General features: G+C 38.7%; 6 protein-coding genes across 9 annotated transcripts; 2 read left to right on the forward strand and 4 right to left on the reverse strand.

The window, feature by feature from the left end:
* The first annotated feature begins 2835 nt into the window (after nt 1-2835).
* unm_sa1261 (un-named sa1261) lies at nt 2836-15410 on the forward strand. The gene is made up of 4 exons (XM_067377151.1): nt 2836-2989; nt 8944-9167; nt 13386-13588; nt 14252-15410. The coding sequence occupies exons 2-4, from the start codon at nt 8996-8998 to the stop codon at nt 15104-15106; spliced, it is 1230 nt and encodes a 409-aa protein (XP_067233252.1). The 5' UTR covers nt 2836-2989; nt 8944-8995; the 3' UTR covers nt 15107-15410.
* Nucleotides 15411-32232: 16822 nt separating this feature from the next.
* si:ch211-165g14.1 (uncharacterized) lies at nt 32233-44434 on the reverse strand. Of its 4 annotated transcripts, XR_010894663.1 has the most exons (7): nt 44260-44434; nt 39660-41611; nt 36441-36534; nt 35669-35718; nt 35440-35514; nt 33918-33937; nt 32233-33143 (listed from the first exon to the last, which is right to left on the reverse strand). XR_010894663.1 is itself a non-coding variant. In XM_067382781.1 (6 exons), exons 2-5 carry the CDS (start codon nt 41607-41609, stop codon nt 35470-35472), a joined length of 2139 nt encoding a protein of 712 aa, XP_067238882.1. In that variant the 5' UTR covers nt 41610-41611; nt 44260-44434; the 3' UTR covers nt 32233-33143; nt 35440-35469. The 4 variants fall into 4 exon arrangements, 3 of the variants coding, with proteins under 3 accessions (XP_067238882.1, XP_067238881.1, XP_067238880.1); XM_067382781.1 differs by lacking the exon at nt 33918-33937; XM_067382780.1 differs by having other exon boundaries at nt 32233-33937.
* A 1308-nt stretch (nt 44435-45742) lies between these two features.
* On the reverse strand, nt 45743-59299 carry mfsd13al (major facilitator superfamily domain containing 13a-like). Its single transcript, XM_067382782.1, has 6 exons — nt 58938-59299; nt 52647-53378; nt 50340-50494; nt 47941-48024; nt 47625-47768; nt 45743-47182 (listed from the first exon to the last, which is right to left on the reverse strand). Exons 1-6 carry the CDS (start codon nt 59121-59123, stop codon nt 47041-47043), a joined length of 1443 nt encoding a protein of 480 aa, XP_067238883.1. The 5' UTR covers nt 59124-59299; the 3' UTR covers nt 45743-47040.
* A 167-nt stretch (nt 59300-59466) lies between these two features.
* On the forward strand, nt 59467-68688 carry cdr2a (cerebellar degeneration-related protein 2a). The gene is made up of 5 exons (XM_067382784.1): nt 59467-59711; nt 61188-61300; nt 63734-63882; nt 63959-64126; nt 65125-68688. The coding sequence occupies exons 1-5, from the start codon at nt 59630-59632 to the stop codon at nt 65960-65962; spliced, it is 1350 nt and encodes a 449-aa protein (XP_067238885.1). The 5' UTR covers nt 59467-59629; the 3' UTR covers nt 65963-68688.
* Nucleotides 68689-73285: 4597 nt separating this feature from the next.
* sdr42e2 (short chain dehydrogenase/reductase family 42E, member 2) lies at nt 73286-91794 on the reverse strand. Its single transcript, XM_067365533.1, has 11 exons — nt 91450-91794; nt 89543-89638; nt 88531-88588; nt 88121-88239; nt 84221-84296; nt 83066-83148; nt 79378-79515; nt 79196-79261; nt 79017-79080; nt 78788-78861; nt 73286-73513 (listed from the first exon to the last, which is right to left on the reverse strand). Exons 1-11 carry the CDS (start codon nt 91792-91794, stop codon nt 73286-73288), a joined length of 1347 nt encoding a protein of 448 aa, XP_067221634.1.
* A 4367-nt stretch (nt 91795-96161) lies between these two features.
* On the reverse strand, nt 96162-137068 carry vwa3a (von Willebrand factor A domain containing 3A). Its single transcript, XM_067365546.1, has 32 exons — nt 137020-137068; nt 135411-135484; nt 133589-133716; nt 132460-132540; nt 131033-131087; nt 130836-130937; nt 130625-130731; nt 125141-125266; nt 123766-123865; nt 123624-123686; nt 123350-123481; nt 121724-121862; nt 121054-121157; nt 120871-120951; nt 120480-120577; nt 116926-117045; nt 110831-110905; nt 110231-110372; nt 107345-107537; nt 106985-107055; nt 104908-105054; nt 103059-103137; nt 102582-102686; nt 102361-102458; nt 101283-101435; nt 101087-101195; nt 100355-100499; nt 98699-98843; nt 97898-98049; nt 96548-96669; nt 96319-96409; nt 96162-96201 (listed from the first exon to the last, which is right to left on the reverse strand). Exons 1-32 carry the CDS (start codon nt 137066-137068, stop codon nt 96162-96164), a joined length of 3426 nt encoding a protein of 1141 aa, XP_067221647.1.
* Nucleotides 137069-138448: the final 1380 nt, after the last annotated feature.

A 138448-nucleotide genomic window follows, 5' to 3' on the forward strand; every position in this document is an offset into this window, starting at 1 on the left:
GTTTTCAATGGTGAAAGACATGAAATACAATTCACAATATACATGCTACATAACAACAGGAAATTATGCATATAGTTATAAATTACTAACCCTAACCCTATAGTAAGTACATGTTAATTAATATTGCGCAAAACTTATTTGTGTAATTACACTATAACAAGGACACCTTAAAAAACGTTTAACTGAAAACAAACTAACTGGCCATTTCTTTATTATTTAAGTTACTCAATATTAACTTCTTGTTTATTGAACTGCTGGATAAAAGAAGTATTCCCTGTGATCTTGTGTCTATAATCAAATCACATCCCTGCTGATATTCAGTACAACCGAACTTTTGTGTGATATTGCTTAAATATATGAGTACTGTGTTTAAAATCTAAAGCATTCATGCTTCACAACAAGGGTTTGCTCTGAGTCCTGCATAATCTATTTAGTCAAGCATGCATGCCTCTGCATGGACTATATTGAGGCTCAACATAAGCTGCCTATGCATGTTGATAATGTGCACACACAAACACTCATCTGAGCTATTCAACACTCACACATACGGCTGATCACAGAACATAATTAAATGTTCTCAGATATATCAATCTCCATCCAGCACAAAGCAACAATAACTTAGCTAACTCGCATTCGATTTCTGATGTTGAAGCCTTTTCTCTGCCTCTGGTGTCCTCATGTTTTCTTCCTAGTGCTAGATCACTTTACTTGGTTTAATATCAGTTCACAGCAGAGTATGAAGGAGCTGAGTGAGTGGACGGCGCATTAGCGATTAATCAGAGTAATTTGGCATGACTTAAGCTGCTTTACATCCATCACATAAACAGAACAGCAGGCCTTCATAGGAACACAAGCAGATATACAGGCGTACGTACAGTATTCTGTTATTAATATATTCACACATAGGGCCTACATTAAGTATATTACAACAGGCTACAAGTTGCATATTACATATTTATCTTTATTTATTATGTGTATAGTTCTGATCTGCTATAAAATAATTATTATTCTTATATTACATATATCAAACCAACAATCCCCACTTTTAATAAATTACACACAGACAATTAAATTGTACCAAAATTAAACTGGTTCCAATCTTTACAGGGATTTAAAAAAAAAAAAAATCTAAATTATTGTAACATTTTACCTGGCTGGGGGAAATTAGGCTTACTTTTTGACAGAAAATTTGAAAAGTCAATAAAGACAAACTAAAGATATCTAATTATAACCAACAAATTAATATATGTCCCCCTTTAATTCATCGACATATAGGCTAGTTTAAAAGTGCCCTAGAACCCTTTTTCACAAGATGTAATATAAGTCTAAGGTGTCCCCTGAATGTGTCTGAGAAGTTTCAGCTCAAAATACCCCGTAGATTTTTATTATTACATTTTTTAACTGGCTATTTTGGGGCATAATTAAAAATGCGCTGTTTAAGCGCGTGTCCCCTTTAAATTCTCGTGCTCCCCGCCCCCAAGCTTGCGACTCTATAATACATTGCATAAACAAAGTTAATATAATATAATTAAACAATAACTAAATAACTAATATAACCCTCAAAATGGATCTTTACAAAGTTTTCGTCATATAGCATATCAGATCATGTAAGTATAGTATTTATTTGAATGTTTACATTTGATTCTGAATGAGTTTGAGGCTGTGCTCCATGGCTAAAGCTAACGTTACACACTGTTGGAGAGATTTATAAAGAATGAAGTTGTGTTTATGAATTATACAGACTGCAAGTGTTTAAAAATCAAATTAGCAACGGCTCTTGTCTCCGTGAATACAGTAAGAAACGATGGTAACTTTAACCACATTTAACAGTACATTAGCAACATGCTAACGAAACATTTAGAAAGACAATTTACAAATATCAGTAAAAATATCATGATATCATGGATCATGTCAGTTATTATTGCTCCATCTGCCATTTTTCGCTGTTGTCCTTGCTTGCTTACCTGCATAAAGTCTGTTGATTCAGCTGTGCACAGATCCAGATGTTAATACTGGCTTGTCTAATCCTTGAACATTTGCAAAATTTGGGGTTGTACATATTAATGCTCCCGACTGTTGCGTAACAGTCGGTGTTATGTTGATATTCGCCTGTTCCTCAGAGGTCTTTTAAACAAATGAGATTTATATAAGAAGGAGGAAACAATGGAGTTTGAGACCCACTTTATGTCATTTACATGTACTGAACACTAATTATTTAACTATGCCGAGGTAAATTCAATTTTCAATTCTAGGGCACCTTTAAATGGTAGTAAAGAGTTTCCACATCTGATTTTTTAAAATAATTTTATATAGGCTACATTGCATTCTCAAAGTTTCCAGCATAAGAAGTAGGCAGGAAATATTTTATTTCTGTAAAATATAAGCTATTTCCCTGACTTTCCATGATTTTTCCACTATGCCTGGAAATCATCCTGTTTTAAAACCATATTTCCAGGTTTTTCACGACTGCGGGAACTGATTATCTCAAAGACTTTATCTGTGCGGCTGCAGCTCCCCGTGTCCTACCTCTTCTCAGAATCTCTAAGCAGTACCTCACGCGAAAAGAAATCTGTACGGAGACAGAATGCACCGACTCCAGCGATCCATCGCTTTCTTCTCTGATTGGTCGGTTAGTGAGACGTGCTTGAGCAGCGCTGCCTCGGTTTGTTCTCTGATCGGTTGTTTTTGCGATGGCCTTGCGCAGCGCTCTCTCAGTCTGTTCTCTGATTGGTCGATATTGCGGTGGGCTGGGACAGAGCTGTCATTACCGACATCCACCACCAACGGAGAGACAATAGGGCAACAGCAGTCGCTCTGTCGGACGCATCAGCGAAATGTGCACAAGAATCAATAATATTACATCAAGGCTTTAAAAAAATAACAGAGAGGACAGCTGAAAGACACATACATTGCTCCTGATGTTCTAATAATTAACTTTGACCACAACGGAATGACTGCGGGGGTTTGCGCATCATTTGTTCCTTGAAAGGTAGGAAACATTGTATTTAACATTAATATAATTAATACGATATGTATAGTGATGCTCAGTGTCATTCTTAGTTGACATTGTCATTTGCCAGTAAGAACTGCTATAGGCTACTGTTTAGTTAATGCAGATGCCTTACTTCTATATTACTTTATATGCATTATATGTATTATAATAACACATTATTGGTGTTGTGTAGTACATGCAAACAGCCAGATGCATCCATTTGTTGTTTTCTTGTTACTGACATAAAGGTCTCAATGCAGCTGAGCCCATCACTATGTAATCTGCATAGAAAGCAATCCACTGAAGAACAATAGGCTGCCAAAACACATCTTGAGCTGCTGTCAGACGGGTATAACCTCAGTGAAGTGAAGGCATGTCATTGAAGCAGACTGTCATTAATAGATGTCAGTTACGTGCTAAATAGAAACGGTTATTCATTTATTTATTGTTTGCATGGATAGCCATGCATGAACAGCCACTTGCACACTCACACAAACCCAAAGGGGTAAAGTGTATGAAACTGAATGTCCTGTTTGTAACAGGTATTGTTCGGACAGGATTTTGCTGGCCAGATGACAACAAATTTAGAGTAATATAGGGTTAAAACATGACAGACACAATTTTTTATTTGAGATTTGACATTGATATTTTTACTATTGACTATTTGCGTATTTGTTCACATATATATATAAAACAAAAATGCAAATACTGAGTAAATATTCTGTAAAAATTTCAATAAAGAGTTTTTCGGCAGATGCGATAAGCTGAAAATGCCCAAAATACTGGCCAATACATGAGACTGTCACTAGATATGAGCATTCAGACACACACAGCTGTGTCCTTTGTCTAGATGAGCTCCATTATTTGTATTCCAAGATCTGATATCCAAGATTTTGTTAAAGAGTCTAGTCTTAATGTTTAAACTGACTGGCACATTCTTTCATTCTATGATGTTTGCAAAGAAACAGTGCTGTTGCTTGAAACTGCTGGCATTTAATGGAACATGAAATGTATTAAAATGTAATTACAACATTTTAATCAAGAAACCTTGTTCAGGCATCCTGCAGTGTTTGAAATATGTATATTTATCATACGAACTGCTACAGAAATGACCTTTCATGCACACAGAAAATACCATTTTCAGCCCTGTTTACTAAATGAAACCGTATATTGAAACAAAAATATAATGATATTTATTTAATCTTAAAATTTGATTTTATCCTCCGGGAATTGAACGGATAATTTAAAGTGGCTGTTAAAGCCGAATAGAGGCAGGTGGCTGGAGGGTGGGGGGTGAAAAAGTGAGAGGCCATTTGTGTGTCAGCTAAAAGGAAGATTATCAAGACAAATGTTAAACCGTGCACAATAACACAAGGAACATGCATTAAAAAAGTCAATAAATATGGTCATTTTGATTGCATGTTGACTCGTGCTCACTGTGAAAGCAGCAGAGAGAAGTGTAGGACCAAGCCTCGAGCCCTAAGTGTCTCTGCTGATCTTTCTCCAAGCGTGAACATGAAATGTTCAGAGCACCGTGAGCATTGTGTGTGTGTGTGTGTGTGTGTGTGTGTGTGTGTGTGTGTGTGTGTGTGTGTGTGTGTGTGTGTGTGTGTGTGAGTGAACAGAACCAGCAAACAGACCAGCACTAACAGGGCTTATGGGGCTTTCTCTAAAACTCAGTTCCCCTTTTATCTCCAACCCTAATTAAACATACCTGATCCAGCTAATCAACTTTACTTTTTTGGGTTAATTTCTTTGCACTGACTCTGTGAAGTGGTATTAACTTCGAACATTGACTTGACAAATTTAGTCATTTGAACTTATAAAGTTTAGTTGAAATATCTTCATGAAAGTAAGGTGAACTTACTTTAGGTTTTCAGTACCAAAATGTTTATTTAACCTAAATAATTTTCTTTATTCAACCAAATAAATTATTTTTAAGGTTTTATTATTATTATTAATTAAGAATTAACAGAGGTTTAGATGTTTATGTTTCCCTCCAGGAACTACGGGGCTATTTACACGACACCATTTTCAGCTAAAAACCGAAAACGTTTTATGCGTTTTGGCTTTTCGTTTACACAACAATGGCACTTTGGGGACATGAAATTGTAAACTTCTGAAAATGGGTTTCAAAGTGCATGTTTTTGAAAACGATACTGTTATTGTGTAGTGTTTTTTTTTTTTTTAAAGTCATAAGGTGACATCGCCATCTACTGGCCTGGCAGCATAATACAGTGTTTTTAGTCTTTTTTTTGCAGATCTATTTGAATGTTGTTGTCTGTACACGAAAATACAATGGAAAACATTTTCTGCTTTTAGTACATCGTTGTCGTATAAACATACCGTAAGTTTGAGTCAACTGCAGTTGGCTGTGCAATTGCAAAGCGTTGGACTAGAAGCCAAACAACAAAATGGTTGATAAGATATCGGAGGTGCACAATGCAACCTGCAAAATGCAGTAGGAAGTTCGAAGCAACCAATTTAAAAGGATTATTCATTCAAAAGTTTAAATTTTGTTATTTACTCACCCTCATGCAGATCCAAACCTGTAGGACTTTCTTTCTTCTGTTGGACACAAAAAGGTTTTGGAAAAATCAATAGTTGCTCAATGGCATCCAGTGAATATGGTGTGTATATTGAGGATTCTCTGGATATTCCAGATATTCATTTCCTCTGCGGACCCGCTACGTGCTTGGCATTGTGATTAATGGTGGAGGGATTTGTGCTGCAAAACCATTCGACAGGCTTATATATCTAGCCTCCATACACTGATTACTCCATAACTCCAATGGCAATTTCAATCTTGTTTTGAACCTTGTCTAGTTCTGTTTTCAGTGCAAGAGAAATCTTCTTCATTACAAAGACTGATGGCAATAGGTTTTCTGAAAGTACACAAGGTCCTAACACCATTTTCAGTTGCCACTGATGGTTTATCTGTCTGCTATTGGATTACCATGGGAACAGAGTAAATAAAATGCACAGTCTTACAAGCTGATAAACAGACTCAGTCCGCTGAGCATTTTCTGTCAACATCTGTACAGGTTTCTCATGTTCTACTGTAAATTGGTGAGAAAGGCACTGCACAAATACAAACACCAGGAGTACCCGCACTAGGGAGCAAACTATTACTTTTAGTGTGCACTTGTGGTGAATCTAGCATATTTTTAAAAACGGTACTTGCAGATAATACAGTTTTAATAAATGGCCATTTGAGTGCCCAAGTCAAAAATATTTCACCCCCAAGGCTGTAGATATGGCTCCGGTCCCTCCTTTAGTATAAGTCCATAGGATTTTTTCAGCCATTTTATGTCTGCCAAGGCAAAATCTCAAGACAGAACTCTTTGAAAACTAGCAGCAACAAGCTACATGATCAGAGCCTTCATTCATGTCCGAGTAATGCACTGAAGTTTAATAATTATTTTAAGGGGTTGCTTGACTCCTTAATCCTAAATATCAGCAATAGTAATAGAGATAAACCTTCTTTATTTTAACACAATTGCCAATGGCTACAGGTTGTAGTTGTACAGCTTACTACTTCTATGCACACTGTACAGAAATAGTGCTCACCTCTATAGGAATTACATAAATATTTACAGTCAGAGTGGCCGTAAGAGCACATACAGCATTGATTAAGCTATTTGTAATGATGATTACCTTTAAATTGCTAAGCACAGGATTTTGGCAGCTGCTTCATCTCTTTCAGTATTGCTTTTTCTGTAGAAGCTGGAGGAGGAGAGCCAGAGAAATAAACAGTGAGCACAAGATAAGGAACAGGTCAACAAAGCACCAGGCTCAGCACATTGGCAAGCTGTGCTACAACATGGCACATTTACTCAAGAGATGAGAAACTGTGTGGGCTGATGTCTCTGTCCACTGGAAAGACTTGCTTTGAAAAGGACATCCAGTCACTGCTCATTATACTGTTATTGAACACATTTATCTACACATTTATCTATCTATCTATCATCTGTATCTAGTTGTGTGTTTGTGTATATGTGAGTTGAGGCTCTTGGGAGTAGTGTCATGAGTGTTTGTCTGAGCTGCTGTCACTGAAGGTTTCTGTAACAGGTGTGCAACTCCCAGAACATTTTGGCTGCATAGCAACACCTTAGCAACCAGTCTAGCAGCCCTATAGAAACTCTCTAGTAAACTAAACTTGTAAGCATTTTTGGACACTCCTGTTACTTGCATCATCTTGGATTTTTTTCCTTTCATGCTTTCCCTTTGGAGAATGGCTCATACAGCACGTGTCAACCAAACATACTTAAAATTCAGCTATGATGTGGTTTTTACTTTCTTTTGTAAGTCAATGGTGCATGAACAGAACTGAATGTGGCACTCTGTTCACATTCTGCTGTGTGAATGTTGCCTATCAGATCAAGACTTTCTTATTACCTGACACAGTCCCCCTTTCATCTTATTTGCGAGTCTTCAATCCGTGAGATGGGAATTAGAACTAGATTTGTGCATGGGGTTTAAAGTGTTTGATGAGTAGCCAAAAATAAAAGAAATAAATAAAAACTTCCCCCACAGCTCCATATACCCCCCCCCCCCTCTCTCTCTCTCTCTCTCACACACACTTTCACATTTCTACAGATGGTGTCAGTGAACAGGAAGTGCTGTCATCTCGTCTCATTCAACACATTCTTCTCTATTAATGAGCACTGGCAGGACCAATGTGCCATCAGGACTGCAAATTCATTCAGAAATCTCATCAGACAGTCTGTTATATTAATGGAAATTCCATTGAGCATTATGAAATCTAATTTCTCATGACATTCTAATTTTGTGTTTCACAGCATTCATAATGCCTTTATATTGTTTTCCCACATAAAACAACAGATGTTTAGAGAAAAAAAAAAATCGCAGGCAATACTACATTTTGCAAGTATGTGTGGCCAATTCTTGGCCATTTTAAGATTACCGCAAGATGAATGTGCCCATGTGGTGGATTAACAGAAGCGATCATAATGCACATTTTCGGTTTTTTATTAATGTTATGGTGAATTTAGAGTAAACACTGTATAAAATATTTTTTTATGTAATTTTAACATTTTTGCTTCCATCTTTGATAGTGTGCATTTACTAAATTAAATTGCTTTTAATTTTTTTGTTGGTCCTTGTTACATGTTAAATGTACATACTATAGAAATAACAATAAATTATGCAATCAAATTTTTATAAACAACCAAACCTTAACCCTACAGTAAGTACACGTTGTCAGTACTTAACTCTATAATTACACTGGAACAAGGACACCTTGAAATAAAGTTTATTAAATATAATTTCTATTATTAAATTATATTACACATATGAGCATCATATTTGCCATTGGTCAAACTTTTGCATACAAAAGTAGTAGCATACAATAGCTTCAGTATGATTGGATATGTTCACAATCACAAATGGTGTTGGTAATGACATACATTGCACTTACTTTATGAATGATGTTCTTTTCTTATAGTTCTCATTTGTTTAACCGGTATAGTGCATGTTAGCTGAAACAATATGAAATGGTATTATGCAACTGGCCAGTTTGTCCTCTAACACCTTTCGGAGAGGGTTTCGTGGTGCGGAAGTAAATAGCCCTATGGGACTATGTGATTTTAGCATTACAAAGGGGATCGGTCTGGTTCTGTACGCTCTGATCTTTTGTTCTACACGGTTCCTCTCATGCGTTCTCAATTGAAATACAGCCTGTGATGTTGTGCACATCAAAGGGCCTCCATAGAACAGAAAGAAGATCAGTGAACTGTACGATGCATGAGGTTATATAAGGCATTGTTTGCATTGCCTAACAATCCCAACAATCTCTGTAACTTTGATGTTGCTGATAAAGTGTGTGTCCAATGCAATCATGTTCAGCTGCCCTAGGTGTGGAAATAGTTATTTTATGGTATTTTATCATGTATATCTCCTCTCTTTTTTTTTCCTTCTCCTACCTTTAGATTTCTAAATCATCCCGTTGTCGTGGTAACTGGCCGCTCTGTCTCTGGAATAATGAGCTCCTCACCCCACATGTCCCGTTCCTCTGTTGACATCCTGGAAGAGCTGCAGCTCATCACTGCTGAGAACCTGGAGAAGCTGGACTTTAATAAATACTATGAGGTCATCAGGGAGCTTGGCAAGGGCACCTATGGCAAGGTGGACCTGGTCATCCACAAGATCAGAGGTAGGTTGAAGGGGATGGAGAGCATGGATGCTATAGACCAGGGCTTGGGAACTCTGACCCTCGAGATCCACTTTCCTGCAGAGTTTAGCTCCAACGCTGATCAATCCCACCTGAACAAGCTAATCAAGGTCTTCAGGATTACTAGAAAGCTACACTGGCTTTTCAACAACATGCCAGCCGTTCAGACGAAACATCTTCCTAAAACACTTTCAGTAGACCAGAACTCCATGATAAAGGTTTTTAAAATTACTTCTTATCTAGTACCTGTAAACAGTGCATGCCATTTTAAAGACTGCAAGTAATGAAAGTTTATGAAGGCATATAATGACTAGCTCCGTAAAAAGCAGTCCATACAACTCATATGCTACTGAGTCTTCTGCAGATTTAGAAGATGATTTAGAGAAAAAGACTTAATTTGCTCTCCGTTTAATATTAACTGATGTCGAGGACAAACAATTGAGATATGAAAGGGATCTCATTTTTGGTTTTTCTTTCCTATGGGAAATTTTCCCATTCAAACTGACAAAGAATGTTTGTACACAAAAATGAAACCCACCTACTCTTACAAACACACACAGGCACACATTTCTCTCCGTCCTGTGAAATCATGCATTATTTATCAGTCATCTGTCATATTTTCAAGATGCTGTTGATCAAACGGTTACTGCGGCTCACAGCTATTACATACACTTTCACACAAGAGCTTTTGGAGTGGACACCTGTCCATCTGACATGGATGTTTAGTTCGTTTGACTAGTGCATGAAATGAGTGAATAGATGGTCTGGCATACAGTTCATATGAACTCCAGTATGGTTCAGCAGACAAATGCAAGTATCGTTCTTTATGTAGCATCATGGTTTTTTTTTTTTTCTACAGTTGTAAACAGCTGCCACTAGTACTTATGTGGCACACACCGCTAACAAAAATGAAAAGTCTTTCAATTACAGTATGTCCACTTGCTGTTCTTTGTAAGAAATGTAGCTAGTGAAGCTAGTCAACCGACATGTTTTTTTTGGAGTTGCTTAATGACCAAGGAAGTCTTGCTGGTTAAGCTAATCAGGAAGCCTTGTTGGAACATCAGCAACCAAATCGTAGAGAACCAATGACCAAAACATATGGTATGATGGTGACCATCACAAAGGCATAGCTTAAAAAATAAGCACCTCCTCCCAGCTACAGATTCAGGCTCTTTCAGGATGTCTACATGTTCTGATCAAGACATCATGTTTACCTTTCCTTTTTTTAGAAGGATATTACTGCTCTCCAGCCTATAATGTGCCCCCTGGTTTGGCTTGTGCATCCTCCAGGTTTCAAAGCGATGCAAAACACACCATCTGTTAGCATCCAAAACCCCCATCAGTCTCACCTCATTTATTATTCACATGCAGTACGGGCCATACTTAGAGGATGGATGATGCAGTGCATTGTGGGGGGAGTTCCAGGAATCCATAATCCCACTGGTCTCAGCAGAACTCGTCCCGTGTGCTGTCATAACATTTACAACTCAGGAAATCTGCTGTTAAAAAAAATTCCTGACAGATATTGCATCTATAACATGGAAAGTTCTTCAGGGGATGTGTGTTTACCAGCCGGAATATCACTAAATGAGTGAACTAAATTTGTATTTGCCATTTTCTATTTGTAGTTCGCTTTAACCACTCCTCTGATCTTGACAGTTTCATGATTTGTTTTGGTAATTCTCAGACTGTAAGTAAATGTTTTGTATTCCAAAAATATTCTCATAACAAAATCCCTGGTGTTAAATGAACACTGCTCTGTGTTTATATGGGAACCACCAGCAGAGTGTTAAAAGTAACACTGAAGCGATAATTATGTAATTAATTGAGTGATGATTGAACATTATTGAAGACACCTGATGATAACAAGCAGAATCACTAAAGAAAAGAGAAAGGCAAGAATAATTTAAAGTTGTTTAGTCACCGTTATGGTGGTCAGTGTTTCCTTTAGTTGAGCAGTTTGTCTCTGATTTTTTTTAATGAAAGTTTTCTCTGGCTGCTGTAACTGTGTTTGTTATGGGCAAGAAAAGCCAGAGAAAATGTGATAAGATGATGGCTACTTAATGATCATAATTTCTGGTTTTATAAGTGATGTCTAATGAATATCACCTCATTGATGGTACTAGCACTACACACCTTTATGTTAAACAGTGGTGCAATAATCTGAAGAATGTTAAAAACAGTTCTTTGTTTTAAATGTATAGTTTTCCCTTCCATTAAAATGGATTAAAATATTGCTGAAAGTAAGTAAAGGCTGAAAGCCCTTAGGTTTATATATAGTAAATATGTCGACAAAGAGAAGAGAATTGAAATCTTTATTTGCACAGATAATATAAGGTTGAGATTGCATTTTCTGTGAAGTACTGTAGGTAGTTGGGTAGTTATTGGAACTTAGTTATAGGAACTAGCCACCAGGGTGGTTCTCAAGGAACTAAATGTTCCCCTTAGGGCAAATTTCCTGTTTTTTCCTGGTAATTCCTATTTTGTTGATTAGAGCCTACTCTGAAGTAGGAGCTAATTTATTTCCTCCAAAAGAACTAGAACTAAATTTGTTCACAGTTCCTATGGTGCGAACACACTAAACACTGCGTAGCCTACTTACACTAATAGTTATAGGAACTATGAACAGGTTGCTCCAGTGTGAAAGCCTCTATTGTCTGTCATCTGCCTGAGCAGGTGCATCTGTCATCTGCTTATAATGAAAGTCCTTTGTGAAGGCCTTTATCTTGTATACACAGGAAGCTTCTGCTGTCTGTTGTGTTATGTAATAACAAAGTTGGGGGCGGGGGTTCCTCTTGCCATTTGACCTTCCTTTTAAGTGCTTAGCAGCTGCTAGCCCTCTGCAGTGTTATGCAAAGGACTTCAATAGTGAATCTCAAGCAAAATCTTTTTGTTCAAGATGTTGACTATGTGACTGACAATCGTAGTTTGTCCCATTTAGTGGTGAGTAAATCTGAAATATGCCTCAAAAATTGAATGGCAGAAAACAATACTCATTCAAAATATAGCACGACAGTTTCTGTAAACACTGGAGAAATTGGTGGAAATGTGTAGATTTTGTAATCAGAACTACACAATCTAAAAATAATAATTACGGATCATTTCATTGACAGGAAACAAAGTGGAATACACAGTTCTGCATGTGGATATCTAACAGTGTTTTCAGATCTGTAGATTGTTTGGTGTGTTCCAAAATGGGGATTAAATTTGTAGCAATTTTTACTTGGTTTAGTTTGCTTTCACAAGGCAATATTTCTAAATGGACCCAAGTTTGTTAATACAAGTCATTTGTGAGTAAACTTTCCCCTCATTGGTCAGAAAACACCTGATTCTGCTCATAGCGGTCATCTGTCAGGATTAAATCAGATGATTAAAGCCCATCTCTTAGAGACACTCGCTAAACACCTTGTAAATTTTGGTATTTTCATGTGTCTCGGAGAGTTGTTCTAAAATATGTTTGTCTGACCAGACATGGGGCCAGTTTGGAGCTTCAAACCACCTAGTTAGTTTATCCATTAGGTTGGATTGCTTTCTCACTACAAGCGAACCGCTCCGGAGATCATTTTCAAGCGTCCAAGACCACCTCGTTCAGGCAATCTTTGACCGATTGTTTTGTGGTGGATCCTAGTGAGACTGCTTTTTTCATATATGCCTAAATGAACCAAACTAAGGGAAAAAACAGGTCAGGTTCCGAAAACAAACCCTTCAATTTTATCAGGTCTGAGGCTGAAACCACCCTTCTCATTCTACTAGTGGAAGTCATTTAATGCATTCATGCAATGAAAAAGTTTTTACTGCAAGGTAAAATTTACTGGTGCCCCTACATAATACAATGTTTACTGCAGTTGAACAATGCAATTAATCAAACTTGCGTAGCTGGACGTGCTTGCATTCTTACTTACATGGCTTCATGAGCAAAAAAAGTTAGAGCAGAATTAATCAACAGAAAATATATTCATGTTAGTGTTTTTTGCTTCAGGTATTCTTTTCAAATCCTTTCAAACTTTCTTTAGAATTTATAGTCAAAGAAAGCTGTTCCCTTGGTAAATTATTTCCCATATTAATACATGACCTTGACATTGTCTCGGCGTGACATTTCAAAAGAGCACATTCAAATTTTGCAAGTAGGCCATTAGCTTTGTGTCAGCAGTGAAATAAAGCTAAGCAATGTTAACCTCTACCTCTCTTCCTTCCCTCCAGGCACGAAAATGGCTCTGAAATTCTTGCGGAAGAAAACCACTAAGCTGAAGAGTTTCCTTCGCGAGTACAGCATCTCTCTTTACCTGTCACCTTGTCCTTTCATCATCAACATGTTTGGCATCGCCTTCGAAACTGATGAATACTACATCTTCGCTCAAGAGTATGCGCTGGCAGGCGATCTCTTTGACATCATTCCTCCGCAGGTGAGATAACCAGAACTTCTTTGCCTCTCTTGAATCTCTACTAATAGACACATTCCTATTGCATGCTAAATGAATTGTCCTAAATGGAAGCATTAAAATGATTTTGGTTCTGTGAAGATATTTTTCATTTCTTAATGTATATTATGCTAAATTGAAAACTATATTCTCCATGTAAAGGCTCCAAGTAATGATCCTCCAAGTAAATACTTAAAAAGTAGCAGCACACCCCTCTCCTTCCATTGTCTGACAATATAAACAGAGAAATATGTAATTGAGAACCAATTTTATAGGGGGTTAGGCTGTATTAAGTAGGAGACACAGAGAGTAGGAGAGAAGTAAACAAATGTAAAGGACTGACACTAGAAAGAATGCAAATGCGATGGAATGATGTCGTCACTAATATGTAAATGAGTGTATCTAGTGACATTTAGCTACTTTTTGAACAGTATTCTGGTACTTACCATTGAACGCATTTGGCAACAGTGCCTTTGTTGGCTGTTAAATGAGGACTTTGTGTTCCCTGCAAACTTGTTGCTGCATTACAAAAAGTCTTCAGCACTATGCTCCAGATTTGCCAGTCTGTGAGAATTATGATAATATCCATTATGTAACCACATGGTGTTTCTCCATAGCGTCTAATTCCGTATTCTCTCCTGGGCGTAGGTTGGACTGCCGGAGAACGTTGCCAAGCGGTGTGTGCACCAGGTGGCGATTGCACTAGATTACCTGCACTGCAAGAAGCTGGTGCATCGTGACATAAAGCCGGAGAATGTCCTCATCTTTGACAAGGATTGCCGGAAGGTGAAACTGTCAGACTTTGGCATGACACGGCGTGCCGGCTCTCCAGTGAAGCGAGTGAGCGGAACTATCCCGTACACGGCACCAGAACTGTGCGACCCCGGCCGGCAGGAGGGTCTGTGCGTGGACTACAGCACTGATGTGTGGGCCTTTGGTGTGCTTCTGTTCTGCATGCTCACCGGGAATTTCCCCTGGGAAAAAGCACTGCCGTCCGACGCCTTCTACGAGGAGTTTGTGCGCTGGCAGCAGCGGCGGAGGCGGACCAGCGCAGTGCCTTCGCAGTGGCGGCGTTTCACTGACGAGGCGCTCCGCATGTTCCGCTGTCTACTGTCCATCGAGCAGGACCGCCGATGCTCCGTCAAAGAGGTCTTTAGCTACTTCAATCACTGCTGGATGCTCGACACGGAGAACGGCAATACGACCCATGCCTCAGGTGGTAACTGCAATGGTGGCTCAATGATGAATGCCCATCAGGCTGAGCTTAGCTCTTCTTCCTCAGAAGAAGATGAGTTGGTGGACCGTTTGAAGCAACAGAGCTTGTCGCCTGTGTGTGGGGTAGCTAAAGGAGGCATCGTCATGGAGCCGGTGGCGGCGCACTACTCCTCTACCTCCACCAACAGCCCTGCTTCCTCTAATGGTGGCTATGAGCGCGTTTCTCGTGACAACAACGGCAACAATGGTCGCATCCTGGTCACGACACCAATTGAAATATGTGTATAGAGAGCTCACTGGCATTAACCTACCTTGCACACATACTTGGGATCACTAGATGACAATAAGGACTCAAGTCCTCGTAAAGCATCATAGGAAAAGTTGGTAGCTGACGCACAAGTGCTCCAAGAGCATCCCAAGTCGAGTTGACAGCGTGAAACTGTTCCTGATGACGAGTATCTCTGAGGGAATGTGTAAGACAATCGCCAAAGCCTGCCGATTGTGTATCAACCATGTTTTCCACGTATAATTAGACCAAAATGAAGTTGGAAACTTTAGAAGAATAGGGAAAAAAAAACCTCTTCTATGAAAATATGAAGCAATATGTTGATTTTTTGGCAAAAAAAAAAAATTGAAATGCGTGAGTTTTTTTAAAAACTTTGATTTAGAACATGAAAAAAAACGCAAAAACATTTCACGTGGAGATTTAACGTGGTTTTAGAAGCACAGTAGGAGCTGTGTTGGTATTGTTTCGTGCTTGTGTATCCCTGTGGTCAGTGGATATAACTTTGGAAGCTTATTGATTACTTTATAAGTGTGTTGTATTATTAATTTAGGTCTTGACCTTTTTGTTATTTATTTAATACTGTAGCATTACAGTGTTTAATTATAATTTGCAGAGAAACTGCACTGTCAGTTCTCAGTTTTTGCTCACTATGAAACCAAAACTGGCAAGAAAAAGTCATTTAATTGCAGAAGACTGTTAGGGAGGTTTGAAAGTTAGGTGCAAGAACTCTCTTTAGAGTAACGCATAGATGCAATCCATATAATTCCTCTCTATCTAGGCATGCAGCACTTGGCCCTGCGTCACCAAAATAGTTGTACAAATCTTGCATTCAGAGACAGGGCTGTGTGTGCTCCACTAAACAAGAGCGATTTAGACATGACGGCTCCCAGAAGCACAGTTCAAAAACCATTCAGCCCTTGTGTGTTGAAATATAGTTCATACAACGTAAGAACAGTACAATACAACATTATAAACATTTCCTCTTTTTTGCGTTCTCTCTGAGCATCACGGATGGAGCCTTGATAGCACACGTATTTCACTGAAACGTCTTTTTGATTTCCTCTAGATGTCAGTTTAAGATCCCTTGCAGTGTCGTGGAGAAGTTCCCATCGGACGTTAGAACGTTTTACATTATTATATATGAATTTGCTCTTTTCAAGATGTTTATCAGGTGTTTGTACTCGAAACGCAATGCTCTAAAAGAATGTTATGCTTTCCAGATGATGTTGTCTTTCATAGATGTCTTGTTGACATACGTGTGCTTACCGAGTGAAGGATTTCTCAGGTATACCATTCACTGTGTAATATTGAAAAGTCAACATGAAGTCAAAATTTACCCTATTTACTTTCTTAATATACATTTTCGGTCTTACTGTGCACAGATCAGTGCACATTATTCAAATCAAAGATTTCCACCTCTAAAAAGGTTTAATTTTTTGATTACATCACAAATCCCTCTTACTTTCAAATCCTCCCCTCCAACCACCTGACTTCATTCTGGAATGTAACAGCCAATCAGAGTAATTCAATTGACTCCCTACATTTTTTTTTCTCATTAAAGGATTAGTTCACCTTCAAATGAACATTTCCTGATAGGTCAAAATTACATTTTCATTGCACGTTCTACACGATCCCAGACGAGGAATAAGGGTCTTATCTAGAGAAACCATCGCTAATTTTCAAAAAAAAAAAAAATAAAATGTTTTAACCATAAATGCTCATCTTGAACTAGCTCTCTTCTTCTCTATTTGAATTCCGGCAGTGTAGACACTGCTAAGTGTATTACTGCCCTCCACAGGTTAAAGTTTGAGGGCAGTAATACACGCAAGAAAATGAGTGATGGTTTCTCTAGATAAGACCCTTATTTCTCGTCTGGGATCGCTGTAAACTGTAATTTTGACCTTCAACAGTTTGGGCTCCATTGAAATCCACTATAAGGAGAAAAATCCTGGAATGTTTTCATCAAAAACCTTAATTTCTTTTCGACTGAAGAAAGAAAGACATGAACATCTTGGATGACATGAGGGTGAGTAAATTATCAGGACAATTTTAATTTGAAAGTGAACTAATCCTTTAAGTATCCTGTTTTTTGTCATTGTCATTTTACAGTTATTAGTAAAATTATTGTGTAAAATGGGTCAAACACCACTTCATGTTGTCTTTAACATCCAGTTTGTTACTCAGTTGAGGTGTAGGAAGGATGTGTTAAATAAAGATGTCATATTTATGTTTCATAACGAATGGGATAGGGATGTCTAAAATATCTGCTGCTTTGTGCCAGGGAATGAAGGTCCAGTTGAATTTCTGTATAAAATCTTTTTATTTGGGCCATTAATTGCATATTAAAAATGTCACTAGCTGCTAAACCTGGTATAATTTGAAGTTAGATGTATTAAAATGCCAATAAAGTGGAATGTACTACCCTGTTCCACACAAGTCTTGCGCAATTTAAAAATTCTTCTTTTCTTTTTTTATATTTATACATTTTATTATGAGATTTGTTCGATTTCGTAGTCTTGTTCAAAGAAAGGTAGCAAAAGAAGGTCATGTGTTGTTTTCTTGTGTTGTTAAAATGAAAAAAAAAGTGTCGACAATGTTTGAAAGGGCATTTTGCATGGATATAACAAAACAGAGAAGTTGGTATCTGTGCTACTTTTAGAATTGTGACAAATATTGTGTAGTAATACTTTCAAATAGCACAAGTTTGCATAACTTGATAAAAGTTTCAGTGGTCAAAAAGGACAATGTGCAAATAATAATGTTTTTGTATACTTCCTGTGCAGAACATGGACTGAAGGCCAACAGTGATGGGGCAGTACATAACATATTGATTTGCTCTCATAGACAATAACTCATGAAGAAGCTCAGTGTGACTCTGAAAGACATTTTAACCTTTCCCCTGTAACCCTGTATATGAAGAATACAAGACAATTATGAAAATCTTTTGCTGAAAGGACAAAAGCAAAAACAGAAATTTTCAAGTGTTGTGTTTTCCAGAAATATTTGCATGAATCAACATTGCTCTGGAAAAACATTGTAGAAATAAACACTAAAAGTACTGAATGTCATGGCTTTTGTGTCTTTTCTAAAAAAAAAAATAAATAGTTTTCACACTAACCATTCTTTGCTCCTTCAAGATTCTGGTTTTGATTTTTAAAATGCTTCAATGCAACATAAACATGTCCCACCATATTGATATGACTGCTGATCTTCCTGTTCCTAAAAACTGAGGGTATTTCACTCCCTTTACCTTTCAAAGTACCTTGAGTATAATGATTAAGCATGGAAGTAGTCCCTCTTACAGGTGTCACAATCAATCCATCCGGATGCTCTCCATTGCAGTGAAATCGACCACCATTAGGCTACTGAAACATGTCTATAGAAGAAACAGATTCTTTTTTAGTTTATTTTAAAACATATTCATTCAAGCAAGATTTGAACTCATGACCAATGCAACTGTTGGTATCTGTAGACCAATGAGTGTACTTGCCTGAAAATTTCAAAGACATGACAAATTAAGTAGAATAAATGGCAGTTACATGCTGTCATGTTTATTTTGCTTAGTTTGGTCCTTTATATTTAGATTCTTTGCTTGTGTTTGCATGGTTACTGACATGGTTATTGATTTCCCACACCTGGGGCTCCTACCATGATGGTAGTTGAACAAATTCAGAGTTACAGGATTAGTTTAGAGTTGACAAAACCACATCAATTCAATCAGGCTTTGTTGGTACCTTAACACTGATCATCAACTTTCTCTGTCAACTCAGGCTTTGATTGTGAGCTTATGGAGCATGTGCACATGAAAGTGTGACATCATAGTGAACAGCCAATCACATGTCTTGAAACATAGAGAAACTGTAATTCACCTCTAGTCATTGTTAAAGCTTTGTCTATCATATGGAGCAAAATCTAAAGAATTAGAGGTCCAATTTCAAAATGATTTTTACAAGATGAATTTTGAGTATTTTTGTTTTCAAACGATACCTAATTTATGATGATTACTAAAATGATGTTTTATTAACGTAGTTCAGCTACACAATCATTACGTCATCTCAACCAGCTGTCAACAATCTGTAATCAACATATCTACCCAATTGGCATGAGTTCAGGCCTATAAATAATCACAGTCAAACTCACCTAAGGATCCTCGACTGTTTCCAGAATCCCTCCACCACCCCATCTCCTCACATTCTCTGGGTTACTTCATAATACCTGAAAGGGGGTATTCTTCGTTCGGGCTGATTACCGAGCTCGGAGCCCTCTCCCCGGACAGCATGCCAAATACATTTACCAAATAATTTATCTGACTTATTTGTAAGTGTGAACTCATGACATATGTGATAGGGACTAAATGGCTATAACATATTCAGTCAAGCATGAACTCATGACCAATGGGTTGTAAACTTATCAGAAAATTTCAAAGACATGACAAATGACACAGGATAAAAGGCAGTAACGGAGCAAAATCTAAAGAATTAGAGTTGAGAACTCTGGGGACTGGGGATAAATGTATGTGTAACCCAGGTCCTACTTGCCCACTCTGCATGGGCCTCGAACCTGGGTCTGCGGCGTGGGAGTCAGACACTCTAACAAGGAGGCTAAAGGCTGCAACCTCTAACGTCAGTCGCTCTTGAGATCAGAGAAGTGAGGTTTACTTGCACAGCAACTACTAGCTGGCCTCTGTTGCACTCATTCCCCTACACCTCACTCCCATCCGGGTCACGGCACCAATGTAATCCCTCACCCAGGTCCTACTTGCCACGCTCTGCGCAGGCCTCAAACCTGGATCTCTGGCATGGGAGTTGGACACTCTAACAAGGAGGCTAAATGCTGCAACCTGTAGCGTCAGTCGCTCTTGAGATCAGAGGAGAGAGGTTTACTTGCACAGCAACTACTAGACGGCCTCCGTTGCATATGGATGCAGAAAGGAGGGACATGGGGAAGTGGCAGCAATTGAGAAGAAAAAGAGAGGGGAAGAGCAAAATCTAAACTATAAAACATTGATTTCCAGCTCTAAATTCTGATTGTATGAGCTGTGCTTTGGGCAAGGGTGAAGGACTGACTGTTTAGCATGGTTAGATTGGGACTTTATTCCATTCAGTTTCAGACAAAAACCCTCTTTCTGCAATGATGCAATTAAAACGTAGCAGTGTATTCAGACTAAATGCATTTGTTTTTAAGCAAGTGTCCATGAGTAAAGATGGCAGCATCAAGGTAGGGCAAGGTTTGGGGGGGGTGGGGGGTGGGGGGGGGTGTATTTTGGGGGGGCATCTCATTGAGATGAATGGGAATGAAAAATTTACCTGTGGCGACATTTCTGCAAAATTATATAACATTGCCTTTTGAACATTTCGAGTGAGTTTCAAAGTGAAATGTCCATTGAGTGCCACTAAAAGTGTGTTCAGTTTTATCCGAAACAGATGAGCGTGAATCCAACAGTTTTTATTACATTGATTGTTGTACGTATCGCAACAGTTCTGAATTGAAACGTCCAGGAAGTGGTGGTAAAAAAGGGTAATCCATTTGAAAATACCATACCACCTACACTAAACCCTAAACAAACCCAATAGTGCTAACAAGCAAATGTGACATGAAAACAGAATTGCTGAAGCAAACATGCTATTTTAGCTTGTTTCTACAAGTTTTTGAGCTCTTTTATAATGACTCATGTTTCATGGGACCCATACCTATTCGATCCACATCACAAGTGCAATGCTGTACCGGGTGAGCTACGGAACAAGTTTACTACATCAGAAAAGCCACACATAAATGGAGCTGGTGATCTGAGGTCAAAATGTAGCACTGTGCAAGGAACAATAATCTGCACCTCTAATCATACTTTTGCATGAATAGGACTAAAAGTGCTTGCTGTTTTACGGCCTCTACTGTTCATTTCAACTGGAAGCTGCAGCAAATGTATGTATTGGTATGGTTTTTGCATTTTGCAAAAATGTAGGTAGAGGGAACTCCATCCATCCATCATCCAAACCGCTTTATCCTTATTAGGATCATGGTGGGACTGGAGTCTATCCCAGCATTTTGGGCCACAGGCAGGGAAACACCCTGAATGGATGTCCATTTTACACCTACGGACAATTTCTCCAATTCACCTATGCTGCATGAGTTTGGATTGTGGGGGAAACTGGAGCACTTGGAGGAAACCCACGCAGACACAATGGAGAATATGCAAACTCCACACGGAAAGGCCTCCTGGCTAAGCCAAGACTCAGAGCAGGGACCTTCTTGCTGCGAGGCAACAGTGCTACTCGCTGAGCCAACGTCCCACCGTGTAGAATCAGAGAGCTAGTTTGAAGACTAGGGCAAGTGCTGGCCAGTTCCCTTACACAAAGTGAGCTGACAGAAGTGAGCTGACTCATTATGGGATGCTAATGAGAATCAAAGAGGCGATGTGAGAAAGAGCCCTAGAGGACTGTGGAAATGTGTGTTGCTTTGCACTTGGTAGCTTATTTTAACATTTTCCCTTTCCACTAAAAACAAACACGAAAGGGAATAAAACTTTTATGAGGATATCATGTTTGCTGTGATTTGTCAAAGATTTGCTGAAAATGCTTCCAGACTAAAGCACCAGCTCTAGTACCATCTGCAAGGCTCAGACTGCAAGACAGAAGCAGGAAAACAAAGCAACAGCTATGGTGTACATTTTGTTCCCATGATAAGTGCTGGGTAAAGAGAGAATTTATCAAACTCCCACCTTATCACCATCCGTCCTCGTTCACACCTCAGAGCCAAACACGGTCTAGCGAGACGATACCACAAAAATCACAACCTTGTGGTGCTTTTTTGGACATCAAGAGAGGTGACTCAGTGGTTGTTCTTGCACAAGGAGGATTTATATGGATATGAATAGGAGATCGTGTAGACTGTCAACCCTTCCAGCAGTGGGAGGTAGTAAAATACAGCCTGGTACAGGCAGTCAGAACAGAAAGAACAGCTTGATCTATATTCGTTCGATTGGATTTTTAATGCTTTAAGCTCAAAACGGAAATCGGAACGCAATCCCAACGTCAGCCTCGTTTAAAGCTTACAAATGCTGAAGTCCAATGCAGTTTGCTGGTGGCAAGAGCTATTCATCAGACAGTGATGTAAACTATTTGTGTGCAGTAGCATATGGGTTTTAAGTGATTCACACTAAACACATGGTGAAACATGCTGATCGGTGTGATCATCTGAGCTCAACCCAAAAACCTTTTCCTACACATTTTGGATCATCATCAGTACTATTATTATAAAATTAGTACAAACAAAAATAGAGAGAATATCAAAGCGATTTGGGAGTGTGCTCTTTTGACCAGAAAACACTATTTAACTGTACAGCAACATGCTAACAACCACTACTAATCCTAACAAAGATCTCATTGCTTTTGATATCTTGTTCTAGCTAATCAAAAGAGTTTTTCATATTGTTATTTGCTAAGCTATGCTGTTAGCTTGCTAACTTAAGACTTATTGACAACAAAACTAAAAGGAAATTTTTAAGTTGACTCTTTTCAGCTTCTGTAATATGTGATGTAATATTTAAAATGCAGTAAGTGGCATATTTGGAATAAATTAAGAATTATTTTTCTAATATTTCTAATCAAGCATATTCACTCAACTCAGAGAAAATCAGAATCTAGTTTTTGTTTGTCGTTTCCTTGGAAACACGAAAATACCTTCCCTTGTGAAAAAGAAGTGCACTTAACTGTACTGAATGTGCACTTCAAATCTTAAAAGTATATTTTAAACTGTACTTGCAGATAATATTAATGAAATAAAAAGGTATATAAAGAGAGTAGACTTACATGTACATGTTTCTTAACACACTTAAATGATTAATTCACTTTAAAATGAAAATTACCCCATGATTTATTCACCCTCAAGCCATTCTATGTGTATATGACTTTATTCTTTCAGATGAACACAATGTGAGTTATATTAATAATCACCCTGATGCTACTATAGCTTTATAATGGCAGTGAACAGAAACCACCTCTTTGAAACTCAAGAAAGTGCCTCCATTCATCAGACTCCACACGGCTCCGTGGCGTTAATAAAGTCCTTCTGAAGAATTGCAATGCATTTGTGTAAGAAAAAAATATCCATATTTAACAAGTTATTTATTAAAATATCTATCTTTCGCCAGACTGCCTTCCAAATTCAACTTACAAAGAAAGTGTAAAACTCTTGCAGTTCTAAACTCTTACGCTACATCCTATGCCTTCCCTATTCAACTTACAGAAAAAGAGCGTCAGTTACGCTTTCTTCCGAAGTTGAATATGGAAGGCGATCTGGTGGAAGCTAAATATTTTACTTCATAACTTGTTAAATATGGATATAAACAAATGCGTCACTCCGCTTCAGAAGGCTTTTATTAACCCCCAGTACTGTGTGGAGTTGATCGTTGATCCCACTCACAGACATTATAAAGCTCGGATGCATCAGGATATTCATTAAAATATCTCAGATTATGTCATATAAACACCTGGGATGTCTTGAGTGTGAATATAGCTTGGGGAAATTGTCATGGGGAAATTTTCAAGGGGCAAGTGAACTGATCCTTTAAGTATATTCTTTTAAAGTGCATTATTTCTGTAATAAGTACTTGTTTAAAAGTATGCTAAAGCCTTCTTTTTCCACATGGGTTACCTCATGACAAGATGAAGATGATACAGAGGTATATTTCAGGAGAAACTAATTGCTAGACTTTGCTCCTGTACATCTCTAATTGATAATGTTGGGAAAATATCCTTATAGCCACTGTGAGAGAGTGAGATGAAAAATGTGGTTGGTCTGGAAAACCTTTGGGCAGTGCTGCAGATTACGATAAAGAAAAAAAAAATACTGTTGGATTTCTGGGTGCTGAGATAATGTTAACACCCAGAGCGAATGGAAGCAGAGAGAGAAAGAGAGAAAGAGAGAGTCAGCCATTAGCTGCAGGCATCAGCCATAAAGCAACTTTATGCAGGCGTGACAGATCCTGCATCTCATCTCTCTCTCTCTCTCATCTTCTCGCAGTTAATCTTTGAGATAAGCAGGACAGATTAGTCAACACGCTGGCAGATAGTACCAATGCTGTGCTTGAAAAGTAAGGTCATCATAACCTTTCTCCTCTATTATTAACCTGACATTTCAAGAGTTAAGAAATGACTGTTACTGATGTTGGATGCTTTTTGAGTCATTCACCTACTTGTGAATGCCTGGCAATGAAGAAAGATTCTTTTGCCATAAAACTTTATGGCACAACAGGGGCTGACTGACCAAGCTAGCAGAAAGATTGAAATATTTTGAAATGTACTATGATAGTCATCCAAAACCTGCCGTCAACTGACTTCAAGCTTACTGAACTTGTATTACTTTTTGTATTACTATTTCATTACATTAACTTTTAACTATTTTACATTTTATTACTGAAATATTTACATTTGACACTATTTTAAATGTAAAATTCTCAACTTTTTCACTCTGTACATGCTACCCTTGGGAGATATTATTAGGAAGCATGGCGTTAGTTTTCACTGTTATGCTGATGATACTCAGCTCTATATTTCTTCGAGCCCTGACGAAACTTACCAATTCAAAAAATTAACAGAATGCATAGCTGATATAAAAAATTGGATGACTAGTAATTTCCTACTACTAAATTCAGAAAAGAAAAAAATCTTTCATTTGAAGGCCATGTTACTAGCATCTGTAAAACCACATTCTACCATCCTAAAAATATATCTAAACTACGACATATGCTCTCAATGAAAAATGCAGAACAGTTAGTTCATGCGTTCATGACCTCGAGGCTAGATTATTGTAACGCTCTACTGGGTAGTTGCCCTGCATGCTTAATAAACAATTTACAGCTGGTCCAAAATGCAGCAGCTAGAGTTCTTACTAGAACCAGGAAGTATTATTAGCCCATTTCTGTCAACACTGCATTGGCTCCCTGTTAAAAATCATATAGATTTTAAAATCTTGTTAATTACTTACAAAGCACTAAATGGTTTAGCTCCCCAGTACCTGAGCGAGCTCTTAATGCATTATAGTCCTTCACGTTTATTGCAATCTCAGAATTCAGGCCAGCTGATAATACCTAGAATATCAAAATCAACTTGCTAAACTCTGGAACAATCTTCCTAGCATTGTTTGGGAAGCAGACACACTCTGTCAGTTTAAACCTAGACTAAAAACACATCTCTTTAACCTTGCATACACATAAACCATTATCTACTTCTATAATTCAAATCATGTAAATTGTTAGGCTGCATAGATTAGGTCAGCCAGAACCGGGAACACTTCCCATAACAGTGTGTGTACACAACCACACTATTGTGGTAAAAATCCATCCACTTCATTTGTTATAATCTACATAAATCTGAAACAGTGTCTCAAAATGAGCCATTCAGGAATGTACTACAGTGTGACGTCACATTGAAACTGACGGCGCCCACGACTGGTAACGAAATCTGGTTTGTTAGCTTAACTCCACTTCTGAGTGAGCTGTACACAGTCCGACATGTTTATCTCCTCGCCAGAGCATTTAACAGCAGCATTCAAGTAAGAAATGTATTCTTATTAAAGCTATTAAAGTTATTCAGTCAAGAGCAGTGAGTGATTTTCTGTTTTTCTTTTGTTCTTTGATTCATATTAACACTCTGAGGTCTGACGGTATCGCCGGCGATACCACCGTGGTTTTTTTCTTATCAGTGTGAAAGAGACTCAAAATACTCCGTCAATGTTGCACATACAATTAAGAGTTATACACCATTTTAATCTGTGGAATATTTTCTTTCATTTGTGTACACTCAGAGTAAAAACAGAATTTTGTGCTTTTTGTAAAATAAAGAAAACTAACATGATGCGTGATTTCTCCTCTCCCTCTGAACGAACTCCAATCTGATAGTTCTCAGAAAATGAACTGTAACTTAGTGAATACTAATGACAAAAAAATTACACTTATGTCTAAAAAAACGTTAAGATGTCAGGTTTTAAATCATGTAAGTCAAATCGAAAACAAACCTTCTTTGTTTATGTAATCTGTATGAAAAGAGAGCCATGTCAGAAATCCGTGATTCAGCTCATTATCTGCTAATGCGGCCACGCCCACGGAGCCAGCGCTATTCAGACGCTAATTCAGTCAATACATGCATTTATTATCTCAATCGTGTATTTATTGTCTTGAAAAGTGTTTATCTGGATGTAAAAGTCATGGTTAGCGATCTCTAGAAGACATGCAGTTACTTCCTGTTTACTTGTCTTCTACAGATGAAGTTTAGATGAGTTTTTGTTTCTTTAGCGCCCTCCTGCTGCTGTATGTATTGGAAACTCCATTCATGGAATAGCCTCTTCTTCTTTTAGATGAATTTGTGGACTAAAATGCACAGAGCGCCCTCCGACTTCAAGGATGAATTGAAAACACCAGCGCTCATAGTAATGACAGTGAATATTAAATAAAAATAACTCCTCTGTATAGAAAATTGACATAAGCATATGAGAATCCAATATTTCTCCAAATGTGCATGCTTTTAAACTAAAAGCCTATATTCAGACTCTTTGCATCACAGAAATACATTATATTTTAAAGTATAATATAAAACCATTACTTTATATTGTAATAATATTTTTCTGTATGTTTCATATATCATAATGAGCTTGAGACATCACAGAAGGTTTTTTTTCACAGCCTACCTGACTGAAATGCCTCATTAATATGCAAGTCATTTCAGCTCATTACTATCCAATTCTTTTGTCTTCTCAGGTGAGAATGGCCCATTTTCAGTGGTGATTCACGCCTCCTTGCATACTGTGTTTCTTGGCAAAAAGTGTCTTACAAAAACTAAATCAATATATTGTTAAATATGAAGGAGTAGGCAGCATAATTTTTACATAATTTTGAAGCAAAAACTCTAGTCTACAACCTCCAATACCCTAAAGTCTTATGAACACAGATTTATTATACTTTTTTTGGCCTTATTTCAGTGACTTAAGTTTTTTGTTTTTTCAACAACCACGCATAAACGTTATTCCTTCAAAAACACAAACATGTACATACATGTTCCTCACATATTATTGTAGCCTAGTTTGTGCTGAATACAGTGTAATGACACTTTTTCCATTAATATGTTTATGAACAACTGAAAAAAGCACAAATGTCAGGGCATGTCAAAAGTTCTCCAGGCCCCAAATCAGCCTCAGACTCCAGAGGGTTAACAGCATATCGTCGCTGCCTGATGAAACTCACGTATGTCCAAAACAGTTACTTTTCAGGAAGTCAAAAAAACACCATATTTCAAAAGCAGTTGAATGTAGCGTTGTCATACTTGGTACGGCATCTTTACATGTAACCATATTCTTGCCAGTGTAATGATATAATCCACATTTGACCAAAATTTAGTTTAAATGGAAATACGTGCATATTTTACAATAACGGTGATGGATACGCGTTCTTCCGATCAATAAGAATGGCCAAGTCACGTTTCATATTGACAGATGAATACGCTCAGTTTATTAAATAGCCTACGTCTTAGTTTATTAAATACACTTAGTTTATTTAATATTAATTATCAATTTATTAAATGTCTCTTGCAAACTATGAAGGGACAATGAATCAATACACTGACATGGTAATGCTAGACAGATACTTTGTTTGCACAGTCCTACCGTAATTTTGTCACTCCTAGACGTACGTCTGGCGTCAGGGGGGAAACGTTTACCTCGATAAAGGAAAGTCATTGTCTCACCAGGCTATGTTTATTTGGCAATGTAACCTCACAGTGTTATTCGGCTATCCAGTGCTGAGCTTCGATGAAACTTCACGAGACCGGCGAGATGCCATTTAGATATGTGAAGCATACTGTATACGGAAATGAACCTGGATATTCAATGCATCGAAAAATCTCAAAATCGGCAAAATGGACATACGTGGTTTTCATCGGACAGCAACGATATACAGCAGTAGGTGCTGTATATTATGCTGCTGTCATAAGCTGTACAGGCTCCGCCCTCTTCTGAATAGGGGGCGGGGAGCAGCAGCTCATTTGCATTTAAAGTCACATGCACAAAAACAGCTTGTTTTTGCTTCCACTCAAAAATGAGCATTTACAACATGGTATAATAAATAATCTGTGGGGTATTTTGAGCTGAAACTTCACAGTCACATTCTGGGGACACCTAAGACTTATATTACATCTTGTAAAAAGGGGCATAATATGTCCCCTTTAAAGGAACACTCCATTTTTTTTTGAAAATAGGCTCATTTTCCAACTCCCCTAGAGTTAAACAGTTGAGTTTTACCGTTTTTCGAATCCATTCAGCTGATCTCCGGGTCTGGCGGTACCACTTTTAGCATAGCTTAGCATAGTTCATTGAATCTGATTAGACTGTTAGCATCTCGCTCAAAAAACAAAACAAAACAAAGAGTTTTGATATTTTTCCTATTTAAAACTTGACTCTTCTGTAGTTACATCATGTACTAAGACCAACGGAAAATTAAAAGTTGCGATTTTCTAGGCTGATGTGGCTAGGAACTATACTCTCATTCCGGCATAAATGTAGCAGACCCGGAGATCGGCTGAATGGATTCGAAAACGGTAAAACTCAACTGTTTAACTCTAGGGGATTTGGAAAATCAGCCAATTTTCAAAAAAAGTGGAGTGTTCCTTTAAGCTTCCACAATGTTTTGACAGAAACAGGACTGTCCACATTCACTCATCTTCGACACCTATACTGTGTTCAAATTCTTGGCCTATTCAGTCATGGTGAGGTACTGAGGAAGTAGAATAGTACAAAGTAGCATGTTGATTCAGTTAATTCATAGACAATCACAGAACAAACTTCATTTGCAGGAGCCTGATAAAGTCTCACAAAAGCAGCAAGAGGTGCAGGCAGGTAGAGGCAGAGGTCTGAGCAACATCAGCACTGTTATTGGATCAGTGCTTTCACACACTGCTAAGAGACCAGCACACTATTTCCACCACAAACAAAGCGGATGTCAGCAGGGACCTTGGCAGCCCAGCAGAGCTAGTGATCTGATTGGGTAATGAGGGGGATGAGTCATAAGATTTGACTAGAGGGAAAATAAGGACAGATCAGGGAGTATTCAGACTGTGAATCTCTCACAAGCACTGAACTGTGTTTAACATGACTGTCAGTATTTGAATCTAAGAAATTATCCTAAGGCAAGCAATATAATTACTATATGTTATTCCTAAGGTTTAAGGATTTTAACAAATGTTGAACCCTATTAAAGTGTACCTTGTCCACCATCATTTGTGCTACTGACATAATACAGGGTAGATGTATTTTTGACAGGGATGAAAACACAGCTGTGAGGGTTAGCCTTTATAGTCTTTACAGTGGCATAAAGATGCTACTGTAGCTCACATGTAATTTTCAAAACACATTTAAAACAGTTTCATGGAGTTTTTGTCTACTGAAAATCTTTTGTAAAGCTGAACAATAGGTTTGTTAGACAACAGTTCAGGCACTATACCCTGACTACGGTATGTCACTTTTAAATTACGCCACATTCTCTGTCAGTTTGGGACTGTCAACCATATTTAGTTAAAGGTGTGAGTCTGGAACAAGTTGTGCTGGGAAAAGAGAAATGTGAAGCCTAAGCATTTTGATCGCCCCCTGGTGTCTGTCTGCTGTATAGGTCACAAAACCCAGCCTAATCGAATGAGACGAAATTTTTTTTTTTTTAAAAGAAGATTTCTGTCATTTTACGTAGTTCTTATCATGCTGACAGGTTGTAATGTCATGATTGACAACTGTGCTTGCAATTGTCTGTGGGAGCGAAAGTATGGCTGTGTATGAAATCACATACAGTAGGCGAAAAAGAGTATGTGGCAAAAGTAGTATGTCCGAATTCACATTACTCATAAAAGAGTAAGCAAAAAGGACTCAGATGACCTACTACTTCTGGCGAGATGCTGAAGTGTACATACGATGGGCACTTTACTATCCCATAAGGCCATGAGAGAGGATTTGTGAATGGCAGTGGCCCTGTGCCAAATGGCACACTTCTATGCACTTTCAGTCTTGTGGACCTGTCCACGAGAGGGTGTCCCATTTGTCACTTTTAGGTTTCAGAAGGGCGCTCGTGAGCGCCCCCTTTGCGGCCGATGCGCACTTTTGCTGAGCCCGCACTGATGCGAGCTCTGCGGCAGATATCTTCCCGACAGTCAAAGTGACATTACATCACGAAAGTGTGGACTCATAGGAAGACTGCGAGTGTATGGGTGCCATTTGGGACAGGGCCAGTGAAGCGACTTAAAAGTGCCCTAGAATCCTTTTTCACAAGATGTAATATAAGTCTAAGGTGTCCCCTGAATGTGTCTGAAGTTTCAGCTCAAAATACCCCATAGATTTTTTAGTATTCAGTGTTTTAACTGCCTATTTTGGGGCATCATTAAAAAAGCGCCAATTCTGTGCGTGTCCCCTTTAAATGCTTGCGCTCCCCGCCCCCGAGCTCGCAACTCTATAATTGCAAGTGTTCGTCATGCAGCATATCAGATCATGCAAGTATGGTATTTATTTGGATGTTTACATTTGATTCTGAATGAGTTTTACAGTCTGCTGCAGCTAACGGGCTAAAGCTAACATTACACACTGTTGGAGAGATTTATAAAGAATGAAGTTGTGTTTATGAATTATACAGACTGCAAGTGTTTAATAATGAAAATAAGGACATGGCTCTGTGAATACAGTAAGAAACAATGGTAACTTTAACCACATTTAACAGTACATTAGCAACATGCTAACGAAACATTTAGAAAGACAATTTACAAATATCACTAAAAATATCATGATATCATGGATCATGTCAGTTATTATCACTCCATCTGCCATTTTTCACTGTTGTTCTTGCTTGCTTACCTGCATAAAGTCTGTTGATTCAGCTGTGCACATCCAGATGTTAATACTGCCTTGTGTAATGCCTTGAACATGGGCTGGCATATGCAAAATTTGGGGGCGTACATATTAATGATCCCGACTGTTGCGTAACAGTCGGTGTTGAGATTCGCCTGTTCTTCAGAGGTCTTTTGCACAAATCAAATTTACATAAGGAGGAGGAAACAAGGTGTTTGAAACTCATTTCCATGTACAGAACTCTAATTATTTAACTATGCCGAGGTAAATTTAATTTTCAATTCTAGGTCACTTTTAAGCTGGTAGGTCACGTGATGGAGGATGTAGTACGTCCGAATTTCATCCATACTTTATAGCATACTTAAGTAAATTCAAATTTAAATGTAGTACCTGCTGAGACAGTATGCGGTTTCAGACTCGGCATGTGTCTAGAGCGGTCCACACTGGACGTTACAAAGCGATTGTTGCAAATCCATCTGTCCTTCGTATCAGAAGTAACGCAAGCATTTTCCATAAAAAAATAAAAAAGGTCAGTTTACTGTCTGGGATTTGTCATGTTGCGCCACATCCAGTGTAGACAGAATCACTGGTTATAATGGTTTCTGTTTGCTTTGGTTATGTCACTTGTCTGGTGTAGAGACGGCGTATGATTACAAATGATTCAATGCTGTTCCGCCATCCTCTCTGTAGTTGCTGTTGCTTAGTGATTTTTGCGTTCTTTGGCTATGCCAGTTAACAGTTCTTCCGGCCACTGTTGCCAGTCCACAACAGCTGCTAATGTGTGAATGCAATTGTAGGACAGACCACCGCATTCTGCTGCTGTCTGAACGGGGCCATTGTGACTTGGGCCGTAACACCTAGCAAAACCATGGTAACCACCCAGAACATCAAAGCAACTGGAAAGCAATGGAGTAAAAACCTCTTTTTATCTTTGTATCATCTTTTTAACCATTTTAGCAACTTCAAATGGAAACGCATACTCAGAAAAACCAACTGGCTATAGTGGCAACCACCCACACCCGTCCTTCCATCGTGCTGGAGAGTTTTGCAGAGGCAAGGACCACTCAATGTCAAGAGTGGTTTAGTCTGCAGTCGCCATTGTTCAATATAAGATTCATTTGCTAACAGAGGCAAGAAAGACAACCATTTTAAGAGTTTGTCTGCTTCTCAAGGTTGTTTAGCACCACCATCTGGACAAATGTGCATCAACACACCAAGTCCAATGCTGAACATGAAGAACAGTCACACACAATCACATGTTAGGAATGTAGAACATAAAAACATTTATTGAAACAGAACTCGAGACATCACAAGGCATCAGGTGAAATGGAAAATCCTACAGACGCCGTGACCCCTTGATTCCCAGGCCACAAATTTCAAATGAAAATTCAAATCGGATTCATATTTAAAGCACCCTGTATCTGTTACCAACATCAAATTATAATGTTCCTTTACTGCATTTATACAAGGTGCTAAAACACACTCTGTCTTTTTAAAGGAGGCTGTTCATTGGCAAATAAATATACACATATGCATTAAACATAAATAGAAATAAATATGTTCACATACTAGTGCATACGGTACCACTGGAGGAGACTAGTTCGTTCAGCATTTCAGTTTTATGTGATAAAGACATCACTGTTAAAGAATGGTCAGTTCGTGTTACATATTTAATGAACAATGAGATGCTGGAATTTGTATAAGAATGAAAAAAAAAGAAAAAGAAAAAAAAGCACTTCCGCTCAGTGCACTTGTACTGTATCTTAAAATTAAATGGAGCTCTCATTATCAACTTGCCGTAACATTGCAAAGGGCTTTACAAGATTCAGTCTGAAGCAGAGGGAGATATTTGGCCTTGAGTAAACTTCTTTGAAATGAAGATGTCACTCATGTTGTAAAATCTGCAGAGGATGAATTTATCGAGCGTTTAGAAAGCAGAGGAATGCTATGAAAATCATCCAGCATTGTCCAGGGTACCATTCAACTTAAGCGATAGGCAAAAAGGCAGCGGCCGTCTGCAAGCGCAGATACAGCACATCCAGTCCCGGACATTCAGCTGCCTGAGAGTACATGTAAACACTCAAACACGTGAAGTACAAAATCAAATGGAACAATCTGTAAACACTTCAGTGATCCACTTCGCAGCCAGATTACCGAATGTCTGTTGAAGTCTACCTGCGGAGGAAGAGCAAAGGAAAACAAATGATCATTACACCATAAAACACAACTTTCGGGGGTGTTTACACAACACCGTTTTCAACTAAAAACAGAAAACTTTTTATGGATTTTGGCCGTTCATTTATACAACAGCAGCGTTTTGGGGGCCTGAAAATTAAAAGTTTTGAAAAGTGCAAGTTTTTTTTAAACTATACTGTTATCTCTGTGTAAACTATAAAAAAGCAAATCTGTGAAAACAGTGACGTGCGTATTATGCGTATTATGTGTTTAGTCAACAGATAGAACGGGTTTCTTTACAAAGTGACATCGCCAACTACTGGCCTGGCATTAATAATACAGTGTTTTTAGTCTTTCTGCGGATCTGGGTCGTTTTGACAACGACGTAGTCTGTATGCAAAAAACACAAAGGAAAAGTACATTGTTGTGTATAACCTTAGATTAGTGATAACTCAAACAAGTTAATATTTCTTTAATGCAGAATAATGCATTATTCTGAGCATTATTATAAGAAGGGTTTGTCAGATGATATGCAGTGTTGGGGAAAGTTACTTTTAAAAGTAATGTGTTACAATATTGCTTTATTCCCTAAAAAGAAATTGTACAAAGTAATATTACATAATGTTTACATTACTTTTTCCTCACCTGAGCAGGGCTTTCTTGTTTGTTTTTTAAAAACAAAAATGAAAGACCCTTTAAAACCAAAAGTGAAATGAATAAGCCTCAAGCTGAAGACTTCATGCTTGTACAGTAGAGGGCGCAGCTCAAACAAACCTTTCAGTTGTGCTGCCATTCTAGACCACAGAAGAATAGGATGCAAGAGAAGAAAGTTTAACACTCTTACATCAGAAATAAAAACAAACAATGAAACACAAATGTGATGTTTATCTAAAGTCAGTTTTGCTTAGTATGGACAAAGACTATAGATATAGAAAGACAGTTCACTCCTATTAGTTCTGAATGGTAGAAACTGCAACACGCAATAAAGTACTGAAGTAAAAAGAGCCAATCGCTGATTGATAAAGTCACTGCATCACTGCAGCTGCCGTTAGAAGCTCGAGTTCCCATAGAAACCTGAGACTCGCACTTAGGACTGGACATGGACACTGGCTTGTCTAGCCTTAAAAATAAGCTTTTTTTAATGCTATTGGAGCATAAGAAACATTTATGGGACATTTCATGTCAGATTCTCTTGCTGATTTGAAATGTTATTTAATTGGGAGTTTGCCAAGCAGTTTATTAGATTTCAGGATTCCCCTATTCAAATGGCTAGGACTTGTATGCCCGAAATAGCTGCCTGGAGAAGCTGCAAATATGGCCGCCGTGAGAACAGACTTTCCTTGAAAGGGACTTTGGTATGGATGAATTTGATCACTGAAGGTCAGCAGCAAAGACACTGGTTAATAAATGTATGTGTGTTAACATATTTAAGTTTTCGTAATATTCTAAGTTTGCATTTCATAGTTTTTATTCATTTTGAGGAATACTGTGATGAGTAAACGCATGCTCACATTATTGTAGTCTAGAACTACAATAAGCATCATGTTCCCTCAACATGAGGACAGGAGATCTATCAGTGAATACACTGGAAAACAAAGTAACTTGCATTACTTTTTTGAAAAAGTAACTCAGATATTTTGTTGTAATTTTAAAAGTAATGTGGTTACTTTTGCTAGTTACTTAAAAAAAGTAATCTGATTACATAACTCGGGTTACTTGTAATGCATTACCAACAATGCTTATATGTATCCCAACCATGTTTCTGAAGGCACACCAAAACTACATTTTTTTTGTCCTAATTAAACACACCTGATTTACTCATAAGCTTATCAGCACATGCCTGGCAGCCCTTTTTTATTTAATTGTTTGTTTGTATATTATTCTCAATGCCAATTCTCATTATAATATAATTGCTGTATTACAAGTTGTACTAAAAATTCTACCACAATCTATAAATACGTTCAAAAATACAGTTAGCATCACAAATACAGTTTAGCATTACATTACATTATATATTGCATTACATTAATGAGAATTGGGGGAGAAAATGTGCTTGTCATGAAAATATCACAGAAGTTAGATATTGTTACTTAAGCGTGAAGGAATAGGATTACTGCTCTTGAAACTGATCAGAAAATCTTAATAATCCTAATAAGGCCTGCACAAAATTCTCTTGAAGCAAAATAACTTGCATTTTGAGTTGAAAATTGGCCTCTGGCAACATGATAAAAAAACAAAACAAAAAAAAAAACACTAATGCTTGATGAAGGCATAAGTAGTGAGAACAGTAAAATACCTTCCAAGACATTTCAACACCTCCCAAATGTCATCTGTTCTTCAGCCTGCTAACGCTCAATCTGGATGTTTTATTCTGAGAAGACAAAAACATGAGCGATTATTATTAGCACCGAAGATGATGCAAGAGGAAGACAATAAAGCTGAAAAATTCAATACTGCAGTCTATTATGCTGCAAACCCATGTCATATTCATAACTTAAACTCATCTAAAGCAATATCTGAGTCACCTTGTGCTTCGGGCATCTCATTGTGAAGTTCTCCTCATTGAGCGCACTGTCTGTGGAGACACAACACCACAGATAAACACCTCAACATAAAACACAAGCATCAGTGCAACAAAACAGAGATGAGTGAGAAGCTCAGAACAGCCGGAAAGGGGAAACAAACTGATGCCTTACAAAGAAGCTGGCTAATACAGATAAAATCTCAATACTTTCATTACTTTGAAATTACATAAAACAGTGGTTCCCAACCCTGTTTCTGCATGTCTCCTTAATCAAACACACCTGATTTAGCTAATTAGTACATTCTGTCTTTGATATCCCACAATCCTGTGCAATTCATTCTATGAAAGTTGAGCTAACAAATAAAGATGGCAACTGAAAGTTGTGGTTTGTGGTCAGTTTGTGTGTAAATGTACATTTTTGACCAATGTTTTCCACTTCTGATGTCATTTCTAGTGAGAAATTAGTATTGTAGTAATTAAATATTTCCGATTATTTTTTACCAAAGCTTGTGCTATATTGTTGTAGATTATTAAACAGTTACACTGCCTCAAAAGTCTGTCTGAAATTAGTTTCATGGGGTAATTAGGGTCCACAGTCAGCATACGGAGGTAAGGCGGCAAAGAGGAACGTCCATATAGGAGACATTTAAATTATGCAGTTCTAGAACAGGGTGGAGAACCACTGCCTTAAAACAACATTTTTTTTACATTACTTGGTTTCAGTCTATGGTGTGATGAGACTGTGGCAGTAAAGGCAAACTCATGAGCATTACCTGACTGCAGGGCACAGGGGAAGTGGTACTTATTGGGGCAATCTTTGAAGAAACATCCCAAAGTGGCACCAATCATGTGACAGTGCGAACACACCTGTAACAAACAAACACAGCAGCACCTTACAGCTTCTGAAGATTCAGAGACAGCATTATTTAAATTACTAGTATTGGTATAGACTTTTAATGTCATGTCAGAAACATCTTTATAACAAAAAAATGGAGTTGCAAAAATACAAGAGTTGCATAAATACAATAAAAACCAAACAAAACAGCAATTAATATTATACAAGATGTTTTACATCAACATGATAAAAATTCAAAATATCTCAATAAACTAGTCCTTGGGTGAGCTACATAAAAATGTTGTCTACTTGCTTTAAATGTGGAACAGTCCAATAAAATATGTTTAAAGGAAAGAGGGGTCTTGCAGGACATACATATAGTTGAGTGCTCACCTTTAAGCAGAAACGCACAAGTCAATCTTGTATGACCTATGCGGCCAGTGTTATTTTAAACAGCCAAAGTCAGACAGACAGATAGACAGATTATAGACAGACAAATAGATAGTATATAAAAGGTCATTGTACTATAAGAATATCCAGCATGTTTCAGAACTGAAAACTTCCTTTTTAGTCCAATAAAAGCTTTTATTGACACCAGATCCTGAAATGTGCCTATCTACAGTGCATCCGGAAAATATTCGCAGCCCTTCACTTTTTCAACATTTGGTTATGTTACAGCCTTATTCCAAAATGGATTAATTATTTTCCTCAAAATTCTACAAACAGTACCCTATAAATGACAAAGTGAAAGAAGTTTGTTTGAAATCTTTGCAAATTAAAAAAAAAAAAAATCACATGTACAAAAGTATTCATAGCCTTTGCCATGACACTCAAAATTGAGCTCAGGTGCATCCTGTTTCCACTGATCATCCTTGAGATGTTTCTACAACTTGATTGAATTTACCACAGGTGCACACCAGTTGAATGGACATGATTTGGAAAGGCACACACCTGTCTATATAAAAGGTCATAAACCAAGCCATGAAAACCAAGAAAATGTCTGTAGACCTCAGAGACAGGACTGTATCGAGGCACAGATCTGGGGAAGGGTACAGATTGAATACCAAGATTTTTGCAGCATTGAAGGTCGCAATGAGCACAGTGGCCTCCATCGTCCATAAATGGAAGAAGTTTAAAACCACCAGGACTCTTCCTAGAGCGGGTCGACCGGCCAAACTGAGCAAACAGGGGAGAACAGCCTTGTGCCTTGTCCAAATACCCACACTTGTGGTCTTGACCACTTGAGAGGGTGTGCACGCGACAGGAAGTAAGTGCGCAAGACTGTCCCATGTCTTAAAAATGCCGAAGTGCACACTTAATGCACACTAAACCCACACTATCTTGAATACTGTTTCAGAGCGCCATTCGAGGCTAAGCGTATCCCACCATGCATTATGTTCGGGAACTCACATGCCCCGAAATCGCGAGATGTCAAGGAAAACATGTATCTGTAAGTTAAATTAATTACATATAATTTGGTAGTAAAATATAAAGTGTTGCGCATTTTATTGATGCAAAGATGAGTGGGCTATGTGTATTTTGTACAACATTTGCAACTGCTTTTTTCACTTAAAGAAGCACCACAGTTTAAAAATAGTGACCACTGAACAGACATTTAGAAGTGTATTTTAAACTGCAGAGTATTGAAAATAATAATAATAAAAAAAGAAGCTATAAACACTATAAAAACTATAAGTGTGTCCCATCGGGCAATCAAAAGTTTTACACACACTTGCAGTCTTCACACCTACTTGAACACTTGAGCCAAATACAGGAAATACGTCATGTAAGTAGACAAGTGGCCAAGTGCAAAGACAGCAAATGTGGGTATTTGGACAAGGCTTTAGACAGAGAGGTGACCAAGAACAAGATGGTCACTCTGACAGAGCTCCAGCGTTTCTCTTTGGACAGAGGAGAACCTTCCAGAAGAACAACCATCTCTGCAGCACTCCACCAATCAGTCCTGTATGGTAGTGGCCAGACGGAAGCCACTCCTCGGTAAAAGGGAGACTAGTCAGGATTGAGGCAAAGATGAATGCAGTAATGTACAGAGACATCCTTGATGATAACCTGCTCCAGAGCGCTCTGGACCTCAGACTGGGGTGAGGGTTCATCTTCCAACAGGACAACGACCCTAAGCACACAGCCAAGAAAACAAAGGAGTGGCTACGGGACAACTCTGTGAATGTCCTTGAGTGGCAAAGCCAGAGCCCAGACTTGAACCTGACTGAACATCTCTGGACAGATCTGAAAATGGCTGTGCACCGACAGTCCCCAACAATCTGATGGAGCTTGAGAGGTCCTGCAAAGAAGAATGGGAGAAACTGCCCAAAAATAGGTGTGCCAGCTTGTAGCATCATACAAGACTTGAGGCTGTAATTGGTGCCAAAGGTGCTTCAACGAAGTATTGAGCAAAGGCTGTAAATACTTTATTTATTTAAAAAAAAATTTCAAAGATTTCAAACAAAGTTGTATGGTTAATTATTTTCAACAATGTTAATGTCTCAGTTGAGCTTTATTTGTATTTGTTATTTTAATGTGGGTTCTTTGGGAAATCAATCAGATTTCGGTGCTGGCTTTGCAAATAGACTTTTACGATATGGACTCGACAGTAACGCAACATGTAACTGTGTAAATTCTAATGCCTGATCTGATATTAATGATTCATGTACAGTCAGATGTTCTTTGTCTATGTGTCATTAAAATCAAACCAGTGACTAAACAGTCAACTTCACGTTGTTTCTCTAGGATGAAAATAACCTGTTATTTAAATGGTGATTAAATTATATTTAGAGAGCGATCAAAGAATGCTCCCTTAACAATTACTAGAGCTGTCAATCAAACAGAGCGAGTTTATCAGTGATTGGGTTCTGGTCTGGACTCTGGTCTGGATTGGGTTCTGGTGCTAAAACTCCCGTTTTATCAATGAATCTGAAGTCTAACAGTAGACACACCCCTTGCATTTAAATAAGGCTAAAATCATAAAATATAATAAAAATGCCTTTTATTTCTAAATATGATTTTTGATGTAAAAAGCATACTAGTATTATAAGTGCAACCCAGGAAACATTATAAAACAACATAGTTCATGACCCCTTTAATAATAAGAATAATACGATTTTTGGAGAGAAACATGAAAAAAAAAAAAAAAACTTACTGTTCCGTGTGCAAGCCGAATGGCTTCCTCCAATCCGTAGAGTTTCCCTTTAACCAAAAAGATGCCTGCGGTCCAAATGCTGCAGTCCTCATGTATCCAGTGCTCACTACAGACACCAGACTCCTCCACGTTCTCCGAGCAGTTCTCCTTCCTTTGCCGTTTGATGGACTGGGACGCACCATCCTCTAAACTGTAGACAGAGTCCAAATCGCTGCAGTCGGGGTCTTGCTTCTGTGCAGCAGGACTGCTGTCAGCCTTACAGACGGGCTGAACTCCGTTGGAGTAGTACGGTCCATGCAAGTCCCCGAGGCCTTCAGTATTGCCAGCCCTCCCACACAGGCAGCAGAAATGCCTGACCTGAAACCTGGCATCAGAGCCAACACGGCCCAGTTGCAAACAGGAGGTTTTCGGGATGACACCAGAGACTGCCTGCTGTGACCCTTTCCTTGTCGAATAATCGTCCTCTTCCCTAAAATTGACGATTGTGCAGGATGAGAACTCCATGTGAATGTAGGGTGCGAAGCCGTCCAGCCTGGCGTCTTTCTTCTCTTCTTTGTGGTTTGCATATTTGAGTTTGATCTCCGGCTCTTTAGGGGAAAACATGGATGAAGCTCCAGATGTCCGAGGTTTTCTGCGTCTTCTCTTAGCCATACTCGCTGCTGATTTGCCTCCTGGTGATGCCCTCACCTGCTTAGCTGGTTTCTTCGGTTTGGCTCTGGGTTTGGCTCTGGGTTTGGGTTTGGCTTTGGGCCTTGGTTTTGTTCGCTTCCTACTCTTTGAGGCCGGAGTCTTCCGCGAGCGGCTTGTCATTGAAGATGACGCCCCAATCTCCGGAGACGTCAAGACGCTCACGTTTTCTGCATCTGAGGTAGATGGGCAATTTTGGGGAAAAGCAGCATCCATGTCTTGATCACTGTCCTGCGGGGATATGGGTATCAAGACCGATTCCATCCACGAGAGCAGCGATTTGGATTCGGAGCCGGTCCTACCGTCACGGTCTTCAAAAATAGGTTTATCCATTGCGTAGACGTTCACATTTTTAGGAGAGCAGTCTATTTGATAATCACAGTCAACTTCTTGCTTTCCAGAGAAAGTTCTTCGTCTTCCATGGCTTGTGTCGTTAACAATAACACTTTCAGTTCGGGAGCGCCAGTTTGGAGGCGTCTTGCATCTGGAGTTGCTTACTGGCACCTCAATGATGTCACTGTCATCGTCACTGGAGATGTATTCAGCAGAGCATGGAGATGTTTTTTCAGCACCGGTACATTCGGACGCAAGAGTTTCAATGGCAGTCTGCTCAACCGCTGAGCTGGTGGAACGTAGTGTGTATGCGGCAGCGTTGGCGTCCTGAGGTAAACATGATGAGCCCTTAATTTGTGACATGCCTGACAGTGTGTCACTGAAGTATGTTTCACCACAACTGGTCAAAATGTCTTGTGGATGTGTCTCTAATACACTGTGTGCTATCCTACCTCCTAATGTGCTGTTTTCTAACATGCAGTCGGCTTTCTTACGGCATCTCTTGGCTTGCGTCAACGCTTCGTCCATCTCCACATGGTAATCGGCGTCATCCACAAACACTTGGTCTGTTGGTGGGCACTGAGACAGTATCTGAGCCACGGACGGCAATCCATTGATCAGGGGTAAGGGCATAGAGTAGGAGCCATGGGATGATGTCCCGCAAACCCTTGACCCATGATGCTTTGATCCTGGTTCTGGGTGATCAGGAGGATTCTGTTTGCTAGGCCGAGTGATGTACCTACCGGACCGAGACTCGGACATATTAGCGCTCTTGCTCCCTGAGGTAATGCCACACCAGCTGGGCTTCTTCACCAAATCCAAAGCCTCCATGGAGTTTAATGGGCCCTGCCTACAACCCACAGACAGATCCAGAGCTGAGGAACGAGACTCCTGAAGGTGCATGACATCCACCTGGTTGAGAGGGTCCATAACTGAAAGAAACCAAATGCAGGAGTCAAAAACATGGCTAATGTGGACTCTGCTGGTGTATTAGAATATGATCATGTAGAAAAAAAATATATCAATAAATCATAGTAAAATAGTAATAATATCAAATGTAGGAGTTAATAATCTGGCTATCATGGACTCTGATAAATTATTAGAATATTTTAATAAAGAAATAATAATAATTATTCAATAATCAAACTTGAGTGAGTAATTTGGCCAACATGCACTCTAGTGGCCTATTACAATATGTTAATAAATAACAAAATTATCATAGTGAAAATGATAAAAAATACACTACAATATAATATTGCCATTGCACGACAAACATTGAGAAACTTTATTTAAAAAGGATTTAATTAAGAATGTTATATCCACATTATTGTATAAAAATAAATACATTTAAAAAAACTGTTAATTGATTATCCATCACAGAAATCATTGTGCCCAGAAGGGTAAATTCAAAATAAAATTTCTTATCGAACTGAAATAACAGACCACAAAGTAATCTGAACCCTCTATGGGACTAATTACTGACTTTTGACCTTTTTTTGGGGGGGTGCCGTCATTATAACTGACTTTGTCCTATTAAATTATTTTAAATTAAATTATTAAATTGTCTGAATGGTCTATCTGAAAAGTGAAAAGGTCTTAAGTGTTTCAAAAAACATTAAAAAGTTTTATTAAAAGGTGTAATATGTAGTTTTTTTGTTCGCTAGAGGTCACTGGAGGCCTATTCTAAACAAAGGCGTAGCTTGATGATGCCAAGTTTGAGCGCGGAATCTTGGGACATGTGGTCTTCACCTCACAGCCAGTGCAAAAGAATCGAGATAGGACTCGGGCAGAAATCATGTTCATGGTTTCCGATTATTAACATTATTGCAGTATGAAGCAGAACAGGGTGAGTGATGTTGGAGCTGAACGAGGCCGCTGGAGCGATTGCTAATGAGAGACGAACGTGACACGCCTCGAGAGCAGTGGAACTTTTATTATGCCACAGTCGCCGGCGCCGCTTCCGCTATTCCAGTCATGAGTATGAGATAACACAGCTCTGTTTATCATATTAGATACATTTGAGTGTTAAAAATTATGTTCTACTGTGTGTGCGTTCGTTCGTTCGTTTGGTGGCTGCTGTGAGACACTTGTTTGAGACACACTGCAGTAAGATAGATCGATTTTAGAATATCATATTAAATGCTGGATGGCTTGTGTTGATAAATGGCATGCAATTCATTTTAAAACGTATTGTATGATGGAGAAAATGCTGTATTACTGTTACTAAAAATAAAGCTGCATTTGATTATATTATGTTAGCTATTTGACAAAATAGTGTTTTTCCTCTGAGGCATGGTAAAGCATGGTACTCGCAAAAAATCAAGAAAATTAGATTTAAACAATAAGACTAAACATGTTGAGCTATATAACAACAATTAGTTTTCTGTCTATAAATATATCAAAACAGCTCCCTTGTCTATTAAAAAAACATATAAATATTAAAGTGTTTTTGGTGTTTCCATGGTTTTTACAAAATAAAACCGGAAACCGAGGGTAACGCGGGTATGACGCAACTGACAGGCGACTCCTCACACGTCCCGGAGCCTTGGTTAAAATTGCAATTTTCTCACAATTTACAAATAGTTGGAAACATTTGGGATATTGCAAGTAATCAAGTGAACAAAATATATATCACTGGCCTAGTGGTTTTTGGATATTTTACTGCAAAATTCTTGCACCTTTAGCATTCTATTTCATCTTCATAATTTGGAACTTGTACATGAAAATGTATAAATAAAAAAAAAAAAAAAAAAAAAGATGCCACAAATTCGAATTTAGAAAACATTCCTGTCTGGAAAGTACACATTTTCCACACGTAACTTCCAAATCTTGATCTGTTTAGTCATTTTTTGGACATCTGTTGTCAGTGTAGTGAGGTCGATAGGCAGTGGGATTTATTTATGCATTTTTTTTTGGTCTGAGTTATTGATTTTACAAAATGTGCATTGAAATGACTATATGAGACTGCATTAAAATTTTTTTTTTTTTAAATGGAATTTATATGCATTTTCTAGTGTAAGATGAACTTACAATGGAGAGTTGACAGCATGTGACCTTCACTTCCTTGTTGCCAAAAATGTCATGCACATGGCAAATAGATTTTAAGATTGTCTGAAGGGGATGTCTTATGATTTTACGAAAAAATATATAGACTATATTATTATTTATTTAGTTGAACATTATTATTGTATTTTACATGCAATTTTCTTAGCGTCATTTATAAACGACGATTCCCCATAGAGAGTTAAAATAAAGTGCTCCTTAACCAAAAACAAAAATGTCAATCTTTTCTAATGATGCTCCCAAAGTTCACCTTAAAATCAGGCAGCATCATCATCATCATCATCCCAGAGACTGACACAGCAACATCATAAACCCTGAGCGGAGGAGCAGAGCAGTTCTACACGCACACAAACATCAATATGAGGCACGATAATGTTGTTTCTATTGATCTAAGGAGTTGCATTACGTCATGTTTTGATCGATCTATTGACTGATATTGATGAACTCAAGCAGGCTGACTCACTAACACTGAAGCTAACGCTAACCAGGTGTCAGAGCAACATTACCAGACACTTACCACAGAATGAAAGTGTTCCTTTACTACCCAGAGTTACTGAACATGTTATCAAAGGCACGGGGATTTAAAAAAATTAACTTGGTCTGAAAACACACATGGACTAATCATATAAAAGAGTAAAACTACTGACGAAAGCAGGACAAGGCAGTTCTTCTATTTAACTGAGTGAATCCGGCTAAACATGGCGACCGGAATACGAAACACAATAGAGCTGCTTTCAAAATAAAAGCGACATGTTCAGTACCAAAGTCAACTGATCATGTCTTGACAGAGCAGGCCAAATGAAACATGGCTAAGAAAATATAGCTGCGAATAATATGTACACATTTATATAACTAAAAGGAAAATTAGCCTAGGCTAGTCTTATTAGTTAAATAAAAATAATGTGATAATATTAATGGTGAAATATGACTTTCACAGTCCGTGAGATCACCCTTTATTCCCACATTGTATATTATAATATTCCCACATTGTAAGATATGTTTGATATGACTCAGTGAGGCCTGTATTGAAAGCAAGGTAATTAACACTTTCAGATGTCCAGAAAGGCACTAAAAACATATTTTAAGTTTATGTGAGTACAACGGTTCAACTTTAATGTTTTGAAGCAACGAGAATGCTTTTTGTGCACCAAAAAAACAAAATAGCGACTTTATTCAACAATATCTAGTGATGGGCGATTTCAGAACACTGCTTCATGAAGCTTCAAAGCTTTACAAATCTTTTGTTTTGAATCAGTGATTCAGATCTTGTATCAAACTGCCAAAGTCACATGAACTATTGAAATTTTGAAACACTTATGACATAACGAAGCCTCGTTTACTGAAATCAATTTTGGTGCTCTGAACCACTGATTCGAAACAAAAGATTGGTAAAGCTTCAAAGCTTCCTTAAGCAGTGTTTTGAAATCACCCATCACTAGATATTGTTGAATAAAGTCGATATATTTTTTATTTTTTTGGCGCACAGCAAGTATTCTCATCGCTTCATAACATTAAGATTGAACTACTGTACTCACATGAACTGTTTTAAATATGTCTTTAGTAGCTTTCTGAGCGTTTGAAAGTGTTAATTATCTTGCAGTCAATGAATTCCTCACTGAACCATCGGATTTCATCAAAAATATCTTAATTTGTGTTCTGAAGATGAACGGTCTTACGGGTGTGGCACAACACGAGGGTGAGTAATAAATGACAGAATTTTCATTTTTGGGCGAACTAACCCTTTAATATTATTACATTATTTTTATATTATGACAATCAAGTAAACATTTCAGTCCGAATTCTCAGTACCTTAATGCAACTGAAAATTCAAGTTGAATTTAACTTTTTCCTCATCATTCCCCATTTTGATGTCCATTAAGAGTGTAGTAATTTATTATCTTATCCTAATTAGTTTTTATTGCATTCTTTACTTGCATTCTTTGTTCCATAATAATGCACAAATCAAATTACACATAATTATTACATATATCAAACAGTGTTGAATCATAAGTTTATTGACAGAAAAATAACAAGTAACAACCACAGAAATAAGTCCAACTACACAGCAAAATCCCCAGAGTTAAATAAACTCTGCTCAGATTACATATGGTCCTGCTCTATATAGTGTTAAAGTAACACTGAAGCAGAGTTAAAGTTAATGAGATAATTAAGTGATTAATTAAGTTATGATTGAGCATTAGTGATGAACGCCTGCTGTTAACAAGCAGAATCACTGACGAGAAACACAACTACAAATGACTTCCAGCCACAGCCTTATATGAAATCAATTGAAGATAAAAGATATTAAATCTCTCAAGATCTGATTAAACAACTCCCCAAACAGCATATTATCTCATTAACTTTATCTCTTTTTATTTTAACTCTATGTAGAGAGGGACCATATGTTCTCTGAGCAGAGTTGATTTAACTTTGGGGATTTTACTGTGTACTAACTAATAAATACATACAAAACCAAAAGTGTTCTGAGCGGATCAACAGAAAAGGCACAAATATGCATTCATTATCAAATTAATAATAAAACCAAAACAAAACAGAATGCTCATGTACGTATTTTCTGGTAAAAGAATAAATCATACATTTAATCACACATTTACATTTTAAACTTTGATTTGGTCTTTTACAGTCTGTAGCTACAATCATAAATCACTCCAGCAGCTCAGAATATGTCACATATTGATAACACATCTCTGAATTACTTGATTCTGATTGGTCAACCACAGCACACAGCATTCTGCGGTCAGAAACTTTTGTATAGTGACCGCTAAAATATACAGTCACTTTTGTCTCTGGAAAATGCTTTCTTACCGTCTCTAGTGTCACTCTTCACACTTAATCAGATCAATTTACACTCAAGACATTTTTACATACATTATTTATTTATTTGGCGAGTAACGAGAAAATGTATAGACAGTCAGTCATTATCATGAAGATACAAGACGCCTCCACTTCACTTCACATGATCACAGTGTCAGGGTTTATTTTTTGAGAATGGCTGGCAGACTGTACCAGTTTGCTACATTTCAGAAAATGTATCTGATTTCTTGCCATAAACTTTCTTGCATTTGTGTGACATATACTTCAAACAATAAAAACAGCCGGAGAACCGACACCTCTAAAAAAACAGACTGGCTTTCCCATTATAAAATATCCCTGACTCTTGATTCATTTACAAATTCCCTTTCTCACTACAGTAGAGTCTGTAGTTTGACAATCAAAATCAAAATATAAATAACCTGTTGCACATGAGAGCACACAAACAGAACAACATGAGCTAAATTCACCCATCGATGTACTTTGCGTCCAGTGTATGGCTGTCCCGTATGGAGAAGGGCCTCCACGCCAGCACCTGCAGGGCTGTGACACACAGCGGCACCAAACACACCAGGTAAAACATCATGCTGTGCAGGGACTCAAGAGCACTAGGACGAGAAGGACAGAGAAATGAGAAATACTTGAATGCAATGTACCTTTTCCACCACTAGAGGAAGACAGACTATTGGTTGCAGGTTACGACGCGAGTTACATTCAGGGTTGCCAAGTTTGTGGTTTTCCTGTGGAATTGGGACACTTTTAAAGGGGTCATGACATGAGAAATCAAAATTGTATAATGCATAACAGTGACTGTCAAATATGTATTTTAGGTTAAGGAGTGGCATATATTGAGTTTTGATATTTAGATAGGCTCATTGGCGCTAGTTTTGGCTATTTTTGATTGGAATTTGGGTTGGTTTTATTACACAGACCTGGCAACCCTGGTTGATTTATATGCAATCAGATGATTAAAGGAGGAGGCTGAAATAAATAATCAAGGACACTCTGTTTTGCTTTGACAAACTGTATCGGAATATCTGGTAAACTTACATTGGATCCGCAGCCTTCCCAACCTCATGCATTTCCGCATAGCCATACTGGTTCAGGATGCACACGGCCATCATAGGAGCCAGAGACTGAGCCGGCTTTGTGAAAAGAGCGTTGGTCCCGAAAACCATAGATGAGAGGGGAGAGCTGGAAACATTCAGAGAAAAAATAAACAGTCATTTTAATGACAGAAATTATGAATTAGACTGTACAGATTCATCTTCGATGTAAGGAAAATAGTATTCAAGATTTTCATTAATAGTTAGTTGTCTTTAACACACAATGGATAACAGGACAAGTAAAGAGAAAGCTTAAATACCTGCGTTTGTATTTCTGCAGGTCAGAGTCGATGATGTCAGCCAGAGGCAAATTGAAGAGACTGAAGGCCGCCTGAACCAGGACCCTAATTCACCATCATACATTCAGAGACAGCGTCATAATGTATTATTATTTACTTTTTCTCCCCTAGGTGCATTTAGCAAGGCTTTTTTTCAGCCTATGATAATATCACACCTTTTATGACCATTTTGTACACACTCTCTGACAAAAATAATGAAAATGATTCAGGGAAATACTGTATAATTCATGATGTAACTCCTTTAAGTAGAAAAAAAAACAGCATTAGTTGAATCATCACTTAGGTATGTCTGTGTTACATTTTTCATACATCAAATTGTTTTAGTAACACAGTAGTAGGTAAAAATGACTGTTTATGCATTGTTATATTGGGCAGTTACTCTAAAAAATTTCAAAAGTTACTTATTAATCACTAGCTACTAATTCCATCTTCACCAGTGTAATTAGATCACTATACTAAAAGGTATTGCATTACTTATTACTTTCAAAATCCCATATAAACCTTGACCGGTTGAACTACTCAGAGAGATATGAAACTGCTCTTTTAATTATTTCAAATTAATAATATTGTATAAATTATGCTTGAACTGACCAAAGTATTTAAAGGGAGAAACACATTTTAACATTAGACGTTAAATCCACTTTTGTTTTATATAGAATAGTTCTATAGTTTATACAGTATTTAATGCAATTACATCCAAAGTAAGTGTAATTAAATTACAAAAAGTAATCCTTTACTTTACTTTTTAAAGGGAAAAGTAATTCAATTTCAGTAATTAAAACTGATATTGGGGCATAAAAATGTGAATTATTGATACTATTCTTCTGTTCATTTGGTGAAAAACAGTGCAGAAAGTGATTTTTATTTTATTTCTTACATTCGGTATTTTCTTATAGAGCAGTACATACCTGGAATACTATACCCATAGAACTAAGAAATATTACATCTCTTGCTTCTTTCTCTAAAATGATAAAAGGGTGTTTATTGGATAATCAAATATATTTTCATAATTTGAAATAGTGTTTTCTTGTTTGCTTCTGGTTTTGTATGTACATTTTTTTTTTCTTTGTGTTTACCATCAACCTGCCAGGGACTCTGGCACATTTTCATAAGAGACTTGTTACTTGTGTTAACTAATGTGCATTGTCCTCTTTTAAAAATCAAATTAACAATAAATATTAACCTTTTAAATCTACTTGCTTACAGTGGCTGTTTGGTGGAAAATATGGCAGCTTTTCTGATGGGAAAAAGATTTAAACTACTTCAGAGCAAATACCTATTATTGAGAAACACTATATGCTGGATAATGTTGCCCAGCCCTATTCAGAAATACAATATATGTATACAGTAAGTTCAGTTAGTATGAGTCAAAGAATGCTTTACACACAAATTAGCAGAAAGCACATGATCTGGCCTACATTTTTAAACAGATTATTCACTGGTAAATACTGTAATACCTAAATACACTACCGTTCAAAAGTTTGGGGTTAGCAAGACTTCAGCTTTTTTTTTCTGTAAAGGAATTAATACTTTTTTTTTGAACAAGGGTACATTAAATTGATCAAAAGTAACATTAAAAGCTTTTACATTTAAAGATTTCTATTTCAAACACTTTCTCTTCATCAAATAATCCTGAAAATACTTGTAAGGAAGAATGTGTTTTGCATTGTTTCTCCTTGATATCTTATCCTGTTCTTTTTTAAGTTCTTCTTTTCCTGTTTTTAATTTGTTGTAGTCACGCACACCTATAAGGAGTATCTTGTTTCCCTATGAGAGCCACACTGTATTATTCATGCCTATAAGGAGTTATTCACTCCTTAATACTTCTTTTATATGAATGATGAGACCAATTAACATTTAGTATTGGAGGTCCATAATTTTATCTAACGATCTGGGGGCTCGTCCGGGATATCAACCTGGGACCTCTCAGTTTACACAAAAATATGAAGTAGCACAACTGTTTTCAACATTGATAATAGTAAAAATGTTTCTTGATCATCAAATCAGCATATTAGAATGATTTCTGAAGGATCATGTGACACTGGAGTAATGATGCTGAAAATTCAGCTTTGATCACAGGAATAAATTACAATTTAACATACAATATAGAACAATTATTTTAAATTGCAATAATATTTCACAATATTACTGTTGTTATTGTATTTTTAAATAAATAAATGCAGCCTTGATGAGCATGAGAGACTTCTTTCAAAAACATCAAAAACCTTTACCAACACCAAACTATTGAACGGTAGTGTAAATCTCTAAACTTCCCCATTGGAAACATGTATCTTGAGGAATCTTTACATATTTATTCCTTTAGCCCAACTGAGGGTACAAAGCACTGTGTAATTACTCACATGCTGGAAGTGAGGAACAATGCAAGGAAATAGTAGTTGCCTGGACCCAACAGCAACATGATGACCGCAGCTCCGGCCTCCACATAGAAGCTGATCAGGATGAGTTTGTAGTAGCCAAACTTATGGAGAAAATTCTGGCTGCACAAAACCAATAACTGTAGAACAAAATATATAGTAAGGTTTCTTTAGGTGACAATTAAGCTGTTGTTATTTGTTGTTTCCCAAATGACGCACTAAAGTTCTGCTCATAAGTTTGCACACCCCTTGCAGAATATACATTAAGAGCCAGTGGGTGTAAACTTGGATGATCAGGGTAAATAGTACTTATTTTGTCTTTGGGGGAAACATATCTCATGTAGTTTCTAAAGGGCAAAATCTGTCTTTAAACAAAATAAGAAAACTGTACAACAACCCCAGCTCTTAATGCATTGTGTTGCCAATGTTTTGAGTAGTTGTGTTTGAATCCCTCAGCTGTCCTCAGTGTGAAAAGATGGATCTCAAAATCACGCAGTCACTGCTGGAAAGGGTTCAAATATGCATAAGATGCTGAAGAATGTGCAGGAGCTGGATGATTCTTCTGAAGAACAGTGATCAGTTTAACTGCTCAGGACAAACAAGGGACTCATGAACAACCATCAAAAAAACAAAAAAGGTATCATCATATATCGTTCAGGTAACCACACACAGTATTAAGAATCAAGTGTATGCAAACTTTTGAACTGGTTCATTTGTGTAAATTCAGTTATTATTTTGTCTTGTGGATTACATATGTAAACATCTGTTATGTAAAACAACTTATTCAGGACAGTACTAAAAAATAACATGAAATTTTATGACTCCTTTATATTTTGTTAACATTATTAACATATTCTGCAAGGGGTATGTAAACTTATAAGCAGAACTGTATATTATGTACGTATGGAATCTTGTTTCTGAGATGGAACAAAACAGAGTTACATCTCACAGTTAGAACATTTTTTCTCAGAATTGCGTGTTATAAAGTCATAATTGCATGTTATAAGGTTGGAATTGTGTGATTTAAAGTTGTAATTGTCAGAATTGTGAAAAGTCAGTTTTTTTTCCTCAGAATTAGACTTTATAAATCACAATTGCAAGTTTATACCTCACAATTCTGAGGAAAGAAGTCAGAATTACAAGAAAAAAGTTAGAATAGTGAGATATAAACTTGCAATTGTGAGAAAAAAAAAGTCAGAAATAAAAAGGTTGCAGTTACCTTTTTTTGTGGCGGAAACAAACTTCCATACTTATGCTATGTAGGATAAATTAAGGTTGATTGGGACACTTGTCAACTTGACACTTGGTCTTGTTTTTGGTTTGTTTAGGTGATTTGGTTCATATTTTCAGTCAAACCGCACCAAAGTTTGTTTGAGGGTCTGAGGGTATGTTTACACTTGGCAGGTTTGGTTTGATTTATTAAACAAACTCTGGTGTGATTGATCTGTTAGAGTTCATTTGAACAAGTGTGAACGCTGCCATCCAAACCCTGGTGCACACCATACAAACGGACGAGACTGCTTAAAAGATGGATCTCGGCCCTCTTCGATAGAAATATGAACACAACATGGACCAAAGATGTAAACAAACCAAACAGGACGTGATGTCACAAGACGTGACCCTAAAAAGGACAGAATGCTCAAGCATACCTTTTTTTCTCATCATAGTTGCGATGTTGCCAATCACAGTTCGGTATAAGCATCAGAACCATGTTTTCTTAAAGCAGATCTTAGTTTGTGCTTGTTACATGTTATATGCTCTTCTCAAGTTATCAGCTGGTAAAAATACCATCATATCTTGTTTTGGATGTTCAATAAGTTCTGTCGCAAAATATACGTCATAAAAGCCGACCAATCAGGTTGTGAATGTATCCCTATGCCTTTAGGTTTGTTATCTTTAGATTCTGTTCAAAATGCCAATGTGAACGCTAAGCGAACCAGGACTAAATGTTTTTCTTTTTGGTCCAGACCAAATGAACCGAATTACAAGTGTGAACACACCCTTACTCAAATGAACTGCACTAACAGAGCAATCGCACCAGAGTTTGTTTTAATTGAACCAAACCTGCCAAAATGTCAACACATCCTTAGTGATGATGAGAGCTAAAGTCAATTCAGGGCGATTGAGATGCATTTTTTCCATTGAGATGACTTAGAAAAAGTGTACCAATCAACCTGAATTCACACCCATAAAAACGCTTCTATCCTTGATACAGGGGGGGTTATACAACCCTAAGTATGAATGACAATATTACTAACAGTTGCTGTTAAAAGCACCACTACTTTGATGCACCTGAGGGCAGATGAATCCCGCTCCATACATGACGCTCTTGGCAAGCGATGGCAGGACATCCTGAGGAATGAGATGCTCTGCAAATATCAAGGTGAAGTTATTGTAAAAAGCCAGCAAGAACACCTGGAAAAAGTTCATGATGACAAAGAGTAGGAAGTCTCTGTTGGTAAGGATCTGCCAGGTCATGGACATCACAGACGACACTGAGAGCGGCTGCTTCTGAAAACTTTCTGAGGAACTGTCCTGGGAGGTTTTACGGTCAAATCGACTCTCACTGTGGAAGCCCGTGTACAACATGCAGGCGCAGGCCAACATGGCTACCACCACGCTGAAGCCCTGGAAGGCAGCAAAGTTGTCCATGTTTGCAGAGATGAGACCGCTGAACAGCACGCTAGACGAGCCCACCAGAGATGCCAACTGGCTGTATTTGATCAGCCTCAGTCTGTTCTGATGGTGTCCAGAGATCTCTGCGAAGAGGGCACACTGGGCTAACAGCACGAATGTGAGCATGCCATCAAACGCACAGAGGGTCACCATTAGGTGGACGCCACTCAGCCAATCGTCTGCTTCATATGCCCTCCACGGGAACCACGCCAGCAAGAAAGACAGACAGTACAGGGGGGCTCCATATAAAATGGAGAGCCTCCGCCGTGAGCAACACTCCATGCGTGAGTTGTCTTGCAAATATCCAAACAAGGGGTCATTGAGTGCATTCCAGATCATATAGACAACCTGTGGAGACATAACTGTGGGTCTTTACTGCTCCAAATAGTACTTCAAATAAGCATTTTTCTGCTTTACATAGTGTGTATGATAACAGGATATTAAAATGAATGAAAAAACACATGAGTAACATTATGTTTAGTGCTGAGAATGTTGTGTTTGATTTCCCTTGTGAAAAAGAAGTGCACTTAATTGTATTGTATTTTATTGTATGTGTACTTCAAATCTTAAAAGTATTGTTTTTAAAAACTGTACTTACAGATTAAACTATATTAATGAAATAAAAGTCCACTTATACTTACTTTTTTGCACACTAATGAACATTTTCTACCATGTTATTTGATATTACATTTAAAGTTAATATATTTTAAATGTACAAAATTGCAAATTCATCACAAATGTGTAATTACAAATATATTTAAATGCATTACATGTATGTTTCAATAGAAATTAAAGCTGCAAGCAGCGATGAAAGGGCCCTCGCACCCGGGCTCACCGCCACCCGTTAGCCTTAGGAAATCAGTTGACAGTGGGTTAAATGCATGTAAGTCATTTCAAAGTGCCAGACTTCCTGCTGCCAACAGGTGGTGCTTTGACTATAACTGAATATTGCCATGTAGATGTCTTCAGGACACGACTTATCAAACATGTGAAGTTTGGAGCAGATCGAACATTGTATGCCTGAGTAACAACAACTTCCTGTTTTGCGGTGTTAATCGCAAACATTAGCACATAGCCAAGTGTTGCATGATTTAACTTGTTTCTAGCATGTTTGGTACTTCATGGCATATTTAAATCTGTTTCTGGGAATGAATTACAGTGTAAAGCATGCCATTTCCTGTTGCCAGCAGGTGGCACTATGACTAACTGAATAATGTCATGTAGATGACTTCAGGCCAGGACTCTTATCACGCATGTGAAGTTTGGGGCACATCGGAAATAGTTTGACTGAGTTACAACAGATTCCTGTTTCATTGCGAAACATCAGACTTTGTCAGGCCGCCACGGACACACCCTTTAGAACAACTTATTTAATGTCTCAATGGCCTTTAGATTAGACTGACCAAATATGATGTTGATCAGATTAAAGTTGTAGGAGGAGTTTGTTAAAGTACAACATCTTAAAATGGCAAAAACTGCAAAATATTTGCAGAGAAAACTCAAAATATATCACTTCCTGTTTACAGATTTTGTTTTTTGTAGGCATTGAGCTGTTACATGTGTCTACCAAATTTCATATTTATACCGGAAATGTAGCACAAAGGTGCTTAATTTAAATTTTGTCACACCAAATTCTGAAACCCATATCAGACGTAAATTTTCACCACATCTGAAGTGTGTGCAAAGTTTCTGAGATTTCAATCATGTTTAGGTCCTCAAAAATGTGATTCGTTTCGGAGAAGAAGAAGAATTGACTGAGCAATTACAATGACAATGACATTAAAGTATGTTTACTTTTCCATAAATGCTCGTCAGTACATTCAGCAGTACACTTTAAATTTCAAAGACACTAGAAATAATTATGAACATACATATATGTCCTACTTAAGTGGGTCAAAAAAGCACTGTAAAGTTTAACTAACTGCATTACTATAAATGACTATACATTACTAGTATAAAGTATAATATACATTTTTATTTAATTGTACATAACATGCAACTAAGTGTCCGAAAACATTACAATCAGTTTGCACTTAAATATATGTATTCAAGTACTCTTTTGTATGCTAAAGTATACGCCTTTTATCAAGGGTTGTACCTGTATGAACATTTGATCTGAACCTGTATAACATTTAATTATGGAAAAATATATATTTGAAGAATGTTGGTTACAACTTTGGTTACCTTTGACTTTCCACTGTGGACAGAAAAAAGACTGACACATTTTTCAAAATATCTTTGGTTATGTTCCACAGAAGGAAAAAAGGGAGCGAAGGAAGATGAGTGACAGATTTTTCATTTTTGGCTGAACTATCCCTTTAAAAACTCAATGTTTGTGTTGACCAGCAGTTTCAAACCACCTAAACACCTTCATTTTAGCCAGGTAGTTTTCCTAAAGAACATTTCCCTTCCTTGTAATCGCTTGAAGTATATCCGGGCCTTCAGGTGACTAGTCCGAAAGCAGGCCGAAAGACCAGTTAAACAGTAGCTTGACCTGGCTGGAAGACCAGATAAACCATCTTAAACCAGGTAATCTGGTTGAACTGGTTCAAGTTTGTTTACTTATCCAGTACAATACACGTTTCATAACAACCGAATATAATGGCTGAACAATTAAGACACACGACTATAAACTGAATTTAGAAGTCCCAGTGAACTGACTTTACTTCAGTGTTGTGACGAATTTCCAAGTGAAACAAAATACTGAAAAGTGGGCAGGGTTTTATTTTAGCACACATCCTCCCCATCCCTCGGTAATAGCAGACTGGAGTGGTTAAGGATATTCAAACCAAGCCGTCAAACTGACGTCATTAGAAAGGCAACGCCATTCCAGAAAAGAAACAAATTCAGATTTTGATTAAAGATTACCCCACCAAAAAAATGTTTTTCCGTGTATTAACTTGCACGGATTAATTGTTCACCACAATACTAATGTGTGCTAACAAAGTAAATAGGGTCAATTTTGATTTTATGCAGACTTTAAAGTTGGCTTTAAATGGAAGTTGCGATAGTCTTTGCTTCCCTATTGTGAAAGTGAAACGGCTTCTCAAACAAGAAAAAATGTAGGGCGGGACTTGATTTTGTCCATGGGGAATTGACCCTTCGCCAGGAGTTTGATTGACAAGCAATCTAACCAATTATAATGCAGAATCCGCCATTTTGTCTGACAAAGCAGTCAGGAGTTAGAAGATTAACCTCGGTGGACTTGAACTTGAAAAATTATGTGTATTGAAGTCTTTCCGCGTTTGAAACAACATTCCTTCTGATGTTCATTCATGTTTATTTGATGCTATAAATTAACTAGCAGGAAGAGATGATCCGTTCACGAGCCGCTTGAGCTGAGGAGCTACAGCGATCTGTCACGACACAATAAAGAGCCATAAAACATTTTTTTTTTTGATTTTCTTTATAAAAATTACACAATTTGAAAGTTGGGACTTTCATTATTTAATATCATAAGTAACCTGCTCTGTCCTGTCTGTCGAAGTGTTGTTAGTGTCCTCTTTGCTCCGCAATGTATTTTTCACGTGTGATGCCGCCATGGCTTGTCGAACAAAGCAACAGTAACTAAGGGGGGGGGCAGGTCTATGCGAAGGGTCAATTGGAGTTGCCCAAAATGATCATCCTACTGGAGAAGTATTTTTCTAACATTGTCAAGAATATTACAAAGGCCTATTGTTCTAGATCCCCTGATGGTGGTTCTAGGTATTGCTGAATCTGAGATAGCTAAAAACAAGCTGGACAAAATATGATTTGATTTGTCTGTCTACTAGCATGAAGATTAATATTGTTAAAATGGAACCAGAAAGCTGCCCCCACATATATAAATCTGATGAGGGATATAATGAAACATTTGGAGTTAGAGAAAATCAGATTCTCCTTAAAAAATAAAAAGGAAAAAAAAATTGAGATATTATTAAATACTTTGGTGATATTGGTTCTACAGGAAGTGGTTGAATTGATTCATTGAGATAAATGGTTAATTGAGCTAAGAAGAGGACTGAATTGGTGATGAACTGGAAATTGTGTTTATTGGACTAATGCCCCCCACTTTTGTTTTATACATATAGTCCACTGTTGTTTTCTCTGTCTATTTTTTTTACTGTTGTGTAATTATTTATTGGATAGTTATATGTGACCCTGGAACACAAAACCAGTCATAAGTCGCATGGTTATATTTGTAACAATAGCCAACAATACATTGCAACCTGATAGCACAGGTACATCTCAGAGACGTCTATTTGATGTCTGTGTTTACATCTGGAAGATGAATTTTTTTAGAGTGTTTGCTTATCTGCAATACGTCTATAGACGTTTAGAAGATGTCTTTAAGATGTTTATGATTTAGAATGTATGTAAAACTGACATCTTAAAGACGTCTATCAGATGTTTGTAAACAGCAGATGTTTTCCAGATGAAGTGATCTTTAACAGACATCTTGCAGACGTTCGTGTGCTATCTGGGTATGGGTCAAAATTATTGATTTTTTTTTTTTTTTATGCCAAAAATCATTAGGATATTTAGTAAAAGATCACGTTCCACATAGACATTTTGTAAATTTCCTACCATAAATATAGCAAAAATTGATTTTTTTGTGAGTGGATATGCGTTGCCAAGGACTTCATTTGGACAACTTTAAAGGCGATTTTCTCAATATTTTGATTTTCTTGCACCCTCAGATTCCAGGTTTTCAAATAGTTGTGTCTCGGCCAAATATTGTCCTATTCTAACAAACCATACATTAGCTTTTTTATTCAGCTTTCAGGTGATGTATAAATACCATTTTTTGTGGTCCAGGAGGGTCACATACAGTATGTGAAATGTGAGTGAATATGTGTTGGTTTATATGGTTTTGATATGTTCAAGAAAAAAATCTAAAAAATAAAGTATTTAAAAGAGAGAAAGAATACAGTACCTCAGGGATGACACGTTTTTGTAGGCAAAACCCGGAAGCGAGTTAGCATTTTAGGACTTCCGGTTCCAACGCCGTAAAGTCTATGGGTTTTTTGAATGGGTTTTTGCTAAATCGCCTGAAATAAGGTCTGTGGTTAACAAAGCCTCTAAATACTTTCACGTTTTGATCTATGACATAAAACACACCAGTTCTAACCCACTTGTGATTTTTTAAAACTTTTACTGTGTCTTAAAATCGGCGGTTGCTAACAAATTGCTAAAAGGGACTACTTCCTTTGGCGGGGACTTTAGACGTCATCATTAAAAACGGGATATTTGGACAGCATTTCTCATGAAAAAGTGAATAAGTATTCATACACAGCGCAGATCATAATCAGTGAGCATGTTTTTAAATAGAGTTGTTTTCAAAGTTTGAAGAAGCTTGGTGGTGGCCATGGTGTGCTTTAGTCCGTTTATAGCCTACTATTAGCCTTTTATATCTGACGACTTTATTTAGGCTTCAAAATCTATAAATGTTGTGTTAATTTGTAAAGATTATCTTGATAGACAAAACGTGTAAGTGTCATAACCCTTTGTTAAACACAGAGCTTATTTTCTGCGATTTTCCAAAAGTCTATGGGAAAAATGAATAGGCTTTCAGTCGAGGGAACCCGTGCGCCGCTAACTTCCGGGTTGGCCTACAAAAACGCGTCATCCCTGGGGCACAGACTGCCGCTATTACTACCACCACACTGCCCTTTCTCCAGACAAGCCTAAATCCGAATGCGCAAAATGACTGACAGGCAGAGGCCGTTTCTGATTGGTTAAAAGTACGGGCAGCTCCTCCTACCACTCTTGCTATTTAGAGAGTCTAGTAGGGGTTGCAGGTGTTTTTATTGTTTAATAACACATGAAAGGTATTCATAAAAATATACTATACAGCAACGTTAATATAGCCGCAAACGGAACTCCATGGCAGTTCAACTGAACATGTCAAGACTTGTATAAACTCACCTGCGACTGGTGAAAGGCTGTCTCTGATATTCTGTACCTATTCAAGAATAGCTTCACATAGTAGAAACTAAAAACGCTGTTCATCATGGCAGCACCAAGCGTTGTCATGGAGTAAGCCAAAGCAGCTGGATGAGCAAAGTGTCTCATGATGCTGCGAAGACGGATGTTTGTGCAGGAAATAAACATTTGTCCACAACAGACAAACAAACTGCAAACTGAAACTTAACGCTATTATTAAACTCATGCAGTCGCAGCTTATAAGTTTGTTAATCCTGTCAGAGAATATTGCCAGAAAATAAATATTGAGTCAAAAGACTGAGTATATCAACTGAGCTCATTTTAAAAACATTGCAGTGCACCACTTCCTGGTATTCCGAAGTGGGCGTGGCCTGTACGCGAATCCATCCACTAGTAAACCTTCACAAGACTCTACCAAGTCCCCGCCCTCGTCCTCTGATTGGTCAGCGAGGAGATCCGTTCTTGTTGTTATCGCGTCTTCACTCCAGCAGCGCTGAGTCTGCCACGTTGCTGTAGACACCGGTTCACACCGCTAGGGATAGAAGCCTTGAAAGCCCGGGCTGCGGCTCACCGGCGTCTATCCATCAGACAAAGGGCGCTGATGCCTTAAATTTAACGGGAAAAGGAACTAAACGGGCGCTTCCAGTCGGTTTAAAGCTTTGTTTGGAGTCGAGATGCTGACGGACGTGATAGTAGAGGAGGACTTTGAGCGCAATGATGAGGAGCTGTGGTACAGCAGGAAGGATCTGGAGCATGGTAAGACTCTTGGCGAATAATGCTTGAAGCTTATATAGCTATATATAATGTTAGAAATTTGTTTGTACAATTAATTGAATTACAAATAATGCATTTCATTTATAAAGTCTGACTATAACACCTTAGATATACATGGCTAAGGTTAAGCATCAACTAGGATTCAGCTTGACTTTCTCGAAGGTCAGGTGAAATATTATGGGTAAATATTAATGGAAATGAATGAGAAATGTGTGTTAATGTTAGTGACAATACGGCAGTGTTTAAGCTGTCTAACTGAAGGTCACGCCCATGTAAACCCTTTAAATGCGCACTCTTGACGTCATCAGCTGATGAAGATACATCTGAAACCTTTCATACTGCAAGATGTTTGGTTTAGGTATATTCAGTCATGTCACAGTGTGTTGAACATTGTCTGGTTAATCTAAAACCTGTGAAGAGGAAACCATTGTTCTTAATGGTTTCAAATGTCCAAAAATGTAACATAAGCAGTGAAATGTGTACACCATTTTGGGTTCCCTAAAAAGAACAGTTTTTTTTTTTTTTTCTTTGTGTGAAGAACATTTTATAATCTAAAAAAAAAAAACATTTCAGTACAAAGAATCTTTTGTGCAGTAGAAAGGTTCCATGGAATGCTAAATGTTTTTTGTGGAATCATAGATGCCAACCTATATTTTTAAAGGGATAGTTCACCCAAAAATGAAAATTCTGTCATCATTTACTCACCCTCAAGTTGTTCAAAATATGCATAATTTTCTTTGTTCTGTTGAACACAAAGGAAGATATTTACAAAGGAAGATAGTACTTATATTGACTCCCATAGTATTTTTTTCTTCCTACTATGGAAGTCACTGGTGCCCCAAAGTGGCCTGGGTACAAACTTTCTTCAAAATATCTTCCTTTGTGTTCAACAGAACAAAGAAATGTATACATATTTGGAACAACCTGAGGGTGAGTAAATGATGACAGAATTTTCATTTTTGGGTGAACTGTCCCTTTAAGAGTGATGGTGTTTAGATTGCACCCTGTTTTGTTTTGTTTGCATGTTTGTTTCCTAATAAATGTATAAATTATATTATTATTTAGAGCTACATTTTCTTATTTCTCTCTCAATAATTGGATTAAATGTTTACTGTTACTTTTTCTGCATTTGGCATATGCTTTTGTGCAACTTAATAGTAGCATATGTGTGTGTTTCCTGCGAATCAACCCCATGACTGGAATCATGCACTACCAGTCAAGCTACAGGAACTACTAATTTGAGGACTGCTATTGTGAATCATCCCTAAAAAGTGATGCTGCTATTGTGGGAAAACTTGTTGTTGATCTGGACAGCTTTGCTGTGACTCTGTTTAGGCGTCTGGTTCTTCATTCCTACTGCTGGGTTTGGCAGGATAACTCCCACTACGTCTACATTCGATGTTTACCGCCCTGTCTTCTCTGTGTGTGTGTGTGTGTGTGCATGTGTGTTCGGGACAGATCTCCATTTGGCTGCTGAGCTGGGCAAGACTTTGCTGGACAGGAACCATGAGCTGGAGCAGGGCCTTCAGCAGATGTACTCCACCAATCATGAGCAGCTGCAGGAGATTGAGGTGACATTTCTCACACAGCTCCCAAAATCCACCACATACATACACACTTCTGTTCTGTTTCTGTTTTCCCTCTGTCACAGATCTTATGCTGTATGGATGGTGTTATGTGGATTTGAAATGTCCTTTTCTGTTGTGACAAATTGACATGTCCTTATGCATGCAGTTTTTATGATCTAGTATTAATTGAAAGACTACATGGAGTATTTGTCACCCAGGTGATAGTTGAAATGAACTAGTGAACCTGATTTAGGGTATGTTTACATAACGATTGTACTAAAAATGAAAAAAAATGTCCTTTGCGTTTTTAACATGCAGACAACAATGTGGTCAAAATGTGAAAACGACTAAAAATGCTGTATTATTTATGCCAGGCCAGTAGGTGGCGACATCACTACGTGCCTAAAGAAACACTACGCACCTATAGACTGAACATGTAATACATATGTGCTTGATGTCACGATTTTCACAAATTCATGTTTTTGTAGTGTAAATGGACAAAATAATGATATCGTTTTCAAAAATGTGCACTTTGTAACCTGTTTTCAAAAGTTTGCATTTTCAGGCCTCCCAAAACACTGTTGTTGTGTAAAAGAATGGCCAAAAAGCTTTGTTTTTAGTTAAAAATGGTGTTGTCTATATGGCCCCCAAAATGGTGGAAAGCTTGAAATAAATGTTGACCAGTTACTTGAGCTAAGAACACAATTATTTACATGAAATTCTTGACCTAAAATCTTAAAGTCCATGGGCACATTGTCCGTTGATCATCCATTAAAAAGGCAGAAATTAATTTAGTTTCACTGTCGCTGTACTCGTATGAACTCAGCTAGTCTTTCACTTTATGGAAATGCGTAAACAGTGGGAGATTTCCTGTTTGATCCTCTTTCCTCCTTCTCACGGAGAGGACATCGTGCAGCAGGACTACTGCTATTTCTGACACCGTATCTGTGTCTGGCATGACACCAATCGTGAGATTTGTGGCCAATGGCCTGGCATGGCAATACGGTCTTATGCAATTGGTTTTCTAATGTTTGGAATGGCGTACTATTCTTGTTTTTATTTGTAGTGTATATAGAGTATGTATTGTATGCACAGAATACCATTACCATCACATTTGCCAGTATACAACAATGCAACGTAATTACAAACATGATCTTCATTTTGATTAGTTGATGGGACTACCAAAATCAGAAGTGATAATTGCATTTATTTCTGAGATGATAACTGAATGCTATATTCACATGCAAAGTGAGGTCATTTGACAAAAATGTAGCATATTAATGTTTTAAACATTTATTGTTGCATACAGCATTGGATACTTTTATGTACTACTTAAACAGTATGTAGTCTGCATTACATCTCAAGCAGACTTCATCGGCATTATTAACAGAATGTTTGGTTTAATGGAAAATAGTTGATGTTCACTTGATCCTGGCTTTATAGCTGGTTTGCAAGTTGTGTCTTTAGCCAAAAATTGACTTGTCAGTGAAAATGCAGTGGGAAGTGGTTAATTGCTACATGAAGTTACTCTTCCGTCTCATGTAGTGAAACATTTACGAAAGAGCAGGCAAATGTTTGCACAGAGACAAGAGCATTTGGTTGTGAAATGTCACTTGTGAGTTTTGATGCAGTTTTGTGTCTGTGGTTCAGCAACAGATGCTTTAGAGTATCTTTAGCTTTAGCTTACTCTAAATGATTAAGTCTATTGAATACTTTCAGGGGCAATCATAAATGTCCAAGATGGGGGTCCAAATGTAAAAATGTAGTCTTTTCTGCACCACTAAGCAGCAACAAACACATTTGGTCAACCATTCTCTGCATGGTAGGCTGGGAAATATAAAATAAAATGGACAAATCTTGATATTCTTCAAGCTTTTGATATTGATTGGAGTGTTAATTTAAGATTGCTTAAAATGATTTAAAAGAACACAAAACAAGTGTTAAAATAAGCTAAAACCACACACACAAACCCCAACCAGATATATCTAACTTTTAATTTACCCCCTCAACAACTGTTTGTTTCTTTTGAAAAACCAAACAGCTGCAATCATGTAATGTAATTATTTATTATTATTTCAGTTATTATTATTATTATTATTATTATTTACAGAAACCAGAAGCATCTGCCCATAGATTAAAAAAATAGTACTCTGAAAACAAAACAAGGCTAGCATAAAATCGAACTAGGGCTTAAACAGGGTGCACTGCTAAAACATTGGTTTTAACTCTCTCATTAGACAAGAGCATGACTCTAATGGTCAGGTCTTTGGGAAATTTTATAGCCAAATAAAAAGTTGCTAAATTATATTTTAAGCTATATAATTTTGAATATTCAAAATATCACCAAGCTCTAGACCATGTCTATTGTGGGTAAGTTCATATTGATCTGATGAGCAAATAATTGAAATAAGTACTTGTCTGTATTGCCTCTTGCAGTACCTGACCAAGCAGGTGGATCTTTTGAGGCAGATGAATGACCAGCACGCTAAAGTTTATGAGCAGCTGGACTTAGCGGCACGAGAGCTGGAGAAAAGCAACCAAAGGCTGGTGCTGGATAACCGCACTGCCCAGCACAGGATCCAGAGGTGGGGTTGAGTCCAAGGCCAGGTCTCCCTAAGATGTGGCCTCTCTTGACGCGACTTTATTGTTCTTTATCCGCAGTCTAACTGAGACCATAGATGGGTTGCAGACTCACATGGAGGGCCTTCAGAAGCAGGTGGACGAACTGAAGATGTCTCAGTCCAAGCGAGATCTCGCAGCTGTGCGCCGCAGCCTTGGTGCCCAAAGCATGTCCTGTCTGAAAGAAATCTATGATCTGCAACAAGACAAGTGAGTCTGGAGCTAAATGACGCCAACAAATCCCTATCATTCACATCAACATCACGTAAACGGCCAGGCACTCATGTCTCAACATGTCATTGGAAAGTCCTGATTTGTTTGACTTGTGCTAAAGGTCTTGCATGTACAGTAGAGGAAAAATGGAAAGTATATGTTAGCGTTGAGTTGATGATGGTGAGAAATCCTCAAAATGAATTAAAAGTGTGTTCTTTCATGGTACAAGATGTCAGGTGGGGTTTTGCCCATCTTTAACATAAACTTAAGGCTAATTAAAGGACAAGCCCAGTCCCAATGTCTTGTTTTAGTAGGCAATACATCCATTCTGGAAAGTTATTCTTGTACGTCAAACCACTTTAATAGAGACTTTAACTTCGGTAGGGATTGTAATTATACTAGATCCCCTGAACCCATGTAGGACTAACTGAAGTAGTCATTTCTCTGTGATGTCCAGCTCATGGATGACCTCCTCTGATCTGTGTACTCCACCCACCTGCAGTGTTAGTACGTGCTGACTGGGCATCTTAAGGGCCTCCAAAGCCAGACATCATAATCTGACCCGGCCCTTCTACCATAATCCAGTAATCCCTGATCTAATCCAACTCTGCTGGAGAGGCTAATATGAACTGAGAGTCTGTAACAGGCCCAGTGATGCAATTAGCAACAGTTTTTTTTCGTATGCATCTCAGAAAACAAAATAATAGTGCCCCTATTATGCTTTTCTGATATTGACCAATCAGAACAGAGTAGACCACAACAGACCAGGTCATCTGACCAGTCAGAGCAAAGTATATGTATTATGTATTTTATGAAAAATGTATATAATGTATATTATAAGAAAATGTAATTTTTTTTTTTCTTTTTGTACTTGGATGCATGTAAACCTATTGTAGGAGTTCTCCAAAACAAAATTAGGAACCATTAAAAAAAACACTCCTGAAGAAATGGTTGATGTTGCAAAGCAGTGGACTCAAGATCCTGTTGTCTTCTAGGTGCTTGAGCTCAGAGAGCCTGTATGAAGAGAAGTCCTGGCCTGCGCTGGATGACCGACGCGTGAAGGAGGAGGCGGAGGAGGAGACCTCCACCCTGCAGCACACCCTCCACAACCTCAAGCTGCAGCTGGCGGCCGAGAGAGCCAGACGGGTGGAGGCCGAGCGCGAGACGGAGCTGACGGTGCAAGAAAACAGTGCACTGGCAGAGCGGCTGAGTCTGCTGGAGGGAGCGCGCCGTCGGCAAGCTGAGCTGGAGGCCGAGGTGGAGGAGCTGCGGCAATTGTGGCGCTCAGAGTCATCCGGTGCAAGACTGGCAGATGCGCTACTGCCCGACAACGTCTTCTTTGGTGTTGAGGAAAGGGTGGGGACAGGGCAAGAGGAGGAAGAGGGGCTGGAGGCAGAGTTCCCTCAGGGAAGGCGGCGCTGCAGCAGCGAGAGCTACGTCAGAGGCACTCGAGCCGAGGATATTCGGCGCGGACACGAGCGCACATGCATCCGCCGAGCCCAGGCGGTGAAGCAGCGCGGCATCTCGCTACTCAACGAGGTGGACGCGCAGTACAGCGCACTACAGGTCAAGTATGAAGAGCTGCTCCGCCGCTGCCAGCAGGGGGCAGACAGCCTCAGCCACAAGGCTGTGCAGACGCCCACAGTCCAAGCGCAACGCCGCAGAAGTCAGACCACCACAACAACAGAGACCGTCTGCCTCACAGATGAGCTCCATCAGCCAGAATACAAGGCCCTCTTTAAAGAGATCTTCACCTGCATTCAGAAAACCAAAGAGGACCTAAGTGAGAACAAGCCCGGGCAGAGCTGGCAGTATTATACATCTTCAGTGTAGTCATCTGGGGCTTTGCACTTCCAAATGTGATTTGAAGGACGTGTCGACAGATTTAATAGTCTTTGTGTGTATGTGTTGATTGCACTATAACACCTGTGCCTATACACAAAATACAACACCAAACCATCCACATCCACAACCTGCAACTACAGAATGCAGGCATGAAGGGTGTTTTTGTACATTTATAAGTCTTATTCCAGTGATTTGACACGTGTGGACCTCTGCGATACAGCCATACCTGACGCCCGAGTGCATCTGTGCTTTGGGTTTACAGCACCTCTTGAATTCGTGGAACCACGTCTTTGTAGACTTAAAAACTTCAACGTCCAATGTTTAGAAGCTAGACTAAATAGTTATTACTAACCATTAACACAGATAATGAACTAGCTTAATGTAAATGCCATGCTTGATAGGGTGTCTCTCACAAAAAGAGAGGGAGAAGTTTCACTCCAGAATCTAAATTATATTGTAAATTAAGCCTGTTTTTAGACATTTTCATGACAATTAAGCACCATTTCTATAATTAAAAAAACTCATATTTATACATCAAAGTAATATTTATTGTACCAATTTCAGCTAAATTATAATAATGAAACCAGGGCTTAATTTTCTCTCCTGGAAATGCCTCTCCTTTTCCTTTTTAAATATGGCCCAGATGTTTTCGTGAGATTCATCTGATAAACGTTAAAAAAATAAAATTATTTAAGGAAATTCAGTAGGACAATATGTAGCCATATATTTCAAGTGTCTAGAAATTTCACAAGCAATATTCAGTTTTTTAAAGAAAATCCTGCATGTGATTTCAATGACGTTACTGAATTTTCTTGTATTTGAGCAATACAATTTGCTGCTTTTATAAATTGTCTGGTTAAGAGTTTACCTCAGTGGTTTGTTGTGCTAGCAAAATAGTTAGAATTAACTCATGTAAATGTAACAATATGCTTGAAATTCTCACGTGAATTTGTGTGTATAGTTTGTTTTACGCAAATCACAGTTAAATGTTTAGCAGACACACTCGCTCAAGTTCTAGCACTTTGTTTTGGCGTTCATGTAAACACCACTGTGAAACTATGCACTTTAGACAGGCCTACGGTCAGTTTTGTTTTTGTTTGTTTGTTTTTTTTTTTACTTCTATTTTTATTTAATTTTTTTTTTATTCATTATTGTAGTTCAGAGATTTTATTTATTTTCTTGTTTGGTATTCATTCTGTTTTTCAATTTTATCTCGCCTGTGGGTCTAGGTCAACATTTGAATGTTACCGATGGCTTGATGGAGATGAAAATCTTGGAAATGTACCGAATGAGGGTGTTTTGTGTCAAGGATTGAAGGCTATTGAACAGATGCTTTGACTGAGTTACTTAAATGTTACACCAGCACAAAGTAGGACGTTTTATGATGTAAGTAGTTTTCAGTGTGGTTTAACAGTTGGTCTAACAATACCTAATTATTACCGGCTTATGTGTTTGATAACTGTTGTATTTCAAAACGCAAACCATGTGCTACTTAATACTTAATCAGGATCAACCATGTTCATTTTGTAACATTTTGAAGCTGTTAAATGCCCTGAGTTTGAGATGACAGTATTAGCAGGCTTGGAGTTTTTGGATCAATGTATTGCATAGATTTCTAGGAAAGTGACAGACGTTTAGATATGATATGACTGATGTCTTCATTAGCAGGCAGAGAAAACAAATGTTCAAAGATGAGTTGGTCCTGACAAAGAAAAAAATATTTGAATATTGTCATGAGGAAGAAAAAAAATATACTGTGGTGTTTTGCATTTCTGAGCTTATTGCTTCATTTCAGTGTTTAGCAAAATGGTGCTACTGAATCGCAGCTACAAAAGTTTGCCGCAAAGGTTTACTCGCTTTCAAATAGCAGCCAAACTTTTGCAGAATGATATGCTTGTTGTTTAGCGTTGTGTTAGAAGGCTACAGTGCAGATCAGATGTTAGTGTGCAGCAGAAACCTAGGCCTTGAGAGGTGATCAAGAGAGAGAAAAAAATTTGACTTAAGCAGTATTCCTCGAAATGTAAAAATAGTACAATGACCCGATTTTAATCTTAAATGCAGACCAAATATCTTGTCTGTAAATAATTTTCTAACATTTACTTGCAGATAAAACAATCAATTTGTGATAACCACATGAAAATTGTTTAGATTTTTGAAAGTGTACAAAATTGAATCTGTTACCTCTTCCGTCCTGAGTTGATGATTGTTTCAGCATAAATAAATCTGGAATTGGAGTTCATTGTTTTTAGTAAAAGACTTTAGTTTTTTACATTATTTATTACTGTTGTCAACTGCTTATGAAGATTATAAAATTTGACATGCTTGAAGGAATGCACAATCTGATTATTACTGGTGCTGAATATGCAATAGACTAGACCAATGCCTTTCTAAAGATCTGTGATCTGTGTATGTATAATGGCATGACTAACAATTTTCTTGGGTTACAAGATATCCAGTAGCCTAAATAAAACTCTATGAATGAACCAATTATGTAACGTTCTGGTTTTATTTATTCATGACCTATCCAACGTAACAATAAAAGGATGGTGTAGAAGTGGCATAAGTTAGTTGTCACAACGAGTGAAAAGGGTTGTCATGGAGCACTTAAATCTCCAACCTCCGGCGACTCGCTTGTTTTAATCAAACGTCAAAAAGAGGAGAGTTTGCTGGCTAAAAGAAAACTTGACAGAGCTCGTAATAAAATGAGGATGGCCTGGCTTTTTCAGAGATGGCGAGAACTAAGGGATTTGAAATGTAAAAGCGACACAGAGATGGTGTTTTTATTACTCAACAGGTAAGTAAGGTTATTTTATTGAACAGATAAATTGTCATGTAACTAACAAGAGTTCATTGTAAAGCATTATCTGTTCTGAAGCATCATTTTATTATGGTTGTTCTGCTGCGCTGGAATTTGTTTTCAAGGAAGTACCATGTCTATTAATGATCTACTGTAGCATCTTCAGCTTGAGATCCTTTCCATTTAAACTGGTTATATCTCTTAACCCTTGTGCGGTCTTCGTTTAAGGAAGAACACTCATGGTCTTCGGGGTCTCTGAAGACCCCGGCAACAAAATGCAATTTTGTAACAATATAATATATATTTTATAAAAACCAATGTAATTTTATTCTGTTTATTAATGTTTTTACTCAACATTTGTGCAGTTTTTGGAGGATTTGTGATTTAAAATTAATTTTTATGCAAAAGCAGCTTTTTATGTAAAATTGACTTTATAAAAGGCCCAGATTTCTATCTTTCATTCATGTGGATAACATGGATAATTTGATATGGTTTAGTGTAAGATTTTTTTTTTGTAACATTTTTACCAGTAGATGGCTGCAGAGCTCCACGCTGCTATGGCTGCTATGTGCTATTTGAATGACTGAAAGATGTCTTTTCACAAGTATTTTTCAGTTGGATTCATATCTAAATGTTATGAAATCACAATTATAACAATAAAAATGACTTTTTGTGAAAGTTTAGCATTTTTTTTGTACTGAAAATTTTTTTAAAAATCACGAGGTAGGACCTTAAAAACATCAGCCAATCGCGTAAACGATTGGCCCTCTGGCTTGTCAATCACTGCCATGACGTTCCTTGTGAGAGACGAGCGCGGCTGCATGCTCCAGTAACTTTCCACACTCCACAGGCGCCGCATGCAATGTTTTTGTCAGGAAACCCTTTTTCATGAGAAATGCTGTCCAAATGTCCTGTTTGTCATGATGATGAGGTCTAAAATCCCCGCCAAAGGAAGCAGTCCCTTTTAGGAACTTAGCAACTGCCGTTTTTAAGACACAATAAAGGTTTAAAAAAAATCACAAGTGGGTTATAACTGCTGTGTTTTATGTCATAGATCAAAATGTGACAATATTTAGAGGCTTTGTTAACCACAGACCTTATTTCAGGCGATTTAGCAAAAACACATTAAAAAAATTCATAGACATTAGGGTGATGGAACGGAAGTCCTAAAATGCTAACTCGCTTCCGGGTTTTGCCTACAAAAACACGTAATCTCTGAGGTACTCTATGGAGCGCTTAGAGCGCATGATTTTGTGACTCTTGGTGCCCCCTTTTGGTCTATTTGGGAATACTGATGAGATGTAACTTCCTGTTGACGTTCTTAGTGTTGTCAAACAAAACAGAGGCTAGCTAGACCCTCCCTCCTCCTCCTCCTCCTCCTCCCCCTCCCCTCCGTGCTTCCTGAAACAGTCATGAACGCGCATTTAAAATCATTCTTGTCGGTTATTGGCTGGAGCGTGTTTATTATGATTCGTGGTCCAGGCTGCACCAGTTTGTTTTTATTGCCGTTTTCGGAGCTTGTGGCGACTAGAGAGGCCGTGTTTTTTTTCAGTGTATTCAGGGGACAGGCAGCTAGTGGATAGTGAGGAGATGTTTGCTGTATGTGACAAAAAATATTTTGGCCTAAAAACTCGTGACATCACTTATAGCACCTTTAAGGTTAACGTCTAGATATCATAAAATAATGCAATATTTTAATAGCAAGAGGATTCACAGCACAGTTTATTCATTTAAAAACTGCTGAACACTTGTCTAATACCACAGCTGTACATGCCATCAAAAACCTAACCGATACAACATGGAAAAACAACCTACAGAGTCCTAAAGACAACATACATGGGACTGTCCAATAAAGTACAAAGCAAAATCAAAGATTATATAAGAGTACACTTGCCGCTACAAGCACAGCTTTATAAAACATTTCGTTGGCATTCATGAACGCCACGCATGGCATACATTTATTGCTTAAATGCCTTAACTGCAAAAATGTTAAATATAGTTGCTCTAAACCTTTACAGACACCAGGGGGAATCAGAAATATCTCACTTTGAACATTTATATTATTTCCAATCATTCTATTACGTCTATGTCATCTGAGTTAACATTGCTTGTGTTTTGAAATCGGAACACTTATGACACAAATGTAACACTTTAGAGGATGTGATAATCTCACTCATTCCCCCGACACACACCATCACAGTTCATACAGGGTTCATCAAGTGATAGAAACTAAGATGACAGAAGAGATAACAGAAAAGACAATACATCTTTCTTTGTGTCTGTCTACCTGCAGCATTGTTCTCCGTCTTAGTATTAATACTTTCTTTCAAACTGTACTTTCAAAGACATTTTTGTAACACTTTATTTTTGTGCCGTAGTTACACGTATGCATATACTTATATAGTAATATCAGTAAATGATGCATAATTACAAGTAACTAAACCAAACCCTAACCCTAACTGTAACTCCATAGTAAGTACATGTAGTATATTAATAGTACTCAGTATTTATTTGAGTAATTACAATGTAACTACAGCACTGTAAAATAAAGTGTAACCGACATTTTATATGTTTATTCACCTTCTTTGAACTTCTCTGCTGCGGTAGAGACAACAGGTCTTTATCCTGGGTCATCTGAACAAAATATAACTGAATAGCATTAAGTATGAATATGAATGTAAAGATATAGTGTATGCTGAAATAAACATACATTCCTCTTGCAATGCACACATTCAGAAAGTGCAACTATTAATACACTTTGTTATATGGAAGACCATGGGAAAATAATCTTATCCATTAGGTGTAAAATAAACTCAGTGATATAACTTTTCAACATCATGCTTAATGTACACATCAAAAATTGCTGTCTGCCAAGATCACACTGTTGTTTTTTAGACTTGTTCTTACCTATTCCAAAATAATCAGAATGCATGGGCTGCAGACAATATTATTAAAAAAAAAAAAAAATCTACAAATACATAAATTCTTGTCTACTAACTAGCATCATTTTAAAACATATCTACTAGCAATTCATTTCTCTCAGTCAGAGAGTGATATAGTTCCCAAGCAGCTCTGCAGGTTATATTTCAAGTTTACACATAGCCTAAATCACATCCCTTAAATCTGTCAATATAGATCATTTCCAATATACAGTGATTTTTGTTTCTGAGATGGTGTGGCATTGTAGTTAAAGATCGGATCTGGACTGCGTTTCTCAAAAGCAACGTGAGCTACATTAATCATAAAGACCATTGGTGGCAATTGTTCTACGATCTATGTAGGTTTATGATGCATTGGAGAAATGCAGCCCGCAACAAAGTTGCAGGTTTAAATTAGGGGTGTGCGATATAGCTTAAAAAAATACTTTTGTAATCCCAACAAAATCTGAACCAAACTGCAGTGTTGCCTATTAGATTCAAAATGTTTAACGCAAGAAGTAAAATCCAGTTAACATTTTGTTTAAAGTAATCAATGCATGTCTTCCACTCTGTTAGGGCTGGGCGATATATCGCATGCGATTGTCACGCGCATTTCGTCAGTAAAGCCGGTTCCCTGATTACCGCTAAATCACCATCACCTGCTTTCAAATGGAGCGGCATTTAATAGACAGAGCCGTAGTTCACTGATAAGTTACGCAATATCACATTCAATATCGATATGAATCGCCGTCGATATTGAACGCGATATCGCGTGGCTTTGAAAGCAGGTGATGGTGATTTAGCGGTAATCAGGGAACCGGCTTTACTGACGAAATGCGCGTGACAAAAGCATTCTATATATCGCCCAGCCCTACACTCTGTTTTTAAATGATATTTCATAAATTGAACTTGTTTGCACACCAATATAACAAAACGCAGTAATAAAAAGCAGTAATTATGCATGATTTTGTTTTAGTGATGGAGCAAATTATTAATTGGTTCATTGAAGTGGACGGTACAAAATCAGCATGAAATGGAATTTGCAAGTTTTTTCTTCCCTATGTGACTTACTATATCTGAGTGTAATGTAATTCTTGAACAAGAACAAAAGTAGGGCGGGGCTTGATTTTGTCCGTGGGAAATTGATTGGATGGTTGTGGTTTGCTATTGGTGGATCTCATGTGAGTGACAGGTTGACCCGCCCTCGTGCCAGTAATCGCATCATCAGAGAAGAGATGTTGCTGCAAGAGGGAGGGGAATTGATTTAGATTAAAGATTATGAGGACACATGAATTAAAACAAAAATAAATAATGATGTGCATGGATAAATCATTTATAATAAATTCATTAAAAAAAAAACAAGAATTGTCAATTCTGATTTCATGGTGACTATAAACTGATTCATAGAAAAGATTTAAAACATCTCTGAATGCTCTCAAACTAGTTTTTATGAAACTCAGTGGCAAAATAAAAAGCGCAGCATTGTGATGTTCACAATGCTGTGTCATTTTATATTGCCAACCAAGTAATTTTAAATTCTCTATATCGCTCATCCCAGTTCAAACCCTACAAGTGAGACTGAATGGTAAAGGCATATTATTCCCAGGCTGCAGAGCAGATCATGAGGGTGATGAATCCGATCAGAAGCAGCAGGAGCAGCAGGAAGAGGTGCTGTGTGTTGGGAAATGACGCGGCTGATCGTGCCGGTCGGCTCCGCAGGTACTGATCCACAGAGTCGGTCAGGCTGTACTTCTTAGGAATGAAGCCCAGTTCTCGCTGTGCCTTCTCGATTTTAAAGGTGTGACTGACAGCAATGCTTCTCACCTGCGAGGGATGCAGAGGTCAGACGGTCGTGTCAGGAGTGGTCAACATGCTAATAGCAACCTCATCTGAGACAGAGATGAGATGATAGTACTGATGTGTCTGCGATCTCAGATCAGACACACAGGTCACATCCTTTCACCTACTGTACATGTCAGAGACACAAGCTTTGCCTTGTTAAAAAGAATTGCACTTAATTGTATTAAATGTGTAGTTGCAGTACTATTGTTGTACTTGCAGAAAATATAATGAAAAAAAGACCACTTAAGACCACTGTTTTATTACTTTCTGAACACACATAAGTAAACTTTTAAAGTGTTTTTGTAAAACATGTTACATAAGTCTTTATTTTAAGGTGACATACTTACTATAGTAAATTAAGCATAATTATAGCTAACCCTAAACCAAACTGAGTTTGAGTTTTACCGTTTTCGAATCCATTCAGCCGATCTCCGGTTCTGGCGGTACCACTTTTAGCATAGCTTAGCATAGTTCATTGAATCTGATTAGACCGTTAGCATCGCGCTTAAAAATGACCAAAGAGTTTTGATATTTTTCCTATTTAAAACTTGACTCTTCTGTAGTTAAATCGTGTACTAAGACCGATGGAAAATAAAAAGTTGTGATTTTCTAGGCTGATATGGCTAGGAACTATACTCTCATTCAGGCGTAATAATCAAGGAACTTTGCTGCCGTTCCATGGCTGCAGCAGTGCAATGATATTACGCAGCGCCCGTGAGCCCCTGCTTGCACAGGGAACGTGCCTTGCAACCATGGAGACGTTTGTGAGAGACGCTCCGTAATATCATTGCACTGCTGCAGCCATGATACGGCAGCAAAGTTCCTTGATTATTACGCCAGAATGAGAATATAGTTCCTAGCCATATCAGCCTAGAAAATCACAACTTTTTATTTTCCGTCGGTCTTAGTACACGATTTAACTACAGAAGAGTCAAGTTTTAAATAGGAAAAATATCAAAACTCTTTGGTCATTTTTAAGCGCGATGCTAACGGTCTAATCAGATTCAATGAACTATGCTAAGCTATGCTAAAAGTGGTACCGCCAGAACCGGAGATCGGCTGAATGGATTCGAAAACAGTAAAACTCAACTGTTTAACTCTAGGGGAGTTGGAAAATGAGCCTATTTTCAAAAAAAGTGGAGTGTTCCTTTAAATTTCAAAGATTTACTTAATGACAAAGATGTACTTAAGTCCCACTTAAGTGCAACCCCTTCAGCCGTGACTTATTTATGATATAGCACCAGTCTCGAGTACCTTATTGCTTTTATAAAACAGTTACCACACAATACAAATATTAAAGCTAGAAATATGTATCAATGCAACTTTCATGAAGTAAACCTTTTCTAAAAGCCTTCCTTCCACCGGAAAAAAATAGTCCCTGACCGTGAACAGCAACAGAAGTTACATTATTACGCCATTAGATGGCAGCAAAGACTGTTTTTATGAGTGTGTCAGTCAGTAGAGAAGACTTTTATATTGAAAAGACTGAATTGTTGTGAAAATGGAAAAAGAAGCAACTGATAAATGCTTTGACTAGCGCTGTCAGTCATGGGAAAACCCTTTAACTGTTAAAAGGACAAGATAATACATTGGACATTTAAACAGATTTTTAATTATGAACACAGGACTGACCTAAAGGAAAATGCTAAATGTGAATGCAGCTAATAAACTCGTTCAATCAATCTTTTTCTCACAATAATCTTTTACATAATACAGTAAGCTTCAATTAACATATGAATAACTATGTTATGTTAATAACTATGAACATACAGTTTACGTTCCTAAGGGCGTTGTGTAGTGATACACAGAACCGTTGGGTGAAGCGGTCATAGCCGTGTTTTATCATGAATAAAACAGAGCTATTGACCAATCAGACTCAAGGACAGGAACTAACCGTTTTATAATTTCATTTAATTGTAAACAACATGCAATTAAATGTCAAAAAAAGTTACATTCAGTTTGCACAAGTATATTCTTGCAAAATAGTAAATAGTATTTAATACGAACTTTTTTCTTTTTTTTAAAAAAAAAGTACACTAAAGTGTACTTCTTTTTCACAAGGATCTGTTATTGTTTGTAGCAATCATTCAGTTAAAAAAATGTTTGTTATTTGAGTTGACTACTTTTCTAGTTGTAGAAACTGATTAAAACATGATGAGACTTTAGGTTTTTGGGTGAACTATCCCATTAACAGGTGTCATTGTCAGATTGCCCTGAAGTTGAACACTACGCTGAGAGATGGGCTCTGGATTTGACTTCACAGATCAGATTCTGAGGCCTTCACATTTACTAATGGCTTTAATGACCTCCTTTTACCTGGCATTACTTTTACATTGAGTGGCTCTGTACCCGCGTGCTCTCCTGGCACGATAAAATGCCCCCACAGTCTCTCTCCCCTTACCAGCCTTCAGATTGGGTATCTACATGGAAAATCTCCACTGGGCCGAGAGCCAGAGTCGGTTCCCCTGAACCAACACACTGCTGTCTAGACCAGGAGCCGTCTGAAGTGTGCGGGGTGACAGGGGACACATAATAAAGCTTATCGTCTTGGCTAATGAATGTTTGTGATGTTATTTTTCCACAGTAGTATCAACAGATTAGATGAAAATCGGGTAAGCGGGCCCTAACCATAGCTTCCCACTTGCATGTTTGTTCTTATTTACACACCTGACTACTATTTTTTCTTCACCAAAATAAAATAAATTGTGAATTGTGTGAAAATAAATTAAAAGATTCTAAAAGTGTCTTAAAGTGCCCCTTAGTACCAAATGAGCATCGCTTAAACGCCACAGCCTGCCTGGGTATTTTTACTGACCATGTCCATCCCTTTATGACCACAGTGTATCATCTTCTGATGGCTACTTCCAGCAGGATAACACACCATGTCACAAAGCTCAAATCATCTCAAACTTTTTTCTTGAACTTGACAATGAGTTCACTTTACAGAAACTGACTCCACACTCATCAGATCTCAATCAAATAGAGCACCTTTGGGATGTGGTGGAATGGGATATTCACATTATGGATATGCATCCTAGAGAATTAAGGCAGTTTTGAAGGCAAAAAGGTGTCCAAGTCCAACCCCTACTTGCAAGGTGTAGCCTACCTAATAAAGTGGCCAGTGTGTGTGTTAACACAGACAAGTGAAGAGATACATTGAACACTGAAAAGTCCCAGTGTCAGCACTCTGCAAAGTTTTCAGATGAAGGCAACTTTGGATAGACACGTGAAACTTTCAAAAATTATCCTCTTATTGTAATATTATCCTCATCTTATATTGTAATCAAGGATGTACAGCTGCTTTGAAACAATATATATTGTGAAAAGTGCTATACAAATAAACCTGAATTGAATTAAATCAAATTAGAGACCTCTTTCTATAACATTTCATTACAGTGCACAGTTCAAACTAATTGGTTAGTCAGATCAGTTTAATACATAATTTAGCATAAACTCAGGAATGGTTGCCAGAAGACAGGAGTAGATCTGACATTTTGTTCTGATAACAAAGCTCAGAACGTAAAATCTGGATTATTTAGAGATGACTGTGCTGTGTGAACAGATCATGCTATGAAACAGATTAGTGCCATCTAGTGTACAGAACACCACAGAGCAGAATGTATAATTGTAATACATGACACATTGAACTATATTCTCTATCTATCTATCTATCTATCTATCTATCTATCTATCTATCTATCTATCTATCTATCTATCTATCTATCTATCTATCTATCTATCTATCTATCTATCTATCTATCTATCTATCTATCTATCTATCTATCTATCTATCTATCTATCTATCTATCTATCTATCTATCTATCTATCTATCTATCTATCTATTTAGGTATAGATATATGTTGGCCACAAAAAAAGTATTTGGACACTTAAGCCACACTATGAATGTCACTGCATTTTAACAAAATATCAAACCAAACAGAGGCTTGTTTAGTTCCAAATGATAAAATAATAGATCCAATAATTTTCCAAACCACATGGAAAAGTGTGATTTAAATGTCCAGATGCATAGTTTTGGTACCACTGTATATATTATATAGTGTACGATTTGGATCAGAAACTGGGATGGAGATTGCCATTGTGTGATTGACATACTCATTTCCTGGTTTGTGTGCTTGTGTGTGTGTATCTTTCCTCAGTGGCACTTCACCTGTCCATCTCAAACCTAAAGCTCCAGCAAGGAGCTGGTGTCTCATGTTTTATTCACAAAGCAATCATCAAACCTGCCGCCATCTGACCAGAATCGCCCCTTCAGGCCGTGGCTTCTGTTTCTCATGACTAATGCATGTCACACCACCAGTGTTTCTTGCTCAAACTTTATGCCAACTTGTTTGTCTTCCTTTACTACCATCCCAGAATCCACTGTGATATTTAAACAGATAGAGGAGGCACATGCAGACTGTTGTGTTTTATAGTTACAGATGCCTGCTCATATGATTTATGAAATCTGATGGATTATAGAATGTAAACTCTATGTTCATTATGTTGGAGTACTGGAGCTTCTGTTCAGAAGCATTAAAAGAAGTACCTATATGCTGATGGTAACCTAAGCTTGCCACACAAGCTATAGCTATTGCACTTGCACTAATACCAGCATCACACAGTAGCTACAGATTTATCGGCTGCACATCCATGAAGCAAATCTCCCATTCCACCACATCCCAAAGGTGCTCTATTGGATTGAGATCTGGTTACTGGAGGCCATTTGAGTATAGTGAACTCGTTGCCATGTTCAACAATCCAGTTTGGTGGTTGTGGTGGGTAGGTGGTATTGCCAGACCAGCCCATCTATCACCAACAACCACGTTCAAAGTCACTTAAATCACCTTTTTCCCCATTCTGATGCTCAGTTTGAACATCAGCAGATCATCTTGACCCTGTCTATATGCTTAAATGCACTGAGTTGCTGTCGTGTGATTGGCTGGAACAGTTTTACCTAATAAAGTGGCCAGTGAGTTTAAGCTATACAACTTAAATGATTAAATTCTATCATGATATAATTTTGTTGATATTCAGTATACATATTACTATTGGATAATCTTACTATGGTTTTACTATGCTTATACAGCTCCTCTGGGTGTGTTTCTCTATCCTAAGTTCTCTGATTGTTAATGGAGTTTAATTACCTATAATAGCGGAAGGGGAATGCAATTTCACACTGCTCTCACAACTTTATTAGGAAAAAGTGATTAGAGCATACTGCATAATGTAATGAAGGCTGGAGAGAACAAATTTACCTCATTTCTTGTCAGAATCAATGGGATTTCCAGTATAGGACTCAGAGTCACATGCAGTCGCTCCATCAGAATTGCTGGAGAAAACAAGAAAGTTCAACAAATTAATTTCTCTATTCAAGCTCTAGGTACAAATAAAAATAAATAAACAATAAGGTTGATAGTTGAACTTGAAACAACAACAACAACAGTTTATCAAATAATAATAATTTTAATTTCTCTGTAGTCACACCTGCTGAGTAGACCAGAAACACAGGAAGGTGAATCAGTGGCCGACCATAACCCAGTCTTTCAAACTGGAAATAGATATAGGTATAGCTGCTTAAAATAGCAAATAATTGTAGTACAACAGAGAAAACTTTCAAATATATATGGGTTAAATTAAATATACTTGGATTGATTTCTACACACCAGCGGTGTCAACCATTCAAAGACATTGACAGACTCCCCATCATTGATAAAGTAGGCCTGTCCACTCTAAAAAAAAAAAAATAAATAAATAAAAAAAGACAAATGAGCAATAAATACATTATACATATTCTGGGTTCAATACTGCAATAAAAAAGGAGAGATCTCTATCATGTCACACATACCGCCACAAAGGCTTTTTCTGCAGTGAGGGCTTCTGCTGCTAAAACATGAGCCATCACCAAATTATCCACATGCACCCAGTTCATCTTGGCATTAGGGTCCCCAAAACAAAAGCTGAACAACCTCCTCTCCACGTTTACCTGAGAAGAGAAGAGAATAATAAAACCTTTTTTCTGCATTCTACAATCAACTGATCTTCACAGAGCTAGCAACAGCCTCTAAATGACCCAATATCCTTCAAGCAAAAAACAAGAAGTGTGGCATTATTTTGAACAAAATTAGGCCAAAAAGAAGTTTGTTTAGAGTTTTCTTTCATCATCTTGGGTTCAAGATCTGCCGATGGGAAGGGCATCTGTACCATGACCTCTGCAGAAGCATGCAACTGAATCAAGTTTGGCTTGACAGACAGGAGTGCGTGCCCAATGCCAGGTAAGGGACCGCCCCTTACCAGAGTGCATAAAGCACCTGCAAGCACTACCTTTCCTCAGTTGACATTCTTCTCGCGACCTCTGGATAACTTTATTCACAGCTTGTTGGTTTATGGACTTCACGATTGTCTGGACACATCTTTGGATCAGCCTCCGCCAGAGGTGTTTGTCTTGTTAACCAAGTTAGCTGACCTTTTCCTGCAAGCCACCCACGCTCGTACTTTCCATTAGACTGCCCACCTCTTACTTTGCCTTTTTTTGCCCTGTCCTTCGGCTATCCACCATTTGCAATCTTAATTTGGTTTGTTTTTTCGTCATGGTGCTTTCGAAATCAACAATGGTTACACCTGGGGACAACCAGTCATGATTCTGACTGGCCGCTTGTGACGCCCTCATCACTGTAAGGGATTCCCATTCCTTCTGTGTTGTTTGCATGGACCTTAAAAAAGCTGAAGAAGCAATCAACTTTCTCAAGAATGGGAGCCATTATTTGGAACTCGCTAAAGTTCTGGCACCAGAGGCTCATTTAGGATTGTCCGACTCTGACGGGGAACAAGGCAACTCCAGTGCGCACACAGGGGCCTAGCTCACAAGCCGTTAATATGGAAAAGGCAGCACTTTCTGTTATTACAGGAGACCCATGTCCTTTGCATTCTGAACTATGGTGCAGACCTCTTGTCGAGGGGGAACCCACTCCACGGAGATGGGCACCTCCACCCTCAGGTCCTGAGTCTGCTGTGGTGGAGATTTGGCCAGGCAGCCGTCTATCACTTCGCCTAGCATGAAAACACCTATTGTCTTATGTTCTTCTCTCTATGGGATGAGGCCTTGGCATGGGCTCACTGGCCTCTCCATGGCCCAACATGCTGCTCTACACATTCCGCCTTCTTTGCCTAATAATGCCTACCCCAGTCAGGGTGAGAGAACAAAGCCTGCCTCTGATTTTGATAGCACCCAGATGGCCCAAAGTACCATGGCTGGCAGAGATCATCCCTCTTCTGTATGTCCTCTTCTGTGTGCTCCTCCCATTACGAACGGACCTCTTGTCCCAAGAAAACAGGGAAATCTACCACCCTCACCCAGAAAGGGAGGGCCTCTGGGCTTGGCCCGTGAGATGGTAGACTTAAACACATTTGGGCTTCCCCCACATGTTATCGCCACTGTTCAGATTGTTAGGGCCACTTTTACATGGTCTCTATATGAAGTTGTGTGTGTTTTAAGAGTGGTGCCAGCTGATATCATATCAGTGCTCATTTTCCACCACAGTAACTTTTTACCAAGGAACTAGGGCCTTTTGGGTGGTACACAATGTGTTTCGCCTGCAAGAACCAGGGTCTAAATGAAGCTCCGGGTAAAAATTTCCCTCTCAGAAAGTACTTGCTTGCGGGGTACTACTTTTTCAAAATTCCGGAATATCGGGGCTAGGACTTGGGCGCTGAACATGCTGATTGGTTGAGTTCACATAGCATTTTGATTGATTGACTCTAACATTTTATTTCAAGCACCATTTTTAAAAGTCTGTTGCAGTGCATGCAGTAATAGAGTTCGCTATTCGAATCGACAATGGAGTTTAAAAATACAACCGATGGACCAACAATGAGGTTCAGGCTTTATTAAGCTTATATGCAGAGGACAAAATCCAGCTGCAACTGAAAAGTCACACGCAGTCCTATGTCACCGGACTTAATCTTCACGATATTTTAGACCTCGATGGAAATGCAGACAGCAACAGGTCTGTGGGGAAAAAAGCGCCTGGAAAAAAGAGTTCCTGGGGCAAATTGTTCCATTTCAGTGGAAAAGTGGCTTAATATTTTGAGCTTTTTGCAGGACCTTATGGATGGTGGAAAATTTTCTACTATTAACGTCTATTTAGCTGCTATCGCTGCATGTCATGTTGGGTTTGACGGCGCTACAGTGGGGCAACACCCCCTTATTCGTAGATTTATGAAGGGTGCTCTCCCTTCCCTTCCAGTCCCTAGAAGAGCAGTTCCAGAGTGGGAACTCTCCATGGTGCTGGAGCCTTTGTCTCAACAGCCTTTTGAGCCCCTGGGAAACAGCTGAGCCCCTTAACCCAACACAGTGAATACCATTTTCCCATTTTAAGCATGGACTGTCAGCTTATTCATGTCAATAAGCATGTCACTGTACCCTCACCTGACACCAAAAATTTAATCAGTGTGTGCATTTTCAGGTTTATTCATGTAGGAATGTTACCACATCTCATTTTCTTTGCTGAGGTAGCACCCTCACTTTGTGTGTGGTTTGCTACTTTGTGAAAAGCACCACCTTCTCAGGTGACCATCCTCTAGCTTTCAGGGCCTCACTGTGAGTGTATTGGGCAACCAGGAAGCAGTCCATATCTCCCAAAGATGGTGGGATATGGATGGTGGGAATGGGATATGGATCTCGAACATGAGATGATGAAAGAGAACGACAGGTTACTGTTTGTAACCCCAGTTCTCAGAAACTTTGAGTGGAGAGATCCACCAGGCTTGCCCTGCTTGCTGCACGAGAAGCAAACATGCTCTATGAGGAAAGGAAGCACCTGTCTGTCAAGCCAGACTTGGTGCAATTGGATGCTTCAGCAGAGGTAAGGTGCTGATGCCCTTCCCATAGGTGGATCTCTTCACTCAATGTTTCAGAGAATCAGGGCTTCTTTATAGCTTCTTTATCGTAGAAAATGAAGTTGTATAAAGTGCTGCATAAATAAACGTGACGTGACTTGACTGGAGTGCCGAATTGCAGGGCTTATGCAAACATATCCACATCGCTATGATTAGATGTTTTCTTAACTGCTGTTCTCTCACTTTTTTTTACCCTTAATCAAACAACGAAAATGAACTGAGTATACCAGGGCCTTAACTGAGGGTGAGTAGCATACAAGATTAATTGTGTAGAGATTACACGAGGAAGCACAGCCACACATGTGTCAGTATAACCACAGACAGACATGTTTGTATGTAGAGTTACAACAGGAACAAATTCATGCTTCTGTATGTAGAATGACACAAGAAGCACAGAAAGAAATGTGTATGTAGTGACAGCAGAAGCACAAACAGCAATGTGTCTATGTACAGGCACAGCAGAAACACATGCTGTAACAAGAGCCTCTCACAGACTCCATTAATATTGTACAGCTCTGGGCACATTGGCACAGCTGAGCCTGCAAAGTACAACTGTCTGGGATCTGAGAGAGATCTGAGAGAGAGACCGTAAAAGAGGATAAAGTGTGAAAATGAAACAGGGGAATGAGTGGTCTCACCATCACCCTGTGCAAATGTCTCCTCTCTTCGGGACCGTAGATACCAGAGGGGCGTAGGACACATGTCTGTAGAAGACCACCACCTATCACAATAATACCTCAATATTATAAGCAATTTATCCATGACCTATGTTTTCATATTCACAAATATATCATTAGATGCCTAAATATTATCTAAACAAGATTTTATTCTTTGAACCAACTCCAGTTTTGACTAGTGAGCAACCAATATGAGACTTTTTACGTTGTCAATACTGCCATCATGTGCTGCTAGAGAGATATATAACTGTGGTGTTCTGTTCTGTGGTTATACCATGGTATGAATGCTATGATATTTTGATATTTACTATGCTACTAAATGATAACATTATACAAGTACCATTGCTTCTCTTATGAAAGAGTAGTGTGCCTAATGTATTGAATGTGCACTTGTAGTGTACTTCAAGACTTAGAAGTATGCAAATGGTATAATATTAATTAAAAATTGGTCCAAATAAAGACAATGTAAGTATGGATGGATGAACTGCAACTTCATCATCATTACAAATGTGTACATCATTTCAATTTAAATACATAATATACATGTTTCAGTAGAAATTACATTATATAGAAATTACATGATATGTTAGTTTGCCATACATGCTTAACTTTAACCAAATTCCACAATAGCCGCACTGTCCAATACTGTATATCATTCTATTATTTTTTTTATTCATATCATCAAAGAAATCTAATGCTGATCTGGAAAAGTTCACTAAATAAACCAGAAAAAAATAATAAAATCGTTTAATAATATCATTTCAGACTGCTTTCAATTGCAATGTTCCTGAAAAAGTTGTTTCTCACTTTGTGTTTTGTAAGGAGGTGTGCGATTATTAGCACAGAGCCCACACACAGCTTCCCCCGTGCTGGGTTTTATTGTTAGGCCTAGGTCTAAATTTAAAACAGTGTCAGCAGGTCTGGTTGGGTTGGGTTGCAGGCTGTGGTCATTACCATAGCAGCCATTACCTCAGTACCTCATCAGCAGTGGACACACACACATTTACACACACACAAACACAATATGATCAGGGTACATGACACCACTTGCGCTTATTGCTATTGTGCGCAATAACAAGATTGACTTCAGAGATCAACACGTTTCCATTTCCGTACCTTTTGTTGATCTTCCATTGGCAGCGAGCACCATGTGTTCAGCGATGGCTTTAGTCCTGGAGTAATGGTCTATGTGCTTGAAGAAAGAACAACAAAAAAAAAAAATCACATTTAAACAAATGACAAGACCAGATGATCATTTGTAAACTGTACAATGACTTAGTGTAATCCTCAAATGAAATATAGGATATCAATAGTTAAATAAAAGTGCTCAGATTATAAAGTGTCCAGTTCATTTGATAAATTTAAATTATTTTTTTAATCTTTGACCAAAACACACTATAAACCACAATATATTATATAAAGACTATCAATATGGTTACAATTTTGTGCCCAGGCATGGTAAAAAGTATGGTAAACAAAATGCATATATACTCAATAGAAATAATTTCTCATAAACAAGCAAACAAATAAACTAGTAAATAGCTTGTTTCAGCCCTTTGTGAAAGTCATCAAACATAACCTCGGCCGAAAATGAGCGCCAGTGAAATCTGAGTGTGTAAGCTGTACCGTTGTATGATTCATCAGATGTTATGTATTCATGTATGAAGTTTGGGCAGACAAAAGCGGGTGACTTGTGTAGCACTTCAGTGCATCACACGAGTGAGGTGTCGGATGGACTAATTTGATTCCATTAACCTTCCTTAACTTCAGTCTACTGTTCTTCGAGACAGTGAACCGGAGCACACAGGAGCACACAGGAGCAAAGCACGAGTCAACTTCAACATGACACGGTAATCCCTAGTGAAAGTCATCCACTTCTGATGCCTGTGATCGCAATAATCATGATGTAACAGATCAGTACATCCAGTGTACAGGAGACAGCATCACTGATTATAATGAGTTCCTCTTTATATCTTTTGTTGTGTCGTGCTGAATCGTGACGCTTGCATCCGGTATTCACATGAGCTGCATCCCAATTCGAAGGCCACTTTCAAAGGCAGGCTGCATCACCATGGCTCCGTGTTTTAAGCAGTGAGACGATTCTGACTAAATTAAACACCTCAGATTGGCCATTGCGTTCAAGAGATCAACAAACATGATTGTGACTGGCTACATTTCTCACCGCTGCAAAAAACAAAAACAAAAAAAAAAAACGTTGTAAATAGAAACATTTGATGTTCTCCAGAGTGCAAACACAAAAACACATGGAGCGCTTGCCAAATTTGTTTAGCCAGTATGATATTATTACATTACCAACTGAGGGTGCTCTTGCTTTCGTATTAGGGTGCTTATATTTAAATTTAACTTTGTGATGTTTTTTACACGTTTTAATTTTTTTAACAAAAATAGGCCTTTGCTATATGTTGATAAGGAATTAATACATGATGACACATTTAATTAATAGCAATTCAAATATTACTTAATCTATTAATCAGATTTTTTATTAGTTGCTAATGCGACAGTAATTTATAAATGGTTTAGTTCTTCATGCGTCATACATTCACTCATGATTATCTGTGCATTAGTCAAGAATGAATTAGTGCATATTAGTGCACATGTATTGTAAAGTGTTACCAAAATTGATTATATCATTAAGAGACTGCAGTTTCTCCTAGTTCAGATGTTAATTAGCTGAAGTAATACAATTTAAGATTTATGTATGTCGCAATATTGTGGTTTGCAAAAAAGGCTTTAGAACAGGCCTGGCTCCACAGTGGGGCAGGGCGAGCCTGGCCCACCCAATCAGAAGCATACCCCACCTAACCAGGAGCCTAGCTCACCCAACCAGAAGCGTGGTCCACCCAACCAGGACCTGGCCCACCAAATCGGGAGCTTGGCCCACCTAACCAGGAGCTTGGCCCACCCAACCACAGCTTGGCCCACCCAATCAGGAGCTTGGCCCACCCAATCAGGAGCCTGGCCCACCCAACCAGAGCTTGGCCCACCCAATCAGGAGCCTGGCCCACCCAACCACAGCTTGGCCCACCCAATCAGGAGCTTGGCCCACCCAACCAGGACCTGGCCCACCAAATCGGGAGCTTGGCCCACCTAACCAGGAGCTTGGCCCACCCAACCACAGCTTGGCCCACCCAATCAGGAGCTTGGCCCACCCAATCAGGAGCCTGGCCCACCCAACCAGAGCTTGGCCCACCCAATCAGGAGCCTGGCCCACCCAACCACAGCTTGGCCCACCCAATCAGGAGCTTGGCCCACCCAATCAGGAGCCTGGCCCACCCAATCAGGAGCCTGGCCCACCCAACCACAGCTTGGCCCACCCAACCACAGCTTGGCCCACCCAATCAGGAGCCTGGCCCACCCAACCAGGAGACTGTCCCACACAACTAGGAGCCTGGTCCACCCATCAAGGAGATAGGCCCACCTAATCAGGAGCTTGGCCCACTCAATCAGGAGACTTTCCCACCCAACCAGGTGATTGGCCCACCCAACCAAGAACCTGGCCCACCCAACCAGGAGCCTGGCCCTTCCATACAAACACACACACATACAGTACAGACACACAGACAGAAACATTCACATGCACAGAAAATTCTTGTCAGCACTGCCCTGCGACCTATCAATAAAACAGTTTTGCATCTGCAAAATTACATAACGTTTTTTAGTATCGAGGGAGTAACGTCGCTGTGAACTTGAAGCTTCACTATTATAGAGACGCTGCTGCTGAAAACTGTTGAGAGAGTGAACTGACTGAGGTAATTCATACAGGCTTAATCAATCTATCACTATAACTCCAATCTTCAATAACAAATCTCAAATACTTCCAATCTCCTATATCCACTAAATACATTAGTCTGCTATCAATGGCTTTCAAGAGAGACTCTCAACGCTCTAAAATTATGTTTTGAAATGAGTAACGGAGGCGTGGAATAAGATGCCAACACACAACACACAAGATGTTTTAAAGACAAATGCTTTAAAATACAACACCGGAACAATGTCTTGAGGTGTGGTAACCGATTGGGTTACCACTGGGTTTAGACTGGGTAAACCCAGCCTGATCTGCCGGCGATATGATTTCGCCCGGCAACTCAGTCTGGAAACCCGTACATTCATTTCTTCTGCTTCTGTTACACTTTTGCGGGAACCAATCACAGACTGGCTTATCCACCTTTCTCGCTATTGGCGGGTATAACACGATGACGATACAGAAGCGACGGCAAGCACGACCGTCAATCCAATTCATTTTAACCTCTCGATGATGCTGAATGACTTCTTTAGTTTAGCAAACAAATCGCTCGAGTGGGTGTAAATACCACTCACTTTCATGTTTTTTTTGGTTTTTTTTGCACAACCTGCAAAAATCGCTTGATGCCATTGCTGCTTCTGCAAACCGCTGATCAATGCTACAAACCAATACAAACTAAACCTGTCTGGAGTTTTGCGTCTTGTTGATCTGATTGGTTGAAGGACTATCCAATTGCGTGAATAATGCTTGTTGATCACGCCTCTTGTGCAGTAAAAAATACATAGCAGACTCCCAATGTTCAATTTTAAATTGAGCTTGGTCTAGTGATAGCCAAACAAGGTAACCATAGTATAAGCAGAATAATTGACTCCAGGCCATTGAAATATAATGCAAAAAATAATGCACACCCAAGGTGTATTTTTCTAATAATGGCCCATCGTCATTTATTCCGTACTTATAAAACTTAATTCTTTTAATCCCTACCAGAAACAGATATAAAAGAGCATATTTTTCTATAAATTATAGTAATAGTTGACATAATTTTGAAGTATTAAGCAAAAATGAATTTGTGACAATTTTTTTAAATGAGCAGAAGTATAAAACATGTACTTTGTGCTTCTAAAAATAGCATAGCAGTGTTACTAATAGTCCCTTTTCAAACCTGCTCCTTTTTACACACTTGGCCCACCTCAAAGCTGGAGCTGGGGTGGCTGGTTTTCAAAAAAATGCAAGATAAAATCATAGCATCTCACCATGTCCAGCGGCACGCAGGGAACCGAGTCTTCATCTCCATCCTCAATGGGTCTGCCAGCAAACGCCACATTCACTGTGCTGGTGTAGACGAGTCTCGAGATGCCCCGCTCCGTACACACTACAACACGCCAACCAAAACCAGGTCGGTAAACACTTACAGCATACTTTAAATAATATTAAACTTCTTATTCTTTCTTAAATATTTCTTTCTTAAATCCTTCTAAGATTACCTTCTTTTGCATGTGAATTTGGTCAAAAGAAGGTATCTTAGAAGGACTTATAATCACACGAATGGGGAATATTTTAAATACCATTGGATCCTTTGAATACAAGCTCTAGTGGGAAACACTCATCTGAATAATAGGCCTTACAGTTACAGTACTAAATGATATAAATATTTAAAGCTCACCGTTTATGACATTGTTCGTGCCACCAACATTGACTGACTCGATCTGCTTTCTCCTCAGCTGTAGAACAAGAAAATACATGAGCAGTGTATTTCACTTCATGATGTTATGATAGCAGTTAAACACCCAGATATAATAATGCAACAATAATAGATGTTAAATTGAAAAATGAAACCTGAAGCATTTATCACATCATAGAAAATGAATCTTATTACAGCCTATAACTACTATGCATTAATTAATTAGTTGACAACTGTGATTCTTTGTTATAAAAAGAACTTAAGAATACAAAGAAGGTCTGCACTCTAAAAGAGACTTTAATAGAAGTTCACAGGAGATAAGTCAAGAAACGTTTCGGCTCTTCGCCTTCGTCAGTGTCACTGATTTCAATTACATACATTGGGGCAGGTAAAAAATTATAATTAAGATAGATATTATGGCAAACTTATATCAGCACATCACTTTTTTCACTTTAAAACTATTATAATCCATCATATAAAAGAATATAATAAAAAGAATTATGGGTAACACTTACATGGGTACAGTAAGGTTCATTAGTTAATATTAGTTATCTACATTAATAATGAACTGCACTTATAGAGCATTTATCTATTTAGCTATCTAATCTTTGTTAATGTTAATTTCAACATTAATAATACATTATTTAAATCTTGTTAACATTAGTTAATGCACTGTGAACTAACATGAACAAAAAGTGAACAACTGTATTTTCATTAACTAACATTAACAAAGATTAGTAAATACAGTAACAAATGTATTGCTCATGGTTAGTTCGTGTTAGTTAATACATTAACTAATGGACCTTATTGTAATGTGCTTCCGAATGATGTGTTGTGGCCTGTTTTATGCACACTGAAATGTTTTACATGTAAATATTGATATACTGTAATGTAAAATGGGGACTCAAGTAAAGTTACATGAAATCTGTCTCAGTGTTTTAGTCGATTCTAATACAACCCGAGCTCTCATTAGATGCATGTTACATTCACTAACCTGCTCAGGACCTGACATCCCATAGGAAGCGGTGTGGAATATTACGTCCACTCCTGCACAGATCTTATACAGGGCATCATAATCCCGGATATCAATCTGGGAGAAAAACACACACAAATGTACTGAATCATAATAATGCCATTCAGTCACAGTGATGTGCAAAAGAACGCAATCTGTGCAGAAATCATTCTTTACAGTCTCCCATTACAGTATATATATATATATATATATATATATATATATATATATATATATATATATATATATATATATATATATATATATATATATATATATATATATATATACTTAAAACATATTAAAGAAACTATAGTCTAGATTCTAGAACAACTAAACTGGAAATGAATATTCACATTATTTTTGACTGCGGTTCCAAATAAGTTAGCTTAGAAAATCAAGATTTGACCTGATAGAACCACAACAATTTGCCTAAAACCTTTAGATTACTTTTTGACAATGTTCCTAGATCAATATAGACATATCCCAGATTACAAGCAACCATTGAAACAATGTTAAGTCTGATGCGTCAACACTAATTGCATTGAATTAACATGGCAAAGCGATATTGGTTCAATCCACCCAATGGATGCTGTCGGACGTTGTTCATCGAAATTTCAATGCTGATCCAATATACCAATATACAAAACACTGAAATGTCAATCTCAACCAAAATGATTGTTTGGATGAAAACTAAACATTGTATCAATGTCACTGTGCTATCTGTGTAACTTACGATTTTGTGTATCCTCATCGATCATGTAAATTTCTTTACTAATGTACTGGTTCTCGACTGGTTTTGCTTCAAAGCCCAGATTTTACATTGGACATCAAGTGGCAACTCAGTAAAAAAAACACTGGTACAAAATATACGTCCCTCAAATTCAACATGCAAGTTATTATTACCATATAAAAGGTTATTCATATTACCATGTAAAACTGCAAAGTTCCAATAATTGTTAATGGGACATGAACTGAATACAAAAAATTGTCAATTTTGGTTTCTAATTTTCGCTTGAAATTAAATTATTTCAATATTTGAGAATATTTCACTGGTCACATTTTGTTCGGCAGGAATAATCGGCACTTCTGCAAGAGCACTTTGTGCACAGATTTATTCTTGATTTTCAAGGACGAGAACATTGTCATGCAACCTGTACATCTGTCTAACTTGTTTGACTTTTACCACTTTGGTGTTTGATTGGACGCACAACCTCTGATATCAAGGATATAGAAAATTTGGTAAAACTTCAGTACGGGGAACAATTCTCAAACAAATAGCTGCTTATTAGCCTGAATATTGGCTGTTTATAAGTACTTATAAAGCACATATTAATGCCTTATTCTGCATGACCAGTACCTGAACTTAACATCTACCTTACTAACTATTAATAAGCAGTAAATTAGGAGTTTATTGATGGAAAAGTCATAGTTAACAGTGAATATATGTGTTCCCCATACTAAAGGGTTACCGAAATTTTTCTCCTTTATTTTGCTATCCTAACTATAAACAATGATATTATTAGTTGCTTTAAGCCATTTCCTCTCTGCTGTAAGATTAGACCATTTTTTCACTGCGACCCACCAGTTGAGAACCACTGATTTAAACCAATACTTATCATACACCATAAACTGCGAAAACCTGCTGAAACCTTGTCAAGTACTGTTTTACATGGCAGTTTCAGATTCACTTTCACGGCTCTTCCCGGAGCCGAACGGTTTCTCTGAGACATCCGAGCGCGTCAGTGAAGAGTCATGAAGACCTTTGCTGAAACCGGAGGCTGCTGTCCTGCCTCAGCAGTGCACCTGGCACCCACCTGCTTCTGTTACGCCCCGATGCCCAACAGCCCCTCGACAACCCAATGCTCTCCTCTCCAGTTTCACTGTACCTGCTGGAAGACAGCTCCATCTGGGATATCCCAGGGCGGCGTGTGGAGATCCAGCAGTAAGACCGTGGCCCCTTGTCCGGCCAGAGCGCGGCCCAGCCTGAATCCGAAGTATCCGGCCCCTCCGGTGACCAGCACCCTGCCGGCCCCGCACCGCCCCTGCTCTGGGCTCTCCAGCCTGCCAGCCACCACGCAGTTGGGGCTGTTGCACAAGGCGCCCACCGCCCCGTTTGCTCTGTGTCTGATGGGGGCAGCGGCGGCGCTGCGGCTGTAGGTCTGCCGGCGACAGTCCAGTAGACATGCACAGGGCAGCTGCTCCACCTGACACAAGGACCTGCTCTGCTTCATAATGCACACGGGGCTTCAGATACCTCCACTGCGTCCAGTCTGGGGATGAACAGAGACAGTGAGAGTCTAATGAATGAGCGGCTGCTGTGAAACAGATCTGCCTATGAGTGAGTGAATGAATGCATAATTCACCTCTCCATGTAAAGAGGCTGATGCCAAACTTTTCCTTACACTCGCTTTGAAACCCTTACCAAAAACTGCTCAATTCTTCACACACTGCTATACTTTTTGAATATAGCAACATTTACACTTTAAAATTAATCAGAAATCATCACTAGAATGATCCAACATCACTTGTACTCAAAAATCATATACTCAACCCTATGCCATTCCAAACCTCTATGACTTTCTTTGTTTTCTGTGAAACACAAAAGTGGATATTTAAAAATGTTTCAATTGTTTTTGTCCATACAGTAAAAATCAGCGGGTTGTAAAACAACACTGGAGCCCATTAAAGGGTTAGTTCACCCAAAAATGAAAATTCTGTCAATTATTATTCACACTCACGTCGTTCCACACCCATAAGACCTTCGTTCAACTTCAGAACACACATTACATTTTTGATGAAATCCAATGGCTCAGTGAGAACTGTATTGCCAGCAAGATAATTAACACTTTCAATGCCCAGAAAGCTACTAAAGACATATTTAAAACAGTTCATGTGACTACAGTGGTTCAACCTTAATGTTATGAAGCGACGAGAATACTTTTTGTGCGCCAACAAAACAAAATAACGACTTTATTCAACAATATCAAGTGATGGGCGATTTCAGAACACTGCTTCATGAAGCTTCGGAGCTCTACAAATCTTTTGTTTTGAATCAGTGATTCAGAGCATGAATCAAACTAAACGTTTCAAAACACTTATGACATAACGAAGGCTCGTTTACTGAAATCACGTGACTTTGTCAGTTTGATACACGCTCCGAAACAAAAGATTTGTAAAGCTTCGAAGCCTCATGAAGCAGTGTTTTGAAATCGCCCATCACTTGATATTGTTGAATAAAGTCGTTATTTTGTTTTGTTGGCGCACAAAAAGTATTCTCGTCACTTCATAACATTAAGGTTGAACCACTGTAGTCACATGAACTGTTTTAAATATGTCTTTAGTAGCTTTCTGGGCATCTGAAAGTGTTAATTGTCTTGCTGGCAATGCAGGCCTCACTGAGCCATCGGATTTTATCAAAAATATCTTAATTTGTGTTCTGAAGATGAACGAAGGTCTTACGAGTGTGGAACGACATGAGGGTAAGTAATTAATGACTGAATTTTCATTTTTGGGTGAACTTACCCTTTAACTTTCATTGTGTGGCCAAATAAACAGTTGTTTTTCAAATGAACTTCTTTCATGTAGAGAATAAAAAAAGTTACACAGGTTTGAAATTACATGAGGATGAATATTAACCGTTAAAGAAAAACTGAAATATGAATATGAAAGAAACATTGCTATGTTCTCACACAATGCATGTCAAAAGCACAACTGTGTCTCTACTTTTTGTCTGATATTTATGAAAACATTTATGAAATTGAGGTATATCATTTGAGGTATATTTATTTTTCCACACAGGCTCTGGTGAAATTTATAGTTGTCTTATAGCTTATATTTTTGTGTCACAGTTAAAACACCAAATATATCAAATCTTTTGATCAAACTGTAAAGAAATTGTATGGGCGTTTTAGATAATTTCCATCATTTTAAATGTTTTTTCTGAATGAATGGCTTAATGAAATTCATGAATGTGTAATATATAAAATATGAATATTTTGTCTACACTTTAAACTGTCAACACATTTATTGATTTTATTCAATAAGCAAAAGTATTTTTTATATTTGCTGATGTTGAACAATATTGAATGCAAAAAGAAAAAAGAAAAGAAAATGGAAGATGCAGGAGGTTATACAAAACTTAGAATAAATAACCAATGGAATTTGACAAGTGCTTCACAGGTTCAACATAAGAAAAAACAAATCCTTTAAAACACAAATCATGTCTAACAGAAATAAATACCTCTGTAGGACAGTAAAGGGATCTACAGTTTCATGTGCAATTTACTGTAACTTTCCAGTAAGACAAATATTCTGATAAAAGCCTATATCTAACAAAATTCTAAGACAAGCTGCGAGATTGTATGTGATTCATAGAGATTTTTTCCTTTTTTTTATTTATTATTATTTTTTGTTAGGATCTTGTTGCATTCCATGATTCCAGCTAAAAGTCTTTAGTATTTAGTAGCTCCACAGTATATCAAACCATATATAGCCTACATGTTTATGCCATGATAAAGGGACTTTTTTTGTTGTTGATTAAAAAGTGATATATATTAAAAAAGAAAGAAAGAAAGAAAGAAAGAAAGAAAGAAAGAAAGAAAGAAAGAAAGAAAGAAAGAAAGAAAGAAAGAAAGAAAGAAAGAAAGAAAGAAAGAAAGAAAGAAAGAAATACAAGTGCATTTAGTTCATTAGAATTAACTTTGTGATCAGTAAGTAGATGGAAACATAAACACTGGTAAAATAAAGTGACCCAGAATGGAAACTATAGCCTATTACACATTTTCCCAATACCGATTAGCATTAATAAAATAATCGATTTAAGTGCTTTATACACAAGTATGCACGTTTCATTATCCGCATCGAAGAAAAACGTAGAAAATAGCAATAGATTAAGCATTTATTAGGCTGAAATGCAATTGATATAATATCCAGAATGTCCCAGAATGTCATTAAATTTGCATGTCCCTCTTGTTCTTTCCTCGCACCTTCACATTGCATTTTTTTGATGATTGGTAAACTTTAAAACGAAGCTTTACCTGTCAGTCACTGGTCATATGTGTTGTGTCCATCAGCTGCGCGCGCGTCGCGTCATCCCGCTAGTCTCTGGTGTTCTGCGTCTGTCAATCACCTGCACTTCACCTGAGCGCGTTACCGTAAAACAGCGAGTGCGCGCGAACCTATACAACAGCCAATGAGCACTAGCATGCCATTCGCTTTATTTCAGTAACTCATTCATGCATTTTACATCTAATAATTTCAAAATAATAAAATGTGACAACAAAACTACTTTTCAGACTTATAATACATTGAATGACCCTGCAAAAGCATATTATTGATGCATTTTACAGTGCTGTATAAAGTATTCATCTGCCATATTTAAAAAAAAAAAGTAAAGATTACCTTTATGGAAATTGACAATTAGCTTAGAGAAAACAGAAAAAAAAAAACTTAAAAACTTAAGTAAATATATTAAAGTAACTAATATTAAAAGCACTACTCAACAAGTAGTAAACATGGACATCTATCTATCTATCTATCTATCTATCTATCTATCTATCTATCTATCTATCTATCTATCTATCTATCTATCTATCTATCTATCTATCTATCTATCTATCTATCTATCTATCTATCTATCTATCTATCTATCGAGTATCAGATCTTTGGCATCACAAATGCACAATAGCAAAGAAATATGCTAATATTTCCCCTCACAGAAAAATACTGTCAGATGGTAATACCGTGGCACAAACTGTATGATACTGGAATTCATGTAATGACTATAATGCAAAGTGAGATGTGTGATTACGCTAGAGCACCCCACCAGCCTACCTTGCCGGGCCCAGTTTAATCTAAACTAAAGTATTCTTTCCCCCATAAATTTCTGTGAATGTGCGAAACTTCCAATTTATTAACTGCTATAAGAAACTAAAAGAAAAACAAAGTGCAGTAAACATTAAAACTATTTGCGCTACAAACCAGTGTTTATGATACCAGTTTGCAATACAAAGCAGCAAAATGGGTTGTTTTTGTACAGGTAAAATAACTGGAAGTGAATGACACCGGATGCTTGCCTGGAAAAGCGGAAGCGGTGCCTGCGACTGTGGCATAATAAAATTTCTGCTGCTCGTGAGGCGTGTGCTGCGCAATGTCTCCAGCGGCCTCGTTCAGCTCCCACAACAACTCGGTCGTGCTCTGCTTCATACTACAGTAATGTTAATAATCACATCCATGAACATGATTTCTTCCCGAGTCCTATCCCGATACTTTTCCACCGGCTGTGAGGTGAAGACCACATGTCCCAAGATTCTGCACTCAAACTTTGGATAATCAAGCTATGCCTTTGTTTTGAATAGGCCTCTAGCGACCTCTAGCAGACAGAAATCGTACATATTGCACCTTTAACAAATATTTTTACATTAGGCTTAATTAAATTATTTATAGATGTTCGAATGAGTGAAACACACAATTATCTATAGATGTTATAGATAGTTGAGTGAAACAATGTATTTACTCAAACCACACTTTTGACTCCATCGAGTGGTTTATTGTGAATAAATAAAGCTGTCATGATTTGAATCGGTGTGGAGATCAGCGTCTACATTCCCTCCAGGTTCCTTGACCCCAAAATAGTTTCCCTACAAAAACAAAAGTCACCATGTTAAAAAGTATACAATAATATCAACCATTACATCAACACTTGGCATGTGTATCATAGCAGAAGCACTGTTGCCTGAATGAACACAGTCACAAACCTGAAAGCTTTAGCTTGTTTCTGGAACAATCTCAGCTTCTCAATCTCCTCTGATAGTTTCCTTAGATCATCCCCCTCAAATTTTGGAAGCACTGTGTCCTTTGTTTGTGGACATAAAAGAATCAACACATCATTTCATAACACCGAATCTGCAGAAATACAAATACAGCCCTGCGATATATTGATATTAAAGAAATGTTGAGTACTTCCCCTTAAAAGTCAGCATATACATACTGCACTGCAGGGGTCTGACAGCAGTTTTCTGATAAGAGCCGTATCCGTGTCGTCAGGAGCCTGATGGAAACGTCCTCCTGTTTTATGGGCTAGACACTTCAGAAACTCACTGCCGGATCTGTTCAAAAAGATTAAAATGATAAACAGATTTTACAAATCACCTTAATACATACACTATAACATATACATTCCAAGCTCCATTGCTGAAACACACTTTATTTCAATATGTAACCCCTCTACCCAGGTCCTACTTGCCCCGCTCTGCGCAGGCCTTGAACTTGGGTCTCTGGCATGGGAGTCAGACTCTCTAACAAAGAGGCTAAATGCTGTAACCTCTAGCGTAAGTCACTAGAGCAACTCTTGAGATCAGAGGAGTGAGGTTTACTCGCACAGCGACTACTAGCTGGCCTCCGTTACACTCACCCCCCTAAACCTCACTCCCATCTAGGTCACTGCATCAATGTAACCCCTCTACCCAGGTCCTACTCACACTGCTCTGTGCAGACCTCCAACCTGGGTCTCCAGCTTGGGAGTTGGACGCTCTACCAAGGAGGCTAAAGGTTGCAACCTCTAGTGTCAGTCGCTCTTGAGATCAGAGGAGGGAGGTTTACTCGCCCAGCGACTACTAGCTGGCCTCTGTTACAAATAGTCCACTTTAGACATTCTACTAACTACAAGCAACTTTGAAAACAACTAAAATCGCTGTATTATTCATGCCAGGCCAGTAGGTGGCGATGTTACTTTGTAAAGAAACACTACGCACCTATAGACTGAACATGTAATACACATGACGTCACCTTTTTCACAAATTTGCGTATTTGTAGTTTATACAGAGACAATAACGGTATCGTTTATAAAAACATGCACTTTGAAACCCATTTTCAAAAGTTTGCATTTTCAGTCCCCTAAAACGTCGTTGTCATGGAAAGGCCAAAACACATAAAAAGTTTTTTTAATGTTTAAATGTTTTTTAGTAGAAAATGTTGTTGAGTAAAAGACCCCTCAAAATAGGATTTTTGAAAATGTAGTCAGATGATATTAAGATAGAATCTAGCTGGCTGATACACGAGGACTTGTTAAAATCGCAAGGATGTTGTGATAGTCTTAGAAGCATCAGTGAGAATGGCTGGAAAAATAATCACTCACCATACAGTATGTTACTGATTTTAGGTGTCTTTATGATGCACTACTACATACACAGACATTATTCCATTCTAATAAAAAACATATTTATTCATAAAACAAAATCTGTTGCCAAAGTAACATTTTATGTGATGGAAGCAGACAAAAAAAAAATGTCCCGAATCTTGACCAAGAATCAATAAAAAGGCAGCATCAGAGTTGACCTGTCATGGCAGTTGAGTGCGACGGTGTGGACGGTGAAGCGCTTCTCTTTTCTCAGTGTCTCTGTCTCTGTCAGTATTAGACTGTGGCTGGAGTCACATCCTCCATCACAGATCAGATACAGACCAACTTCATCTGCTAAGCCACAGCCTGTCTGGAGCAAAATAGCATTACATACAGTCAAACTTACACACACAAGAACAACTGAGGCCCTGTTTACTTCTGGTATTAAGATATGTTTTGGTTGATTGGATCACAAGTGGACAACGGCAAATACAGGTTTAAACGGGTCTAAAATGTTTTGAGCTTGTCCACTTTCGACTAGTTCCAGAGGTAGACGAAAACGCATTCGACCGGATTGCTTTCATAATGTAGATGCTCATGTGGTCGAAAAAGACCACAAAAGACCGCCTGCTCTCCGTGTACTGACCTAATGCGTAACATTATGGGAAGCACGCCATATACCCTCCCCTCGAAGAAATCAGGACAGAAGTGATAGATAGTGATGGATTAAAACATCAAGTGTAAATGGGAATGTGTCTCCCTTGTCCACTTGTGATCCAATCAACCAAATTTTAAATAAAACAAATAATCGAATATTTGCTTTTTATGTGTCCAAACATTCAAATACAGTATTTCTGAAAAATGCCCATCCCTAATTTTAACATTTCCATAATCAAAACAAAATGTTTGGAAAATGTTCTTAGAGCACACTATAGTGCCATTGACCAATCACAATCATGTTTTCCAGAAAGCAATGTAATAATAGTAAAGGCAGTTGTTGTGAGTGTTGCGGTGAGTACCTGCAGTGCTCGCAGTGTGGAGGAAGCTCCGTGTGAGCTGAGCTGACTCAACCACTGCACTGCCTCTGTACACAGATCTTCAGTGGACTCAACCAGGGCCGGCTGCCACATCCGCACACCTCCAGAGAACGCCAACACATTAAACCTGACACACACACACACACACACCAGTCACTAAGATACAGGCCAACAAACTCAGCATGTCACTAACCATGACAGGAGGCAAGAAAATGTTTAGGTGCATTATGGACCGTTTTCACATTTCTAGTCTTCTCCAAAACTGTGGAAATACACTATATTGCAAAAGTTTTGGGACGCCTCCCTTTACGTGCACATGAACTTTAATAACATCCCATTCTTAATCCGTAGGGTTTAATATGGAGTTGGCCTATCCTTTGCAGCTATAACAGCTTCAACTCTTCTGGGAAGGCTTTCCACAAGGTTTATGAGTGTGTTTATATTTGACCATTCTTCAAGAAGCGTGGTGAGGTCAGGCACTGATGTTGGTGAGAAGGCCTGGCTCAAAGTCTCCACTCTTATTCATCCCAAATGTGTTCTATCAGGTTGAGGTCAGGACTCTGTGCAGGCCAGTCAAGTTCCTCCACACCAAACTCACTCATTAATGTATTTATGGACCTTGCTTTGTGCTCTGTTGTGCAGTCATGTTGGAACAGGAAGGGGCCATCCCCAAACTGTTCCCACAAAGTTGGGAACATGAAATTGTCCAAAATGTCTTGGTATTCTGAAGCATTAAGAGTTCCTTTCACTGGAACTAAGGGTCCAAGCCCAACCCCTGAAAAACAACCCCACACCATAACCCCCCCTCCACCAAACTTTACTCTTGGCACAACGCAGTCAGGCAAGTACCGTTCTCCTGGCAACCGCCAAACCCAGACTCGTCCATCAGATTGCCAGACAGAGAAGCGTGATTCGTCACTCCAGAGAACACGTCTCCACTGCTCTAGAGTCCAGTGGTGGTGTGCTTTACACCACTGTATCCAACACTTTGTATTGCACTTGGTCATATAAGGCTTGGATGCAGCTGCTCGGCCATGGAAACCCATTTCATGAAGCTCTCTACACACTGTTCTTGAGCTAATCTGAAGCCCACATGAAGTTTGGAGGTCTGTAGCTATTGACTCTGCAGAAAGTTGGCGACTCCTGTGCACTGTGCGCCTCAGCATGCGCTGACCCCGCTCTGTGATTTTATGTGGCTTTGTGGCTGAGTTGCTGTTGTTCCCAGCTGCTTCCACTTTGTTATGATACCACTAACAGTTGACCGTGGAATATTTAGTAGTGAGGAAATTTCATAACTGGACTTGCACAGGTGGAAACCTATCACAGTACCTCGCTTGAATTCACTGAGCTCCTGAGAACGACCCATTCTATCACAAATGTTTGTAGAAGCAGTCTGCATGCCTAGTGCTTGATTTTATACACCTGTGCCCATGGAAGTGATTGGAACACCTGAATCCAATGATTTGGAGGGGTGTCCCAATACTTTTGCCAATATAGTATGTCATCACAGTCTATGAGAAGGATCAATTCATCCATCATCATCCATCCATTCATCATCTATTCGGCTAATCAATGGAAGACAGGCAAGTGTGAAAGCGATTTTTCTGTATTTCCCTCTAGAGGAAAAAAAGAGTTCACCTCACACTGTTGGCATGCAGCTGATCCCAGATCAGTAAGGTCAGTCCCTTCTGGAGTTCAGGGAGGCAGGGAGCCATTGATCCAGACACATCCAGCAGAACACAGACATCCTTTTCCAGCACTGATCCGAACATACGCCTGCTGCCTACTCGCAAATGAAAGATCCACATGGCAGAAAACGACAGATCTGTTCCAAAACCTAGTGAGCTTCCATGCTGTCTACTGCTAACTGCAATCCCCATCCTTCTGGAACAGCTTTTGAGCGCAAGCAGATCTCTATGTTTTGGAACAGAGCCATGCTCAAATTTTTGAGTACAGATACTGATATGGTACCACCAACCTGATCTCATGATAAAACGTAACTTTTTAATTTCTTCAAGGCTTAACGAGTGAAGCACACAGGACTTCTTATACCGGGATGTCCGGGGAGTGGCCACACATGCAAATTTCACTCTCCAATTTCACTGGCCTTTTCTGAATGCGTCAGAGGTGTCTAGGGCTCTCAAGAGCGAGGCCTAGTGTTGGTATTTCGATACAAATTCAAAAGCAACCAACAGAAAGGGAACTATTGACATTCAAATCTATGCTCAAATATGGGGATGACAGTTAACAAATAGACAAATCCATCTCAAACAGCTTTTCACATAGAAACAAGCACAAAATTATGTTTCACATTTCTCTCCAGAAAGAGCTATTTTCAGATAGGGCTTGTGATAGACACCTCCACTGTACCTGTCAGTAACCACTCCAGTCTTCGGCTGTAGCGCTGCATCAGTTTCTCTGTCTGATTGATGTAGTGCTTTAACTCACCAGGAGTCAGATGCAGGTGTCTCACTGCCCCCTATGATGAACATCAAGACATACCATATACTAAACTTGGAAAATAAATATTTCCAGTATCACTGGTGTTACACAGAACTGTGCTTACATTGACTTGGACACTAGGGAATATGTCGCAGTACTTAGCAGACACTCTCTTCTGGACAGACGGCACCAGTTTGTTGTGATGACAGCATTCAGGTCCAGATATCAGTTTGTGAAGATCCAACTTCAGATTCTTTATACCAAACCTTTTCAGCCACTTAAAGAACACACACACACAAACAAACACTGATTTAAAACAATCCTTTAGGATTCAAAGAGGACCTGTTATTCTTTTTGACGTTCATCTTTCTTTAGAGTGTAATGTTGCAGTTTGAGCATGAATAAGGTCAAGACATAAAGTACCTCTAGTGGGAGTTATTCAGTAACTATATAAGTAACATTGTTTCTGAACTCCCTGAAATGCCACCATTGTAGTCTTGAGTTTTCACATTTGCTAAGGCGTTCTGAGTGTTTGCTATGGGGTTTCTCATTTCTAATAGGTTGCTAAAGAACTTAGATTGATTTCTAAGGTGTTTCTAGGTGGTTATTAAGGTGATATAGAAAGAAAGAGACAGATGAAACATTTGACCATCTGCTACATGAAAAATTAGGTCAGATCAGTTCAGAAGTCAGAAAAGATATAGCGCACTAGGTCAGAAAAAATACCCAGCTAACAGGGAACGTTCACAGAACTTTAGCTAACATTCTGGCAAGGTTCTCTCAAAGTTATGAAGAAACATTGTTCCAGTAGTTATCTGGTCTTTAGTAATGTTCTCAGAACTTTAGTGCAAAAACATTATTTATACAAAAAATAAAATTCTGTAATGTTTTAGTTGGATGTTCATCTAACATTAAGTGTTACAGAATGTTCAAAGAACATTCAAAAGTAACATTCCCATAATGTTTGCATTATGATAAAAATGTAATGTTCCTTTAACTTTCATATAACCAAGAAAAAAATGCTTTTAAAACATAAAAAAATATGTTTTGTATGTTCAGAGAACATACAAGAACATTTTTAGACCATATTTTGTTAGTTGTGAATAGTGTGCCAGTTAGGTGGATGTAGCTTGAAAACTTTAAGAAAAAAAATTGGCATTTTTATTTTGAAAAATAACAGGATGGATTATACAGTACGGTACCTGTTTAGTTGAACAGATGTCTTCATGTTTTGCCAATTTAATGGTATTGATAGACTTGCGCACACTCTTGGGTTTTGGATATTTCTTGAAGACAATACCTAGATAAGGTAATCAACCAATGATATGACTCAACATGAACCAGAAATGGATATGGAGTGGATCATATGTGTACATGATTCTGGCAATGACAAGACAAACATGGAAAATCCATTTCCACTAACCCAAGTTGCCATCTTCCATGAAAAAGACAGACTGAGACACAGTGGCTCTCCTCTGATCAGCAGACTTTGTCCGCCCAGCCGGTGTGCTGAAATCAGCTGACTGGACTAAAAAAAAGACAAAAAATAAATAGTCGGAAAAAAAAATGAATGCACGATGATGAGTCACATAAATAGCCCAGTGTTTAGTCTGAGAGGCAATCAGAGGATGTTTTAGACAGAGGCAAATATAGACACTGACATGCTTTCAGAATCTGACGTGAAAAGAATGAGTTGCTTTATCTGGAGCAATATAAAGAAAAAGTATCCATGTATGTGTGTGTGTGTGTGTGTATTATATATTATATATATATTAGAGAGAGAGAGAGAGAGAGAGAGAGAGATTGTGTGAATTACAACAAACTGTTCAGATGGCAAATAGAGACCATTTGGTATATGATCTCTAATAATTACAGTCAGGATGTTGGGAAGACATCACACCTGCTGGGATTTCTGCTTTAGAGCTGTTTGGCCTCCAAGCTGAGCTGTTATGTGCAAATCTGCTCATCTGTCTGCTTTCCTGTTCACATCATGATCAAAAAGCATTCATTTACGAAAATATCTTTTTTAATGAGTCCCTTAAAGTGATCATTTAAAAAATTGTTGTCATTAACTCATGATGTTTCAAACCTGCATGACTTTCTTTCTTCTGTGGAACACAATAGAAGATATTTTGAGAAATATCTAATATATAATAACTCTATTTCTTGTCCATACAATGGAAGCAAATGATCATCAAATCTGTCTGTTTACCAACATTGTTAAAAATATCTTTTGTGCTCAGAAGAAAGAAATACAAGTTTGGAACGAGATGAGGGAGAATAAATAATGAAAGAATTTAAATTGTTCAGTGAACTATCCTTTGTAAGTAAGTGTCCTACTGAAAAGACCAGCCTGATTTTCTAAGATGGTTAACAATCTGTGATATCAACAACTTCATATAAAGCTGCACTTAAACAGCACATAACAAAACATGTCTGACAGACAGTCTGAATGAGCTGAACAGGACTTGCTGATAGTCTGGTTATGTGAAGTCTCAGACTGTTGGCTGAAAGTCTGATGCATCTGGCACACAAAATTGAAAACACTTCGGGAGTTTCAAAGTCATCATCCGGTTGGTTGAATTCTACAGGATTTCCAGGAGACTTGTGTGTCGCATTCTTTAACGGTCCGCCTGGAATCGTCATGAAGCCAAACCCCCTCATGGAAGAAGAAAGCTGTTGCATTTACAACTGTGACAATGAGCGTTTATCAGGATAAACTAAATGCTGGATTATCCAAAGTATGTGAAGTGTGTGAATTTCAGGGAATAGACTCGTTAAGGCCCTTTTCACACCTGGTATTGAGACGCGTTTTGGGCAATCAGATTACAAGTAGATAAGGGAGTGTTTTAATCCATCGCTTTTGTCCACTTTCAACCACTTTTATTCAGATTTTTTCGATCTAATGGAAAAACGACGGAAAACACACAGAGAGCAGTAGTTTTCGTTTCTGCTCTGACAGCCACAAGGACAGCCGAATGCAGTGAGTGCGTGTTAGAAATCAGGAATTGTGAGAGAACATTGTGCTTGGTACATTTTTCGTCTTTAAACCAACTTAGGTCTTCAGCTGACAAAGTTTAAATCCCACAATGCCTCTAGCGCTCTTCCCATAATGTTTATGCATTAGGTCAGTAGGTGGAAAGTAGGCGGTCCTTAGTGGCTGTTCGAACACATTCGATCACATGAGCGTTTACACTACGACAACAATCTGGTCGAATGCATTTTTGACTACCTCTGGAAGTGGTCGAAAGTGGACAAGCTCAAACTGTTTTAGATTCCGTTTACACCTGTATTTAGCGTCATCAACTTTCGATCTGATCGACCAAAACACATCTTACTAGGTGTAAACAGGGCCTAAAATATGTCCAAGAGCTTTACACGCCCGACTGTTATTGTAGGGACATTGACTTCACATTTTCATACCCATAAACATGACCCTGAACAAAATTAACTGTGATTGGTTGCTTTACATGTCAGTCAGGAGGTTTCTGGGTGGTTCTTTGGCTAATGAAAGCTGTGATGGCAGAGGGTCTGGCTACACAAGACTAGGCTATGTGAAACTAATCACTGGTGAATTCTAAGGAGTGAAGGCAAGATCTTACTGATTAGGCTAATTATGAAGCCTAATATGAAGATCACCAGCATCCAAAACACATGAAATGCTGGTGACTAACAATGCTGTTCTTTTCAGGATAGCATTTCATAGAGACGGTATGACAGATCAAGTGAGATGAAGACAGTGATCTGACCAGTCTCGCCAGGCTGAGTGTTGTGGGTCTGGGAGACGGCAGTTTTGTTTTGTGGGTCCAGGCCTGGGGTTTGAGGGATGGGGTACTCGCTTCTCCAGAATCTCTGCCGGAGCCCTTCTGGATCAGAGAGTCCAGTAGTTCAGAGCACTGCAGGAAAACATGGATGATAGTCCAATATATGAAGAATTACAATTATGAGCAATACCAGCAACAACTGTCAGATAAGTAGGGCTGGAAATCGAAAATCGATTCCAATTCTGGAATCAGATACTTAAGGTCAGGAATTGGATATTCGGATTAATAGGATTCCCCTTATCGATTCCTTTGTGTGCATTTAATATGTCTTTAATCTTCTGGTGCTGTTTGCGTGTTGGTTAAAAATTACCTTTTTTTAATTTCAATGAAATGACTGTACTATATTTTAGTTTGATGTATTTTTAGAGGATTTTATGGTACTAATATATATTTATGCAGTATCCATTTATTCACTTTTTTTGCATGGACCTGAAAATGAAATTTCCAACTTAAACAGTCATAAATCTTGAAGGCTTTGGAACACAGACTCAGTTTGGCCTCTTCTCAAGAATATACTTCGCAGATTGTTGCTAAAGTGAAAAAACTTGAGAAAAAGTTATAAAATTGTACATTTATGAAAAATGCACAAAAATACCATTTTCAATTTTTATATGAAATAAATGTTTTCCAAAACAATTTTTGCTCTAAAACTCTAAACAAGTTGTGTTCAAAATATGAGATTGATAAATATGAGATTTATATCAGAGGTTACCAATAGATGAAATTTGTCTCCCATTCATTTCCAATGCAATTATTTTTGACCGAGAACAATACAAGTGTGACTATTTTTTCAGGACCATTTAACCTTTTTGAATCATGTCCATGATTTTTTTTGTGTGTGTGTTTGTTCACACAGCAAGTGCCAAAACCTTTACAAAGTTTCATACCTCTACGATGAAGTAAAAAAAAACCCCAAAAAAACAGTAGCAGAGGGTTATGCTATTCAAGCCCAAGAAGACCCGCACATTGTTTTCATCCAAAGAGTGCCCATAGGAAGCTGCCTCTCATAACTGTATAGTGCGTGATACTAAACTGAGTTCTCTTCCACATCTTTTTGCACTTTAACAGACAAACACACAAAAATATTTTAAAATATACTCGTAAACACAATCGGTTAGGTGAACGTAAAAAGTTGACAAAAATAACACGTGTAACAGTATATTAGATTTGTGCAGCTCTTAAAGTGACAGCAGCCTGATATTCCTGCTGCCGTCTCTATAATAATGTTAAACAAACAACAAAAGACAAATAGAAAATTCCCTCACTTTTCTTGATTGAATACATTTTGTAACTATATTTGAAATGTTTTTTTTTTTGTTTTGTTTTTTTACCTTATTGGAATAGAAATTAAAAATAGAAATTAAGAATCGATAAGAATCGGAATCATTAAAATTCAAACGATACCCAACCCTACAGGTAAGCAAGTCTAACATGTAATGGTGTTCAAAATCCATTTTACTTTCGTCATCTGATATATTTTGAGTGAGTGGAAAAAATGTGAGACTTTTATCTACTGGATAATGACTGAACTGTGAAAAGTGTGTGTAACAAGAATTAAGCCAGGTAGTTTAAGGGAAGGAATTTATGAAAGGAAAGTTTAAAGTTTAAAAGAACAGAAGATTTTCTTTAAAACAGAAATCTTTTGTAACATTACAAATGTCTTTACTGTCACTTTTGATTCATTGAATGCATTCTTGAACAGTACTGCATGTATGAAGACAGCAAATAGGGTTAATTATTGATTGATCATTTATTGATGTCAGTGTGACTTTAAATGCAAATTGACTTGCAGCTCAGATGAGTAATGAAACATCTTCAACAAATCCAGCTGTTTCTGAACGAACACCAAGACCTGGCTGAACCTTGATAAACAAATGATCATTTCTTGCAGGTGTGCTTTAAACTTTTCTTTGGTTTCCCATGAATTATTTAAACATCGCGGACATAGGTCAAGTCCAGGTCATGCAAGAAAAGCGCCCCAAACGCACTGCTCTGAACTCACCTTCTGACAATAATTAGCGGCCGTCTCCATTTCTCCAATTAGGGCACTGATGTCATCACTCTCCACGATGCCTGCAGGGAAAGACGAGGAAGAGGCTCATATTTTCCACTGCACACACACAAATACAAACACACACACAAACACACTTCCCATTGTGGTTCAGGCACCATGTGCTGCACATATGACATGGAGAAAAGCAGCAGCAACATTTAGAGTAAAGGAAACAGCCGTTATTTAGACATTTTACACATGACCTCAGAACTGTCTCAAGAGGTGTCCTAAACTTCTTTTTAATACCTCAAACTTGTCTTCCTTGATAAACTCCATCATTCAGACAGTCATTCAACACCCATTCCTCACCAGTCTCAGTCGTCCAGAGGAAGCGCCCATTGCCCGCATGTGCCAGGCCGCGCAGAGCGTGTGCGGTTTCGGCCCGTGTGGCGTGACGAGGCGGAGGGCAGCGGACAGTGTCCTCCTCTCCGGTGAACAGGCACACATGGAGGTTCAGGTTTGCTGTGCTGCAGCGCTCAGACACATAAGCAGTGACAGAAACCTGAGGAGTGTGAAAAACACTGTGACTGCTTTTCAAATGTGACAGCTTGCCGAAGAAAATGTGACAAAAACATCAGTAACAAAATGAGAATATAGAAACTGCACCTTTTATATATGAACAGAAGAGGGCAGCAGAGGGTGGCATGCTTTTTACAAGGGTCAACATGGTTATTCATCGCTTCAAACAATAATATGGAGACTTAAATAAAATGAAATAATAAGTTATCCATTTAATAATTCAAACATAAATATGCAAAAAATTAACCCCTTAACTGTCACTCCCCGTTTTGAGCATAGACATAAAAATGTATTATCCAAACATAAATGGTTATAATTCATGAATGCTTTGGAATATAGACCTAGGCTTGGTCTCTTGTAAAAAAAAAATAATATGTAGTATGTATTAAAATAATAATAATAAGTTTAAGAAGTTTAAGTTTACTGTAAAGGAAATGTATTGTACTAAACACTGTTATTTTATACAAAACTCTTTACTTTACAAAATTATTTTACACTAAAATTGCTATAAAATCAAATCCATATGTCTAACTAAGTTGTGTTCCAAATTTGAAGTTGATGTCACAAAAATTGAAGATTTTTTTTAGGCATTGTACCAAATAGCCACTTGCTGACACCCACATTCCATTGAATTTTTTTGTATGTGTATGTGTAACAAATTAATTCATTTCTGTCACAATATCACTTCTATCACAAAACAGTCGGAAAAAAAAAAAAAAAAAAAAAAAATGTATATTTGGTCTCATGCCTTTCCGATGATATGTGTTTTGTCAAGATTATAAAGTTTTGATTATAAAATAGTTAAAATAATTTTTGTAATATTAAACATGATACCGCCCACTAGGGAGAGGAGCACACTAAAAGATTTCAAAGTACCGCTTCCATGGTAAAGCAATGTCCAATTTCAAAACAGTTTCCACAGGATGAATTTTGAGTGTTTCAGCTTTCAAATGATACCTAATTTATTATAATTACTAAATAAAAAAAGGCAATAAAAAAAAGACGCCAAGCGTCCCGCTAGCAGGACACTGACAGTAAAAGGTGCAATATGTAATATTTTCTGTCCGCAAGAGGCCTATTCAAAACAAAGGCGTAGCTTGATGACGTCAAGTTTGAGCGCGGAATCTTGGGACATGTGGTCTTCACCTCACAGCCAGTGGAAAGAATCAGGATAGGACTCAGGAAGAAATCATGTTCATGGATGCGATTATTAACGTTACTGTAGTATGAAGCAGAACAGGACAGAGTGTTGTGGGAGTTAAACGAGGCCGCTGGAGCGTATGATGGAGAAAATTCTGCTCCAAAAAATAAAGCTGCATCTGATTATGCTATGTTAGCTATTTGACAAATTAGTGTTTTTCTCTGAGGCATGGTAAAGCACAGTACTCGCAAAAAATCAAGAAAATTAGATTTAAACTATAAGACTAAACATGTTGAGCTATATAACAACAATTAGTTTCTGTCTATAAATATATCAAAACAGCTCCCTTGTCTATTAAAAAAACATGTAATATATTAAAGTGTCTTTGGTGTTTTTTATGGTTTCTACAAAATAAAACTGGAAACTGAGGATAACGCGGGTATGACGCAACTGACAGGTGACTCGTCACATGTCCCGGAGCATTGGTTAAATTTGCAATTTTCTCACGATTTACAAATAGTTGCAAACATTTGGAATATTGTAAGTACTCAAGTGAACAAAATATATAACACTGGCCTAGAGGTTTTTGGACATTTTACTGCAAAATTCTTGCACCTTCTGCGCCGTCTGTCAGTCGTATAATGCGAGTCAATGGTAACACAATTTATAAGAGTCAATAAAACATTCATAGACAAATCCAAATTAAACCCTGCAGCTCGTGACGGCACATTGATGTCCTAAGACACGAAACAATCAGTTTGTGCGAGAAACCGAACATGATTTATATAATTTCTTTACCTCTAATACACCACTATGTCCAACTGCATTCAGCACTCGCTTAGTGAGGTCTGATCACGCTCTGACAATGGCAATGATGCATCGCGCACTTCAATTAGTGCTAGAAGTTACTTCAGTTGTCAGAGTGTGATCAGACTTCACTAACGAGGTTTTGGATTTATCTGTGCATGTTTATTGACTCTTATAAATTGTGTTACCATTTACTCGCATTATACGACTGACAGACGGCAATGGTTGGAGTTAAAAATCATCATTTGTGTTCTACTGAAGAAACAAAGTCACCTACATCTTGGATGCACTGGGAGTAACAGATAAACATCAAATTTTTATTTTTGGGTGGGATTAAATCACTTTTTAAATGAACACGCTGAAAATGTAGTTAAATAAATATTTAAACAATAAATGAATAAATATTTCAAATGAAAAATAAAGATATTTAAAACTACATTTCAAAACGTGAATTAATAAACAGTTTTATAAATGTTTGTTTTTTAATTTTTTTTTTTATTTAAAATATTATGATTTTATTCAACTACATTTGAAATGACATGAGGGTGAGTAATTAATCATGGATGTGTCATTTTTGGGTGAACTAACCCTTTAATGGGAACGTCAGCAAAATGTTTTTATAACATATTTTTGTCAGCTGGGTAGACGGCAAATCCACATCCAGTGCACAATCCAGGACAGGAATTGGCTTGTGTGTGATTAAAAAGAACCGTGAATGTCCGACTAACCATGTGTTGATCTGGCATGCCGGTGGTGAGGAGGTAAACGCCATGAGTCAGCACCGTTTCTTCCTGCGGTTCCTCCTCTAGAGCGCGCCGTAGAGCAGCCAGAGTATTACGACCCCCGACACACTCTAATGCCTGAATCCAACTGAACACACACACACAGACACACAGAGAGAGAGAGAGAGACAATACACACACTGACGTCTCGGGAGGTTGTAAGTAACAAGATTTATCATCAAAAGTCCTTTTCTTACAAGGCTTCAATTAAACTTTAGACCCCAAGAAGCAGAACAGGCTATATTAGGAAATGCACACAGGCAGCATAGATGTATGTGGGATGAACTTAAACTGAACTTGGGAACAAAAACAGTTGCTAGTCTGAAATAAGACTAAGTCAAAACAGAATGAAATTACTAAAGCAAAATGCAGCAATTACTAATTAATTTTTTTAAATTTTTGTGTTTGATAAAAGTGTCTTGTAGTGCAGTCATAGCCATAACAACAGTGATTTCTAATGAAAGAGACCAGAAAACAGAAGGAGACAGAGAAAATAAGAGATAAAACAACAGACTGAGAAGTCAAAAGCACATCCTCTCATCTTACTGCCAAACAGCTTGAAGGTTTTCATGGTTGGAGGGAACCATCTTCTCCTGCCATGACTTGACATCTGATCCAAACCTGTGATGAACATTGAGATCACATACAGTAAAGTGAACGCGGCAACAAAGAGGAAATTAACTCCACACAAGATGACACGTTATACAGTACTGTTCATATCCTCATCATATTTGTTAATATACAGAGTGCTGCAGGGATGATGGCTAAAGCTCAGAAATATGTTTCATTTTAGCACTTCCGGTTCCTTCGTCCTGAAGTCAGTGGTGTTTTTGAATGGGTTTTTGGCTAATTGCTTGAAATAAGGTCTGTGGTGAACACAAGCTCAAGATATTTTCATGTTTTATTCTACAGTATAAAATACATTAGTAATACCCCCTGTGTGATTTTTACTTGTCTTGGAAAAGGCGACTGCTAACAAATGGGACTACAAAGGTGGTTGAGGACATTAAAAGTCATCAACCAAACAGGTAAACTCACTAGTCACTTTCACAGCCTCATTGTTCTTATAATCGCATTCTTGCAAACTATTTTAACTCCAGCTTACAATAAAGACTGAAAGAGTTGTCCAAAGCTTCCCAGCTAACAGGGAACATTCTCATAACTTTGGCTAAGTTCCAGTAATGTGTGTTCACATAAGTTTTCTAGTCTTTAATAATGTTCTCAAAAGGTTTGCACAAATCATAATTGTGAAGAGCAAGGCGGGCGAGAGCTGTGAGGGAACGGCGCAAGGCCGGTGACGCGAGCTTCAGCTGCGAGTCGCACCGGCCTCGAGTCTCTCGCGGAGGAGCTCCGGAAGCATAAAAGGAGGAGCGACAGCAGTGAAGGACGAGAGAAATCCAGGCCCGGTCCTCTCTCGTCCTTCACTGCTGTCGCTCCTCCTTTTATGCTCGCGCCATTCCCTCACGGCTCTCGCCCGACCTGCTCGTCACAATTATCATTTATGGAACTGTTTTTTTTTTAAACATTTAGGTTGGACGTTTGTCTAATGTTACTACTTGTTTCAAAATGTTCATTCAAAAAGTAACATTCCCATAATGTTTGAAAAATGCTAAAATTTAATGTTTTCATAACCTTTGCATAATCAAGAAAAAATGTTTTTGAAACTGGGCAGCATTTCCCAAAAGCATCGTAAGCTTAAGTTGATCGTAGTTCCATTGAAACCAATGGAGCTACGATCAACTTAGGCTTACAATGCTTTTGGGAAACGCTGCCCTGGACGTTTTGAATATTCCAAGAACATTCAGAAAAAATAACTTAATGGGAACGTTACCAAACCATCCTTAGAACATATATTTGTTAGCTAGGTTAATGATGCTAATTTACAGGTTGGCCTATATAAATACGTCATCACTGCAGCGCTCTGTAGGATAAAAAAAGGACGGTGTACATAAATATCAAAAGGAACCTTATATGACATCCACATGTACGCTAACTCTCAATGGCTAACTTCAAATTAGGCCATATATAAACAATCAAGTTATGAAAATACTTAAATTAGGCATATAAATGTTATTGAACAGAGTTCAAAGGCTACTGTAGAACATGACCTATATAAAAACACATACAAGGCATGTAAGTAAATGTGGCATCACCATAAAGTTCGAGTGTAGATTCATCAAATAACGGAGTGACATTGTTCATCAATGTGACATGATGAAATGCGCTGGAGTGAAGCGTGCAGCTGCTCTGCAGTATTAAGAGCAGGTATGTGTGCTGCCAGGCAAAATCTATTAAGACTTCTATTCATGCCAGACTAAAGTAGAGCACTCACGACTATACTAAAACAGGAGCAGACAACTGCAGAAAACTGATAAATGGTACAGAGGCTTTACACTGGCCCATTAATGTCTTCATTTCCTCTGTGTAAGTGTGTGCGATGATGCAAAAATGATTCTGTACATTAACTGATGTATGAAAGTTATGAATTCGCACAGGTGAATGTGAGACCATTTCAATGTACCCTTACAAAAGAAAAAGATAACAAAAGGTTCCAGTGTAATAGAAGAACCATTTTGGTTTCCTCAAAGATGAAACTAGCAAAAATGTCTTCTAAAAACGTTATGCTAAAACGCTATTCTGAATGTTCCTTGAATGTTCAAAACATCCATTTTTAAAAATGTTTTAAAAACATGTTTTCTTGGTTATACGAACATTAAGGAAACATTTCATTTTCTAGTTTTGCAAACGTTATGAGAACGTTACTTTTGAATGTTCTCTGAACACTCTGAAACAAGTAGTAACATTTAAAAAACATAAGACAAACTAAAATGTTTCAAAGAAAAGTTCTATGAATGATGTGTAAAGTTTTTGTGCTAACATTTTGAGAATATTATTGAACTAACCAAACATTCTATTAACGTTACTGGGTGAACGTTTGTTCAAAACTTTGAGAGAACCTTGTCAGAACGTTCTGAGAACATTCCCTGTTAGCTTGGGAATCTCTCAGTAAACAGATCTTAAAATAACCACTTTTTCTAAGTGAAGATTTTTAATCATCTGAAGAATATGTATCTACTATAAAGAACCATTTGAAAAGTTCCATGGATGTCAAAGGTTCTTCCATAGATATCATCACAGAGCCTTTAATATTAATATGCATTCTGGAGCTGTACCATGATACAGTGGTAATTTGATACATATGGCGAGCAGAAGTGGACTAGCACTTTAAAACCACCTGGCACCATACCAGCCTAATGAAGAACTGCTGCCTGCTGTATTATCTATTATATATTTTCAAATCTGTTGACTATGTTGTCACGATCCACCACTGCAGCTTAAATAGACTGACCAGATGATGTCAGAATTATATTTTCTCCTATTAAAACCTTTGTTTATTTACTTGGCATCTAAATTCGGGATCGACAGCTGGACCACAAGTTGAGCAGCCAACCGAGAAAAGTCCCAGTGCTCCCTACAGCCAGTTTGTTCCTGCTTGTAACTGTACCTCAATTCTCCTCCGACACAGTTGTGTCACGCACAGACCCATTTTTTAACTGAAAAGTGCAAATTTGCATTTATGCAAAGTGCCAAATGCACCTCTGTGAGCTGTTCTGCTCTAGATTTACAAATAAATAATATGAATATATCATGCCAATTTAAAGTAAAGATCTAAAGTCTAAAAGAGACAGGATCGCTCTACAACAGATTTTGGCTTTTATTCAATAAACATTGAATAACGCCATTGCATAGTGTGTAACAAATATGGTCAACCGAACTTGATGGACTCACGAAAACAAACCTGATTGGTTCTGAATTAATATGCATTACATTTACAATGTCTTTGTAATCCTTTTAAAGCTTGAAAGTATTGGTGGAATGAACTTTCAATGGAGGGATAGAAATCAAGTTTCATTCATTCTAAAAATACTGGGTTAAAAACAACCCAAGTTGGGTTGAAAATGGAAAAACCCAGCGATTGGGTTGTTTTAACCAAGCGGTTGGGTTAAATGTTTGTATTTAACCCAACTATTGTTTAAAAATTACTACAGTGGGTACGGAAAGTATTCAGACCCCCTTAAATTTTTCACTCTTTGTTATATTGCAGCCATTTGCTAAAATCATTTAAGTTCATTTTTTCCCTCATTAATGTACACACAGCACCCCATAGTGACAGAAAAACACAGAATTGTTGACATTTTTGCAGATTTATTAAAAAAGAAAAACTGAAATATCACATGGTCCTAAGTATTTAGACCCTTTGCTGTGACACTCATATATTTAACTCAGGTGCTGTCCATTTCTTCTGATCATCCTTGAGATGGTTCTACACCTTCATTTGAGTCCAGCTGTGTTTGATTATACTGATTGGACTTGATTAGGAAAGCCACACACCTGTCTATATAAGACCTTACAGCTCACAGTGCATGTCAGAGCAAATGAGAATCATGAGGTCAAAGGAACTGCCTGAAGAGCTCAGAGACAGAATTGTGGCAAGGCACAGATCTGGCCAAGGTTACAAAAAAAATCTCTGCTGCACTTAAGGTTCCTAAGAGCACAGTGGCCTCCATAATCCTTAAATGGAAGTCGTTTGGTACCACCAGAACCCTTCCTAGAGCTGGCCGTCCGGCCAAACTGAGCTATCGGGGGAGAAGAGCCTTGGTGAGAGAGGTAAAGAAGAAGCCAAAGATCACTGTGGCTGAGCTCCAGAGATGCAGTCAGGAGATGGGAGAAAGTTGTAGGAAGTCAACCATCACTGCAGCCCTCCACCAGTCGGGGCTTTATGGCAGAGTGGCCCAACGGAAGCCTCTCCTCAGTGCAAGACACATGAAAGCCTGCATGGAGTTTACTAAAAAACACCTGAAGGACTCCAAGATGGTGAGAAATAAGATTGTCTGGTCTGATGAGACCAAGATAGAACTTTTGGGCTTAAATTCTAAGCAGTATGTGTGGAGAAAACCAGACACTGCTCATCACCTGTCCAATACAGTCCCAACAGTGAAGCATGGTGGTGGCAGCATCATGCTGTGGGGTTGTTTTTCAGCTGCAGGGACAGGACGACTGGTTGCAATCGAGGGAAAGATGAATGCGGCCAAGTACAGGGATATCCTGGACCAAAACCTTCTCCAGATTGCTCAGGACCTCAGACTGGGCCGAAGGTTTACCTTCCAACAAGACAATGACCCTAAGCACACAGCTAAAATAACAAAGGAGTGGCTTCACAACAACTCTGTGACTGTTCTTGAATGGCCCAGCCAGAGCTCTGACTTAAACCCAATTGAGCATCTCTAGAGAGACCTAAAAATGGCTGTCCACCAACGTTTACCATCCAACCGGACAGAACTGGAGAGGATCTGCAAGAAGGATCCCCAAATCCAGGTGTGAAAAACTTGTTGCATCTTTCCCAAAAAGACTCATGGCTGTATTAGATCAAAAGGGTGCTTCTACTAAATACTGAGCAAAGGGTCTGAATACTTAGGACCATGTGATATTTCAGTTATTGTTTTTTAATAAATCTGCAAAAATGTCAACAATTCTGTGTTTTTCTGTCAATATGGGGTGCTGTGTGTACATTAATGGGGAAAAAATGAACTTAAATGATTTTAGCAAATGGCTGCAATATAACAAAGAGTGGAAAATTTAAGGGGGTCTGAATACTTTCCGTACCCACTGTATATGGCTGGCTTAAAATGAACCCAAAATTGGTTGGGTTTCCAACCAAAAAGGTTGGAAATTAAAAATAGAAACAATTATATAATCAAAAGGTGAACATTTATTAATAAGCAGTTTAATTAATGTTAATTGTTTAATTATTATTCATTAAACATATTAATAAATGTTCATTTCCAACATACTCTGGGTTCATTTTAAGCAAGCAATACAGTAATTTTTAAACAATAGTTGGGTTAAATTAAACTATCCAGCAGGTTGGGCAAACATTTAACCCAACTGCTATTTTAAAAACAACCCAATCACAGGGTTTGTCCATTTTCAACCCAACATTTTTTGGGTTGTTTTTGTAACCCAGCATTTTTTAGAGTGTATAGAAGTAAAACTTTAAGGGGACCTATTATGCCTTTTTTCCAAAGCTCCTCTTTTCCCAGTCTGTCTGTAGCGCTCTGTTTAGTTTCTGTCTCCATGAAGCCCCTCCTTGAGAAAAGCCCAGTGTGCTCTGATTGGTCGGTTGGTCCGTTGTTTTGTGATTGGTCAAGTGCTTCCAGTGTGTTCGGGAAATGTCCCGCCCTTTACCATAACTGTGACTTTCAACACACTACTAACGAACTCAACCAGGGCCCATCCCTTTATTTTGCATATGTCTTGGCCGGGAAAAACTGAAATGAGGAATATTGTGACGTGTTCATTCCCGGAAGAAAACTCAAGACTACAATGGAGGGTGGTCAGAAACAGCACGCACAGATAAAGAGAATAACTCCTGCTGGAGGGACTTTGCTTTGTTCTTTTGCAGACCTTTTTCATGCTCAAACAGCAACATTACACACTAAAGAACATAGAAAAAAAACATAATATTCAAGATATAAAATCAGCTCTAGTGAGAAAGCAGCAGGAGACTTTTGGACCAAATGGCAGATCATAATCTGTCATACTAAAATGGGTGAAAACAGCTGACAGTGTGTTTGACCTACACAATGACATTGAAGCTGTGTTTATTAACCAGCTGCTCCTGCAGGAGTATCCGGAGGGCGTGCTGGATGTGGAGCTGGTAGTGGGTGTTCATCCCAGACATGTCCAGAAGAAACTGCACCCTGTATGGAGACAGACAGAGAGACTGAGACACACAAACACACTCCAGATCCCTGGATCCTCCAGACCCAACATCACTCCAGCATTAATGGATTTCCACAACGGTTAAAGGCCGGCAAACAAGGATCAATATGCACTAATACTCAAGTTTATCTACAGGGATAAACATTGTTTGTGCTGACCGTAAAGTGTTTTGTGTGGGGTTGTTTTTAAATTATTGGCTACTGAGAGCTTTTAAAAAGCACTCAAATCATCAAGACTGTAAAGCACACGTCTGCTGTTGTTGTTTTGTATATTGTTGAGTTTGTGCAGTTCATGGTATTATAAATACATTTCCATGATCGATTTTAAGGCTGATTTTGTTTACTTTTGTACAATGAATAATTTTCTCAAGTAAAACCAGTCGAAAACTACAAGTGGAGTTCCGGTTCACAGGAACCCTATGCAGTTGCTCCCTAAACATGGCACACTGCATGTCTGTTGATAAAATTGGAAGTCACTGAACATAGACAAAACTTGTTTTATTTCAGTATGATGACATACATAAGTCATGTCAAAAACTTCCCCTCCACGTCCTCTGAAGTGATATTCCTTGTGAAAAAGAAGTGCACTTAATTGAATGTGCACTTGTAGTGTACTTCAAATCTTAAGTGTATTTAGAAAAATAATCTGTACTTGCAGATAATATAATATTCATGAAACAATAGGCCACTTAAGTGTACTTAAAGAGAGCACAATTTCATGACTGTTTCTTAACATACTTATGTACACTTAAGAGGTGAACTTTGTTATAGTCAAATTAAAGATTTTACATAGAAGTACATTTTAAATCATTATAAATTAAAAAAAAAGTCTTTTGTCATTCTTTTAAAAAGTGCACTTATTTTGATGTCTTGACTAACAAACTAAAACACATGTAAAGTACTTGATTATAATTTGTTAGAATTTATATTATATATGTACAGTTGTGGCCAGAATTATTAGACCCCTTCATAAATATGATTGGATGATATATATGGGGTGGGGGTGGGTGGGGGGGGGGGGGGGGGGTCACATGAAGAAATAAATGTTTTTCTCCAAAACACGTTGGCCACAATTATTGGCACCCCTAGAATATTTATGAGTAAAATATCTCTGAAGTATATTCGCATTCATATTTAAATTTTTTTAGCTTTTTAGGGTGATCATGAACATGAAATTGGCCGGCCATGACTTCCTGTTCCACAGGAGTATAAACATGAGGAAACACAAAGGCCAAATTCCCTTAATCATTCATCACAATGAGAAAAAACAAAGAATATAGTTCTGATGTGCAGCAAATGATTGTCGAGCTTCACAAAATAGAAAGTGGCTGTAAGAAAATACCTAAAACATTGAAAATCCCCATTTCCACCATCAGGGCAATAATTAAGAAGTTCCAATCAACTAAAGATGTTACAAATCTGCCTGGAAGAGGACGTGTGTCTAAATCATCCTAATGCGCAGTGAGGAGGAAAGTTTGAGTGGACAAAGACTCTTCAAGGATCACAGCTGGAGAATTGCAGAGATTAGTTGAGTCTTGAGTCTCAGAAAGCCTAAAAGAAATTATCAAAAGCACCTACATCCCCACAAGTTGTTCGGGAGGGTTTGAAGAAAAATCCTCTGCTCTCATCCAGAAACAATCTCCAGCTTATTCAGTTGTTAGACACGACTGGAACTTCAAACGGGACCGGCTTCTACGGTCAGATGAAACTAAAACAAGAGCTTCTTGGCAGCAATTCCACCAGATGGGTTTGATGCACACATGGATAAAAAGTGCCCCATGCCCATGGTTAAATATATTGCAGGATCTTTAATGTTGTGGGCCTATTTTTCTGCTGGAGGTCCTGGACATCTTGTTCAGATACATGGTATCATGGATTCTATCAAATACCAACAGATAAAAAATCAAAACCTGAGGTTTCTGCTAGAAATCTTATAATGGGCTGTGGTTGGATCATCCGTCGGGACAATGATCCAAAACAAACATCAAAACCAGCACAAAAATGGGTCACTGAGCACAAAATGAAGCTTCTGCCATGGTCTTCCCAGTTCCCTGACCTGAACCCTAAAGAAATGAGTGGAGTGAACTGAAGAGAAGAAGCACCAACATGGAGCTGGAATCTGAAGGATCTGGAGAGATTCTGTATGGAGGAATTGTCTCTGATCTCTCTTTCAGGTGTTCTCCAAACTCATCAGGCATTATAGAAGAAGACTCAGAGCTGTTATCTTGGCAAAAGGAGGTTGCAAAAAGAATTGAATAAAGGGTGCTAATAATTGTGGGCAACGTGTTTTGGAGAAAAACATTTATTTTTATAATGTCATTTCCCCCCCACTTTCAATTCTTTTCCTTCAATGAAAGGTTAGATTTTTGCTAATTTTATAAATTAAAGAACAAAAGGATAAAAAATGCAAATTTATTTTTAGAGTCATCTTTGATCATATTTATGAAGGGGTCTAATAATTCTGGCCACAACTGTATATAGGGTTAGTTCACCCAAAAATGAAAATTCAATTTCATGAAAATTCTTTACAAAATATGAATCTCTAACGCACGTTCATGAAACGTCTGCTCTTGCATCAACACAACACGGTCGTGGTACTCTCGGGAACACACTGAAGATTAATATTTTGTAAATAAAGTGGTAAATTGTGTTTTTTTTTTTGTTTTTTTTGTTTTTTTTTTTCGGTAGAAAAGTGAGGCTAAATCACTGGAGTCACATGAATTACTTTAATGATGTCTTTACTACCATTCTGGAGCTTGAAAATGGTAGTTGCGTAGACTGTCAATGGAGGGGCGGCAATCGCTCAGATTTCTTTAAAACGGTCTTCATTTGTGTTCCGAAGATGAACGAAGGTCTTACGGGTTTGGAACGACATGAGGGTAATTAATGACAGGAATTTTCTTTTTTCTTTTTTTTTTTGGTGAACTAACCATTTAAACCATAATACATTTTTATTTAACTGTAAATAACATGCAAGTAAGTGGTGAAAACATTACATTCAGTTCACACTTAAGTATATTCAGTTGCACTTTATTTTAAGGTGTCCATGTTACAGTGTAATTATACATTTAAGTACTGAGTAATAATAATAAACTACATGTTAATTTCATGTAATTATGCATAATTTATAGTTATTACTACAGTTACTACATGTAACGTGTAACAATGACACTGTAAACTAAAGTGTTACCGTATATTCTTTTAAAGTAAATTATTTCCATAATAAGTACTCTTTTTAAAAGTATACTAGAGTGCACTTCTTTTTAACAAGGGCCAATGTATATTGTTCTCTGTGCGATCTGCAGTGCCCTTCAGAATATTATCTGTATGATTTGTGACGTCCAGAGTGAAGTTCACTGGGCAGGGTGCTAGTGAAATGATTGGTACACACTGTCTCAGCTAAAGGTTCTCACCTCTGCTCGCACACAGATCCCCATATCTGCTGGCTGCCCGTCCTGTTCAGCCACTCAACTCTCCTTTCAAACAGTTGCACAGCATCCATCAGCCGCTTCTAATAAATCATAAGAAGGAATTCTTCATTTGTGGTTACGATATCTTGATTTATTTTTGCCCTGCATTTAATGAGTAGAGCTCCATATTTTTAGCAATAAATGTACGAAAAGTGTCAGCTGATGTAAAGCTAGTGAATTCACTGTTTGCTTGAAAGTAGGAGTTTACCAGGTGCACTTGAAGGTAGATTAAGTCTGATGGAGGTTAGTGAAACGGCTAACATTGCTTATGGTGCTAGTTGGGTTTAAGCCAGTCCAAGTTTGTCATATGGAGTTTGTGGATTTAAAAATATACCTGGTACTTTTGCAGTGATGGAAGATCGACATGCAAATTCTTCATTGTTCCATCATGCCACTCAAACTGTACCATCACCCGCTGCAGACAGACACAGTTAGAGTTAGTTGATAAAGACTGCTGTACAGGTGAACAGATGGGACTCAAAGTGGATTCATAAATGCAGCAGGACATGTTCATCACCTCATGAACTGTAGCGGAAACAGTCTTTCCCAAGATTGGCACAAACGTCTCTTGTGGAGAATAGGCATTACGAGCCAGCAGCTGATACAGATCCAGCTTCTGAGCTGCATGAACACAACTGTAAGCCAAGACTAACCACTCTGATCAAGAGAACTCGCAAAAGACACACACTCGCAATTAAACTGCCACATGCTGCTATAAATATGTCTGTAAGCTTGTCAGACTGCACTTTTTGTTAGTTACAGCTGCCTATTCAGAACATTTAGAGCATTCTGACATTTGTCAAGTCATCATGACATTAAAATGGATAATTTTTTTTTTGTTTTTTTTTATGGAATCTTTTCTTCTCTGATGATGTTCTTACTGGCATGAGGGCGGACCTGTCACTCACATGAGACCATCCAATCAATTCCCCCTGGACAAAATCAAGCCCCGTCCTACTTTTGTTCTTGTTCGAGAATCTGTTTCACTCTGATATACTGCACAATATGGGAGAAAAGACTATCATAACTTCTGTTTCATGCCAACTTTATTTTTACCAATTTCCCACCCTACTTTTTTCTTGTTGAATATTCTGTTTCACTTGGAAATATGTCATCTGTGTCATATGTCATGTGTCAACTGAAGAGTGAACTCTACAGAGGTTGAAAAGGCGAGGCATGGCAGATACCCTTCAGGCCGTGGGTCTTCAGCCATTCACTGGAGCTGCTGGGCGCTGGGCCTGAGGGTTTGATGCACAGCGGAGCACCACGAGCAGAACGTACAGGACTGAAGTCAGAAAGAGTAAGGCTACTCAAACCCGTGGAGATCTGGAAAGGTAAAAGTTAAGACTAAAAGTGAAAACGTTTCCAGCCCTCACAATCGTAAAACATGCATCATAGGAGAAACTGACAGAAAACACATTTCAAATTTCATGAACAAAATGTGCCACAGTATTAACAGGGTACCATATAAATGCCATGTTATTGTGGACATATACTATGCTAGTATTTCTTAAAGTACATTTCAGTATTCATGAGGATTCACATTCACCCCTGTGAAAAGGAAGTACACTAGCATACTTTTAAAAAGAGTACATATTACAGAAATAATATATTATTTTCAATTTTTAGTTTTAATTTACAATAAATTCAAAACATTATTTGAACTTAAGACTGTTTGACCCACTTATATAGGATGTGTACTGCAGAATGTACTGACAAACATTCATGGTAAAATATACTTGTCATGTATTTTATATATATATTTGTTATTCCATTTGTAATGATGAAGTCACAATGTAGTAGATTTAAAATATATTACATTTAAATTTAATATCGAATAACACACTGAGGTTAAAATTATAATCAAGCACTTTACATGTGCTTCATGTTAGTCAATACATCAAAACAAGTGCACTTCTTTAGAGCATGACAAAAGATGAATAAAACATGATTATTTAAAATGTAATTTAGTTGAAACTTTTAATTTGACATTATTACAAAGTGCACTTTTTTTTTTTTTTTTTTTAAAAGTGTATTTAAGTGTGTTCAAGGGGAACTATTATGCCCTTTTTCAAAGTCTTGATTTTGTTTCTGGGATCTACAAGAATAGGTTTTCATGCTTGAATGTTCAAAAAAACTATTTTTTTCCCCTATATTTGACATTGTTGCAGCTCCTCTCTTCCCAGTCTGTCAGTAACACTCTGATTAGTTCCTGTCTCTATGAAGCCCCTCCTTGCGAAAAGCTCAGTGTGCTCTGATTGGTTGGCTGGACCAGTGTGTTATGATTTCTTAAGCACTTTGACTGTGTTTGGGAAATGTCCCGCCCCCTTACCATAACCACAAGTTTCAACACACTACTAATTCAACCAGGCCCCACCCCCTTATTTTACATATGCCTTGGGTGGGAATTATTTAAATCAGGAGTATTGTGACATGTTTGTCTTCTGGACGAAAACTCAAGTGGAGGTGTTTCAGGGAGTTCAGAAACAGTGTGCACTGACATAGGGAATAACTCCCACTGGAGGGACTTTGCGCTTTGTAACTTTGCAGACCTTTTTCCTGCTCAAACAGCCATATTACACACTAAAGAACATGAAAAAAAGCACAATAGGACTCCTTTGAAAAGCAGTAATTAAAGTGTTCTCTCTTTAAGTGGCCTTATGTTTCAGCAAGATTAGATTTAAAGCACACTACAACTGCACATTTAATCTATAACCACCATTCTTTTTTACCAGGGTCATTCACGGTTATGTATTGAAATCTCACCATGACTGTCTACAGAAGTATTTTTGTGTAACTATATGTAGAATCACCTCTGACTCAACAGTGACAGCTTTGTCTCCAAGTCGACCCTGACGCATGTTCTGAATTTGGGTAAGAACATCCCGAGCTGCTTTAATCTCCGCCCACAGCAGATCTACATCTGTACTGCCGTCTACCACACCCTGGTAGACAAACACAAACAGATATTCCTATACAATTTATAAAGTGAACCCAAATACGTTTTGGCTCCACTGTATGTAATTGCAGTTTCATTCCAGTTTAAGAGATAGTTGTCAATATTTTCATGTTCATTTTGCAGATTACCAGTGCAGCAGAAAACAGGTGATATCTCCCCCCAGAAACTGCCGCCATTCGCTTCACAGTCTCCTATGACAGGACACATCAATCAGTGACAGAGATGGAAAATGTCCCTCTGCATATTAAATAAAGAACAGTCAATCCTCACAATGGCGGCGGGACTGCTGCAGTTGTAGGCGACCGCATGAACAGAGGGCATTCGGTTCAGAGCTAAACAATCACATATAATGTCCACAGTCTGATCAGGGCTGAAAATAAAGTATATTCATCAAATAATCATTATATAAGATTCAAAACATAATTTCACATCAGTAACTCAAACACAGTGCAGACATTGACCACCCATTCTTTCAGCTGCCTTTTTTCCAAAGCATTTTTTTCCCCTCCATGAACATTCTATGAGCTAAGCTCAGAGCTAAATACCCTACTTAAAACATTCCTAATCCAAGGTCAAAAACACTGAAATTTTATCATAATAGAGGCTACATTGTAGCATCACCTCTTTTCTCACAGCATCTGAAATGGTTTGATAAAAGATTCAGTCCTTTCCGAGAACCTACTCTGCTCTGATTGGTCAGATGGCCCAGTCTGTTGTGATTGGTCTACTCTGATCTGATTGGTCAGATGACCCAGTCTGTTGTGATTGGTCGCCCGCTTACAGCACATGTTGGAAACCAAACACATATTACCATATCTGAATTTCAGCTCTGTATCTAGCGCTTTATACAAAGTCAGTGATATGAGCAGTAATGCCGGGTTCAGACTATACAATATTTTAAATTCTTGTTGTGTCGTGGACAAGAAACATGTCAGACTACATGTTGCTTCCCAACCAATCATTGCTTACCGTCTTTAATGACGTGCGTGGTGCCTTTGAAAACTAGCGACTGACTGACTTAGTGTAAATGCTAATTCCAGCACTCACCAAGTTGCTGAAGCACCTCTGCTATTGTTTGCCAGCATTTGTAGTCCCTCGAGGAAACATCATAAAGGCAGGATTATTGTTGCCATAGTTCCACAAACCTTTTCTCCATTCCATAATTCCACCAATACAATCATCTCAGTGGTCTGTCACTTCTCAGCCTGAATTGCACCAAGTTTTGTATTTTACAGATGAATATAGCACCACTTAACAACCTCCCAAATCATGGTAAATCTATCTTGAAAGCTGTGTAAAACAGCTGTTGGGCTGAACAGTTCTAAGAATGGTAAGCAATTGTTCCAGTTATATTTCCACTTGTTATGACCCGACGGTGGAAAGGCGGCTTATGTTATCACTTAACATCTATTTCTGAAAGATTTTTACTTCTATAGCCCTGCTGTTGCACTCTATTATGCTGAGAGAGGAAATAGGCCTTGGCTGCCATTTTAGAACCATCTCCTCAGATATGACCAATTACAGCACTCAAACTATTTTAGGCAAATATGTCTAAAGGTGGGCGCAAATGTGAAGGAAATGAAATGGCTGCTGGCTCAAGTTAAGTTAAGAAAGAGTGATTCATCATAGCAAAATAAACTCTCACCGAGCGGCCAGGATGATGAGCAGCGTGTCCAGCTGTGAGTGGGTCAGTGCCCTCTGTAGTGCCTGCAGGAGATCACAGCCTCCACCAGCTTGAAGCTGCATGACCCATGCATAACACTCCCTGAGCCTGAGATGGGACGTGACACTAAGAAAGAGCCTCCTGCTGCAGACTTTCATTCACATTCTTTATGTGTAGCAAAAACAAAAATTATAATATAGCTATATTCCAAAACCTACACAGCAAATTCTGCTCAGTGTCCATATGTGTCCACACTACAGTGTCATGATCACCGTCTGTTCCTGTCACTGTTCCTGGACTACATCTCCCATCATCCTCTCTGTCACTCACCTGCACACACTTCACACTAATCACTGATCACCACACCAGCTGCAGCTCATTACCTGGACTATAAAGGACTTCCACACACACCACCTCACCGCGAAGTATTGTTAACTGTTGTTGCAATTTCTGAGCGTTTATTCCCTGTTTGCCTGTCTGTTCTCGACCTTGTTTGTTCCTGTTTTTGATCCGTTGCTGCCTGTCCTGATCCTTGCCTTGTATACTGTTCTGTGAGTGATATCTGCCTGCCTTTTGACCTACCGCCTGTACCCTGACTACGACCCTGCCTGTCCTTTGCTGCTCTTGTTTGTTCCTGATTGACCCTGCCTGTACGACCATTCTAACTTCAATAAAGATGCTGCACTTGGATCTCCTGCCTGAGTCTCCATTCACAACAGAATACTTCGCCAAACCAAGATCCAGCAGCTACCGTGAGTGTTTGTCTCATCCAGCATCAGCATGGACCCAGCAATGTGTCTTGTCAGCCTTCGTCAAGGTAACTGTACCCTGGAGGCACATATTCAGAAGTTTCTGGATATAGCCCACTTATCTGATCTACCCGACTGTGCCCTCATTGACTTTTTTATTTATGGATTAAACCAACCACTTAAGGACTATGTATTCACCAATGGTCCACGAGGGTCGTTCGTGGAGTTCTTGGACTTTGCCCTGCTCACCGCTGGTTCAACTTTTACTGTGGGGGTCGCGGAGGAACGCGACACCACGCTGAACCACATAATGGCTGCCGCGCCAATGGACACTCACAAAATGGCGGCTACCATCACAACAACAGTTCACGTCTCCACTGATCGCCCAGAGTCACGTCACGTCTCCACTGATCGCCCAAAGCAACGTCACGCCTTCGCTGATCGCCCAGAGCAACGTCACGCCTTCGCTGATTGCCCAGAGCATCGTCCCGTCTCCGCTGATCGCCCAGAGCAAAGTCACGTTGCCGCTGATCGCCCAGAATCACGTCACATCTCTGGATCTGTCTGGGAGTGGAGAGGGTTGCGTTCCAGTGTGGCTGATCCACCGCTGATGTCGGCGCGTGCGGCTGGAATTCCCAAGCATCAGTCGGCCTCTTCGCTCTCAAGCCAGCCGGCCGCCTCGCACTCAAGCCGGCCGGCGATGGACAAGATGGCTGCTTTGCCAGTGCCTACGGGCAAGATGGCCGCCCCTTCGGTGCTTACGGAGGTAGGGGACGTTCCAGCCATTAAATCCGCTCCAGAACCCGCTTCAGCCAGTGAGTCTGCTCCTGAACCCGCTCCAACCGGTGAATCATCGACTCACCCTCGGAAAAAAAGGAGGAGGAGGAAGAAGGCGTCCTCCTCTCCTCAAGACACCGATGCCCTTCAAGAGGCCGCTGTGGGCCTGGAGACCATTCCAGTGGTCTCTCCTGCTCCGCCCAAGCGCCTCGCCCGGCCGGCGCCACCCGTGCTCCTCGCCCTGCCGGCGCCACCCGTGCTCCTCGCCCTGCCGGCGCCACCCGTGCTCCTCGCCCTGCCGGCGGCACCCGAGCTCCACGCCCTGCCGGCGCCACCCGAGCTCCACGCCCTGCCGGCGCCACCCGAGCTCCACGCCCTGCCGTCGCCACCCGAGCTCCACGCCCTGCCGTCGCCACCCGAGCTCCACGCCCTGCCGGCGCCACCCGAGCTTCCAGCCCTGCCGGCGCCACCCCAGCTTCCAGCCCTGCCGGCGCCACCCCAGCTTCCAGCCCTGCCGGCGCCGGCAGGGCTGGAAGCTGGGGTGGCGCCGGCAGGGCTGGAAGCTGGGGTGGCGCCGGCAGGGCGGCGCCACCCGTGCTCCTCGCCCTGCCGGCGCCACCCCCTTTTTGGGGGGGGGGCAGTAGACCTAGGGGTGGGGAACTGGTGGGTGGGAACCCTGCCCAGCCACTGCTGTCAGGGCCATTTATGGACTGTAGCCCACTAGGGCCATTTATGGACTTTAGCCCACTAGGGCCATTCATGGACTGTAGCCCACTTGGGCCATGTATGGACTCATTGCCGTGGCCGCCCGAGCCACCTGACCCGCCGTGGCCGCCCGAGCCACCTGACCCGCCGTGGCCGCCCGAGCCACCTGACCCGCCGTGGCCGCCCGAGCCACCTGACCCGCCGTGGCCGCCCGAGCCACCTGACCCGCCGTGGCCGCCCGAGCCACCTGACCCGCCGTGGCCGCCCGAGCCACCTGACCCGCCGTGGCCGCCCGAGCCACCTGACCCGCCGTTGCCGCCCGAGCCACCTGACCCGCCGTGGCCGCCCGAGCCACCTGACCCGCCGTGGCTGCCTGAGTCCCTGGGGCTGCATTGGAGATTCCGTCCCCGTCTGCCGTTAGATCTCCAATGCACCCACCCCCCCTCCCTAGCTGTTCCTTTTACGGCGCGAGGACACGCCTTCCGGGAGGTGGGCATTATGTCATGATCACCGTCTGTTCCTGTCACTGTTCCTGGACTACATCTCCCATCATCCTCTCTGTCACTCACCTGCACACACTTCACACTAATCACTGATCACCACACCCAGCTGCAGCTCATTACCTGGACTATAAAGGACTTCCACACACACCACCTCACTGCGAAGTATTGTTAACTGTTGTTGCAATTTCTGAGCGTTTATTCCCTGTTTGCCTGTCTGTTCTCGACCTTGTTTGTTCCTGTTTTTGATCCGTTGCTGCCTGTCCTGATCCTTGCCTTGTATACTGTTCTGTGAGTGATATCTACCTGCCTTTTGACCTACCGCCTGTACGCTGACTACGACCCTGCCTGTCCTTTGCTGCTCTTGTTTGTTCCTGATTGACCCTGCTTGTACGACCATTCTAACTTCAATAAAGACGCTGCACTTGGATCTCCTGCCTGAGTCTCCATTCACAACATACAGAGTGTTAAAATAACACTGAAGTAGTGTTGAAGTTAATGAGATAATTGCCATTAATTAAGTGATGATTGAGTATTAGTGATAAACGCCTGCTGTTAACAAGCAGAATCACTGAAGGAAAGATGAGCAGAAACAGAACAACTGCAACTGACTTCCAGCTATTACACATTATTACACTTATCATTAACCAGATTGACTTTATTTACATACATCTACATAAGTTCTTACTGAGAATTAACAGAGGTTTAGATGTTAATGTTTTACTAAAAATAATAGTTTTGTTTGAAGTCAACGTTATGGTGAAAGGTGCCTCGATTAATTATCAATGAGAGTTTTTGAGATGTATGCAAAAATAAAGTTAAACTAGATAGTATTAAGTGTAATAATGTGAAATGCTGTAAGTCAGTATTTCTGCTGGTATCTGGTATCTGATTCTGCTTGTTAACAGCAGGTGTCAATTACTAATGCACAATCATCACTTGATTAATCACTTAATTATCTCATTAACTTCTGTGGTGTGGACACATATAAACAATGAGGGGTGTTGATTTAACACTGGGGATTTTGCTGTGAAGTGAGCTGCCTCTGCAGACGTCATGGTTGAGCTCCCTACATGAAAGCTGTTCAAAAGGTTGGTATCTTAATTATGCTGCACTCAAAGATATCTTATTTTGGCCATATTCTAAGGAAGCATTGCATACATCCTACATACATGCCACACACACACACACACGCATACATTACCTAGCAGTAAGAAAGTGTGGACTTATTGCATATGCATTTGTAGGAGTTTCCCTTTCAGATGCAAAATTTATGGGAGGAGAGTATTTACATTAATCAAGTGACGTGATTTTCTAAGATTTCCGGTAGTCAATTTACTGGTATTTGTGCCATTATTTAACGCCCAAAAAAGGTCTTAACCTCCTTTGTGCTTGACATGCTGTGATAGTTGCTGCTGTAAATGTCTGTATTTTAATCAAATGATTCAGTGTAATTAATTGACTATTTTACCCAAATATTTGGGTGTGTATTTTTATGTTTAGTATTACACCCATAGATATCTATACATAGATATATATGTTCTATACATAGATATATATGTTCCAGTGGGTCACTATATAAGCCATCCAAAGTTGGTCTGTGAACACTCAGGAGCAAGATGAATGTGCATGTTTTTAACTGTTCCAAGATGGTGGTCGCGTTGACATGTCTGGAGCAGTTGAATGAGGCATCTGGATATATACAATTGACCCTTCGCCGGGAGTTTGATTGACAAGCGATCTAACCAATCATAATGCCGAATTCGCCATTTTGTCCGACAAACGGCAGTCAGGAGTTAGAAGATTAACCTCGGTGGACTTGAACTTGAAAAATGGTGTGTACTGACGTCTTTCCGCGTTTGAAACAACATTCCTTCTGATGTTCATTCGTGTTTATTTGATTCTATGAATTAACTAGTAAGAAGAGATGATCGGTTCACGAGCCGCTTGAGCTGAGGCACTACAGCAATCTGTCACGATACATTAAAGAGCTACAAAACCGTTTTTATTGTTCGGTTTTCTTAAAAAAAATTACACAGTTTGAAAGTTGGGACTTTGTTTAATATAATAAGTAACCTGCTCTGTTTTGTCTGCCGATGTGTTGTCAGTGTCCTCTTTGCTCCGCATTGTGTTTTTCTCTCTGTGTAGTGTGACGCTGCCATAGCTTGTCGGACAAAGCAGCAGTAATTAAGGGGCCTTGGTCTTTGCGAAGGGTTAATTGAACCGTAGACTTAGCAATATGCTAATGTAAACTCTATTGAAATTAAATGTAAGGTTAGTCTCCCTATTTGTGTGAGTTGCTGCATGTGTGAGTCACATATGAGGTCTGTTTTAGTTAGGCTGCTGCCTATGAGCGTATCATTTCATCATCACCATTTTTCAACAAAATTGTCTTAGAATGATTCATTTTGAATGACGAGATGCCAAAAAAGTTGTGTCAGAACTGTGGCCTTTATCCTCTTCTCTCATTATCTCATCTCCCCATTCTCTCCTCTCTAGTGATTTCTTGGCATCTAATACAAGTATAAACTGTTTTCACATGTGCCCACTCATCCCTCATGAAAGCCTAAAATAAAACAAGGAGTCTCTCTAAACAGTCACTAAGCATCCTAATGAAAATAGTGGCCAGGGTGAGCCATTTATACGACCCAAAAGGTTTAAGTGATCATTATCCATATGATTCATAAAAAATAACACTATAAATAGATAATATTCTTGCAAACAACGTCACTCACCGTAGAGGGCAGATATCTAGCGGTTTGTCCCAAAGGCTGCTGACCTCTGAGCCGTAGGACAGTAGATACAGTTGGTTTTTGAAGCGCAGTTGCTCCTCAATGAGAGTCTTTGATGACATGAGCGAGTAAGAAGAAAAACCACAAAATGAGAAGTGTAATTGATTAAATTAGAAAAATAAAGTATGAAGCAGTGACTCATCTGAGGTCCTACTAAGAGCTCTCGCTGTAGATCTGCTAGTCTCTCTGTAGAGCAGTTAAAATCAGACGTGTCAACAAGCACTCCGACTCGGGACCCGTTCACCACCCCAAACACCTGACAGATCAAATCAAACCAACACTGGGTACCAAAGTTCATCTGCTTAAATCATGAAGACAAATTCATGAAGACATCTTCGAGATCCAGGTTACCTTCCTGTTTCCTTGACTTAGCCACTTAATTTGGCCATGGTACATCTCAATGGCACTACAAAAACAGATCAAACATCAGAATTTATCTCTAGAGAAGCCATCAACAATCAGATTCATATTAGGCAGAGGCTATTTGCATTAAGTGTAAATAGCAGTATTTTCTTTGCCCTAAGTGTAGATAGTAGTTTTTAAGTATTTATACGGGCCAGAGGTCACCCTTCCACTGGAACTTGACTCTCACATGATGAATGCTAAAAAGCTAGTGATTACAGCTTATGAAGTTATAAATATGGATATTTTTCTTACAAAAACACATTGCTTCACTTCAGAAGGCCTTTATCAACCCTATGGAGCCTTATAAATTACTTTCATGATGGGTGGATGCACTTTTTTGGGCACTTCTAGGGTACAATTCACTCCCATTATAAAGATTGGAAGAGCCAGGATATTTTAATATAACTCCACTTGTGTTTGGCTAAAAGAAGACATGAAGTCATAAACACCTAGGATGGCTTGAGGGTGAGTAAATTATTGGATCATTTTCATTTGGGCAAACTAACCCTCTAAAGGGGCTTTGTTCGAACTCATGTCAGTAGTCAAATGTTATATGCCTCCTACCTTACTCTCTCCATGCCACCAATCCTGTTATCAGACAGGTTTCTTTTGTAATTTTGTCTGCCTCAACCACACATTGGTGGGTGGAGTTAGTGTATATAGCCTCTGCAAACAAGGGGGGCTATTTGCACTTGTTGTAAATAGACACTGTTCATATTAAAGGGGTAGTTCACCCAAAAATCAAAATTCTACCATCATTTACTCAACCTCAAATTGTTCTAAACCTGTACGGAATTTATTTATTTTCTGCTGAACACAAAAGAAAATAATTTGAAGAATGTCGGAAACCAAACAGTTGTTGGACCTGATTGACTTACTATGGAAGTCAATGGGGTCCACCAACTGTTTTGTTAACCATATTCTTCAAAATGACTTATTTTGTGTTCAGCAGAAAATAAATAAATTCCGTACAGGTTTAGAACAACTTGAGGTTGAGTAAATGATGGTAGAATTTTGATTTTTGGGTGAACTATCCCTTTAATACTTGGGCTGTTAGGTTAATTTAGATTATTATATTAAAAATAATGTATTATAAGATTAACACATTTAATCATGACCCTTGATTTGTCAATTCTGTAATAAAACTAATTAAAATATATTGACTTCTAATGCCACTTGCTGTCTATGCAATGCTTTACTTGTCTGCCCCCACAAAACAATTATTGTAATGTATTTTCTCATATAATATAATTAATTCAACATTTTTATGGGGCTATAAATATATATAAATGATATAAGCTACATTCAGTAGCACTGGGAATGATAAAGCATTGTCATGGTGACTGTAAACAAGTGGAGGAGATGATTCTCACATGTAAAGCTGCTCCTCAAAGTCAGCCAGTGACTCATGGCTGATGTGCATCTGTCTGCCCAGCCCATCTCCTCTCTCAGATCTGCCACACACACACACACACACACACAAAGAGAGAGAGAGAGAGAGAGAGAGAGAGAGAGAGAGAGAGAGAGAGAGAGAGAGAGAGAGAGAGAGAGAGAGAACACAATTTACAGTCTTGTACTAGTTGGGAAAAAAACATGTCAGAGTTATATTTCACCTCAAAATCAAAAAATAAATAAATAAATAAATAAAAAATAGGACCTATATGTCATTGTGGGACAATTACACACATTTTCCCTCAAAAAATTTTTTTTAAAAGGTGCTCTAAGCGATGTCACGCGTTTTTAGGCCAAAACATTTTTTTGTCACATACAGCAAACATCTCCTCACTATCCGCTAGCTGCCTGTCCCCTGAACACACTGTAAACAAACACGGCCTCTGTAATCGCCAAAAGCTCCGAAAATGGCAATAAAAACAAACTGGTGCAGCCTGGACCACGAAACATAATAAACACGCTCCAGCCAATAACCGACAAGAATGATTTTAAATGCGCATTCATGACTGTTTCAGGAAGCATGGAGGGGAGGAGGAGGAGGAGAAGGAGGGAGGGTCTAGCTAGCCTCTGTTTTGTTTGACAACACTAAGAACGTCAACAGGAAGTTACTCCACCCAGGATCACTTAGAGCACCTTTAAACTCAGTTGTCTGCAAATAATGGTATGTTTATTATCTGTATTAGTGATGCGTATTAGATCTGAATGGTTTATATTCCATAAAAAAATAGGGAGAGGATTTTGAGCTCGCATCTATTACTCTTGTTTTGAGAACAGCAGGTAATTACAATTCTACCACCTGGTTTCTAGGACCCAAACTAATTCACATGCTTTGAAAAGACTGCTGAACAGATATTGTGCGTTGTTGATGGCATAACCTATGCCCAAAAAAATTAAATAAATAAAAATGTGATCTGTTCACAAACTGGCAGGTTTACATTTAACGGCAGCTTTGTTAGTTATAATTGGAGTGTTGTAGGTTGGTTGAGCTACATCAGTCTCAGTGTAGATGGGTGTAAGTCAAACAGCACAGGGTGTGAAAGAGAAACTTACACTGGTAGAGTGGTGCAGAGAGAGAAGAGGTGAGAGAGAGACAGTCCACAGCTCTCCAGACTTCTTGAATCCAGCCAGAGCTCTGAGCTCTCGAATGCTTCACTGTGATCCCTCCGCTCCTGCACGTGCTGAATATCAATGATGATTCACAGGTCAATAGTACAGCAGTGAGCTTACAACTACAGCTTGATACAGCTCATTTCATACAGCAATGGAACTTACAATTTAATGATTAAAAAACTTATAGTGTTGTATGATTATATGTGATTATAATGTTGTAGTCAAGACCACCTAATCCAGGACCAAGACCAGAGTGTATTGATACCAAGACAAGACCAGCACTCTAAACGATCCATATCTACTACCTAAGAAATGTCTTATATTGAATCAATAAATAAATACAATAATAATACAATAAATTAGAATAATAAGACACTATATAGAGCTGTTACCAGTCAAATAACTAACAATAAAATTCATTTTTGTGTTGCAGAGGTGACACAGATGTTGCATCTGAACTGGTACAATTACACCTGCATAAATAATGTTGAGATTAACGTTTTAAGAAAATGATATTTTGAATATAGAATTATGATGGAACAATAAAATGATAAGCCTACTTTTAAATATGAAACTGAAACTGCCAGTTGGTGGTGACAACTCACTTACTGAGTGAGTCATTGAATCATTCATTCATCCGATTTGTTCAAAGCTGAATTAATTATGAAACACTGCAACGTGTTGCTCGGAAACACAACAGTTCTGCTATGGATTTGTTTGTAACTATTTTTGTTGCCAAAATAGCAAAAACTTGTGACTAAAATTTAGGTCACTTAAAGGGAACCTATAATTCACCTTTCACAATATGTAATAAGTCTCTGGTGTCACCAGAATGTGTCTGTAAAGTTTCAGCTCAAAAGACCCCACAGATCATTTATTATAGCTTGTCAAATTTGCCCCTATTTAGGTATGAGCAAAAACATGCTGTTTTTGTGTGTGTGCCTTTAAATGCAAATGAGTTGCTGCTTCCTGCCTGCTTTCCAGCTCATGCTTCGGTTGCTCAACATCAAAAAAGCTGGAGAATCTCACGCAGCCAAAATGATGATTGTCAGTAACTGTGTTTAGCCTTACATTGTTCAAACCAGAGTTGGACACTGATGGAGAGACTCAGGAAGAAGTTACGACTTTTAGAATGAATCTGGACATTTCTGAACGGTTAGTGGATAAATTTATGTGGTTGCTGTAGAGTTGATTCAGCTCATCGACTAGCATGTCCCGTCATGTTAATCTTTTGTGCAAATCCAGTGTTGAATTGACCCTTGTTTGTGAAGCAGTTCGGTGTAAAATAAAGGCATGGTAAAAACATGGTTTATGTAAATTTTAGGGTTAGTGATGTTACTGACCCGGGAAGAAGCTCATTGTAGTCCATACCAGCCATTTGTTGTTCTCTTTAAACAGAGAATTCTTTAAAAGAAATATCTCCCTTTGCGTTGAACTTTGAGTGTCATAACTTTGCAGACATGTTTATGCTCCAACAGCAACATTACACACTAACTAAAGTTAAAAATATGAAATCATAATCAACCCCCACCACCCCCATTAATATTCTCGGTCTTGAGTACTACAACAACCACACACACAAAAAGAAAAAAGAATGAAGTCACCATTACATCTGAAGTTTGATTTTGTCTGAAGACTGGAGGGACATCCATGGTGTACTGATCACTCATCTCTATGTGAGACTCACAGCTCTCTGCCCTAAAAACCATTAAAATAAGACATGAAAATATAAAATAAGGCTAAATCTGTTATATAGGTTTACAATTTGAGGGGTCCTGTCTTCTGCTCCATATGGAGATGAAGGAACTTCCCGATGCCGCAGGTTCTCTGTGAGCACTATATGAGATAACAGTGTAATGCGATGAACATTGATTAACTCTTTGAGGATTGATCTCTGCAATCACTCTTCTACCAGGCACCAGAGACACAGGTAACAGTCCCACTTTATATTAGGTGGCCTTAACTACTTGTAGTTGCATTTACATTAATAATTGATACAATGCTTATTGTGTACATACATGTTTTTATATTGCACTTATATTTTAAAAAATACCTGCATGTAATTACATCTGTAATTAATTTCTGAAATTACATTTATGATTACACTGTTGACCCACCCATACCACCAAACCTGTCCCTAACCTAAACTGTATCCCACCTCAATAGCAGCAAGTGTTTTGCAAAACATTATGAACACAATAAGTACATTCTACTTATTTTTTATATAATTACATAGTGGTTAAGGCCACCTAATAGAACCCGGATTCCGGAAATGTTGGGATGTTTTTTAAATTCAAATAAATTGAAACTAAAAGACTTATATCGAGGTTATGAGTTTCTGGAGTTTTGGTGTTGAAATTTGGTATCATGCTTGCTTGATATAGGTTTCCAGCTGCTGAAGAGTTCGTGGTCGTCTTTGACGTATTTTTCTCTGTAGGTGAAAGATCTAGACTGCAGGTAGGCCAATTTAGCACCCAGGCTCTTCTATGACGATGTAGAACATATATGTAAATCTATGACTATATACACCATGCTGTTGTAATAGCTGCAGTACGTGGTTCTCTTTCATAGGTTCACTTGATGCTTCGTAGCTATGACGCAATGGGAAAGCTCTCTGGGTGTGCCGATTGCCTGAAGCCCGTATAGAATCAAGACAAATCATTGGCTGATGGCGCGGGCGCCGCCCCGACGCTCTTACGTCACCATCCTATACTGACAAATGCATCATCCGCTCCTCAGATTTCTCTGCCTTCACGAAGCGGCCATTTTAGCCCTTCTGCAATGGTTTATCTGACCCGAATTTTGGATTATTATTCGAGTGTTTCTTCATCTACACTTCAACCACTGAGATAGTGGAATTCAGTTCTCCTTGTGGTGAAGTGCCATGGAGTTTCGTCGTTGTATTCTGCCGTGTTCTCGCTTCATTGCAAGCGACGACCCACACAGTAAATGTGTTAAATGTTTGGGTTTTTCGCATGAGGCTTTTCATGGCGCTTCTACTTGTAAATTCTGTGAAAATCTCCTTCTCAAAACTCTCCATTCTAGACTTGCGGTTTTTGAGAAGGAGTCATCCGTTTTTCTCCGTCATGCTCCCGAAGCCGCTGAGGCCTCACGTGAATCCGCGACCTGGGGTTCGGATGTAGAGCTCGAGGACATAGACAGCGAGCAGACGGGCCTCGCCCTTTCTCTCCCTCCCTCTCCTGAGCACACGCGCGGGGTTTTGCCGGTCGAATTCTCACATGATTATCTGTGCCCTAGCCCAGGGCACGCGAGACGGTTTCCTTCAGGCTAGATGATGTTATTTACACCGCAGCGTCCGACTCTGAGGCTATACTGCCATTCCAGTGATTGAAGACACGCTGGCTACACACCTCTCTCCATCTTCGGCTCCTTCTTGGAAGTCCCACCCCCTCCTTCCATCTAAACTGTGCAGGACTATTACCACCTTTATCGGAAAGTCCAGCTGGTCAGGCTGGCATGGCCATTCTCCAAGCTTACCAGGTGGATGTTTTGAAAGAAATGGACTAGGGCGATGGTCTGACACCGGAAGTGGTCAAGGAGCTCCGCAGAGCCACAGATTTGGCCTTAAGAGCCACCAAACACACTGCACGTGCTATAGGGCACTCCATGGCGGGCTCGGTGGCTTATATAATCTTATGGAAATATGTGATAAGGAGAAGGTGTTCCTCATGGATGCCCCTATCTCTCAGTCTGGTTTGTTCAGGGAGGCGGTCAGCACGGTCGTTGACAAATTTTGGGCCACCAAGTCCCAGTCGGCTGCTCTCAGGCAGTTTATGCCCAGGAGAGTTAGGAACTCTTCTATTCCCTCCTCTTCTCTATCCAGAGAGCGCTCCTTGCATAGGAAGGAGTCCGCCAGTAGGAGAAGTGACCCGATTCATCCCCCACCGACTATGGTTTGGGGAGCCTATGGTCGCCCATTGCCCCGCCAGCGACGAAGGCGTCTTGAGCTGAAGAGGCCCAGCAAGCCCTCCGCTCCAGCTCCTTCGAGTCGCTCCTTACCCTCACGTCAGAAAGAGCAGAGCTTCCCCTGCCTTCCTAGGTTGGGTCAGACCGTGCAAGTGTTTCTGCCTACCTCTCACCCCCTCTCCTCATCCAGTTCTGTCACATCCACTGCCCAGCGCGTTTCGGTGTACAGTGTTCGATCAGCCTCACCCCTTTTCATCACGGGAGATAGGAGACGCACTAAGCTTCTGAGCATCGTCTTAACTTCTCCATTTACAAAGGGAAGCTTAGAATGTTGACACTGAAGACTATCATGTCTCAAATTCGTGCAGAGGATTGGTTTGTCACTATAGACCTAAAGGATGCATATTTTCATTTTCAGGTTGTCCGACAGCACAGGAAGTTCCTCAGATTCACCTTCAGAGGAAAGGTTTATCAGTACAAGGTTCTTCCCTTTGGCCTGGCCTTGGCGCCCAGGACATTCACAAAGTGTATGGATGCTGCTCTGGCCCCGTTGAGGCTCCAGGGTATTCGTATAGGGCAATTCCACGCAAAGGTCATCCTTGCCATGAAAAAAAAAAGTTTAAAATAAAAGAACAAAACCCTATGTAAGTTGTTAATTTAGGTCTGTAATATACTGTATTAATGTGCTCTATTGGACATTTTAAGAAAATTGCCTTGTTTATCCACAATATATGAGGTAAGCAACAATGCTTAGATAACATTTTCAACCAACCATATTTCATGCTCTCAAAAAATGGATCAAAGACCCCCCTTTTTTTAAACTTTATTTTAACAGTAAGCATTGTGTAGAAAGATGGAGGCATGCCTGAGATA

This window comes from Chanodichthys erythropterus, chromosome 3 (assembly GCF_024489055.1).
Source record: "Chanodichthys erythropterus isolate Z2021 chromosome 3, ASM2448905v1, whole genome shotgun sequence".
In the NCBI taxonomy this organism is placed as follows: Eukaryota; Metazoa; Chordata; class Actinopteri; order Cypriniformes; family Xenocyprididae; genus Chanodichthys; species Chanodichthys erythropterus.

Bases quoted from the DNA above. Each gene is read 5' to 3' on its own strand.
- si:ch211-165g14.1 (XM_067382781.1), bottom strand. From the start codon at position 41,609: ATGGACCCTCTCAACCAGGTGGATGTCATGCACCTTCAGGAGTCTCGT. The intron at 35,719-36,440 runs GTAATGCTCATG...GTGTCTCCACAG, and splicing joins CCCCTGTGCCCTGCAGTCAG to ACAGTGCGCTCAATGAGGAG. The intron at 35,515-35,668 runs GTGACTCAGATA...TTGTCTTCTCAG, and splicing joins TGAGATGCCCGAAGCACAAG to AATAAAACATCCAGATTGAG.
- sdr42e2 (XM_067365533.1), bottom strand. From the start codon at position 91,794: ATGAAGCAGAGCAGGTCCTTGTGTCAGGTGGAGCAGCTGCCCTGTGCA. The intron at 83,149-84,220 runs GTACGGAAATGG...TTATTGTGATAG, and splicing joins CAATGGAAGATCAACAAAAG to GTGGTGGTCTTCTACAGACA. The intron at 79,081-79,195 runs GTGTGTAGAAAT...ATCTATTTCCAG, and splicing joins TTGAATGGTTGACACCGCTG to TTTGAAAGACTGGGTTATGG.
- unm_sa1261 (XM_067377151.1), top strand. From the start codon at position 8,996: ATGAGCTCCTCACCCCACATGTCCCGTTCCTCTGTTGACATCCTGGAA. The intron at 9,168-13,385 runs GTAGGTTGAAGG...CCTTCCCTCCAG, and splicing joins GGTCATCCACAAGATCAGAG to GCACGAAAATGGCTCTGAAA. The intron at 13,589-14,251 runs GTGAGATAACCA...TCCTGGGCGTAG, and splicing joins TTGACATCATTCCTCCGCAG to GTTGGACTGCCGGAGAACGT.
- mfsd13al (XM_067382782.1), bottom strand. From the start codon at position 59,123: ATGTTTATTTCCTGCACAAACATCCGTCTTCGCAGCATCATGAGACAC. The intron at 50,495-52,646 runs GTGCATCAAAGT...TTTGTTCTACAG, and splicing joins CGGGATTCATCTGCCCTCAG to TTATTGGTTTTGTGCAGCCA. The intron at 48,025-50,339 runs GTGAGTAATTAC...ATGGTGAATTAG, and splicing joins TTGTTCCTCACTTCCAGCAT to GGTCCTGGTTCAGGCGGCCT.
- cdr2a (XM_067382784.1), top strand. From the start codon at position 59,630: ATGCTGACGGACGTGATAGTAGAGGAGGACTTTGAGCGCAATGATGAG. The intron at 59,712-61,187 runs GTAAGACTCTTG...TGTTCGGGACAG, and splicing joins CAGGAAGGATCTGGAGCATG to ATCTCCATTTGGCTGCTGAG. The intron at 64,127-65,124 runs GTGAGTCTGGAG...GTTGTCTTCTAG, and splicing joins TATGATCTGCAACAAGACAA to GTGCTTGAGCTCAGAGAGCC.
- vwa3a (XM_067365546.1), bottom strand. From the start codon at position 137,068: ATGGAAGGAGGGGGTGGGACTTCCAAGAAGGAGCCGAAGATGGAGAGA. The intron at 123,687-123,765 runs GTGAGGATTGAC...GTCCTGTCATAG, and splicing joins GCAGCAGTCCCGCCGCCATT to GAGACTGTGAAGCGAATGGC. The intron at 98,844-100,354 runs GTGAACTCTTTT...TGTGTGTGTCAG, and splicing joins CTGCATGCCAACAGTGTGAG to GTTTAATGTGTTGGCGTTCT.